This window comes from Maniola hyperantus, chromosome 6 (assembly GCF_902806685.2).
Source record: "Maniola hyperantus chromosome 6, iAphHyp1.2, whole genome shotgun sequence".
NCBI lineage: Eukaryota > Metazoa > Arthropoda > Insecta > Lepidoptera > Nymphalidae > Maniola > Maniola hyperantus.
Genome location: NC_048541.1, coordinates 7,926,183 through 8,048,078, shown reverse-complemented (window position 1 = coordinate 8,048,078; position 121,896 = coordinate 7,926,183). Strand labels below are relative to the sequence as shown.

The 121,896-nt window shown below is 36.9% G+C and overlaps 5 protein-coding genes across 13 annotated transcripts; 3 read left to right on the top strand and 2 right to left on the bottom strand.

The window, feature by feature from the left end:
* Positions 1-5,144: 5,144 nt before the first annotated feature.
* LOC117983192 (paired mesoderm homeobox protein 2B-like) lies at positions 5,145-47,928 on the top strand. The gene is made up of 4 exons (XM_069499415.1): positions 5,145-5,425; positions 15,526-15,722; positions 41,281-41,491; positions 46,350-47,928. Exons 1-4 carry the CDS (start codon positions 5,197-5,199, stop codon positions 46,547-46,549), a joined length of 837 nt encoding a protein of 278 aa, XP_069355516.1. The 5' UTR covers positions 5,145-5,196; the 3' UTR covers positions 46,550-47,928.
* Positions 47,929-51,221: 3,293 nt separating this feature from the next.
* On the top strand, positions 51,222-54,190 carry Mp20 (Muscle protein 20). The gene is made up of 4 exons (XM_034969319.2): positions 51,222-51,380; positions 51,932-52,143; positions 52,991-53,111; positions 53,706-54,190. Exons 1-4 carry the CDS (start codon positions 51,351-51,353, stop codon positions 53,895-53,897), a joined length of 555 nt encoding a protein of 184 aa, XP_034825210.1. The 5' UTR covers positions 51,222-51,350; the 3' UTR covers positions 53,898-54,190.
* A 29,017-nt stretch (positions 54,191-83,207) lies between these two features.
* LOC117983355 (muscle LIM protein 1-like) lies at positions 83,208-98,626 on the top strand. Of its 8 annotated transcripts, none has more exons than XM_034969878.2 (11): positions 83,208-83,366; positions 84,084-84,217; positions 87,983-88,148; positions 89,150-89,276; positions 90,192-90,288; positions 90,531-90,615; positions 92,367-92,663; positions 93,267-93,399; positions 94,185-94,372; positions 95,429-95,582; positions 97,736-98,626. In XM_034969878.2, exons 2-11 carry the CDS (start codon positions 84,103-84,105, stop codon positions 97,856-97,858), a joined length of 1,485 nt encoding a protein of 494 aa, XP_034825769.1. In that variant the 5' UTR covers positions 83,208-83,366; positions 84,084-84,102; the 3' UTR covers positions 97,859-98,626. The 8 variants fall into 8 exon arrangements, 6 of the variants coding, with proteins under 6 accessions (XP_034825769.1, XP_034825770.1, XP_034825773.1 ...); XM_034969879.2 differs by lacking the exon at positions 90,192-90,288 and adding an exon at positions 89,952-90,048; XR_011236891.1 differs by lacking the exons at positions 90,531-90,615; positions 93,267-93,399; positions 94,185-94,372; positions 95,429-95,582; positions 97,736-98,626 and adding an exon at positions 89,952-90,048 and having other exon boundaries at positions 92,367-92,501.
* Positions 95,915-96,843, bottom strand: LOC117983362 (selenoprotein F). Its single transcript, XM_034969894.2, has one exon. The coding sequence runs from the start codon at positions 96,718-96,720 to the stop codon at positions 96,211-96,213; it is 510 nt and encodes a 169-aa protein (XP_034825785.1). The 5' UTR covers positions 96,721-96,843; the 3' UTR covers positions 95,915-96,210.
* An 887-nt stretch (positions 98,627-99,513) lies between the features above and the next one.
* Positions 99,514-111,082, bottom strand: LOC117983351 (DNA repair protein complementing XP-C cells homolog). 2 transcript variants are annotated; one of them, XM_069499403.1, is made up of 11 exons: positions 110,578-111,082; positions 109,375-109,490; positions 108,525-108,804; positions 106,739-108,196; positions 106,364-106,549; positions 105,969-106,258; positions 104,398-104,639; positions 103,572-103,797; positions 103,106-103,274; positions 102,303-102,457; positions 99,514-101,599 (listed from the first exon to the last, which is right to left on the bottom strand). In XM_069499403.1, exons 1-11 carry the CDS (start codon positions 110,948-110,950, stop codon positions 101,417-101,419), a joined length of 3,678 nt encoding a protein of 1,225 aa, XP_069355504.1. In that variant the 5' UTR covers positions 110,951-111,082; the 3' UTR covers positions 99,514-101,416. The 2 variants fall into 2 exon arrangements, with proteins under 2 accessions (XP_069355504.1, XP_069355503.1); XM_069499402.1 differs by having other exon boundaries at positions 106,364-108,196.
* Positions 111,083-121,896: the final 10,814 nt, after the last annotated feature.

Sequence of the window (121,896 nt, the reverse complement as noted above, 5' to 3'; positions counted from 1 at the left end):
GGGGACTCCGCAAAGCCAGCCGTTCGAAAAAGCCAGGCGAGGAGAGCTCGGGGCGTCGGCGTCGAGGCAAACACACCGTCTCCGGAGAGCCTTCATTAGTTGTTCAAACACCCCGACGGCGGCTACTTTGACAAGCGACAGCACTGTTCGACCTCCGTCTACAGGATTCTTCCCCTTCACTGGTCTAAGGTTAACTAAAGAGCTATCAGAATTGTAGGTATGTTTGTAAATAGATTGGTTTTGTTTGTTACGTAGGTAGATAAATATATACACAAGGTACCACCTATAGGTACCTAACTAACCTCATTCTCATATATCTAACAGCCTCATAGCTCGAGTTCGAATCCCGAGTCGATCCCAAAAAAGATGGATTATAAACTAGATTTTTGTATGATGTATCGGCCCGAGTCGGAAATTGACAGTGTTGGTACACCTCCGTGTCGCGGTTGGCCCTGCGCCTGATCTCTCTCCGGTCGTGTCATATTGTCATCCCACCGGATTAGGAGAGTACAGAAGTAGGGAGTGCACATGAGTTTGTGCACTTATTTGTGAATTATACTACCCATGGGTAGTCCAGCTACTCTAAACGTACGTGAATTAGCTACTCTTCGTAGAAATTGGCCGTCGTGACTGAAAATCAGTCGGGAGGAACATTATACTCACCTATAAATCCTAGATAATAGGTAATTGATACTCCCTACGAGTGTACTTAGGTCTATTAGGTAAATGCCTACTTACTGCGCTATAAAAAAGTTTCGAACACAAACCTGGATGGCGACTGTTTTATACTAGTATATATGTAGGTATGAATAAACTAGAATCTAGATGATGCCCGCGACTTCGTCCACGTGGATTTAGTTTTTAAAACTCCAACGGGAAATCTTTGATTTTCCGGGATGAAACTTAACCTACCCATCTCCAGGATCGAAGCTATCTCTGAACCAAAACGATGATACCTGCTTTTTTAAAATCCTGTTGATTTTCCGTGACAAAAAGTAGCCTATGTCCGTCCCTGGAATGCTAGATATCTCGGTACCTCTCGTTAAAATCGGCTAAATGGATGGGCCATGAAAATACGGCAGATAGACAGACAGAAACACACTTTCGCATTTATAATGTTTGTATGGATTAGCTCAAAGAATAGGTATCTATAGGCATAGACTGATAAACTAATGTATAGGTGGGTACTACCTATAGCCTGGCGGGCGTTCGGTCTCGCAGTCGATGATGGCTGCTCATCAATCACTGGCGCAGGTGCTTGTCGGAACCCTCTCGCGGGCTGGTAATCTAGAGAAAATTCTAAACTGTACCTACTTACAAAGGACGCTATGGATGGACTCACTAAGTCACTATAGTACAGTAGATAGGTACCCATTTTTACCACATACTTGATTAAACTGCTATTATTATTATTATATTGCAAATCTTGCAGCTATCTCAATCAATCTTTTACTTTCGTAGCCGGAAAAGTCGGAACAAGAGCCCTATTACCATTTTACCTAGTACCTACCTATTTAGTCCGCTATCTACTTAGTTCAGTTCAGCACTCGGAAGTCAGAACCTCACCTCAATCGTACCTACTAAGTAAGTAGGTACTTAGTTATTAGTAATCTTAGGTAATTGTGGTAACCATACTTAACTAAAAATGTTCTACAATATCCTCTTAAGAAAACCGAACAAGTGTATTGTAAATCAGAAGCAAAACAAAGAAGTAGTAATCGCATGCTCGGAGCATTGCAACTAATCTGATAATGCGGCGGTTATGGGAGAGCGCGTGCGTCTTCTAATTCAATTTGCGCCCCGACGCGAGGCTGAGGCCACATGCCGCCTGCGACCCCATACTATGCTGTTTTTAATTAACGATAACTGAACTATACGTCACACGTCTTAATAGTTAGCCCATGATACTTAGCGGATACTCAAACAAGTAACTTAAAAAGTTTTCAGAAAACCCCATCTGCGGTTTGCACTGCATATTTTTAAGCCAGTAGGTATAGATACAGTAAAGCGCATAAAATCTGCCATTTTATGTACCCAGTGACGCACCATCAAGATGAATCTAATGACGTATCATTTATAAAAATCAGTTGAGCATTGATTAGTTACGAGCGGACGTAAGGAATGGACATACATATTATAGGGCAAACACCTAAGCCTTGTTTTGGGCTTCTAAGTAGTCGGGTAAATATGCATCATAACTTTAAAACAAATCAAGCCATATAGCATATACCTAATACTGAATGACAAAAATTACGACTGGTCTTCAGACTCTATATAGTCATGTTTAAGGCATTTTGTGAAATATTAAATCCTCTCCTTCTTAGTAGGCATAGAACTTCTTTCCTACCTAGTACGCGCGTTCACCTCTCCTGCTTTTAATATGTAAACATGGCAAAAGATTTATTAAAATGGTAAACCATGACTAGAATATATTTTGTGATAACTTAAGTATAGGTAACTAATGCCCTAAAAGAGAGTTATTTTTTGCCTGACTGCGGCGAAGCCCAAAAGGAGTGTTATGTGTTTGACCTGTGTATATGTAGGTATGTCCGTTAGATGTAAATGTGCGGGCTAAAAATGTGCAGCGTAAACCAAAGTCGGGGTTTCTTGAAAACTTTTAAATTATTCATTTTTCAAGTCACAAAGCAATACAAAAGGCTAGTGAGAGAAACAATGGAAAACCAGTTAGCGAAAGTGAAAAACAACGCAGCAGTTGTTTGATTGCAGGTTGCTAAGTGATCACATATTTTACTGGGGACTTGTTTTTCATCCCCTGCAGGATGTTGTGAGGTAAATAAAGGAAATCAACAGTATTTACTTTTTACGTCTACGCTCAATTTTTCTAATTGATATCTACTTAACTACTTAGATTATATAAGTAAATTTCGGAAGGTTAACGGCTAGAAAAAATGTAAATTTAGTTTTGTTTGATGTTAAAACCAATGTAAGTAGGTATTCATTCATATTGCCAGTTTGAATTGCAATAGAATCAACATTGTGATCGAATGGTCGTAAGTAAACCTACCGGAAAAGTAAGTGTACCTATAGACCACAAAATCAAGGTAAAAATCTTCCTCCCATACCACCTGATAAGAACCTCTACTTATCTATTTTTATTACGCCCTAGACGGGTCATTCCATAAACAAAAATTTTGCGGGCTGCCTACAACTAGTTTTTGCTTACAACTTGATGTCCAGTGCCCCTCATTTTGGAACACAGCGTCACACATAACACCGTTCTCATAAGGTTTCAAAGTTAACCTTTAACTTTCAAAGTTGTCGCAAACCAATGTACCTAATACGGATGTATCCGTATTTATTATAAAAGTATATATCTAAAAAGTTAACTCCACATCATAGGTACATGGTTTAATTGTGTTGCACGTCTTACACACATACTTACCTAGCTACATGCGTACAAAATGCTCTTGTATTTTTAGAAATACATCAAAGAGAAAATAAAAAAGGGAGTAACTGTGTTGCAATTAAGATGAATAATAAATAAAGTGACGGGATGCGTCGCGCGTCCCGCGGGAGCGCGGCGTGCGGCTCGCGAATATTATACGCGTCATCTTCTCACGTACCGTGCGCGGATGTAAGTATATCTACGATATTATAATAAAACTAGCTTGTACCCGCGACTTCGTCCACGTGGACTACACAAATTTCAAACCCCTGTTTCACTCTGTTTCACAACTTTGAAAAGTTAGAGGTGCGTGTCCGATATTGAACCCACCCGAAAAGAAGGCTGACGTCTTAATGACTAGTCTATCACCTACCTAGTGAGTGTTGTGGTCTACAAACACGAGGGCCCGGGTTCAATAAGAAAATTTTATCGAACGTCGGCCTGAAACTTCCCCTTGCTGGCAGGAGCAATTTGGGAATTTGTAATTTTTTAAATTGTCTCTGGTCTGGTCTGGTGGAAGGCTAATGAAATATATTTGTTCCTAATTAATCTCTGTTTTCGCAGCACCAAATGATCCCACCAGTGCGTTGCTGGCTTTTCAGGAATTTGTACCGCACCTTAAATAGCCCCATGTTGAACTCTAGTGGGAAAACCACCGAAGGGAGTTGGTTCCACAATTTGCATGTGCGTGTAAAAAAAGTTACTTTCATACTACGTATCTAGGACGTTAAAATTGGCCCAATAATTTGAGATCAGGAAAAAGTGCCAGCCATTTTGGTTTAGTTCTACACCTTTGGTTAGGAACTCACACTCTGGCATCAGTTTGGTTAGAACGTATGTTTTAGGATATTCTGCTGAAAATATTTTAAATTCATAGATAGGTAGATAGGTACTTACCTACTTACCTACATGAAAATTCATAATTCATAAAATCATAGTAACTCTACAATATACTAAAAATGCAAGATGATTACAAGGAAGAAACGAAAATATTTCTTTATAATTGCTTGCTAAGACTGAGGGTTTTGTACGTTACTTACTTGTAAATTATACTAAATTTAAAATTTCTAAAAACTCGTAACAAGTAAAGTTCTAAGCGTAGCTGAAAATAATTTCAGTTTCTATTACACAAGCACTGCTCACCGCGGCCACCCCTAGACAACGATCAATCACACGCACTGCGAAACCTTTTTCTGCCACTGAATCCGTCTTAGCTTGCAAAATAAGTTTTATACTTTAACACCATAATTTCCGTAGGTACCTACTACCTATTACCATAAAATTGGGGTGCAATAATAATCCGATTCAAATATACCAACGGTAATTCATTAGTACGTACCTGGGTCGTTAATTACAAGTTTTTTATTTTCCTCAATGACAAAGAAACTGTCGGCGAAAAGAAAAGTAGACAAGTGTCGTGACATGCACCCTCGAGCGTGCCGCGGCGGGGTGAAGGCGGGGGGACGTCGGGGCGGCACCCCCGGCCGTTGGGCGCGCCCATTGGCCTTCCCGGGGGTGCGGCCCCGCCTCCTCCTCGAGGCTCGCCCTTATTGAATTAGGCTTATCATTCGATTTCAAGTGGGGCGAGCGCGCGGTCCTCCGTGCCGGCAAAAACTATCCTAGCGATCCGATACCATCTGTAATCGGCATAATTCGATATACATTCCGCTCATCCAATTATGTGGCTGTGAGCCTTCGCGACCTCGTGTGTTCGCGTGCCGCGGCGCGTCGCTTTGGGCGGCAGCTGGGTCTCGGGGCCGATGTCAGGGAGTGCGTCGGGATAGCTCAGCATGGAGTACGGGTACCTGAGCGGGGCCGGCGGCGGGTTCGACGGCGGCTGCCTGGGCTCGGGCGGTGGCGAGCTGTCGTGGGGCGAGCTGGCGTCGTGCGGGCAGATGTCGCAGGCCGCGTACCGTTACCAGGGCATGCGCTACCAGCCGCCGCCGCCGCAGTGCGCGCGCCCGCAGGACGCCGCCATGAGGAACCACCATATATTCCCGCCCGCAATGAATCTACAACGTAAGTTGCCTGCTAACAAACATTATTGTTACCCAAAATGAAGGATGGAGACAAAAAGAAACAAAACAAGAGAAAGAAATATAATACAAGCGACACCATTACTGCTTAGTAGCGATTTCTCTCTCAGTTTAATCTTTAGGTGAGGATCTTAGAACTACAGGTGATATAGTAGGTAGATATTGTTATAATACTACTCAGTAGGTAGGTATCTTCGTTATATTCAGGGAAAGTTCTAGGATATTTTAGTAATAATGGAAGAATGACTATTAGGTAAATCCTAAAATAGTGATTTTTATATAGGTATATTCACCTAATTTACCTACTTATAAGAATATTTTTATAGTTCAATAAAAGGAAAGTTTTCTCCCGTATAAAATATGGCAAATGATGAAAAATATATCTATTATAAAAACAGGTTTTACAGATTCCAATTTTCAATCATGTTCTAACGATGTGCTACGCCACGCTACGCGGCGTAGCTCCCGTTATTATATTGTAGCAACATTCACTTTTTACGCGACTACGGCAAAGTCAAAAGGAAGGTTTATGATTTTGGCAGTCTATGTATGTATGTATGTACGAATGTACGTATGTATGTTTGTATTTATGTGTGTTCCACTGTGGCGGCTAAACTACTTGGCTGATTTTTATGAATGTGGTGTCAATTGATTGTTATGGTCCAGGTGATATAGCCTACATTTTATACGAACAAAACTGATCTTGACAGATGTTACATCCAAAGAGTGGAGGTCTTTAAATTTTTTTTTGCTATTGTATTGTGTCAAATGAAAGAAAAAAAATCTGAGTTCATAAATATACTTAAATATGGTATACAATTGAAATATACCAAACGACAGAAAATCAATTTTACTATAATATTTCAGAGTTTCGGGTTTTAGTTTTCAACTTTATCTTTTTACAGGTTTCCTTTATAATTTATTGTAGTATGCTGGTTACTCTATAGTACCTACTAATAAAGTAATGGTAATAAGATCAGTGGTTGGCTGTTTGAATCTCGTTTTATTAAACAAGAATATTGAACAATAAAAATTATTAATTTTGAACGCTTTACAACGTGAATCGAGAAAAAATTTAGATTGTTCAATATACCTACTCAATATACCTAAATACTTATGCATTACCTACTAAAAATGTAACTGGAAGCCCATTAAATATATATTTAATATAAAAGTTAATATAAGGAAGCATTTTAATAAATGAAGCCCAAGACTGTAATTTTATAAAATTTGTATCTCTGTTTATCTGTCTATTAAACCTAAACAGATTTTGACAATTATATTTATTTACAAAGGTTGTACAAAAGGTAGATTTTATTTACAAAGGTAGGTGTACAGATTTAATAAATAGGGATTTCTTAATTTCAAATCCCATGCTTATGTAGGTACATTCTGTATTATATTATGTTAAACAAGTAGGTACCTGTGTCATGAACTTACTAGAAACCGTTATAATTTTGCGACTCCTACGGCCCACCTCAAGAAAGTCCAAAAGTAGTTTGTGGGAATGAGTACCTATCTGCCTATAATCTTTTTATAATAAAATTCTGCAATCAATTTTAGATTTGCCAGCACAAGTTTCAAAAATCTATTCAAAGTATACCTACTCCTAAAAAGAGCATATAATACAGTCGAAGATTATGTACCTATCCAAAAATAATAAAAGAGCGTGGATTTGACCTGCAGCTCGCTCCAGCAATAGGTAAGTAAATAATAAATGTTTCTGGTACAAATAAATTAAATTACATACAAAAGATTGCAATAGATATTTACTTATACCTATTCATGACATAGGTAATATTGTAAATCGAATCTTTGAAAAAATCATGCGCCGAGTTTCTTGCTGGTTCTTCTCGGTAGGAAAGGCATTTCGAACCAGTGCTTGGTAAATTAATGTAATTACTTTGTAATAGTTTATTTGAATAAACATATTTTTATTCTATTCTATTCTAATGGCATGGAACCCTCTTAGGACGTCAGACGTGAGTACTACTAGGGGGTGACAATTTAATTATTTCTGATAATCGTTATAAAAATACTATTAGTAGGTAGGTACCTTCTTTAGTATACCCAGGTAACTACCATGTAACAGTAAAACTCCCATTTAATATCGAGTAGATCGAAGAAATCGATCCTCTTTATTTCCTATCCCGTGGGAATTTTGGAAAATCCAGCCTACTTCCAGCACATACCTATAATGCGATTTCATTGTAAAATTACAGATAATTTCTTTAAGCTTTACAAAATATTTTAAAACACGTAACTAACAACAGAAATAGAATCGGAAAACTTTTTAACATGTTATTCCCCTTATGGCAAAGTGAAATCGTTTTCATTTGCTGAACAAGTGGCGGGATGATGGGGGAGCAAGAACAAGGTTGCGACGTCACGAAACAAAGAGTGGCCTGGGCGGGCGGGGGCGAGGGGGCCAGCTTCCAGCCGCGTGAGCGATTGCGCCCGTAATTGGCGGCGGCGTCCACGCGAATCTTAGAGGGAGGACAGCATTGCGAACCAGTCTTGCTTTTGCCTTGCGGATCTCAGCCTGCGCCTTGTGCAGTCTCCCCTTCAACTTTGCCTCACACCCGCGAACACCCACGCAACGATAATTCTCTTCGCGTAATCTTGAGTAAACCCGCCTTATTCACGTTAATCACGCAGAAATTAATTACAAGTTTTGCGTATTAATTGTTGTACAATTACAAGCATTATGCCTATGGTGGTGTTGTAATATCTCATTGCTGGTAGCCCAAGCTATATTAATAAAGTTTGATATTAATAATTTTAAGGAGCTTTACTTTGCATTAAAATTAAACAGTTTTATCAACGCGTATTTAATCCAAGAAACAGGTACTAAACTAAACCTGTAAATAGATATATAATAGATATCCTTTTGATATAAAGCATATAATAGCTGATTCATTGTTATACTTAATACATTTTCTATCACTTAATAATTTTCTTTACTACAAAACTCTGCGTATCAATCAAAACAATGTTTGTTAATGTAAGTTTTATATTTTGTATTATATTTTAGCCAACAAAATAAACTTATCTACTTAATCATTAAGCGAAGCTTACTAACAAGGTTTTCCAGTTCAGGGCATCTCAGAATCCGGGTCTCCAAAACTTGTAGATTGAATACAATATTCGAAGTATATCTACGGATGTTTATTCGATTTGATTTGTAACGCAGAGGGAAAATTCCAATAGTTGGGTAGGTACCTATCCTAAACCAATATCGCCATTCCTATTCGCGTCGGCGCGCCTTTGCATGCAAGTGGACGGGTTAATTCAATTTGGTGGCACGGAGGGCAATATTTTATCGCATCATGTGATCTGTTCTGTCCCAGTAAGTATAGTATAGTAGAGTGGGTCATAAAAAAGGCAATATCTCACAGTCGAGCTGCGTCGCGAGCCGCGGTCGTAACTTCTACAATGTAACGCCACACTCTGCTAGAGATGCTGCTTTTATTTTTGGAAATGGTAATGTGATATGACAATGTGGATACAATATAGGCAGTTGTTTATTTTCACCATCCGCTAGAGTTTATCAGTTTTACCAACTTTTATACAATTTTTGCTCTTAATTAGTCATCTCATTCATTAATCTCCTCGAAGATCTTTATTTTCTAAACAATAAAGCAACAAAATATTTTTTTATAGGGATTAATAACTTAAAATGCGATATTAACCCATAGATAGCTGGAGCCTCTTGCATGTTATATTTTCTTATTATCTCACTAACATTTAGTGCTGAGTACGCTCATCGCTGCTACTAGCGCCAAAATGGCGATAGTCAAATTGCTTGAAAAATAGAACCGATCGGAGATCTAGCGTATGAATCTACTATGAAATTAGTGTTATTATATATATTTTATATTAGTGGTTATTCGCCACAGTTCAGTTTAATTGAGAACAGAGTCAAAGTAAGTAACCTACTGTATTGGCAATAGGTATAAAAAATGGAAAGATAATAATAATATGTTGTAATCATTCTTATACACCGTTTTACGAGTGCCCACGTCCCGTCGTCGAGAGGAAAATTTAACTTCTGTTTCGGAGTGCCTGTTTTACTGCTGCCATTGCGGGAATTTACCTACATGTTTATTTGCAAATGTAACATATATTGGCATTCTGTATCACTCTTATATTTTTGTTACTCAAGAATTGGATAAAGTTTACGTTTTAAATGTAAATTTTGAACGAGCAAAGCCTGGGACTGCAACTGTCTCCTCCTCTTCCTTACGTCGCTCCCTCATTACTGAAAATCATGGCTTCTTTCTTATAACACACTCTTGATAATATTTTTCCAACGTAGCAAAACACATTTAGATGCCAGAGTCAAGTCAACAGCTTCCTTCATCTGGTCTGTCTGTCCTGGGCCTTTGGGCTTTTTGGCCTTTTTTCTTCGATCTTAATAGCTGCAGTTAGCATGAGCTTTTCTATGGTTGTCGCATCTTTTCTGGTTATGTGACCGAAGTAGGTATTTATTTGACCTAAAATATTTCTAAATTGTACTGTAGCACCACTGTAGTACCTTTGTTACAAGTTTTCCCAATAACAACAGCTCATTTCTTAACACAAATAAACGTGACAAAACAACGGACGCCTATCATTTTTCGGGCAGAAAGCAATGTAGGTTTGTTTCAGGGCTCCATTAATCCTAACCCTTCCTGCGCAATATGCCGCGATGACGCGCCGACATCGCCTGCATTATGGATGTTGGCGAACTTTGCGCGTGACGCGAGAAAAATGAACCTCAGCCGACTGACGGATAGCGAAACGATTTACTCACTCCTCGCCGAAAGTATTCTGAACCAGGATGCTCTAGAATAACTTTCAGGTTGAGGTTGACTGTGCGTAAATTACTAGGTACTCATATTATAAATGCGAAAGTGACTTTGTTTGTTGGTTTGTCCTTCAATCACGCCGCAACAGAGCAACGAATAGACGTGATTTTTTGCATGGATAAAGACCTAGAGAGTTAGGTATAAAGGCTTCATTTTATCCCGGATAATTGAGAGCTCTCACAGGATTATAAAAAACCTAAATGCACGCGGACAAGGTCGCGGGCATTAGCTAGTCTATAATTAAGTACCTATGGATGGGAAAATGTTGAGATTTACATACAATTTTGACAGATAAGTTTATAGGTATATGAATTAGATAAAACATTCGTTTGTGTGAAAATCTTTCAAGTGGTTGCAACCTTTGTTTGCCTGGTCCTATACCTACCTAAATCAAAACGTGTTACTTAATTCATACTTAACCCGAGGGGCCAAAGCATACAGACGGAGTAGAGTAGAACCTCTAAAGAAGTGTCTTTTGGATAACACACACTTAAACTCAGTTTTAGGGGCGTTGACATATTGTTGGAATTAAACCTAAAGCTATAGCTTTAGTTTTAAGCTTACGTAATCGTAAATTATCACCATTAAGTAGGTATATCATACAAATCCAATAACTGATAATCAAAAAGTGTACATTTTATTTCGAAAAAAAAGATAGGTATTTGACTTTGACTTTGAAAGAAGCCGCCCTTCGGCTCTACTTCATTTCTCTTCTTGCTTACTCTACATTAGTGAATTTCAACTGAATAACTACCACATTGTTCAAGATATTTTCATGCACTAATATAAGCTATCTTTTAAACAATTCATCACAAGGTACCCAAGTGTAAATACAGTAGATTCCCGGGGCCCCCTCAAGTCGCTCCGTCTTATAATTAGCGGAACATTGCCGGGTAGAGCAGGTGGGAGGCGAGGGGGTCGGGGGTTGGGGGATTCATGGATCATATCACCTGTGAATTAATCGGCGTCTGACGATTAATTAGCACCACGTGCTCTGCGTAACGAGTTTATACATAAGCCAAGGTATTTGGTAAAGATGAGACAGAGTTGTGGCCATTTGCTTTGATTTTCTTTTGCTTGACTAATCCTTGCTTTAACGGTGAAAGAAAACATCGTGAGGAAACCTGCATACCTGAAAGTTCTCTATAATGTTCTCAAAGGCGTGTGAAGAATTCCAATCCACACTTGGCCAGCGTGCGGTGGCCTAAACCCTTCTTATTCTGAGAACAGACCTGTGCTCAGTAGGGCGCGCTGGCAATGGGTTGACCATTATGATGATGATGATGAATAATCCTTAAATATGACAAAATAAAGCTTTATCCGCAGAATCTGTCTGTCTGTACACTTTTAATTTAGAAAATATCATGTGAATTTAATTCAGTTTTCATCAAAAAAAGATCTCACAATAGGCACATTCTATGAGAAGACGTCAGCTTGTTGTAGCACACTGCACAAGCTGCCTTGCATACGTGCAAGGTGCATGAGGCTAGGGGAGTACATCCTCCAGGATGATCCCAATGGGTATCGCGCAAGACAGGCACCGGCGCACGTTCTTTAGAGTTCCCAGAGCCTCTTAGTAAGTACTGAGGATGCCACTGAGGAAGTTTAGTGGGTAGAAATCCCATATAATCCAATCTCTGTCTAAAGAAATCAGGTATCAGATTTACCCCTCGTTCAAAAAAGGTAGGTATATGTTTATCTACATTTTTAGTTTTTACACGTATCAATTGTCGGGCAATTCATAAAATTCTACCACCAATTCCGAATGTTTTCCGTAGAGACAGCCAACTCCCAGTAGACATTCAGGACGATCTATAAAATTATAAAGGTCGCAATAACAATGAGATCCCCTCGCCTGACCCACGATCTGCAAACTCGAATTAAACGTCATAAGAACAGAAACATCTTGGCGAGATCCTCTTCATTAGGTTTCGCAAATTGCGGGGGGAGGTGCGCGGGCAGTGACATGCTCCCCATCCCCCGCGCGCTTGCTCCCCCTCTATTAATAATGCAAATGAGACCGCAACTCGCCCAAGAAGCGAGTCTCGATTAATTCCGGTTCATTTGAGGTAATTGTCGCTGCGATGCGGTCTGCGGTTCGCCCGCACGTCCGCACGGCTAATGTCTAAACAGTTTCATGGGATTTTACTTTATGTCTCTGGTAATGGGTTTGCACATCAACGACTAACCCATTTTATAGTCGTATGTTTCGTTCCTGTTGTCATCAAACAGAATTATTGACGTAAATAAGTCTATGCGTAAATCCTACAATTTACTATGTATAGCAATCAATATCCATACCAAATATTATACCTGAATGCGAAAATGTTTCTGTCTGTCTGTTACCTTTTAACAGCCCATCATCCGTTGTTTGATTTAGTCAAAATTTTGTACATCGATAGTTTGTATCACGAAGACGATATACAAAATAAAATACCTATAATTTTGTTCCGGAAGATAAAAGTTTCAATAGGATTCTCGAAAAACGTAATTACATGCGGATGAAGTTGCCAATATCATTTAGTTTCGATATCTATATAAAAAAACATAGGTTTAAATAGGTAAGTAGGTACAATTTTATTACTGTATCAGTAAACAAAAATATGATATTGGGGTATAAGACAATATAAACACTGGAATTTCCAAGCATATACGGTTACTTATAGTTTCTCGTAAGTTCTCGTAATTGTATACTTATAATAAAACTGTAACTGGACGATTCCTGTACATCTAAATATTTAAAAGGAAAGGGTGACTGACTGACTGACTGACTGATCTATCAACGCACAGCTCAAACTGCTGGATGGACCGGGCTGAAATTTGGCATGCTGATAGCTATTATGATGTAGGCATCCGCTAAGAAAGGATTTTTGAAAATTCAACCCTTAAGGGGGTGAAATAGGGGTTTGAAATTTGTGAAGTCCACGCGGACGAAGTCGCAACCATAAGCTAGTTAAATATATTTTGAAAATTTTAGTTGGAGGTAACATTATTATCGATAGACTCCATTTTTTTTGGAATTTATGTCTGTCTATCTGTCTGTCTGTGTGTGCGCGGATCACGCAAAAACTACTGAATAGATTTTAATGAAATTTGGTACAATGGTTGCTGATAATCCGGGTTAACATATAGGGTAGTTTTTATCCCGAAAAATATCAATTTCTTTATTGATTTTACTCCTTAACTACGTGAAATCTTTTAACACCTATTTAACTTTTGTTACCACGTAAGTTTGGTGAAGATTTGATTAGCAGTTTTGGGAATAGACGACGGACCTCCTCAACGGGTAACAGCAAATCGATCGCAATCAGTATAATAGCTTAGTAAAAAGTAGATTCGCAACCATAATACATAGCATATAGCATACAATACATTTTCATTTCTTCCCTATTAGTCACAGGTTGGTAAACATTGGTATGTGCCTAAATTTCTCAGAGCAATTTAAAAAATAATAATACAACAAACCTACCGGTTTCACTGTATTTATTACACATTACCTGTATATCATAAATGCGAAAGTGTGTTTGTTTGTTGGTTTGTCCTTCAGTGACGAGCAATAGATCGACGTGATTTTTTTACATGGGTATAGTTAAAGATCTGGATAGTGGCATAGGCCACTTTTTATACCGGAAAATCAAAGAGTTCCCATAGGATTTTTTAAAACCTAAATCCACGCGGACGAAGTCGTGGGCATCTGCTAGGATCTAGATGCCCACGAGCTACGCGTTACGTTTATTTTTTTACTATCCTAGAACACCGTCAAACTCTAGTATCATTTTACTCATAAAATGATAATAGAAACTCAAATTCTAGTATCATTTTATGAGTAAAATGATACTAGAGTTTGACGGTATTCTAGGATAATCAAAAATAAACGTAACGCGTAGCTCGTAGAACAAGTAGAACAACAAAAGAATGCATTTCCTTCCGTAGAATAAGGCGTAGCGGCGTAGCGTGAGCGTAGCTAGGATCGATACCAACACGCGACATGCCACCTCTACGGTTTTTCTATCTTTATATTTATTTTTATTATTTCAGTGTGGTTTCTGCACTACATAGTAGGTAGGTACCTGAATGTATTTTGTTATTTTTTTGCATTTTGTATACCAGGAAATCGGCAAAAGTTATAAAGCAGTTTCTAGGTTCAATTAGGTAATTAAGTATATATATATAACATGCAGGACGAAGAAAAAATCAATCTTGAAACAGTTGCACAGTATCATAATAATTACTTACGAGTCATTTTATAATCTATATGCTCGTTATCAAGTACCTGTAGAAACCACAGAAACTGATTTTGCGAAAGTCAAACACATATTTATAGGTTAAAAGTGAATACTACTGAAATGAATAATTAGACTTATTGATATTCTGGGAAAAATAAGTAGGTACTTACTAGGTACGTACTACCATGGCCCAAAAATCTTACATATTAATGAGAACTCAAAAATACGCTCCTCCTTAATTAAAACGGGAAACAGTATTTACATTTATAAACAGTAAGTACCTACATATACAACGGTGTAGGTACACCGTCAGTACCTACTGTAGCGAGGGCGTAGTGAGGGGGAGACAAAAATGGCCGCCTTGCCATGTACTTTTTCTCCCAGTCACCATAACGGATCAAGTAGATAGCTTTTAGGATATCGTCTTCACTTCTATGATGTATCGATTAATTGCTAATTTTATGCTGACTTAGTTTGAAATCAACTATCAACACAACAATGTTTAAAACTTTCAGGTTTACCTAATACCACCGTAAAGGGTCAATTAGGTATATCGCTTTTAGGATACTGTTATGACTTCTTTATATCAACTAAGTTGATCGTTTTATGTCCAACATAATTTAGTCAATTATCAACATATCAATAGTTAAGACTTTCAGTTAAAATTGAAACTATGTATACCTATTTCGTTTGGGTTTTAGAGATTTTAATTTCTTTCAAATTCTCTAGTAGGTACATTGATTTATTAACAATCATTTAAATATTACCAGTGGCCTCACTTCAGTACTGATATCATAAAATTATACGGACCTATCAGAACTTTGTTCAAGAGACAATCTTAATTAACTTATTGGTGAACACTTGAATAAAAATCTGGTTTAATTTTTCAGAATGGTAAAATGAGACGGATGAAGTAGTGTGTGATTTTATTTATGATATGCAGTGCATTTATTTCAATAAAATACTTTGATACCTACTGATCTATCAAAACTTTTCTTTTGTTTCAGCCGGTCTTCCATACAAAGTATACGGTGGCCACGAAGGCTCACTGACGGAAAAACGTAAACAGCGAAGGATTCGGACAACCTTCACTTCGGCACAACTCAAAGAGTTAGAAAGAGCATTCCAAGAGACGCATTACCCTGACATCTACACGAGAGAAGAAATAGCTATGAAAATTGATCTCACAGAAGCTAGAGTACAGGTAAGCTCTATTATAAAAAACTAGCAACCAGCCTCGGCTTTGCACGGGCACCTTTAGAGGAATATTATTTTACTAAATACTACACTGGATAAGTGGATACATTGTTTTCGTGTAACTATGTATGTATTTATCTGCGTGTGTAACTACGTGTGTATTTACCTACGCAACGCACGCAACGGAAGCTCTCAGATAGTATACATTTCTTATCAGTTTAATTCACAATAATTATCATCATACCGGTAGCTTATTTAAGCAAAATTTCTGAAAATTATAGCCATCTTAGATAATTTGTAAATATTGATGAAAGCCGTATGAAAATCTGTACAGTACAATATCTTAGATTAGCTTGACCAGCCACGAACTCCTGGCCGTGGCGGGCAACTTTAAACAATATAATATAAAAATAATTGTTTTAGGTATGATGTTTAGTGATTAGTAACAATAGATAGTTATAAAATGTATTAGATTTAGAACTGATCTCATAGCAAAAGAGATCTTAGAGAATTTACAGTAAAAACTTCGGTGTCAAAATCTTGTAAAAATTTGTTACTAATCTGTACAAAACTGTTTTCAAAATTAAAAACCATGTATACTTTCGTTTGTACATGAACATCCATTATTATCTATTAGTTATGTTTAGATCTAGGTACTTACGTTGATTTTGAAAACAGTAGCAAGCGTGACAACGTTCATTGATTTAATGGAGTAAAGTAATCAAAATATTTCGGGCTCCCGCTGGGCGGTGAAAAAAAAAGCAGCTTTTTCGCTCTGTCCGTCACTGCATTTCCACAGTCCAATTAGTGTCCGGTAATTCGGCTGCGGCTGACGGTGCCTTGCCAAAAAAACGTAGCAGACACGGTTAGCTGTTAATTTCATAATAGGCGGCTCATTTTTATGTAAGGCGGTGCTGGCTGCGACGTTCGGTCTTGCTCCTATTGAATATTTAATACGGCAGAATCGGGTGAGTGGAGCGAGAACTGATCACGTCTCGCCGCAAGCGACCCGCTGGTGACTCCGTACTAATCTCATATTCTGGATGACGACGCCCGAAACGGGATATTCTTTTTCATAAACATTCTTATGATTGTGACTAGAATTGCGTTTGGAAAATATGACTGTGTAGTGTGTACTTGTCAGTTCCATTCTATGTGTTGATTATTAAACTACTTAGGTAGGTATATAGTTTTATATTAACACAATACTGATAATACTTATATAATTTTGAAAAATTATCAGTTTATTTATTGTGTCGGTTTATCTTGCTGGAAGACGCCTCATACGATAGTTAGGTACCTATATACTTATTTGTACGCGATCTCCACTCTATAGAATTTTCCGGTGTCAGCGGGATCCAGTGACTACGAAGGCGAAGGCTTTTGGAAAAGTAGTGGACGTTCGCAGGCTGAAATGATGATGATGATTTTCTTCCAAATGGTTTGAATTAAAGGAATACGTAAAATATTTTAAGTGGTGGTTAAACTGCCTTGAAATCCACTAAGAATTTTTTGGATATCAATTATTAGTCAAATATATAGGACCAATGCGGTCGACGTTTAGTATTACAGAAGAGCTACAAAAAAGAAAGGTAGTAATAACAGACAAGTACACCGCAAGTAAGTATACAATGTACAATGGATAAACAATCGTAAAGGTACTGTAGCCGCTTCCCCTGCTCATTACGTTAAAAAGTATCGGAATGGCAGGCAGCCGCCATAAATTTCGCGGGCGGTCGCGTATTTCAGCCCCGCGCGACTCTCGATAATTAAAACTCGACTGGAAAATGCGAATTCACATATTACAATTAAAATTGGGTGTACACGACCCGTGGTAAATACAGTATTCATTGTAGCGTGCAAACAAATGTACTGGTAATTAAATTATTTTGATGTACAGTATGCTTCCTGATTGTCGGTAGGTACATATGTAAAGCTTTTCGTTTTACACAAATTATTTTCATATATTCTTTATAAATTTAAACTTTATCTTGGTAGATATGAATGAAAATGAGTTTTTGTATCGGTTAAAAAGAACATGTTTGACTCTTACCGTCCTACTTTTTGGCTAACATTTTATAACATGTAAATGTACCTAATATTTTAAATCACGACATCAGACGAGTCGCAGGGAGCCGCTGGATCCAGGCGGCGCTAGACCGTGGCGTGCATGGAAGTCCCTACAAGAGACTTATGTCGAGCAGTGGACGTCTATTGGTTGATGATGATGATTTTAAATCATCTTACACGTTTTTTCTACGTCTTGTACAGTGTAAAATAACCCGAAAAATCTATTTCGAGTAAGTAGATACGATACGAAATCATACAATAGTTTGTTGATTCAAACGTATCAAAGAACCGAAGCTTACTTAAAGCCTAAGGCTGTCTGTCCACTGGTGCGGAGCTACATAGCGGAGCGGAGCGAGAAAATGATGCGGAGAGGTGTTGCGGACTGTATCTGTCCATAGACGCGGAACTAGGTAGTGGAGCGGAGCGAGAAAGTAATGCGAAGCAGAGTTGCGGACTGTGTTTTTTCATACGCGGAGCTAATTTCCGAGCATGCGACGAGTCATTTGAGCTACTGGTGGCGGGCAATTGGTTCCCCGCTCCGCTCCCCAGCTCTTCCTCACTGATATGTTACTCATCAGCGCGGCCCCGCTCCGTGTTAAAATGTATGATTTTTTAAAGTAGTCCGCAAATCCTTGTCCACTGCAGCGAAGCGGCGTTTATGCAATTCTATTGATTAATATTTGCACAGTTCTGCTTCTCTCATCTCTTCTCCGCACCAGTGAACAGGCAGCCTAAGACTTGGTTAAGCCTGTGAAGGTACAGTAGCCGGCAGAAAATATTGTACATCGACCTTTAGAAAGGGAGTTCAGCTTCGTAGAGCGTTGTCTCTGTCACTCATACTTATGTGACGTTTTGTCAATCGCAACGACAGAGACAACGCTCTACGAAACCGCTATCTCTTTACGATACGATATAAAACTTACGCAAAAAACCTATTCAGTGCTTTTGAAAACTGACACATCTTTAAACAATGTCCAGCTTTAGGTAGATATAGAAATAAAAACTAAAAGCCATAAGTAAAATAGCACTAAATTGAATTAACTTGTTTTTGAAGATATGGATCTCTGAATTGCAGTCTACGGAGATCCCCTGAGAGAGCGGTGAGCGCAAGATCTAAGACCTGGATTGACATTTTGTGGCTCTCCCGAAGGCCGGCGCGTCAATCTTTATTGCAAAGCCTCATGTCATATTTTACTGACCAAAACTTTCTAAATAAATGATGAGGGGCTATCTCTTTCCAAAGGTTGATGTACAATATTTTCTGCCGGCTACTGTACGATATAATAATTAAATGTACGATATACTTACTATGTAAGATACATTAGTTCCCAGTCAAAGTGATTGCTAATGGTCAACCATTTCACAGAGAACGTTATCAGAAAACGTTGACATTACGAAAAAGTAAATATAACGAGGCGTCCTAACCCAACACGCGGATCCTCAAATTCATCAGAGGCGGTTCGCAAACATTCGCCGGTAGCGCTAAGCAAACGCACACAATTTTCTATCTGGCCTGCAATAAAAGCCCACCTGCTACCGTAGAGCAAAAGGAATCGTATGAAGAATGACCAGCTGTTTCATAATACACGTATTTTTCCGTACCCACGTTGTCATAGGGAAAGAGCAATTTAATCCATCACCGCGTTGCACGGCACCGTCCGAGCCGATAAATTCTATATAATTGCGGACGATTTTGGTTTTATTGTTATCCACGAATGGTGAGAGAGATTAGTTCGTGAATATACGGAATTCACAAGCAGATTTTTTATAAATACCAAACTAGTACCTACCGCGACAGGTTGTGAATTGAGATGGCAATCGGGGTATGAGGCGGGGGGATCCCGCATACTTGCACGTCACCCGCGCCCGCCCGCACCGGGTAAGCACGGGTGCTATGCGGGTTTGCGAATCGTTCCCACCCCGATTGTTATCTCGACCTCTCGTGAAGGTAGTAGGTACAATATAAGTACGTATAAAGACATACTTACAATTCTTAATCAATATATTTTGGTTTTTAACTGAAAAATTCCTACCAATATCATATTATGCGAAAATAGAAAGTGAGTCTGTCTGTGTGCCTGTCTCTCTATTTGTCTGCCTATTAATTTTTCACAGCTGTAAGTACTTAAGTACATCTGAACTGATCTCGACGAACAGAGATAGCTTTCATCTTTCATGCTGGACATTGGTTACTTTTTCCACATTTAGAGCTGAGATCCAAGCGGACTATAGTCCATACAAAATGACTCCTCACGCGCCATTTTAATTCTGTGGGTCAACAGTCATGTCAAAAGTACGGTTCACCTTTAAAATAAAGACTAAAATCGTACTTTTGACGTGAAATTTGACAGAAAAAGTTAAAATGGAGCATGAGGAGATAAATTTTATGCGTTATGCGTTGCGAGTATTTACTAGAAGATTAAAAAAAGAATAAAAAACTTTTAAAGCGAGACCAAAAAGTTATTAAATAAAGTAAATACTACTAAAAATACATTAAGTATAGGTTTTCGGTATGATTTAGGTTATCTATTGTATGTTTCTATTCTAGATCTAATCAAGGAATAGCCCCTCATCATTTATTAAAAAAGTTTTGGTCAGTAAAATATGACATGAGGCTTTGCAATAAAGATTGACGCGCCGGCCTTCGGGAGAGACACAAAATGTCAATCCAGGTCTTAGATCTTGCGCTCACCGCTCTCCCAGGGGATCTCCGTAGACTGCAATTCAGAGATCCATATCTTCAAAAACAAGTTAATTCAATTTAGTGCTATTTTACATAAGGCTTTTAGTTTTTATTTCTATATCTACCTAAAGCTGGACATTGTTTAAAGATGTGTCAGTTTTCAAAAGCACTGAATAGGTTTTTTGCGTAAGTTTTATATTCAAGTTAAGTAGTAACTAGTAGGTACGTGTATATGCCTAGATGGGGCTAGTTAGCTAAAGTTAAAATATTATAAAATGAACAACAAAATTTTCCAAATTTTCAATTATCTGCTAAGCTGTGCGTCCGTCAGCAAGTAAGAGATCTACTGATAGTATAAAAGGAAAAGCTGACTGACTGATCTATCAACGCACAGCTCAAACCACTGGACGGATCGAGCTGAAATGTGGCATTCAGACAGCTATTATGACGTAGACGTCCGCTAAAAAAAGATTTTTTAAAATTCAACCCCTAGGGGGGTAAAATAGGGCTTACGATTTATGTAGTTCACGCGAAAGAAGTCGCGGGCATAAGCTAGTTGCTAAATAAAATTAAAAATACATACCTACTTATATAAAAGCGGCCTTGTCAAGTGGTACGTAACTTGTGAACAATTTAAATGGAAAATCAGACATCAGTGATGCCCCTTCACAATAATCTGGCGCGCAGGTGGCACGCGCGCGGGCACGCGACCGCCACGCGTTCCGCGCGCCGCGTGATTAGATGCACTTGCCACTCGCTGTATACCAATCTGAGGATACAATCATTATGGTTATTGTTTGTTTGAAATGCAATAATCGGAAAAAATATTGTTAGTGATATTTGGTAAAAGCTTTTTCCCAAAAAATAATATTTCTTCTACAGTATCTTTGACTTGACTGAGAATCCCTAACGTAGCGAAACAGATCGGCCGGCGCGGCGGGGTGATTACGTATCTCGCGACAGGCTTGCGACAGGCGTAAATCTAGCGATCATTGCTGTCAAACGACCGGCTAGAGAGAGACAACAATAGCGACAAAGCAAAATAAGAAGAAGAAGAAGAGAGACAGCAAATGAACTGTCGGATTGCTACTGCTGTCGCGTTGCTGTCGCTACGGCAACGTTTTACGTAATCACCCCGCAGGTGTCCCTTCATCGCGTGTCACTTTGCATTATCAAACAGATCGACAGTAAGAATTCCCCCACTGCGCAGGTTTAAGGTCAGAGTTCTTTTTACCTGACGTGCCTAGCTTTAGTTTTCTCTTTTCTGTCCGTCCCTTTGTCTACTACGCAATAACTGTTTATCCTTTGCGGGAGGACGTAATACTCGAGCGTTACAAAATGGTTTGATTGTGTTGCCAAGTTGCCCTAATGAAACTAGGGCTGTAGTTAATCGCGTTGATTGCGGTTCACGCAGCTAAGCAATCACTTAGAGCGGCTTCGGTGATTCAAAGGACTGTCGTTGGGAGATATCATGTATAATTTTTGGAGGGGATCACAATTATCCATATTTTTCTATTACCTATTTAATAAAACTATAACACAGTACCTTTATACCTACCCAGTACCTGCCTACCGACTATGTATATTTTCAATGACTGTCAGACAATACAAGGCTCAGCTTTAATCGGTGATAGTTCACTCTATAAAAGAATTATTGAAAACTAGCTCACCCAGCCCGGCTTTAAATTTCCAAAAAATATATATCCACTCTCGTTTGTGCAACACGTCATATGCATAGCGACATATTGGCGCGGAATTTACGCACCTTTTGACACCTACGAGCGTGCTTCAAAAATGGTGGTTCGTTAACAGGGTTGGCTTCAGAAAACTAACATTACCTAGCTGACCTTCTCTGGTTGAGCTCTGGTAGAATTTAATTTTAACCCTTTCTTAATCAAATGCGGATCTGTAGTACGTGATAGGTCGAGATGACAATCGGGTTATGAGGCGGGAGAAGCTCCGCACACCTACAGGTCACCCGCGCTATCCAGCACCGAGTTAGCGCGGGGGCTGTGCGGGTGTGCGAGGCGTGCCCACCACGATTACCATCTCGATCTGTCACGTACTATAAAAAGGTAGTTCAGAAAATCTACATGCAAAATCTCAAGTTTCTAGACCCAGAAAATAAATCTGTAAATTGATAATATGTCAGTCAGTCAGTTTTATTCCAACTGCTACACAAGCTGTAGTGCATGTGGCTATCTTGAACCACAAGCAAATAAATCCATCAAAAGTACCAAGTAGGACAAATAATTACCTAACAACAATGTCAAAATTTGGCGGGACTAATCGCAAAGGGCGTGACATTCGATATGGCAGCTAGTACATTTATCTGTGCATCGTGGGAAGAGACGATCGCTCGCGCGATTAGGCCGCGCGCCGTGACCTGCCTCTCCCACGGGAGAGTGTCTAGATCAAACATTCCTGTTAATTGATTAGCATCATTTCACACGACTATATCATTCGAACTGGCCCTTGGCTGCGACTTTATGCACGACAACTTGATTTTACTTGTCGTCTGCCGTACTACTAAACTAAACTTATAGCACCTACATCCATTCCTACATCTAAAATTTCATTATGCTAGTTTTTTTCATATGTTAGAGTTTATCCTTAGGTGGTAAGAATAAAATAAGTATTAAAATTCAATAGTTCAGAGTATGTATTAAACTCAATTAGTGTGCCTGAAGTTTTTTTAAGTACTGAAAATAATAGAAACTTACTCGAAAATTATAGAAAATTATTATTGAAAATAGAAAAGTCCAAACATGACTTGTTACTCGCTCTACCCTGGCATATGCCATTAAAGAGTTCCAGTGCCCACCTTCCTCATCGTCCGGTTTTTGTTATTACATATTTTATAAATACTCATGAAAATAAAGCAAATGTTTATGAATTCAACTATCCTGCCATATGCCATCGGTGAGTTCCATGTCTACCTCCCGCCTCTACCATGAATCATAATCATCTATTTATTATCATCTAAATCACTTGACGTCTCTGCAATATTTCAATTCAATAGAAAAATTGGAAGTAGCTTAAAAATCTGTTACCAATTTCGACGGAATGATAACTAATAAAAGCTTTCAAAAACCGGTCAAGTGCGAGTCTAAATCGCGCACCCGTGCTACAGTCGTATTTTTTCGACATTTTGCATGATAAATCAAAAACGGTTATGCATAAAAATAAATAAAAATCTTTTTAGACTGCCCTTTCATATGATACCTACCCTACTTGGTATAGTAAGTTGATAATACTAATTATTTATTATGAACACATTTTAATTTTTTATTCTGTGATGTAACCACAAATTCACGGTTTTCCGATTTTTCCCCTTACATCTGCTATAAGACTTACCTACCTGCCAAATGATGATTTATGATTCTAGGCCAACGGGAAGTACCTTGTAGGTTTCTTGACTGACACGACAGACAGACAGACAACGAAGTGATCCTATAAAGGTTTATTTTTTCCTTTTGAGGTATAGAACCCTAAAAAGTATACATATACTCAATGAGAGTAAAATAAATACTTAATGTAGGTTATCCCATCAAATAACAATAATATGTTTAGATACTTATAAATAAGTCTCTTTGCATGCAGAGGGACATCTTTGTTTAATTTTTCCGTGGTTTTTCTACACCTATACCTACCTACTCAATTTTCTTTCATGATTGTAAATTAAAAAACCTTAAAAATAATAACAAAGTATTTGACTTAGCCCGTTGGGCTATGAAAGGTAACAGACAGACATTTCCGCTACAAAATACTAACTCTAATAGGTATTTTGTACCTATTGATAACATTATAGATATGAATAAAAAGTTATCAAAATCAATTTTTCCCACCATATACCTACCTATACCTATTTCATATATATATGGCACGTGACTATAGTCGGAGCTCTTACGCAATTATTTTTCATTTAGCTCGCGACTTGTTTTGTCCCTGGAGACGCCATCATGGGATCAAGTGCCCCCATGAAATAAAACTACAGTTTGAATGTGAGAAATTGTTCGCGGTGTGTAGGGACTACTTATTGACATGTGTCTAGGGGTTTGTAATTATTGTAGTTTTCACACGACAACAAAAATGATACAATATTTCATAAACTGTATTTCTTCCATTCCCACGCAGTAGCGCCATCAAAAGTACCTACAGTAAGCGGCAGAAAATAATGTAAATTGTCCTTTAGAAAGAGATAACGGTTTTGTAGAGCATTGTCTCTGTCGTTGTGATCAACAAAACATCACATAGGTATGAGTGACAGAGACATCGCTCTACAAAGCCGAAATCTCATTCTAAAGGTTCTAACGGTGGTAAAGGTACATTATTTTCTGCCGCGTACCTACTGAACTATCTGCTATTACGTCAATCAACTTTTATCTTTTTGATAATTTATCAAAAATATTTTTTTACACTAAGTAAGTACAATTATTTTTTAATCTTTAGATAGACACAAATTTGGACACAAATATTATATTGAAATTAAAACTAAAATCTAAATTAACACTAAATTTTTAAAGCCAATAAACAAAAAAATCCCTACTCATTCGGAGAGGAGACCTGTGCTCAGTAATGGGCCGGAGATGGATTGATCATGATGATGATGATGATGAAACAAAAAATACAAATTAAACACATCATCCAAACCAACAAGGTGCTCAGTTTTTTAGGGTTCCGTACCTCAAAAGGAAAAACGGAACCCTTATAGGATCACTTTGTTGTCTGTCTGTCTGTCAAGAAACCTACAGGGTACTTCCCGTTGACCTAGAATCATGAAATTTGGCAGATAGGTAGATCTTATGGCTGATATTTGGGGAAAAATCTAAAAACCGTGAATTTATGGTTAGATCACACAAAAAAAAATACGTTTTCATTTTATAAGTGTATCTTTTAGTAAGTCCTAAAAAATATTTAGTTGCTTCTTAAGGTAATATCCATTTTGAGAACCAGATGAACATAAAAATTACTTACGAATGTTATAATATTTGTAAAATTTTACAATATTATTAATCCTGTCTCATTGATACATCAAAATATTAAAAATAGTTTAGCGTTATTCTATCTATAAAAGAGCAACCTCATGTTGCTCATTGAATTTAGGGCCGATTTCGCTGGGGGAGCATAGGAGAGCCGTCAGAAACTATCATAAGGGCGAAATATATGGATATCATAACTGAATCGCCATTCCTAAACGCAGAGGAGGGTTAGATTATTGTATGTTTCGTATGATCGAGTACCTATCTCTTTCTGCGTTGTATTCCTCATTGCTGAGGGTCGTGACTTCTTTCCTTAAATCACATAGTGGTTTCAGTTTTCTTGGGAAAGTAATGCGATGGGTTACCAGATCCTTCCGCACACAATTAGATTTAGAGTGAGATATCAACTCAGGTTTTATGGTTATTATCAGATAAATGATATTATGATAGCTGGGCGAAGGTTTAACGTGCTGTAGTATAAATAAATATATTTTTAAATTTTTACTTAACGCGAAACTTAAAACGCATATAAGGTGACATTATTGTTTATCTAATTATTCGAATTAAATTTTAAGATAGAAATCAGAATTTACTTTTTCTGTTTCTTTTTCGTGTGCCTCTCCATAACTGATGATCAGCAGTCAGTTTCCTAAACTTCTCTTTGTTCATGGTTAAGTGGAATCGTTCTTCGACTGTTTTTATTCTACTCCACTCAATTATGTTTTCTTCTTCCCACCCCTCTTTTTCCTATGATTTTACCCATTATTATTAACTACAACAAGCAGTATCTATAGTGTCGCAAAATATGGCGTAGGTATTCTATTCACGGCGATGGCCGTTGGAGCCGGAAAGTCCTTGAGTGGAGACCGCGTTTAAGCAAGCGTAGTGTGGGACGCCCTCCAGCTCGATAGACCGACGATTTAAAGAGGCTGGCGGGAAGTGGCTGGATGAGGAAGGCTGAGGACCGGGTGTGGTGGCGCTCTTTAGGGAAGGCCTATGTCCAACAGTGGACGTCCACAGGCTGATGATGATGATGATGATTATTCTTTTCAGTATATTTACTCGGTATTGAAAAATGAAAATAAAAACAAGTCGTTGTAAAAATCCCTGTAATATACCAATAACACTTGTGTGATTTGCGCTCGCCACGTGTCATTTAGCACGAGAGAGAAATGGCGTATAGTAACCGAGTTACTTCTGATTTATCCCTTGCATTTATCATAGAGGTTCGCGACTCATTTACTGCTCACTCCGTTCATACACTGAGGGAACTCTATCAAAATATGGGATAGCCATCTGTCTGGATTATTTGAGTGTTATTATAATAAATATTGATAAAATGTGCCAGTGTTTGCATAGGATCTAGAAGTCGTGAAATACTTGAATTGAACGAATGTTATAATTTTCGATATGGTTGGTAGGTACACTTAATGTTTCTATGTAAATTAATTCTCGTATGTGTATAATAAATTAAAGAGACTAGGTGAATTACATCTGGGACCTCTGAATGAATACTAGCTTATGCTCGCGACTTCATTCCCGTGGACTTCACAAATTTCACCCCCTTAGGGGTTGAATTTTCATAAATCCTTTCTTAGCGGACGCCTACATCATATATCTGCATGCCAAATTTCAGCCCGATCCATCCAGTAGTTTGAGCTGTGCGTTGATAGATCAGTCAGTCAGTCAGTCGCCTTTTCCTTTTAAATATTTAGATATTATATTTAACACATTGACACAAAATATCTAAAATCAAAGCAATTATTAATTTTATTTACTACATTATTCAATAGGTACCTAACATTGTCCCTACACTTTTTGATTGTCAATTGTTGAGTTAGTAAGGTAAATAAATGATATCTAATGTGAAAACTAATTACTTACGTACACTTAAAAATAAAGTAGGAGAGTTCTAAACGCGCTTTGGTCTGATAAGAAGGCCACCACAAGCTCAGTAGCTGGGTATTCTTTTAATTATTACTATAATAGTCTTATTTTTCTTTAGTATTATCTTACTTTTGGAGCTTCTCAAATAACATGGTTAATTGGATAAACCGTCATAATAAACTTACTAGCAAAGCACCCAGGACTGTCACAACTCACAATATAGATTTTATTTCAATAACCAACTCGAATTCATTGCTCGTGAGTTTAGTTCCATGCTAACAAGTTAACTCAATAAATCAATCTATACAACTGGCACTTCCCTACACAAGGCTCGATTAAAAATGGTGCAGATTTGAATCGATTTTGATTTTTGATAGATCACCGTGACCGGCGCGAAATGAGCCCTAGTCCGTAGGAGACAATTCTAACTAATCAGTAATCTAAACGGCACGTGACACTACAAATAAGCGATAGTGATCGGCAGATGTTACTTACACTAAAATAAAAAAAAATTAAGTTACTCCTCGCAGTTTTCAACACAAATCTCTCCTCCAATCATATAACCAGTTAATTTCCTTTTTCTTTCATTGTGAATTGTGATACTCAATCTCTAGAATCTTACTATAATGATGGTCGTATAAATCTAAACGTATTGCTATCCTTTTCATAATGTTCCCTGCGGAAAAGGACAGCACTAAATTTAGACCTGTCAATTTAGTTTAGTTTAGATATTTGTGTAGGTACAAAAGAATTAGTCACATTGTCGATTTTTGCCAATTTGCCAAATGGCAGTCAAATGTTGTTTTAGCCGTGAATAAACAGGTTACACCTAAGTTTAAGCATCTATTACCGGCCACGCGTAGTTTTAGCCGGTTAAAAGTTAAAACAAAATGTTTTTTGTAGTAACGTATAATACATTAGGTATATCTGATGATATCTTACCTACCTAATAATAATGAATTTGCTGGTGTTCTAAAATTATGAACATAGAAATACAGCAGATATGCATTAAATCACCGCAAAACTTTTAGTACTTATCTATGTGCGTTTTAAGCGTAGAGCTGAATGGTTTCGACGTTAATGGTTCTAAGCAATTAACTTATCACTGGCTAGAACGGTGAAATAACATTGGGAGGTGAAATAACAATAACATGTTATTATCTCTATAATGCTCTCAAAGGTGTTTGAAGTCTGCCAATTGAAAATTAGCTAGCGTGGTTGATATGGCCAAACCCTTCCTATTCTGGGACAAGGCCTGTGCTCAGTAGTGAGTCAGCGATGGGGTGATGAACAAAAAATAAGAAAATAATGATGCCGATGACAGTTCTTTCAGTGATTTAATCATGTTTATTTATAAAAGCATGCAAGGGCTACTCGGTTCGAAAGGCAATGGAGCGAACACTATCATTGGGGGCGCATCTGTCGTGCGCTGTACGATTTTTTGTATAGTGGGTAGGTAGTACCTATAATATGCGCTGGATCATTTTGATCATTATTCATTGACACTTTATACTAGCAAGATACTATTAAGTATTTTGACCTACAAGTACCTATGTTTATTAGGATGATTGGTTATAGTTACTATTACGTAGGTAGGTATTAGTTTATCTTTAAAGTCAATGTAAATACTAATGTTTTTTTTCTTTCGAAAAAAACTCTACCCAGTAATGGTTTGGTCAGTGAAACATTACAATTTATATTTATGTTAGAGGTAGATACATATTTTTAAAATGAATTCCAGAAAAGTAAGTGTTTGATAAATATATAATTAATACAATAGATATTAAAAAAATATTGTAACTGCCCCAAGCTTATATTGATCGCTGCGGGGAAAACTATTTTAAATAGAGTTTTTTTTTTAATTGAGATAGCGAGCAAACGAGCAGGCGGGTCACCTGATGTTAAGTGATTACCACCGCCCATGAACATTTGCAGCACCAGAGGAACCGCCGATGCGTTGCCGGCCTTTTAGGAATTTGTTGGTCCGCCCGTTGAATAACCCCATGTTGTAATCTCATTGTCACTTGAATCCATTTAATATGAACATATTTGAATCTCAAATTGATTAAATCAAATTTATTGGAACTGTTCAAGTTCACGGATGTCCTGTGCCTACTCTTGGTTATAATATTAATTTTATAAGTATTAATGTTTCGTTATACTAAATCTCTACACATAAAATTAAAACGCGGTTCAATAGGGTACAATTAAATAACATGAGTAGCGTCACTGCACCTGTCGCTCAGCATCCTCACTAAACACCATCGAATAGCGTCGACAGACGGACTAAATAAACTATGCATTCATGTCTTTATTATGATGTGTTAATCCTGGATTATCAGCAAATGTTAACACATGTTACCAGTTAGTAAAAAACGCGATCAACTAAAAATGACTTATCATTTTGTCTCGCTTCAAATTACAATCGTTTTTATGACTCTCAAATTAAGATCGGTTTTTGTGATAAGCAATAATGGGTCCATTATTAGGGTAGCTAATATTATTCCGGGGCGTTCAGTGTTGCCTTTTCATCCGCTAAGTATAAACAGGGGGTGTGTTTGGCGCTTGATCGCTCGGCCTCGGCGATTGATTAACTTTGTACTAGCTATTATGGGGTAAATAACATGATTAAATTAAAATAACTGCTGTTCCCAGACAATACAATTATATTACGTCTTACCTATATTTTTATTTACGAATCCAAGATTATGATACCCAAATCATATTTTTAATTATTTATGTTAATAAAGGATATCAGGTTTTCACATGATTTGGTGGTAAATGTTATCACTACCCATAGTATAAATGCAAAAGTGTGGCTGTTTGTTAGTTTGTCCTCCAATCACGTCGCAACGGAGCAACGGGTTGACGTCATTTTTCGCACAGTTATAGATGAAGACCTGGAGAATAGAATAGAATATATTTTTATTCACGTTAACTTTACTAGTGCTTTGAATCGTCAACTAGTTTAATTTACTACTGGTTCGTAATGCCGTTCCTACCGAGAAGAACTAGCAAGAAACTCGGCGGTTGCTCTTTTCAAGAGATCAATTTACAATATTTTATTTATTACAATATTTTATTTTATTTATTTAATTATTTAAAAAAAATTATGCCATACATCCAAAGGTATCCTGCGCGTTGCTGGAACGAGCTGCAGGTCAAATCCACACTCTTTTATCATTTAGATAATCTTCAATTGTGTAATATGCTTTTTTCAAGAGCATCCTTGAGAGGGACATAGGCTGCTTTTTATCATAGTGTTCCCACGGGATTTTTGAAAATCCTAATCTACGCGAACGAAAGCGCCAGCATTAGCTATTCATAGATATTAATAAATAATAACCAATGGGATATGTACCTACTGCTAGGAAGGATATAGCAAATAATTTGCGCAAAGGATCAGCCCGGTTGTTCAGCGTGGTGTTGCAGTTACTATTTTCGGTACCATTCCACGAAAGAAAGATTTGTACTGTAATTAGATTAGATTAGCTATTTATTGCATCAATTTCAAAAAAACAAATTCCGAGATCTGTCTTATTATAAAAACTGTATAGACGTAAAATCAGACTCTCCCATACTACGCATGAGTTTTTAAAGACTGTTTAATCCATGCCTAAAGTTTTCGTAATAAGATTACTTACTAAACCCACTAAAACCATTATTGTTCAACTTATCTCGAGCATCAAAAACAATATTTTTCCTAGCATTTTTTGATAAAATCCGTAAAAGTTGGTTAGACTTTCATCGGGCAGTATAGATATGGGATCAAAGTGGCGCAGCCCGGGGCCAGTGCTGTCGGTAGAGTCAATATTTGCGCTCCGTCCTAGCTAATGAATACAATTAGATCATTCCGCGCGGCCTCACGTTTTTCATACGCCCTGCTGAAACTCTCTGACGTGTCGAAGGAGATTTCTAACGCGTGTAAATATGACTGTGGTTTTGGAAAATTTTCTCGGATTCATGAAAAGTTTTTTATCTTATTATAACAGGTAATTATTATAAAGTTTGATCATTTAATTTATTTAGAAAATGTTTCAAAGTTTAGCGAATTTTCGTTAAAGGAGGAGAAGGCATGGTATATACATACAGTACCTACCGTAGTTTCAATAAAACACAGTGAAATAATTCCACACTGATATTATAAAGGTGAAATCGTGTCTGTATATCTTTCTGTCTGCTAGCTTTTCACGGCCCATCCGTTTATCCAGTTTTGACTGCTACAGAGATAGTTTGTATCCCAGGGTAACATAAGTTATTTGTGGTCCCGTAAAATCAAAGAATTCCTGGAGGATTTAAAAACACTTCCAGTTCTGACGGGTATAAAGATAGTTTGCATCCCTGGGAAGGACATAAGCTATTTTTGGTCCCGTAAAATCCTAGAGGATTTACATTTTTTTATCAACATGGACGAAGTTGCGGGCATGATCTACTAAGTACAGAAATACCATTTTTTTTATCCCGGAAATTCAAAGAAGTTTATCACGGATTTTTTAATAAATCCACACGGATGATGTCACGGTCATCATCAATAGTAAGCGAGATTGAGATTGGTATGAGGCGTGGGGACGCCCCGCACACCCGCACGTCACCCGCGCTATCCCGCACCGGATTAGCGCGAGGGCTGTGTACGAAGTGTTAACTAAGTAATATATTATTTCACTGCTAAGTATTGATAAATGGTAGCCTTTGTGATTTCTACAAGCCATTGCCTAATAGAAATATTGATTTTAATAGGTAAGAAGATACTTGTAAATATAATTATTTTTAAACGCAGGATATATCAATCGCCAAAGAAATATAGGTCGTGTATACTTTATTAAAATAGTCATGGACTTGGCTACCTAACACTAAATAAACGCACGCGGTTGAAAAACGTTCTTCATGAAAGACAACTTACGCCTAGTTTTCAATAATTATAACTCGCGACGAGAAAATCACAAAATAGCTCAAGGACTGTAATAATATTTAACTCGATGTGTAAATAAAGAAGCATGTTTGAGATGCCTTTTGATCCAGCTGATTTTGAAAACAATATTTTATTTTATTTTTGTTCCTATACAAATTAGCCCTTGACTGCGACCTCGTCTGTGGTATGAAGAGCAGTCGATGGTAGCGGGCTAACCTGGAAGGGGTATGGCAGTTTCAATAAAACCCATACCCCTTCTAGGACGGTTTGTAGGAGGCCTCGTACCGGAACGCTAATTCGCTTAGCTTTTCCGATAGGCTGGTAACTAGCCACGGCCAACCACCAAATGTTCGAGGAATCTACATTAAATATTTATTCTGTGAAAATAAAATACCAGAAAATAGCAGATAGCAAGTTCGGTGTTTATTAATACTTAATAGAGATAAAATTAATGTTTTATAACGTTTATAATATTTGAAGGAAAGTCAGAAAGATGAATTAGCTGCAGCGTTTAGAGCAACACACAACTGAATACATTAACCGTTGTTTGGTGTTTGCTCGCCAGGGCGCGCCACATGGCGATGTTACTGTTTATTTTAATACTCAGCCATTGTTGCTCGCCGCTCGCTGTTTGCGGAGGGAGCCGTGTTAAACTACCCTTGCGGATTTGTTTAAGGTGTCTGTTAGACTGTTAGCTTAATATTTCGACCATTCTAAATCCCTCAAGCCAGGGACAGACGACTTACGTTATTTATTTACCTACTAGATTTGCTAGGTAGGTATGCTCTTATATTTTGAAAGATACTAATTGATAGGTTGAATTTTTGAAAATCTGTGAGGTTTTAAAAAATCCTGAAATACTAATATAATCATACCCATATTATAAATGCGAAAGTGTGTTTGTTTGTTGGTTTGTTAGTTTGTTGGTATGCCCTTCAATCACGTCGCAACGGAGCAATGATGTTCGACGTGATTTTTTGCATGGGTACTACTAAAGACCTAGACAGTGACATCGGCTACTTTTTATCCCGAAAAATCAAAGAGTTCCCACGGAATTTTTGAAATCCTAAATCCACGCGGGCATCCGCTACTTATCAAACTAACCTAATCAGTTATATTTTTCACTTTTAACCAAAAGCCCAAATAGGTACCATGGATACCTACAATCCAATGGATATATAATTTTCATAGATAAAACGACGGATTTTCATAGAAACTTTAGCCTTCTATTATGACCGTACCTATAATTGAATGAGTTGAATAGAATTTAAATTTACTAAATAATTACCATAGAATTATTTAATGATTGCGAGTGTCCTTTTTCAAGAAATTATTTTCAGAATTCTAAATCCCGAGCGAAGCCGGGGCGGTGAGCTAGTAGGTAATAATGTAATCAATAGTACAAAATCATTGCCTCCAATTAGAAGGGGCCCTTATCTATCTCGTCATCTGGAGCGTGTAGGTCAGAGGTGGCATCTGCAGAGTGCATCTCCCGTTTGATTACATTTGCACCCCCCTCCCCTCTCGTCGCCCCGTTCCCTGCAATTCGGTTCATTTGCAAAGTGCATTTCGATGCTGCCCGATTGTCCCAACTCTCCAACCCCGTGCTTAATTGCCCACTGTCTGTATGTTATTTATTATTGACGTTTGTTCGATTTTCCAATGATGCCACATTTTTATTTATCATGCAAGGTATAAGTAAAATCTATTTACAAAGCTTGCTAACAAATCTCTTCTCGCAGTACGCGGCAGAAAATATTGTGCATCGATCTTAAGAAAGAGATAGCGGTTTTGCAGAGCGTTGTTTCTGTCGTTGAGACCGACAAAACGTCACGTATCAGTGACAGAGAGAACGCTCTACAAAGCCGAAATCTCATTCTAACGGTCGATGTACAATATTTTCTGCGGCGGCGCACGTGGGTTTGATTTTGCTTTGCCGTTTGCTTTTCACCTGACATTGTACGAGAAAGGTGAGAGGCACGATGATTTTCAACGAAATCAAGCGCGCGAAAAGTGTTTTTCAGAAAAAAATATTAATTAATTTAATGTATGTTTGCAAAGTAAAGATATTTCAACTAATAAATAAATAATGTCTAATGTTAAGCTTGTATAGAATTTTCAAACTCCTAATCTTATTTATTTACGCCCAAAGCACACCCAAAGCTGTCATAAATTTGTGTTAAAATATTAATATTTCGAGGCTCGTAACTTTAAAATCAATTTTTTTTTCAAAGTTTTATATATCAATATACCTAGATAATGGCAAGACAAACCGATATAATACTTAGTTTAGAGCGTACAAAATAAAATGATCTAGTAATTACCCTCCTACGTTTGTATGAAGAAAGCACCGAACTGTACCGTACTCGTAAGTACCGTGAATGGAAAATAAAACTTGACACAAGTGAAAAAATCAAACCTTATACCTTAGCCCACCGGACACGGGTCGTTTACGTCGTTTTGCGGAAAGTTACTTGCTTTTATTTATTAACCGGGCCTGTCCCTGTTTAGGTAAACTAGAGAACACTAGATAATGCCCGCAACTTCGTCCGCGTGGATTTTGGTTTTTAAAAACGTGTATCCGTTGATCTGTTGCTGCGTGATATAAAAGGACAAAAACGTAAAAAATGACCTACCACCTCGCAGGAACCGCTAATTTTCCGGAGATAAATGGTAGCCTATGTCATTCTCCAGGTTTATTACATGCAAAAACCACGTCAATCTTGCTCAATTGTGGCGTATTGGAAGAGAAACCAACAAACAAACACGCATTTATAATACTTATGGGTAGTGATTGTATAAATTAATTCATGTTAAGTATATGGTGTCGCCGCACCATCCACGCCACCCACAAGCTATGAATCATGCTGTACGCTTAGTCAAGTTATATGCACTATGAAAGAGATTCTTTGAAGACACAGAAGTAATGTTCTTTCGAATTGGGCGGACTGAAACCAGTATGATCGCTGAAACTCGACTCAATATTGACATTATAAGCACGCAACGCATTCAATAAACATCGCAACAAATTCCGACAAACACATCGGCGGACGTTTATTTGCGTCGATCCCACGCTCGACTTCTCCGACTTCGCATTCCGCACGGCGTCGTATCGGTACTCATTTGTATTTGCGGCGGTTCCGTATTATTTGTTTGTTTGCGGATGCCGCATACGTTGTGGAGCTTTGATTTTTTCCAATTCGGAAATAATGCGGAAGGCGTGGAGCCCGGGGCGATCGCGAGCGCCAATCAAGCGAGTCTGTTCGTTAGTCGCCGGCGCTAGCGAGACTTTTCGCTTGGTTAACCCGGGCACGTACGTGGGACCTTTACGCTCGGAAGCATTGATTTTCTCTTACATTCCAGCAAATCGTACTTGTGTCAATTTTTTGATTATCTGTATTAAAATACTTTTCATGTCTTTTCTCAATAAGTATTTTTAAAATAGTTAAATAGGATACCTATGAGACATTAGTTAGTTATACCTACCTAAAGTCTTGTCATTATGTTACTATAAGAAGTAGATAAGTAGTAAGATCTCTTTATGTAGAAAGGCAGTGAAAAATGGCGTAGCGTAGTCGAGTACTTACGTCTTGACACTATAACCACTATACCTAACCGAGAATGTTCGCAATGCAGTATATAATTTGTATCTACACTAGCGGCACGCTATGATGGCCGGTTTGACACATTACAATAGTGATGTGGAATGTCAATTTATTCTCGAACAAAAAACAATTAAGTTTTGTTTTTGTACCTGATTAAATAGGTTTAATAAAACAAAAATGTATATGTTTATTTAATTTATTTGAACGAACTGAATATTTGAACGAAAATGAATATACATACTTTATATGCACACAAGAAACATATGAATACAAAAGATACCGAAAAAGGTGCCACAAAAGGCCATAATTAATCAGATTCGTCCATACTACTATTTTCACTGTCGTCACTGCTATCATCACATACATTAATAATTATATGTTCGTTTTCTATAATATTATCTATTTTCACATCTCTTTCATAATCTTCCCTTATTAATTTAACAGTTCTATTCACAACCTTTTCCCAGTCTCCTTTAGTCACATGTTCACAAGCTTCTTCTAATAATTTTAGCATTTTTTTTGTGGTAAATGGGGGTTCTGTATTGTGTCTTGCAGCATATCCCTTAATTTGAGCCCACACCAACTCAATCGCATTATACTCACAATGGTAAGGCGGTAACCGTATAACTCTGTGCCCATGTTCTAATGCTATTTCGTCAATGACGTATCGGATCTTGGTTGGTTTGTTTTCTTTTAAAAGACGTACTAATTCCGCTTTTAACATATTCATGTTTGCATCTACGCCATTTTTACGAAGCCATGCGACGATATCAGCTTTCTTTTGGGATTGGGCAGGTGGCTTGTCAATTTGCATCGAGTGGTATGGGGCGTTGTCCATAATTATAATAGATGGTTCAGGGAGGCTACACAACATTGAGGTAAACCATTCAGTAAACTTTTCTCCATTCATGTCTTCATGATAGTCTCCAGTGGTTTTTGACGCAAAAGCCATGAGAGAACCTTCGACAAACCCGTTGATGGTTCCGGCGTGACAAATTATAAGTCGCGATCCTTTTCCTACAGGAACTTTGGAAGTAGATGCTGCTGTGTCATCGTTCCAAGAACGGCCTACAGTATGGTTAGCATTAAGCCATGTTTCATCCAAGAACACAACATTTTGCCAATTTTTGATTTCTTTCACTTGCCGTAAAAAAGTATACCTTGCCATCGCTATATCAAATCTTTCCATCAATATTTTGCGTTTGTTACATTTTTTGTATCGAAATCCAATGGTCTTCAAAATCTTCGTTAAAGAACTTTCCCCACCGAAGAATAATCCAGCTTCCTTCAGTGAATGCACCAACTTTTTTCTTGTTGGATACTCCTTCTGTAAATAGTAGCCGTAAACATGTCTTCGGATAGCATCGGCATCAAAGCTATCGATGCCTACGACTGGTTTTGCTCGTTTTCTCTTTTTTGGTGTGTGAAGTTTATTTTCTTCTGTGCCAGTCTCGCCATATTTTTTTTTAGTTATCCGTCTAACAGTTCGTTGTCCAATATTAAGCGCATCAGCTACGCGTTCAACCACTGACGTTATAGGTAAAATTGGCCCTCCATTTTGAGCTTCACGATCGAAATAGTTACGAAGGCGTATTAGGAACTCACGTGTCTGACTATTTAGAACAGTTCTCTGCGTACGTTCGGTCATATCGACGAAATCCACAACAAAGGGCTTGAACAGAGTCCAAATTAACGAGCAAGGGTCAACAGTAATGCAGTATCAATATTTGAAATCCAAAGCCAGGTCAAAACTATATCACAATCGCATTGCACTGACAGTTTATACTTTTCGAAGCAACGTCAATTCGAAACTGCTTTGTTTTGCATTGAGCATTGACGCGAGTTTGCCGGAGGTAGTAGTTGTGCTAGCCAGCGATCCTATGTGACGATCGTATTAGATTCCATTTTTAAAAATTTATTGATATTTTTTTGCGATTTCAGAGGTTTGTCCACATAGTGAAAATTGTTCATATTCACAAGTACATTCACCCCTTAAATGGTGCAAACTGATTTTTCTACACTTGTATACATTTAAGAAATCAATTTAATAAATAAATTTTGAGTCCTAAACCTAAAACTACATTCGATAAAATTTATGAATCTCTGCACATCACTATCGTCAATAAAGTAATACAATTATTTCCTTCAAAGTCGTTATCAATTAATACGGAACTTCATGAGCGGACAAACGTCAAACCGGCCATCATAGCGTGCCGCTAGTTTAATACATAGCCTGTGGCATGAAAAGCAGCAGACTGCAGACGCCTGTCATGGCCGCATGCAATGCAAAATACATAGTAAGATGTCATTTTAGTTATGGACTAAGAGCCAGCACGAACCCCTTAAAGTTTAAAAGTTTAATTGTGTTCTGGTAGGGGGTTGCCACGAAACTGAGTGTATGGAAATTCATGACGTGATTTCTAATACTATTCCGAAAAAAATATAAAAAATTAGATATATTTTTTACACCTTTATTACCTGTTATCTCCCAAAGCCACCATGATCCAAACTTCATAGTCGCTGTACGTTCCTCCCTGCAGTGTTGTGCACAATAAGCCGATAAACTTTCAGCTTTTTAAAATAACGAAGATCTGGCACACGCTGACTCTCTCTCTATTATTATAGGACAAGAGTAAAATATAGGTATTAATTATTATACAGGGTGTTGGAATTATGGTACCTACTTGCAATTCAAAGAATTAGCCTAGCAATTCAAAGGGGGAACGCTGCCAGTATCTTCGGTACCTTGCCTAAAGGGACTCCTTTTAATAATATATTTTAGTTGTAATATTATATTTTTTAAGGTTTTAGTTTTAGTTTTAGTTTCATTGTTTTAGTCAATTTTTAAGATATTCCTATAAATAGGTTTTGTAGTATTTAGAGATTCGTATGATAATAAAAATGTAGTACTTACAATAGTGTCAAATGTTACAATCATTATCAACCCATCTCGCCAGCTACAATCAGAATGACCATGGCATTGGAAGTCCCTACAAGAGACCACCATCTGTGGATGTCTAACGGTTGACAAGACGGGCGATGACGACGGACACTACAAAGAAAAATTATAAACGATTAAAGATGTTCAAGTATAAAAAATCTATAATTCACTTATAAAATTCCTAATAAATAATATGCTACGAGCACTTCAAAAGTCCGAAATACGTTGAATATAAATACTAAGTATGTATTTTGCAGTAAAGTTTAAGATTAACAAAATCTAATTGGTAAAAGTCCGGACGATCCTGTGTTAGTAATTATTCATTAATACTCATTAATTAAAAAAAATAAAAACTACAAAATTTTTCATGAAAAATAAAAATAAATAAATAAATCAGAAAGCATCTGAGCACCCACACGTCAGTCTTGTTATGGGTAAAACGCGAAACATTTCGGACTTTTACCACGAAACCTTGGTAAATATTAGGTTTTACTGGAAAATCTTATAATTTACCGTAGTTTAAGTTTTCAGTATAACAGATGATACCTACATTAAATAAAATATACGGTGACTCGTGTTTGATGACCCTGTACAAAAACCAAGTGATGTATTACTATACATATAGTATAGTTATAAAAGTGTATACTATAGTTTCTAGTGATGCTCGATGACACACAAGCAGACCTTGGCCTTCAATGCAGCAGTAAATCTTTCGCACTCCTGCCATAATATTTTGCTAATGTAAGGAGATTAATCATTATTTTAAGAACCATAAATTTTGATAATATTTATTTGTGTTTAACAATATCTGACATTGTCATAGGTACGTGAATTTACTAAGTATTTGTATTTTAATAAAAGTCAGCCCATCGTGTTATTATTCTATGAACGCTCCTCTATATTCATTCACTATAGGTACAATGACCGAGACAAAGTTATTAGACATTAAAAACAAAGTTACGAGAATTCTATAATAAAAAGTAAAAAAAGAATAAGTATTTATTTTGTAACAAAGTAAATTATGTTTAATGTGTAGGTAACAGAAACTGACAAATAATATAAAAATGCAGTAAAATCTATCATAATGAAATTATGCTATGATACAAATTAGAAATATATATTAGGTAAACGATTGAGGGTATTTGGCTAATCTTACAAGTTACAAACACGCTAAATAAATAAATACATAAAACACTTCAAAATTAATTTAAAAAATGTCAAAATTGTCACCGATCATAATTTGATATGGAAAAGACAACATTGATTGCACTTGTGGTAGCACTGGTGGCCATATTTAGGTACGGCAAATAATTTCAGACAGGAGTGTAGGCGTTTGAGAGAATAATTTTACACGTGTGTGTGCGATAGAGTAATTACAACTAACATCACAGAACTATATTATGAAAAACGTCTCCACACGGCCAAGTTTGAGCATAGTGACGAATTGCCTCTGAAACTAATAAAACATTATGTTAGAATTGTTTCTAGAGAAGTAGAGTTCGTTAACGTTTCCCAATATCAGTGCCAAGGCGAATTTACGTTGTTGTACGTAGGCGAGTCATACACGTTAACGGTTAAATCATTTATTACATGAATTTTTCTTTAGAAACTGAAACAATTTCATTATTAAAAAGGATAGAGTCAGTTAATTAGGATAAAATAGTAGGATCTGAATATCTGATGTAAGAATCTCATAGCCATCATCCCTCGGCCTCGGCCGTGGTAATATTATGCTTGCGCGTAGAGGTATTTCTTTTTGGGTCTACGATGTAAAATAGCCTGATACCTACAGGATATCGAAATCCTAAACTCAACTCAAGTGGCGTGAATAGCTCCGTACGTACCTACCTAAACGTTGAAACACCTATAAAATTTTTGAGTATTTTTATAAACAATATGTTCCGCTTATAAATCCTCTAATTAACTGCTAATTACTAAAATCATTGCGATCAATGATACGGATCAGCAGAAGAGTTCACTAATAGAGTTTCTGTTTCGACGGAACTCCGAAAACATAAAAGCGTGTAAACATCATCAGTGAGGACGGCGATGAACAAACATGGTGTGCGTATGATTGTCGGGCCACGAGTTGAGCAGAGTTTTTTACAGTAACGTTGCCCAATCAGCGCCAGTGGCAGTTGCAATTATCGCTGGCACCAAATCGAATTACGATCAATTCGGATTTGCGCGCATTCGAACGAATATAAAACGGTTTGCATTAAAATTTCGTGCGATGCATGGGATGGGTTCCCATTAGTCTGGCTAACTTTGTTTATTTATCCGGCCTGGGCTGCATCCGGCGTCCAGCAGTTTTATTGTCTCTTTCGAGCTTATCTATGCGATTCACGATTTTAAAAAAATCGGTTGGATTCGGAGCTTTGAATACGATTTTATTGCGTTTGATATATTAACTATACGATTTGTGAAATAAATAATGTCATTTGTTAAATTTGTGGTCAATTAACAAGTTTTTCTGTATATATTCCAGGTATGGTTCCAAAACAGAAGAGCGAAATTTCGGAAACAGGAACGCTTGGCGCAGCAAAAGGCAGGCGAAGCTCCGATAAAGGCTGAAGGCAAGCGGGACAAGCCAGGATCCCCGGCGACGTCCCCGCACCCTGCGTCTGCGCCGACGCAACCTTCCCACCACTCTTTACCACATTTATCGCCACCTGACTTAAAACCCATCACCTCTGCAGGTAAAAACATTTTCTATAAGAAAGATTAAAGAATATTAGTCGTGTTATATATAGCTAAAATTCCTCTAACTCACTCACCTCTACAGATACCCACTAGTGCGCTGGACCTGCGATTGCCGACCTGCCCCCCAATTGTGTAAGAATAACCATTTCATGGCTTTCGCAATCGTCAAGAATTCTGCCCTTTGATTGGCTGTGATAAAATGTAAACAGCGAATCAACCAATCAAATGGCAGAATTTCTTGACGATTGCGATAGCCATGAAATGGTTATTCTTACACAATTGGGGGGCAGATTTTGAAGCTACCTGATTTTCGGCTTTTTGGCACTGATAGGAGCAGTAGGCGTCATGTGAGAGTACCTACTCGGAGCTAAATGTTAGTGATAGGACATCTGTCAATAAAGTGTCAATCGGTATCTACGCTCGGTATCTACGGTCGGCACATAACTGTCATTCTGTATGGCTTGTATCTTTTAGGCTCCACTTACACCCTAGACCATACACCAAGACACTTGATTACTCACAAATACTATTAGTATATGTATATAACATAATCATCATAGAATATTTACAAGTTATGGCGATTACGCACTGCACTTCCGTCATCCGAGTTCTATCCGTCATCCGTGAGAATACTAGCGATTATTTACGACATAATATGTTATAAGCCCCCATACAAAACAAAAAGGCAATGTATTTACACGGACTCTGATCGGACGAGTGCGTAACCGCCGCCGTTAGGGTGTAAAGGCGCCTTATCACCTTTAGTGGTCCCTTCCAGGCAATCTATGTGAAGGAGATAGATTGCATTGAAAGATGTTGATGTACCTACACGTGCAACTGTTTATATTTAATATGATAACATAACGTAAGATTATTATAAGTAAGTCATCCGTGCTTACGACGAGTATAATATCTCAGCTCAAATTTTATCTGTTTTAATTTAGAGTTGTGAGATTGTGATCTACTGTTATCTGCTGTTAAAACCTGTCACATGGTCATTTAAATATACTATAAAACCGTGTCATAAAAATTTAAACGGGACATTAAATTATTAAGATGACTCGCGACGTGTCGTTTTGACATACCAATTACAAACCTACTTTCAACGTACATGACCATACAGTTCGGCACTTCTTAACTTATTAAATTTAACAACTTAATCACTATCAACAGCATCTTAGTCCACCTAAAAATTAAAAATATACTTAGGTATTTATTTTAATAATCTGTCCTATTTATTTAAGTGGAGAAACTGACTAACTAACAATGTTCAACTCAAACTGCCGCGTCTAGACCCTTGTGAATTGACACATAGGTAGAGGCTTTCTCTTTAACGTAGACCCCTAATAGTAAAGGGGTTTCAGAAATTATACTCAAGCGACGCTGGGGTAGGTCAGCTACTTTTATTGTAATATTATACCTACTAGTATCTGCTAAGTATTTATGAACTGGCAAGATACCTGTATACCTGCTATATGCAACAATATGACATTGTTGCATATTGCATATCTCGTACATGTAGCTTTTGTACTTACATGCTGAATACTCCAAACCTTTTGGTGGAAGTGTTGTGGTATCCAATAGTCATTAACAAGTAATCAATCAAATAGCAAGAAATAGTAACAATGGCTATTCGCAAAAATTGTACTGAAGGCGAAAAATTAGACTGTACCATAAATCATGTTTTTTATGTGTTTGCTATTTTCGCATATGACACTTTTTTCCACTCTCGACAAATTGTCTCATGTACCTACCTAGTTATCTACCCATAGCCCATCTACCTTACTTATACTACGCATAATATGACAAAGGTGTTTAGGGTAAATAATAATAATATGGCTAGTAATGATATGACTAAGAGCCCGTGAGAGCCAGACCTTTTAGGTATAGAGTAAGACTAGCTTTTTCCCACAAGTTTATCCACGTAAAAATTCCGCGCTTAAAATACTGTCCCATCAATCAAATCAAAGTTATTCAAAAAATAAATAAATTAATTAGTCACCTTAATTGCATAATATTATTTGTCAATTTGTCTCGTAAATTAACCTAATAAGGTTAATTTGGATTCACTTCGATTCAAGAATTTGTGTGGAGAGTTAAAAAAATTACCTACCTAAGATATATTAAATTAGATTATTACTTATACTTAATCTGAAATCGCCTCTGTAGGTATTTTTTATATATAAAACTACCTAAGTGACGAACAATAAAATTATTTTTATTTTTATTCAGTTATGTTGGCGTTTCGTTGAAAGGCGCGTGGTCGATGAAAAATTACTGTACCTACCCACCCTACCCACTGTTTATATTCCCGCGCCGCGCGTCGTAGTGATAGAGTTTTTTTACCGCGTACTTTGTTTGCGTTTTATACTCTTATCATAGTGCCCCACCGTAATAAGTAATCGATCTAAAGTTTGAAAACCTTTCCTAAATCTGCTGGTTTGTTGTGGGGTCTGCTCAGACGTGGGCGTGATTGGAAACCTCGAAATATCATCATTAATTCTTATAAATTCAACAACTGACAATCAATAAGTGTATAGGCCATCCAAATGGGCCTCCTCTTGCGCCATTTTAACTCTATGAGTCAACTGTCATGTCAAAAGTACGGTTCACCTTTAAAATAAGGACTAAAATCGTACTTCTGACATGAAATTTGACTCAAAAACTTAAAATTACGTGTGAGGAGTTAAATGTACAACGGTACCCAATTTGAGTAAATGATTTGACTTTCTGTATTTATAAAACAAAAATCTCTGTTTAGATCTAGGCTCTATCTACAGCGGTAGGTACAACGCATGTTTCACTCTGACACCGGAGCCTCCTTAGAAAATGTTCCTCAGAAAACGCATCGTTGCATCATACAGATCTATCGCATTATAGCAATTTCTTATGATTATGGTTTTCCTCGTGTATCATGGACTTCGGGCAGTAACGCCTGCTTCAATCCAATATTTAAAAGCGACCAATATTTAACTACTAAGAAAAACATAAAAGCGATAACTCCAAATTACGACTGGCAGAATGAGCCTAAAATTACATCGATGATTCTGTTACCGTATTTTTAGATGTTATCTTCAAAATCTCATAGGTATGAACATTGATCGCTCGTTTTATAAACTCATGAGTCATGAATTCCTCTAGAGCGCCCAATCGCACTATTTCAGGTCCATGCGTGGGAGAGCATAACAAGGCTGGTTTTGACAACAGAAATATAGTCTTCAAAATAGAATCTAAAATTAGAAAGTGCATTGAAAAGTAACCATTACAATGATATATTAGCAAAATGTGTACTTATTAATAGAATTATTATTAGAAGCCAAGTAACCAGGTCAAGTTCGGAGCTTTCTTGGTCGAATGTTCCGCAGCTCTACTTACATTCGTTGATTGGTAAAGGTGTACTTGGTTGGATATTCGTAAAAAACCGACTCTTCTCTATATATTTTGGATAAACCTAAACACCTTAGTAAATCTTAGTACCATCGCTGTACTATTCTTGAAAAGCTATCACTAAAACGTGGTAGGTAGGTAGGTACGTATATATTATAAAAAGGAAAGTTTTATTTGTTTGTTTGTAGTCGATAAACTCTGAAATAATTGAGATGATTTTAATACTAATTCTTTCAATATTAGAAAGCTACTTTATCCTGAAGTAACATAGGCAATATATTATGTAGGTACTTATATATTACATTCCCCCGAGCGAAGCCGAATGGGTCAGCTAAGTTTTGATATGTTTCTGTAAACAACAACTACCTGTTACTGAATAAAAAAATAAATGGAATAGGTAGACACATTACAATTTTATTGCAAATTAAGTAGTTCGCGTTTACAGCTCGAAATAAAATATACTAAAGAGATTACGCGACTTTTTATGTCTGTATCAATTTGTTATTGGCCGCGGCGACATAATCTCAAACAATAAAAACGAGTCAGAGATGAGTAGCGTACAGGTGTTCCTGTTCTATGCGCGGCGGTAAACTAGAGGGCGTATAATGGCTTGCGGCTGGATTAATCACATTACTCCGCCACACCACTGTTCCGCGCTGCGCTATTCGCGCCAGATTTTCACTTCGGCTCATTTGCGCTAATTGTTCACGCGATTGTCACTCAGGCTTGAATAAACAACGGAGCGGCGGCAAGGATTAGGTGATTAGCACCTAATTGTGTTACCACGATTATTTCATATCCAGCGTACCTGCAGCCAGATTTCACGTTCAGGATTTGAATGCACGGGATTCATTGCACTAATTGCAATTTAGAGCTAGCTGCCTTTTAAAGTAGTTTTTCAATTAAGACCATTGAATCTAATTGAAATGAGGTGTTTCTACCTATAAGTATAATTACGAATATTGCTTACAGATAATATTAGTATTAAGAAATACTAGTTTTAATCGCATATCATCAAAATTGACTTTTCATAGAAGTTGCATATTCTATTATAACTTTGACAGTGTAAAGGTGCAATCGCAAGTGATGGTTTTACTTTTTATAGCAACAGTTTATCATTTACTTAAAAAATATTTTTTGTAGCTATCTAGGTACAATATTCCGTGCGACCGGTTCTCATCTTCCTCCTCTGTATATGTATTTAGTACCTACAGTTATCATGCTTATAAACACATACCTACCTTTTCGGATCAATTCAGCTAATTTTAATGTTTCTGCGACCTTTGAACCAATTATAATATTATGCTCGTAGCCTGTACGCTACGACAGCGTGGCGCCACACGAGTACTGTGGTAGCGCTAAGTTTGGGGTTATTATTATTATGTAAATCTACTTTTAAGCTAAGAAAATATCAAAATGTTTAAGATTATTAATAATAATTATTTATATTTGTGTTTGTTTTCGCAGCTAACAAGCTATGCGAAGAGTTGAACGGAGTGGGCGGCGGGTCGGAGCCTCCCGTGAGCGGCGTGGGCGGGAAATGGACCGGAGGCTGCGGTCTCTTGCGCCAACCTTCGGGCTTTCCCTTGCTTGGTGTCGCGCCCCCCAACTACCTGCTATCAGACCATCTGGGCACCCTCGCCAAAACGAACAACCATCTTTTCTAATGGTCACAACTATTCTAAAACTTTGATCGATTTCCTAATCAAATCAATTACTTATCGAATACAATGTCCGAAAAAGTTAATAGCTATAACATTTCAGTGAAAGTGAGTTTTGTCCGCTTAAGACGATAAATATCGACACTTTTAAGTAAACTCTGTAACTTAGTGAATATTAAAAGTAAAACATTCCAAGTGCCAAACAATTGTGTCCATTAAGTATAGATGACTCGCAATATTAAATATATCATTAGGCGTTTTTATTGTAACGATCGAGTGTGGACTTTATAGCCTTCAGTACACTGACATATTCGCACGCAGCAGCAAAACGACTAACTAGGCATAAAGATACGTGTGAATGCATCGGTGTGCTAAAGGCGTAGAAAAATAATTAAAAAGTGTAGATTATTTTGAAGTATGAAATTCACCATCCAATATACTTACTTACTTAGAATATGCATACTTTTTAGGGTTCCGAACTTCAAAAGAAAAAAGAAACACTTCTAGGATCACTTTTTTGTCTGTGTGTCTGTCAAGAAAACTTATAGGGTACTTCCCGTTGACCTAGAATCATGAAATTTGGTAAGTAGGTTGCTCTTATAGCACAAGAAAAGGAATAAATCCGAAAACCATGAATTTGTGGTTACGTCACAAAAAATAATTAAAATGTGTTTATCAACAAATAATTAGTTTTTTCAATTTCCAAAGTAAGATAACTATACCAAGTGGGGTATCATATGAAAGGGCTTTACCTGTATATTCTAAAACCTGTTTATCGTGCAAAACATTTTTCTAAATTTAATTAAATGTCTAAAAAATATTACTGTATTACGGAACCCTCGCTGCGCGAGCCTGACTCGTACTTGGCCGGTTTTTTTTAATTTACTGTGCCAAATTACTTATTATATTGTTTTAGGATCAGTGTGGAAATAAACTTTATTATCGAGAAATTATTTAAGAATAAGTGATGAGTATGTATATATAGACTTGTATACCTACGCTAACTGATTTATACAATAAACTGTAACCATTTAAATTTTCTAGTCATAGATCAAAAACCAGTAAGACATGCCTGATATTAGCAGGTGACTGCGTTGTGATAAGAAATAGTTAATAGTTAAACAATAAAATCTAGTCAAAATAAAAGTGAATAGTCAATTTAATTTACATTGAATTCTGTTATAAATTTATTTAATTTATCAGAGATTTATTTATAGTAAGTGAACTGTATCTTATAATGTTGTTCACGAGCTGACAACAACGTAAGGAGTCGAACAATGTTGTAAATATGTAAACTCTTGTACATATGTATCATGCATTGTAGTGTCGTACCCTGAGTGTACCTACGTAATATTACTGGAGAATATGTGGAGGGTGTTTTAATAAAAAAAGTAAAAAGTCACTTTTGTTTTTATTTAGATTTACTTATATTATGGTCAAACTCACAACCTTGAATGGGAAGCTGGAAGAAATCTCTGTTCAGAGATAAGTATTTCCAGTAACTATTCATATAACTATAACAGCTAACTTAATTTATTATTACTTTGTAACTACAATTTTGGTAGGTACATAAAAAATAAAAACAAATAAATAATATCATCATAGATTTTAACAAGAACACACAGTTTGTAATAAGCAAACGAGAGGAAAATACGGAAAATACACATTCCGTCGCCATGGTGACAACAAAGGTGAAATAAGTTTTCATAACTGCAATAAAAGTTAAATAATAATTAAGTCTGTCTGTTATGTACCTATGCATTCACGCATCGTTTTCCGATTCAGTTGACAGTTGTTTTAAGTACAGTTGTTGTTGGGACTTGCAAGAAGTCTAATCAACATAGTTGGCGTGCGAGTCGCACTGCAAGCATGCCGGCATTAAATAGTAAGATATAAAAAATACAACACCACTCACTGGAGTTCTCAATGTTTCATGAACGCAATAAATATCGTTATCGAACTTTCGGGCTGCTAAGACGTCAGTATTTTATTTTGAAGATTGTTTACAAAGCGCAATGATTCATGTGCCGCGATGCGCGCACGCACTCTGCGTCAAAATTACCAGACGTCTCTAACGTGGCCTCTTCGTAATGGTGATGTTCTTAAGTTAAGAACTATTCCTAAAATATATTGTAGTAGGTACAAACGTTTCATGCATGAGAAAACAATGCTTTTTATTATTTATTTTATTTGCGTCAATTTTTTTTTGATTTATCTTTAGAGAAATAGGATTTTCCTTTGTCGTAGGAAAATCGAAATAAGGGTAAGACTAAGGATGTCTTTCCATCAGAGATGTGCTAAGTGGCTAAGCTTCGGATATGTGTCAAACCCACCATTAGGATTGCTGGATTGTCATAGCATAGCTTAGCTTAGCCGTTGGAAAGGGGTTCAATGGAGCTAAGTTTTTTACATAAGTACTAGTTGAAGCAAGCTAAGAATGCGAGCTAGGCATGCTCGAATGTTCCATTAGCTATGAGAAATATGGAGCACAGCCAATGACTAAGCGTACTTTAGCTCGCGTTGTGCATCTTCTTCGCACAGCTACCTCGCACAAAGCTCTTCTGCAATCATTTTCCACATCCATTATTTAGGTTTTGTGTAAACACTAGACATAAAGTTTCGTAACTAAGTTTTAACCTCGCTCACCGCTTAGCTACATCGCACATCGCCGGTTGAAAGATAGCCTAGCCATTGCATCTATAAATTTAAAACTTTAAAGGTCGACGCATACATACGTTTATTGGAGTTGACTCTTTTTAATAACAACTTAAACTCGCATAATATGTACTTACGTTTGAAATTGGTATACTTACTGAAGACAAGAACGGAGGATACAAAAAGAAAAAAACAAGGAAAGATTGATTGTTACTGGCAAACTATTTTGTGGATTTGAACTGAATGTCTATATTGATGGAGGTTTGCTACACACATTTCAACAGAGCGAGTTAATTTTATGTTTTAGTTAATGGTCATTTATTTTATCATGAAAGTTCTTAGAGCAGTTACGCATAGAATTGTTTTAGAATACGTGCGTAGGTATCGGCGACAATGTTAGTTCAACGGGTGGCGGGCGCGTCATCATCACAGTGCATGACGTCTGCGGCTACCCAGATGTAGGTATTTAATATGTTTTTTGTTGACTTATATTTTCTCTCTAGCCAAGGGTTGCTTAGCAAAGATTGCTTACAGCAATAATGCCATCTTTGTATGCTACCCACTTTGTTACATTACATTTTGTTACTTTGGTATAAAGAATTTTCATTCATTCATTAGGTACGTAGGTACTTATCCATATCCATACTAATATTATAAATGCGAAAATGTGTATGTCTGTCTGTCTATCTGCTAGCTTTTCACGGGTACATCCGTTCAACTGATTTTAACGAAATTTGGTACAAACATAGCTTGCATCCCGGGGAAGGACAGGACATACTTAGGCTACTTTCTATCACGGAAAATCAAAGAGCTTCCACAAGATTTTAAAAAACTTATGTCGACGCGGACGAAGTCACGGGCATCATCTTGTATTTTATATTATAAACAAATATGTTAGCAGACAAATTCAAATGGAGTTTAATTGTCATTTTATTTTTAACTAGCTTATTCCCGCGACTTCGTCCGCGTGGACTACACAAATTTCAACCCCCTATTTTACCCCCTTAGGGGTTGAATTTTTAGAAATCCTTTCTTAGCGAATGTCTACGTCATAACAGCTATCTGCACACCAAATTTCAGCCAATCCATCCAGTAGTTTGAACTGTGCATTTGTGTGTGTGTGTGTGTGTGTGTGTGTGTGTATGTGTGTGTGTGTGTGTGTGTGTGTATGTAGTGATTGCTATAAGTTTAGTCTGTTTTAAAGGAAATTACGATTTAGGTATGTATTAATGCTTACTGCTTATACTATCAGTAAGTGCGTACCTAGTACTTTTTCACAGATAAAATATACATATAATTATACATATTAACATCTTCTACTTATACGCTTTCGTTTGAGTGTAAATATACTGTAAGAGAAATTAAATAGGCAAATATTTAAAATAATAATAGGAATAACAACGTTGAAATAAAACTACACCTAAAATGAGTTAACGTAAATAAGTATGTACATATGTAGTACACATGGTAGGTTCAGACAAGCGCTGGACAAAGTAGAGGCGATAGCGGTCAGACAGTTTGTTTCCTATAAAAATTTTGGTCATTTACATTTTATAAAGTGTTATAAATACATACTAGTTATTTGTACTACGAATAGTTTAAAACTAAGTACTTACAAATATTCTTGTGTTATTACAATAAAAAATCTGCGCTGATTAAATTATAATTATTTAATTTAGTTTAACTTATTTTTTATACTTATTTAAAGTACTTAGGTAAAAAAATGCAAGTTAGGCACTTTAGTTTTTCGTTGTAATCTAAATAAAGGTATAAAAAAAAGTCATCGACTTAGTCATCAACGCCCATAAATCCTCTACAAAGCTGAAGCGAATTGCCTATTGCCGCAAGGTATTCGCAAATTTTATGTAAAATAATTTATGGTATGAAATATAGTATTTTTTGATTTATGGTATGAAAAGAAAGAAAGGCATGTGAAATTTCTCTAAATAGTCAGATTATCGCCGAATAAAGGTTATTGAGTCAGAAGCTTATTTCGTAGCCTCGTCAGCGCTAACGCGGCGCAAGAGTCTTCCAGAAGGCGAAGCCTGAACACTCTATAAATACGCTGATTCGGCATTCAGGAGTTCAGTCTACCGGTGCCATCGGAAGAGAGATCACCACTCTACAGCACAACACCACACAACAAACAAACATGTCTCTGGAACGCCAAGTCCGCGCTAAGGTCAGACATCAATTTTATTATCATCCTAACACATAACATTACTCCATTTGTAAATAAAATAGGTACATCAAATTACGTCTCATTTTTTCGTAAAAACATTTTTTGCCACAATAATAATTGTATCTTATTAATAGTCAATGATACAATAATCACTTCATTTATAGCATACTCACATAAAAGCTTTTATTAGAAAAGCTCCAAGTAAAAACAACCATTTGTAAAACCATATTTATATTTAAAATGCTACAGTTAAATGTTATTTTATTAATTTTAAAAAAATCATAATAAATTTTAGTAACGACGCGACGTTTATAACGATAGTTGCTATTAATAAAAGCTCGCGCCATCTATCCCGCTCTGTACGCCTATACCCATATACGGCTCACTATAACAGTACCTACTCATTTTATTATATTTTAACTTTAACATTACTTTTTGAATATCTAGTATGTAATATCTAGCGATCTATCTAATACTTACCTACATAGCTACCAAATGAATTAAAAAGATGGAAAGCTTTGATAAGAAAGCCTTGTTTTAAAATTTGACAGCTCCTCTCCAAGCGCAACCCCGAACAGGAAAAGGAATGCCAGAGCTGGATGGAAACTGTCCTCGGCGCTAAATTCCCCCCCGGTGAACAGTTCGAGGACGTCCTCAAGGACGGCACCGTTCTCTGCCAGCTCATCAACAAGATTAAGCCCGGATCTGTCCCCAAAATCAACACATCTGGTGGACAGTTCAAGATGATGGAGAACATTACCAAGTGAGTGACCGTATTTTGTTCTTAACTAGAAAAATCCTTCTTATTTTATTATTATTATTCTGATTTATATCATCTGATAATAGCTGTAAAAAACTAGAGCCAAAATCTCATTCTCTTATAGTCAAGTTGTAACTTGTATGGGAATGGACCTGGGAACCCACCGCATTATTAACCCAAGAAAACTCCTACCATTACCTATGTGATTAATGGAAAGGGGTGATGACTCTCAGCAAGTAATGAATATGATGCACAGAGAGATTTTAAATAATTATAAATTTTGCATCTAATGTTAGCGTGATATTGGGGCCGATTCTCTTGTACACAATCTCTAAACTAAACTAAAATGACACGTCTAAATCAATTGCTATCCCTGTTATAATATTGCTTGCGGAAAAGGATAGCACTAGATTAAGACCTGGTTATTTAGTTTAGTTTAGTGATTGTGCACAAGAGAATCGGCCCCACTATCGAATTTAAAAACAATATAAAAAATATTGGCGGCTTCTTTAATATTTACTACTCTTTCAAGGTTGAGAACTGAAAAAAATACGCTTAAAAATTATTTCATGCCAAGTTTTAAAATTTTACTGGCGCCAATTAAAATTTTAAACTTACAGATCTCTACAAGTTGTAAATTTGCGACATATAATATGATATGTAGGTATATATCACAAATGATAACGACAGCAATAAATGTTTAAAAATGTGTTTAGTTGTGTAAAAAAAGAATAATATGAATATTCCTAATCGTAATATTAGATGGATTGTACAAATAGGTAATTGACCCTCGTTTATAACAATGATTATTTTAAACGAGGAATCATTTTAATGAGTCATTTAATTTCAGCTTCCAAGCTGCCATAAAAGCCTACGGCGTCCCAGACATCGACGTGTTCCAGACCGTAGATCTTTGGGAGAAGAAGGACATCGCGCAAGTTGTCAGCACACTCTTCGCTCTTGGTCGTGAGGTAACTTAACTTTTACTATCTTTTAATGAAAATAAATAATTAGCATGCAGTGTCTAAAGTTCGAATCGAAAAATAACCGGAACCATTTTGAAATCATTCAACGGAAATATTGGATTATTTTTTAATATTCAAGGTTATGCCGTCAACATCAACGATTCTGGTCAAGTTTATGCCTCAGTTTATGATAAATATCTACAGGTTTATACGACGCGCAACAAAATATTTGCTTGTATGAAACACGTTTAGAAATTTGTGTTGAAACTTTGCCAATATCCACAAAGATTTACGACCTTCGCGTAACATTGCCTCACTTTTCAGAAATATCCAAGGCGGTTTAGAGAGGCCGGGTATATTCGAATACCTGCTACAAGGATGCCATGCATGCATTCTTTCCTTCTGATCTCTTACTGTTTCAAAGAAACTGAGAATTCTACTTTTAGTTAGTGCAGTAGGTAGGCACTACAAATGAAATCTGATTTGAGAATAGTTAAGACATCAATGGAGTCATATTGAATACAAATAATGCACTTACAATTATTTCCAATGAACACACATATTAGGATCTGTCGTAACTGTGTTATTTTTTTGTTGCAGACTTACAGGCATCCCGAATGGACTGGCCCTTGGCTTGGCCCTAAGCCGTCCGAAGAGTGCAAGCGTGACTTCTCCGACGAAGTTCTCAAGGCTGGTCAGACAATTGTCGGTCTCCAGGCTGGTTCCAACAAGGGCGCCACTCAAGCAGGAAGCAACATGGGTGCTGGCCGCAAGATTCTCCTCGGCAAGTGAAGACCTCGTCGCATCCCAAAAAGTGATATTAATATTAAGTTAATTAATATTAAGTTGTATAAAACTGAGCACTCGGACGCTGTTGTAAGACTGCAACCTCGTGTATTTCTAGTCATGCGTGATGTGTAAGATTGTGCGTTCTCTTGGGTACCAAGAGATCCAGATGAATTACCTAGAACCTGGTAACATCTTATACTTTCATGTAGCACCAAGTTGGATCTGTATCTAGGATAAGAAAATTATTTATTTCCATTTATTTATAGCCTTTTGATAATAAAAGATTTTTTATTTAAGTATAATGGTTTTTTTCTCATATTAAGTACTTATACTAATTAATGCGAATCAAGTTAAGAACTAATACAATATTGTACAAAATTGTTAAATAAAACAAAGATTATATTTCTATATTTCTAAACATAGAAATATATGTTTTCCTTTCTACATACAACTAAACCGAGATTCATTCTGGTAAGTAAGAACACTTTTCGTAGATACCAACTTTGAAATTTTAAAGTGGCAAAGCCCCAGATTAAGAGGAGTATCAAATGGGAAAATGTGTTTGCCTGTCTGGTACCTTTTCATGGTCTATCCGCTACACCGATTTTGACACTTCAGAGATAGCTTTTGATAAACCTAAATCCACAGGGATGCAGTCGTAGATATTATCAACTTACTTACTGAAATAATTACTTAGAACTGTGGTTTTCGTAGGTAAACTTTGCAGGAAAAATAAAACAAGTCCAAGTAGGTGTTACAATTATTTAAAAGTCAAGAAAAAATCTTTACAAACAAACTTATTTTTGTAGCCAAAACAAAAGAGATTTATTTATGAGTGTTTTTTCTATTACTACTGATAGGTTTGCGCTTAACAACGATCATGCCAGGAAAGCTATCATAAGGTTTGTTGGAGCGCGCTTGCCTTGAAGCTACTTTAACCAAATAAGTTCTATTAATGTATTATTTTTTCTTTAATAAAAAATAATAGCACTAATAATATTAGCACTTAAAAGCTATGGAGGAAAGGAGGGAGGAGGGAATCCACACTTTTGCTCAACTTATCTTTACCTACCTACTCATATTTTAAATGCGAAAGTTCCTATCTATCTGTTACCTTTATATTCTTGATTCAAATTTGGTACTATTCAGAGATAGCTTGCACTCGAAAACGGCTTTTTATCCCTGAAAATTAAAGAGTTCCCAAGGGATTTAAAAAAAGTAAATCCATATGGATGAAGTTGCGGCCATAAATCCTGTAAAAAGCGCAAGCGAAGCGAGTGCAAAATTATTCATGTATTTACAAAAAATATTTAGATACTTATATTATTAATGCAAAAGCGTGTCTGTCTATCTAGTTAACTGTTACCTTTTCACGGCCTATATTTTTAACCAGGTACTATACCAATGATATTAGAAGAAAATAATATCATTGTACTATACAGTGAAAGCTTGCATCCCGTAAACATACATTGGCTTTTTATTCCGGGAAATCAAAGAGTTCCTACGGGGTTTTTCGAAAACCCCGCATATATTTCTATATGTGGACAAAGTTGTGGGTGGGCTTTGTTCTGTATTGACTAATAAAGAACAAAAGCGTGAGCGAAGCCAGAGTGAAATTTTTGCTATATTTACGAAAAAATCTATTGGTTATTATTTCAATCGCAATTAAGCATTGTAAATGCCAGAGCATGTCTGTCTATCTACCTATCTGTTACCTTTTCATAGCCTATATTTTTAAATTAAGGTGACGCTGGATGCACGTCCGAACTGCTCGGCCCACGTGGGTAACCTGTATGCTATTTCACCTAACATTGTGATAGAAAGAAATAGACTCAGTGATGAGCAGTGTAGCGAGTGCATGCGCTCACACTAGCGTCCGGATATATTGATGATGGCACACAGATAGTTGGACAGATGTCACCGATGAATTTTTGTAAATATATGATTTATGAAGGAACTACTTATTTCAATTATTATTGTATAAGATTTTATGGAAGAGCGGGGTCGCCTGCCACGAGTACTCGTAGCAATACTAAAACACTTACTGGGATGGTCCCAATTACTACGCACTATGTGAAATTGTTTTACCTACTGAAATAGATATTTTTAAATTTTTTTTGAATGATAATGATTACCTACTTATCTTTTGATGAATACTATAAAATCTCACTTACATACATACCTATTAGGTAACTACTACCTCAGCGTGTATAAACAACTCGTACTTATATTATATTATAGAAATCCATACTTCTATGAAGTGTCTGTCTGTAATTTCGAAATAACTACCGCAAGCTCATAATATTGTTATTTGAACTGTACCATAACAGCTGAATCAAATGTTTTTAAAAACTGTCTGTCTGTCTGTCTGTTTGAAGTTTGAACGGGCTAATCTTCGGAACGGCAGAACCTATTTTGACGGGACTTTTACAGACAAGTAGAGAATTAACAAAGGATACTTTTTTAACCGACTTTTAAAAAAGGAGTTGTGTTTTTCTACCTATGTACACAGAAATCTCCGAGATTTCTGAACCGATTTGCGTATTTTTTTTAATTGATAAAGAAACTTTGCAACATTGTCCTATATAAAATGTGGATTTCAACTCCTCAATCCTGATGCTGCAGGGGACATGACCACCAAAACTTATGGGATTTTGAAACTGTCGGTTATAAATTGATATTGAGAGGTAGGTACCTATATCTACCAAGTAAAGACTTTATCATTGAACTCGAAGACCCACTTCTCGACCCTGATGCTGTACCTAAGGAATTGCATTGCTAAATCGTGGTGATCCCACGGAATTTTAAATGAATCATCGCCCACGCCCGTTCGGTACCCTCATTCCGCACATTGTTTTTATTAGTCAGTCCACCAATCACAACAAAGCATTCTCCCCTGTCCCCCGCCAACATTTTACGATTTTGTTTTCATGTAAATCCTTGTATATGCGTACTCTAGGAGTTGAATTCTCTGTGCTGGCGGATTACCTATTAGGAACACATGATTACACATTCGTTTGTCTGTGAAAATAAATTTTGTTGCCTACACTTATCTATTAGTAGCGACTAAAAACTATATATACTATCTACTTGTGTATAAAAAAGTCTAAATAAATTCCACTTTGATCTCAAAAATGAAAATTTTATTTTTATAAGTAGGAAGTAGGTACAATTCAATTTCCCTCTAAAAGCCCACTACACACATAAACACAATATGTATCATTTTCTGTTTCAACAGTCACATTAGATGTATCATTCGACGCAGAACTATTGAAGCTCTCCATTTCATTTCTGGAATTAATAAACATACAATCAACGTAAATATATTGTGAGTATTATCTATATAGAATGTATGCAAAAAACATAGCATAACAACTTACAAGTATGGTATGGGTAGACCTTTTAATATTTAGTACGGAATTGAATGTTGCAGCATCATGTTGGATTTCAGTGGTACGTATATTGGGCACATTCATTTTATTTTCCTTGTTTTCTTCTAAAAGGAATGTCTTGAGTCACTAAAATACAACATAATTCAGCATTGACAAATCTGACAACAAATAGTAAATCTCTATATTATTATATAAAAATGAATCGTTGAATGTGTTGCTGATCGCAAATCTCGAGAACAGCTGCACCGATTTCGCTAATTCTTTTTGATAATATTCCTTGAAGTACGGGGATGGTTCTTATGGAGAGAAAAATTTAAAAAATGTCCTGAAAAAGAATCGACTGTAGGCGGTGCGAAGTTCGTCGGGGCAGCTAGTAACATAATAATTATATTATCCTAATCCTAATTCCTAATCTAAATATATAAAAGAAAAAGGTGACTGACTGACTGACTGACTGACTGACTGACTGACTGACTGACTGACTGATCTATCAACGCACAGCTCAAACTACTGGACGGATCGTGCTGAAATTTGGCATGCAGATAGCTATTATGACGCAGGCATCCACTAAGAAGAGATTTTTGAAAATTCAACTCTGGAGGGGGTGAAATAGGGGTTCGAAATTTTGTGTAGCCCACGCGGACGAAGTCGTGGGCATTTGCTAGTATCTAAATAATATCAACTTACAAACACAGTGTCAAACTTTCAGAAGCTGGCTCTAAATGGTACGGTGTGATAGCATCATAATCTAATTCAATTCGATTTTTTGCTTTGTCGTTTCCTTGCCAAAGAAAATCCCGTGATCCACTAAAATAGAAGTATAATATATAAGTATTTATTAAAATAAATAAATGTCATCATCAAATTCACCATCCTGGAGAACCTTGAAAACGACACTCGCGTCTATTTTTTATAAAAAGTGCTGGCCCGCCATCTTAGATTAAAAAATTAATGTCATTATCAAAACCAGCATCCTGGAAACCCTGAAAACGACACCCATTTCTATTTTTTGTGAAAAGTGCATGTCTGTTATTTTGGATTTGAAAATAAATGTCATTATCAAATTCAGCATCCCGGAAAAGTACATATTCAGTCAAATAAAATTCCCCTCGAGTCACATTGTTACTCACGTCGGGTGTGACTCACAGGAATAACCCCGAACAAGTAATGGCATTATCATCACAAGATAATATTATGGTTTGGAAAGATTCTGATGAATTTTAATAGATCTCCTCTTTGCAAGGGATTTGCTTTTGCGAGAAGCTTTTGCGAGTCTAAACCGTTTCTTTTTCCTCTTCCGCCAATCCATTTTTGTTTCTGTTACACGAAAACTCAAGTATATAATTAAATTGTCTAAGCACACAATATGACCTACATACTTATATTTGTAACTAGATGATATACGCGACTTCGTCCGCGAGGATATAGTGGTTTTTTAATCCCGCGAGAACTCTTTCAAAAGCGATCACTATTTCAAATTTCAGCCAAATCCGTCTTGTACTTTTTGCGTGAAAGGGTAACAAACCTATACACACACACACGCAGATACAAAATTTCGCCTTTATAATGTAAAGTGTGATTTGACAACCCTGACTTTCGGAATTCGGATAAGTCCAAATTATATTTTATTACTAGTTGATGCCCGCAACTTCGTCCGCGTGGAATTAGGTTTTTAAAAATCCCGTGGGAACTCTTTGATTTTCCGGGATAAAAAGTAGCTTTTATCTATCTCCATTCCAAATTTCATCCAAAACTGTTCAGCCGTTTTTGTGTGATTGAGTAACAAACATCCAAACATCCACACACACACATCACTACACCTATTATAAATGTGATAGTGTGTTTGTTTGTTGGTTCGTTGGTTTGTCCTTCAATCACGTCGCAACAGAGCAACGGATCGACGTGATTTTTGCATGGGTATGGTTGACCTGGAGAGTGACATAGGCCACTTTTTATCCCGGAAAATCAAAGAGTTCCCACAGGATTTTTAAAAATCTAAATCCACACGTACGAAGTCGTGGGCATCACCTCATCATCATCATCATGATCAACCCATCGCCAGCTCACTACAGAGCAGGGGTCTCCTCTCAGAGTGAGAAGGGTTTTGGCCATAGTCTACCACGCTGGCCATGTGCGGATTGGTAGAATTCACACACCTTTGAGAACATTATGGAGAACTCGGCATGCAGGTTTCCTCACGATGTTTTCCTTTACCGTTAAAGCAAGTGATATTTAATTAATTAAAACGCGTATAACTCCGAAAAGTTAGAGGTGCGTGCCCGGGATCGAACCCCCCGACCTCCGTTTAGAAGGCGGACGTCCTAACCACTAGGCTATCATAGCTTCACCTAGTTTATAATATTAGTAGGATATATGTAAACTACTACCACCAGCTGTCGATACGATGCATTCTAAAATAAATCGACCGACCGACCGACAGACCGACCGGCCAAGTACGAGTCAGACTCGCGCCCCGAGGTTTCCGTACTACAATAGTAAAATGTTTATCTCTAAATCTCCGTTTAGAGATAAGCATTTACAATGTAACTTAATTTATTACTACTATGTAACTAGAATTTCGGTACATATAAAAATGAATCGCTAAATGTGTTGCTGATCGCAAATCTCGAGAACAGCTGAACCGATTTCGCTAATTCTTTTTTTATAATATTCCTTGAAGTACGAATATGGTTCTTACGGAGAGAAAATTTTTAAAAAATTCCTGAAAAAGAATCGACTGTTAGGCGGTACGAAGTTCGCCGGGGCAGCTAGTGAAAAATAAAAATAAATAAATAGGTAAATAGTATTTTTTGACATTTTGCATGATAAATCAAAAACTATTTATTATGCACTAGATGATGCCCGCAACTTCGTCCGCGTGGATTCAGGTTTTTTAAAAATCCCGTGGGAACTTTGATTTTCCGGGATCAAAAGTCAAAGTCAAATGATTTGTTCAAAACAATGATATTAGAAGAAAAAGAGGTAGATAGGTTACTTATATCAAATTCGATGTTTACAAATGGCACGCTGCGTCAGCGCCGAAAGACTCAACACACATAAACGCATAGATAGTATTTTAACCTCACACAACAGAGAGTAAAGGACGGTGAACTAATAACCTCAGCTTCAGTTGCGCACGAAAAAGAGACGGTTATATTTTGCACTACCTCGTCCTGCACAGAAGAGTGGAAGAAGGACGGATATATGCCTAATAATGCGAGCGTAAAAGAGACGGGACGAGACGGTAAACTAGAAACTCCAAAGAAAAAAAAAACAGTAAAGTCTTTTCGGCTAATGCCGATTTATGCCTACACTGTAGTTGTATAGTAAAATAAAAACCTTATACTGTGGTATTTAATATATTACGAACTAGCTTTTTCCCGCGGTTCCGCTCGTTTTTAGGGTTCCGTGCCCAACGGGACCCTATTATTAGTAATAGGGTCCCGTTGGGCACGGCCTCCGCTGTCTGTACGTCCATCTGTCAGCGGGCTGTATCTCGTAAGCCGTAATAAGTAGACAGTTGAAATTTTCACAGAATGTATTTCTATTGCCGCTTTAACAAAAATAATAAAAATTAAATTAAATTAAATCCTTCCCTAAAACAGGAAATATGCACACTATTTGAATTGTCAATACTCACAAGAGACCTATCTGTTTATTTTATATTCTTTGATCGGAAACTTTAAAATACGTACAACGATAACTTGATACGTACTTATAGCATGTGACATAAGGTCGAAATTGCAATGAGTTGCATTTTACACGAACGTGCACGAGTTTATTGTTAAATAAGTGAAAAATACGAATTATATAAAAGAAATCGTTTTACTTACGAATGAAATGTGATTCCTTGACTTTTGGAAACCTTGCTTGTGTAGTTTGTGCAGAATTTCATCACACACGACGGCATTTTCGGTTGTTTTGGGAGACGAAAACAAAATACACATTACTATCAACGACGTCTTCGATAGAGCGACGACAGCGGGCGACTGAGCTCAGGTTTGCTAATTAGCTTAGTTTTAACGTGCCACTTGCGGTCCGCGTATAACGTATCTACCTATTTTCTTCTAATATCATTGGTTCAAAATAGGTAATAAATTACTCTTTTCGATTGTCAGTTGTTGGATTTGTAAAATATAGTGGTGATAATTATTTCGCAAACGCTACGAGGGTTCCAAACGTGCCCAAGACTGAGAAGAGCCCACAGCTAACTCAGCCGGGTATTCTTTTTATTATCACCACTTTACAAATCATAAATTAAACTTATTAGAACTATCACAAAGCCGAGCAACTCATTCCCAAGCTTGCTTATCATTTAAATAATCCTTTACAATGTAATAGGATTTTTTAATTAGTTTACGTTTTATGAAAACTTTGAACTTATGACAGTCACTTTGAACTTATGACAGTCACTTTTTTTGTTAATTTATTTATGTTTTTATATACGTACAATAAATTTTCAAAAATATATTGATTATGCACTGTCATAATTTTAACTTCTCTAAATTTAGTTCTCAGCGACTCTCGTGGTCCCATACTATATATGGCTCGAACAGCCCTTTTCTGCAGCACAAAAATAGAATTTATATCAGCAGCATTACCCCATAATAATTCCGTGGTGCCATCTGAATCAGGGTTTCTACTGAAAACCAGCGCTGTATGTTTTTGTACTTGTGCAAGACAATATGCATTTATGCTGAGTAGGGACCTTTTTTTTTGGGTTGTGCCACACATGACATACTTTATTCCGGCGCTTCTTCTACTTGAGGTTTTTTGACTTTATTACTCAAGTATAAGAGGCGCTGGGATAACCTAACCAGTTGGTAACTGGTAATGTGTGGTACAGCTTTAAAAAATAAACGTTTTTTCTTTTCTTTCTTTTTCTTTTCTAATAATATGCCATATGACATAATGCTGTGAAAGTAACTAAAATATACTAGTCTCGCCGTTTCTATGTCTGTCAACTGGCGAATCTTTTTTACCGCATATGCAGCAGAACTGTCTGTTCGATAAGTTATTTATATGAGAGCCCCATTGAAGTTTCGCATCTAACGTTATTTCCAGAAAAATAGCGGTATCCACTAAATCTTATTTATCATAAAAGTAGCCTATGTCCTTCCCCGGGATGCAAGCTATTTTTGTACCAAATTTCATCAAAATTGGTTAAATGGATGAGCTGTGAAAAGCTAGCAGACAGACAGACGGACAGATAGACAGATACACTTTCGCATTTATAATATTAGTATGGATAAAAATAAATAAAATCGGTTTTTGATGTACAAGTAAGGTCCTTTTATATGATATCACACTTGGTTTACTAATCTTACTTGAAAGTTGAAAATACTAACTATTCGTTAATGAACACATTTTTATTTATTTTTCGTGATGTAACCACAAATTCATTGTTTCAGATTTTTCCCCTTACGTGTGTTATAACTGGTATTACCTACCTGCCAAATTTTATCATTCTAGGTCAGTGGGAAGTACCCTACAGGTTTCATGACAGACACACTGACAGACTGACAGATAGACAGACAGACAGACAACAAACTGATCCTATAAGGGTTCCCTTTTCCTTTTGAGGTACGGAATCCTAATGATCTCTCTTTTTGCACTGCATTTAATCTGAATCCAAGAATTCCCGATCCGAAATAGCCGTAAGCAAGACTGTATCGTCACTTACCACCAGGTGAGATTGTAGTCAAGGGCTAACTTGTATCTGAATAAATAAATAAAAAAGTACTATTTGTACGAAGCGTTGCGTACTTTATTTGTAAGACGGACAGACAACAAACTGATCCTATAAGGGTTCCTTTTTCCTTTTGAGGTACGGAATCCTAATGATCTCTCTTTTTGCACTGCATTTAACCTGAATCCAAGAATTTCCGATCCGAAATAGTCGTAAGCAAGACTGTATCGTCACCTACCACCAGGTGAGATTGCAGTCAAGGGCTAACTTGTATCTGAATCAATATTATTATTATTATTTTATTACTTATAATAAAACTGTAACAGGTGAAATTCTGTACATTGAAGATATTTTGAAATTTTTTTTTCGAGGGCACTCTATAATCGATACTGAACCCAAAACTGGAATTTTTTTCATTTTTGTCTGTCTGTCTGTCTGTCTGTCTGTATCACGGCCGCGCATCACGCTGAAACTACTGAATGGATTCCAATGAAACTTGGTACGATTTGACGTCATACTATGAGGATATAGGATATAGGATACTTTTTATCCCGAAATTCAGCATGGTTCCCTTAGGAGAGGGGTTGAAAGTTAAAATGTATACTGAGCTGTAATTCATTAACGCGTAGTCCGATTTCATTCATTCTTTTTTGTTAGAAACCATACATGTTAAAACTTCAAGTGCCAACTTCTCAACCATCATCATAATAATCACGGGTAGCTTTTGTACTTTTGGATTTCAATCAGCTGTTTTAGGAATAGTTGATGTTGAATTGATATTAAAGGTACGCTTAGAATAAACTATCTCTGGTTTAGGTACCAAGCAACGACTTCATAATTCAACTCGATATCCCAACTCTTCAACCCTGATGATGCAGGGTATTACACTCCTAAGCCACTGTTGATTGTGAGATAATATTGTAGATGCCAAACATATATACCATTATTGAACTTTAAGTTCCAACTCTTCAATACTGATGCTGCAGGGTACTGCACTCCTATTCTATGGGTTTTAGGAACTGTTGTTGGTGAATTAATATTGTACCATTTACTATTGTACCAAACCACGACTACATGGTTGAACTCCGTTCACAAAAATCCACGCACTCCATCGAAATCCTATTCTATTCCAAACTTATTCGCAAGCGTGACAGGAGTGGAGAAGGCGGATAGGGACGTGTGAGGGGTGCAACGGATCAACGTGATTTTTTCCATCATCATCAGCCTGCGGTCGTCCACTGTTGGACATAGGCTTTCCCTAAAGAGCGCCACCACACCCGGTCCTCAGCCTTCCTCACCTAGCCACTTCCCGCCAGCCTCTGTATATCGTCGGTCCATCGTGCTGGAAGGCGTCCCACACTACGCTTACTTATACCTACGCGGTCTCCACTCAAGAACTTTCCGGCTCCAACGGCCATCACCTCTACGACAGGCATGACCTGCCTTCTTTTATCCCAGAAAATAAAAGAGTTCCCACGGGCTTTTGAAAACCTACATCCACGCGGACGAAGTCGCGGGCGTCAGCTAGTAAATAAATAAAAAAGTACTATTTGTACGAAGCGTTGCGTACTTTATTTGTAAGACGGACAGCCAGACAGACAGACAGATAGACGGACAGACAGACAGACGGACAGACCGACAGACGAACAGACGGACAGACGGACGGGCAGACGGACCGATGGACGGACCGACAGACGCATGGACGGACGGACGGACTGACGGACGTACGGACGGACGGACGGACGGACGGACGGACGGACAGACGGACGGACGGACAGACGGACCGACAGACAGACAGACAGAGGGTTCCGTTTTTTCCTTCTGAGGTACGGAACCCTAAAAATACAAAGAAATACCACCAGGTAGGTACCTACCTACCTATATTATTATACATATACAGGTACCTTTTTAGGGTTCCGTACTTTATAAGGAAAAAAGGGACCCTTAGGATCACTTCGTTGTCTGTCTGTCTGTCCGTCTCTCCGTCTGTGTCGTATCTGTCACACAAACCTATAGGATACTTCCCGTTGACCCAGAATCATGAAATTTAGTAGGTACGTAGGTCTTAGAGCACAAGTAAAGGAATAAATCCGAAAACCATAGATTTGTGATTACAACTTACAAAAAAAAATTAAAGTGTGTTAATGAAAAAATAATTAGTATTTTCAATTTTCAATGTATAATAAGTATACCAAGTGGGGTATTATATGAAAGGGCTTTACTGTATTGTGTGTATTCTAAACACATTTTTATTTATTTTTATGCATAATAGTTTTTGATTTATGGAGCAAAATGTCAAAAAAATACCTGAGTACGGAACCCTTGGTGCGCGAGCAACTCGCACTTGGCCGGTTTTTTAAAATTAGATAAAATAAATAACTAAACAAAGTTACTTACCTATTGTACTAGGACCACACGAGTAGATATCCCTACTAGGACCTCAACAACAAAGTCAGGTCAATAAACCAATGAATAAAATTGGTGTCCAAATTTCAAATTCCAGAGGTCAATGTACAAAATGCAATAAGTATTTGAAGGACTTATTGACTCTGCTCTGCTCAATCTTCTACACATTTGCATAGCCACTGAATAAAAATTAATTTTATAAAATCATTACGACTTTTGTTTTTGAAAACATATTAATAACAACAGTTGTCGTCATAGAAACCACAATATTACACGCGCAGCCGCGCGCCGCTGGGCTGGCCCTTCCCTCCGCCACCCGCGCGGTGTCTAATGTTTTGGGGTGAGAAGCATGATGATTTTAGCCGAAATCTAGCGCTTGAAAAGGGTTGAACAGTAGTTTGGGAAAAGTATTTTTGAGAAAAAACTACTGAATTTAGGTTTGCAAAGTAAAGTTATTTTAACTAATGAATAAATAAACTATGTCTAATGATAATTTTTTTTAGAATTTTCCTATTCCTAATCTTATTTATTTACGCCCAAAGTTGACATAAATTTAGTGTTAAAATAGGAATCTTTTGAGGCTCGTAACTTTTAAATCAATATTTTTTTCAATGTTTTAGATATCATTGAACCTAGATAATGACGAGATAAATCGATATAATTCTTAGTTTTGTGCGTACAATATCGAATATTGTTGTATTTTCCCTCCTACGTTTGTATGAAGAAAGCACCGAACTGAGCTGCCTTAATACAGAGAAAGCTTGCATTCCGGAAACATACATTAGCTTTTTATCCCAAAAAAATTCCCGAGACCCCCTGGCTACGGCCATATTCTTGTTTCTTGTGCCTAAATTCTAAATTCAAAATAAATTATTCTTAATTCTTATTCTTAAATATTTTTTATTAGTGCTGCTGCTGCATCACATTCACGCGTGCACGCACGTTTTTATTTATCGATATTATGAAAAGATCAAGAAAAAAAAATCTGCTCATAGTAATGAATTAAAGATTTTATGACGATTCGATACAACAGGCCGTATCAATACTATGCGGGATGTCAAAATGTTTCTCATGAAATTAGGGAGTTATGGTTTTCCAGATATTTTTGAAACTGTTAATGACAACAAAAAGCTATTTATGTGGCGTGGGCACACTCGCACGTGACCCACGCTCGCCCGCACCGGGTTAGCGCAGGGGCTAGCGGGTGTGCGGTGCGTTCCCTCTCCGATTGCCATAATATTATGATCGATTTTTAAAATTGATAAAGAGCAAAGTGGTGATTATTTTTTGCGTACATTTTGAAATTGCTTTGAAAATAAAATGGCTGATGGTAAAAAAAAACATTAAATTAAAACTAAAATAAATTAAATTAGTTTGGCCATCCAAAGGGGTAATGCTGCCAGCATCTTGGGTACAATAACTCGCTGCGGTGGTCTCTAAATAAAATTAATTTGGTTTTACGATTAGTAGAGTCACTCAGGCTTTAGGCATATACATAATAATATATAGTTTCTTCGTGAAATATTTGAATGAGAATAAAATCCAAATTGAAATGCATAGAGAGTAGTAAATTAACCGAAATCGAACCCATTAGGTACTAGTAGCGAAGAAATGAAAATGTATGTGCCAGGTGAGACCGCAGTCAAGGACTTGTATCGGTATAAAAAACCAGCCAAGTGCGAGTCAGGCTTGCGCAATGAGGGTTCCGTACTACAGTCGTATTTTTTCGACATTTTGCAGGATAATTCAAAATTTATTTATTTTTATCATACATAAAAATAAATAAAAATGCATTTCAGAATGCACAGGTGAAGACCTTTCATATGATACCCCACTTGATATAGTTATCTTACTTAGAAAATTGAAAATACTAATTATTAGTTTATGACAACAATTTAATTTTTTTTGTGTGATGCAACCCTAAATTCACGGTTTTCAGATTTTTCCCCAAATGTCAGCTATAAGATCTACCTACCTGCCAAATTTCATGATTCTAGGTTAACGGGAAGTACCCTGTAGGTTTCTTGACAGACAGACGGACAGGCAGACAGACAGACAACAAAGTAATCCTATAAGGGTTCCGTTTTTTCCTTTTATGGTACGGAACCCTAAAAAACGATTTTAAGAGATAAATTCTCAGTAGACAAGTATTTTTAAAAAAATAAGTACAAGGACAGAGTCGAATATGTCATAGTATATTTAGAAAAGTTTGTATCATTTGGTATCATTATTTTAAGTCTCAAGATCATAATATTATTTTTAATAGTTTTCCACTGTGCACCACGCTAACACTGAACAACACCTGCCTCGCCATCTGGTGCGCGTAACAGAAAACGGGCCGTTCGCTAGCGCTGAAAATAACGCCGAACGGAAATAACGACGCAGATCGTTACGAATTGCGTTTAACGCGGTCGTTATACTGGTTATAGCCTCACACGCAACCTTAAAATAGGACTCAGCCTGGCGTTCTCAATTTCAGCGTGGGATTTTATTAATAGAATGACTGGTTTGAAGCCTCTAATATTCAGTCGGACGAAAGCTTCGGAGCCTTCCGCACCGCTTTCCCGTCCTCTTGGTCACCAACAGATGGCGTCCACAGCTGTACAAATTTTCTTAGTTCTATTAAGCTCTGTTAGATGGAGCCGTTCGTGAAGGGTGTGTTTAAACCCTTTCATATTGTAGTTTTTAAGTAGTTTAAGACTTCGCCAATAGATGTAGCTAGGTGAGTGGTTCTATTATTGCTTTGTTATTAAATTAAAGCTTGAAATGATAAAGGCTCCCCCACACAGCCGCGTTATTATCGGTCGATAATATCGCATGCGTTACTGCGATATCTGTTTTCAGTACGTTTTGTATTAGGATGGTCATGTAGTTACACACTGCTGCGATAATAACGCCGCAATGGAAGTAGAACGTATTATCGCAGCAGTGTGTAACTACATGACCATCCTAATACAAAATGTACTGAAAACAGATATCGCATTTGTGTAGACTAAAAATTTCTTTGGCAATTTTTTTCATAATTGCTGTGTCAATATTTACCTATTTAGAAAAATACCTACCTACTTTATTAAATGATTATTCATCACATAGAGCTAAAAAAGAACATGAACATAAAAACATAATTCATACTGCATAGGTAGATAGGTTTCGTTTCAATTTCAACAATTTACTTTTATGTTTAAACTAGCTTATGCTCGCGACTTCGTCTGCGTGGACTATACAAATTTCAAACCCCTATTTCACCCCATTAGAGGTTGAATTTTCAAAAATCCTATCTTAGCGGATGCCTGTCGTAATAGCTAAGCATGCCAAATTTCAGCCCGATCCGGCCAGTAGTTTGAGTTGTGCATTGATAGATCAGTCAGTCAAGTCAACTTTTCCTTTTATATAATATAGATTCAGATAAATGCTTATTTTGTTTCTTCTAATTAAGTAATTTCTTGCTCGTTAAATATGGAATTTACTTGTTCTATAAATAAAAGCTGCTTAGAGCTAAAAATGAGTATCGATAGTCATTTTTCGTCTTATAGTCTCTTACAATGTAATATTTTTATTCGAGTTCAAAAATGGCGCATGTCAACAAGTCGGTAGCAGGAACGAGGTAGGAACTGCTGATCATGTGATAAAATTAGACATGACTCCAGAAGCCGATGTGGCGGGCCATGCGATCTGCCGCCAACTTTTCATTCCTAATTAATATTCTTAATTAATAACCGATTAATAATACGGATAGCAGGTCCTTTTTAAATTCGTAAAACAATGAATTTAACTCAGGCATAACTTTTAAGCACGTAGAGTTGGTATAACTTATAGTATATATAAGGCATACTTAAATTGTTTGAAAGTAAACTTAACAGTAAAAGAACTTTCAACTTTTGATAATATCCTAACTAGGTAGGTTCTTATTATAGTTAGGTTACGTTACATATAAGACAGCCCATTTCGTTTTCTGACTAACTAGTTGATCCGTATAACTATGAAAAAAATAAAAAAAAAGTTATTTAGTAGAGTCACTCAGGCTTTAGGCAGATACATAATAATACTTAATGAATATTTTTTATTCAAGTAAACTTTCACAAGTACTTTTGAATTGTCATATGCATCTACCACTGGTTCGGAATGCCTTTCCTACCGAAAAGAACCAGCAAGAAACTCGGCGGTTGCTCTATTCAAATATTTGATATACAATATTATGCCATGTATAATAAAGTATTTGCAGTCCTGTGCGTTGCTGAAACGAGCTGCAGGTCAAATCCACGCTCTTATATCATTTACATAATCTTCGATTGTGTAATATGCTTTTTTCAGGAGCATACTTTTAATAAGTAAATTTTTAAACTTGTGTAAAGGCAAGTCCAATAGATTGCGGCATTTTGTTATACCCATTCCCACAAATGACTTTTGGACTTTCCTGAGGCGGATGGTATGGAGTTGCAAGCTTATTACGGTTTCTAGTTAGCCTATTGTGTAGATCTGATATGATTGATTGAGATGAGATAGTATGTGCCCTGAGGTGAGGAGAAAGCTAGTTACCTACTGATAATATTATTAGCTGACCCGCTCAGCTTAAACTTTGTAGAATCTGCTTTCAGAACCGGTGGTAGAGTTTTGACATAATATAATATGTGGTACAATTTTTCTAGTGAAACAAATACATAATTTTCATTTCACTAGGGTGGAATTTCTGAAAATCCTTTCTTAGTGGAATTTTTTTCCGTTATACCTGTTTAAAGAAAATTTAAAGAAAAGCTACATGCAAAATCTCAAGCATAGATTAATTATTATTGGTTTCGCTAGTGATCTCAAGTTTCAAGACCAAACAATGCGCGGTTTGGTGGTTTGAACTTTGGACTGTATGATGATATTCCAGTTAGTCAGTTTATACTTTAGGACCCTTCAATTTGTATAGATTACATAATACATTTATTGTATGGACAACATAGCATTAGGTAGCTTATGTTCTGATTACGGATTCGTACCTACTTTGTAAAGAAAGATTTTTCCGACTATAATATTGGCACATTACTTTTCTGCTCGACAGTGACCATCAATTTTTAAAGTATGACACATCCAGCGGGCATTTGTTTGTTTCGTGCGTCATTCAGGTAAGCCCAACGTCAACGAACCCAGTCTTCTAGAAAAATCCAGTTCTAAATTTAATCTAATGTTATCTCTCCCTAAATCTCAATCCTAGTAGGTACAAATGATAGCCAAATCCTTAGTAAATAAAGTTCTCACATAGGAGCTCACTTAACTGTTGATTTGGTTTTTTCAATTTCAAAACCATCATTCATACAGAGCGAGACCAATAATTATTAATCTATGTCATCATTATTGTCAACCGATAAACGCCCATTGTTGGACGTCTCTTGTAGGGACTTCCGCACGTCATGGTCTTGCTTCGCCTGAATCCAGTGGCTCCCTGCAACTCGTTTAATGTCGTCTGCCCACCTAGTGTGAAGTCTTCCAACGCTGCACTCTCCAGTGCCAGGTCAGCATTCCAGCACCTTGGGACCCCAAAGACTATTCGTTTTTTGCACTGAGTAGGTATGTGCCCTGCCCTTTGCCACTTCAGCTTCAAAACCCGCTGAGTCGGAAACCCATAAGATGATTTCAATAAAATGACTTCTTTTCTAACGATTCCACATACAAGTGCACATCAGTCCGAGATATTTCAAGGATTTTAATATTTTTGGTTTGAAACATAATATGTTTTTGGCCCGAATGAGTTGAAATATCGATAAAGTAAGATAAAGTTATTTGCATTTACTGAGTCACACTCACGTCTGATGCGGTCGACAATTATTTTAAACAGTCTGCGCTTTTTGCAATAAAAATATCGTTATTCACTAATAGGAAATTCTCATCTATAAGAGCAACAACGTAGACCAAGATTTAAAAACAGCTGTTTATAATGTTACAAGCAACCAAGCAAAAATGTAAAAGCGCTCCTCTTTGTTACCCATCTGGCTTTCTAAACCGAAAATAGCCTATGTAGTTCCCGTTGTGTTCGAATCATCGTGTCAGGAAACCGAGCAAATTGGGAAATTAGGTCGAAACACCTTAATACTAAAAGCAAAGAGGCAGCTGAGTGGAACTTTTTCCAAAAACTTTTTCAGAAAGCAGTTGTCGTAATGGAATGTTCTTGTAAGTAACGAATAGCTTCTACTAAAATTTAAAAAAAAAAAACCGACTTCGAGACACAAACACTAAAAATTGAAAAATAATTTAATTTATTACCGAATATATTATGTATACAAGAGTTAATATAGTTCCATAATAATACTTTTTGGTGCCGGTGCCAATTAGCTTTAGCTGCGCGAATCGTCTAGACTTCATATTTTTATGAGACTCCACAATGGCACCTCATTGGCACCGACCCCAAAAAATATTATTATGGAACTATATTAACTCTTGTTTACATAATATATTCAGTAAAAATTAAATTATTTTTCAATTTTTAGTGTTTGTGTATCGATGTCGGTTTTTATTTTTTTTGTAAAAAAAAATTATTTCACAATTTTTAGTGGCCCCATGGTATTAAAATATGCTAAGCCTGGTTAAAAATCTACTGTTTACTAAGCTATTACACTGATCGCGAGCAATTTACTCTTATCCGTTGAGGAGTTCCATAATCTATCTTCGAAGATGTTCCTCAGATCTTCACCAAATTTAAATGGAACCAACTTTGAAGTATACCCTTTCAAACAAAAAAAGAATTTTCAAAATCGGTCCAGGCGTCTTCGAGTAATCCGGTAACGTACATAAAAATTATAAAAAATAAAAAAAACCGGCCAAGTGCGAGTCAGGCTCGCGCAAAGAGCGTTCCGTACTACAGTCATATTTTTTCGATATTTTGCACGATAATTCAAAAACTATGATGCATAAAAATAAATAAAAATCTGTTTTAGAGTGTACCTACAGGTGAAGACCTTTCATATGATACCCCACTTGATATAGTCTAGTCACTCACTTCGAAAGTTGAAAATACTAATTATTAGTTCATGACCACAATTTAATTTTTTTTTTGTGCGATCTAACCCTAAATTCACGGTTTTCAGATTTTTCCCCAAATGTAAGCTATAAGATCTACCTACCTGCCAAATTTCATGATTCTATAGGTCAACGGGAAGTACCATGTAGGTTTCTTGACAGACAGACAGACAACAAAGTGATCCTATAAGGGTTCCGTTTTTCCTTTTGAGGTACGGAACCCTAAAAAAGATTCCGACGAATTGAGAACCTCCTCCTTTTTTGAAGTCGGTTAATAAATACAAAAAAAATTCGCTGCTTTACTCGATTAATTTTATTTTCAAATTAATTTCCATTCGTATACCCAAGTAGAAACTGGTATTGTAAAGTTGTGCTTAGACTTCTACTCTCATACCCATGACGTGACATAACTGCGGATAAACAAAATATAAAATTTATGGGTAATTAATTAAAAAAACAGTCAAAAATTTTTATGAATAAAATTATCAAAATGTTAATTGTTAAAAGTCTTGGATTCTTTTATTATTCACAGCCCATATTTAATATGTAGATTTAACCGGTTTTGACATAATTTGGTACAGATGAAACGGATATAAGTAGGCTACTTTTTATCTCGGAAGATAAAAGAGTTCCCGCGGGATTGTAAAAAACCTAAACCCACGCGGACGAAGTCCTGGGCATCATCTAGTTTATTAGAATTATTAGTCATCCATTGCACTATTCTCACCAAACTCAATAGAGCGCATGGCAACGTTTGTTCAGCGCAAACGTAAAATAATGTTATATAGGTTCACTATCTATATTTAAAACTGGGTTCACTCGTTGCAACTCGCGCTGAAATAAATGTCAGAATACCATAATGACCATAGCAGAATACACTTTATAATTGTTTCAAACATGTTTCAACAGTAACATACTTAGTTCAAATCAAAATCGAAAAGGAGTTCTTCTGATATTTTAACAGAAAAACCTAATATGAAGTCACTAGATGACGCCCGCGACTTCGTTGGCGTAAGTTTTTTTTAATCCCGTGTGAACTCTTTGATTTTCCAAGACCAAAAATAGTTTAAATGTCTTTCCCCGGTATGCAAGCTATATCTGTATCGTATAACTAACAGACAGACAGACTGACGGACATATGTACACACTTTTGCATTTACAAAATTAGTATGGAAGTATGGATTACCCGCGACTTTCTCAACGCGCGGAATCTTTGTTCTCCCGGAGTAAAAGTAGGTTAGTTATACCCGTATCCAGAATAGCTGTAACTACCATCAAAATAGATTCAGCGTAGGCGTTATAGGATGTTTTTCTATTGGGCTACTCAAGTATGCTCTCTTCACAGCACCTCCGTCCTGTCCCATTCTCTAGGCTCCTAACCTAGCGGAGTATTTCCGGTTAATCTATCCAGATATACCTACTGCATCGATGTACCTACTGGGTTCGGTCAATAGCTCTTGCTTTGTATCTCTTGGGTGCCCATGGGGTTGTTTAACAAGGTAGATCTGCAATTACCCGATTAGTACCTACGCGGCGCAGAACAGGAAAGAAAGAAATCGGTAAATTACTTTGAGATTTGATTATTTCGAACTCTAAATCTCAAAGTCAGCACATACTGTAGGTAAGGTATCTATTAGGGTTTAGGACACAGCGCTGGATCTTCCGTGAAACAATCACGGAAGAAGAAGAATGGTAGCTTCTAATGTCGGAGGCCAACATTCTCTTTAGGTCACTGAGCCAACTAAGTAGTAACCGCGAGTAAGGAAGCCTTATAAATAAACAGATTTACATTATAATTGACGAAGTGTAGATTAGTAGTACGAGTAGTAGATAATTATTATTACTGATAGAAGGAAACGGACACGTCCGTTTATTTATTATTTCCGTTATTTTTCTCCGTCCGGACGGAGAAAAATAACTATGTCCATGCAGCAGGTCTACATCGTCTAGATATATCTACTGAATTGCTATACTTAATATAAGCATACTTTCAATGAAGCCTTCTCATACTCTGAACCATTAGAATTACTAAACGTCTATTTTACTTGGTAACTTTAACCAAGTAAAATTATCAATAAAAACAACCTCTCTATATTAAAAACCGGCCAAGTGCGAGTCAGGCTCGCGCAACGAGGGTTCTATAAATAAATAAAAATCTGTTTTAGAATGCACAGTTGAAGAGCTTTCATATGATACCCCACTTGATATAGTTATCTTACTTCGAAAATTGAAAATACTAATTATTAGTTCATGAACACAGTTTAATTTTTTTTTGTGTGATATAACCACAAATTCACGGTTTTCAGATTTTTCCCCGAATGTCTGCTATAAGACCTACCTACCTGCCAAATGTCACGATTCTAGGTCAACGGGAAGTACACTGTAGGTTTCTTGACAGACCGACAGACAGACAGACAGACAACAAAATGATCCTATAAGGGTTCCGTTTTTCCTTTTGAGGTACGGAACCCTAAAAAGTACCTAACAGTCGTTTACTTCATTTATATAATTTTTTTCATCTTTTTACAATTTAATATAATCACTACTTACTCATTTATGACATATTATTACGCGAAAGTGTGTTTGTTTGATGGTTTATTGCTTTGTCCTTCAATCATGTCGCAACGGAGCAAGTAGTGATTTTTTGCACGAGTTAAAAACCTGGAGAGTGACATAGGCTAATTTTTATCCCGGAAAATAGAAGAGTTCCCACAGGGTTCTACAAACCTACTTAAATCTACGCGGATGAAGTTGCGTGTATCAGCTAGTCTCTTTATAAATATTCAGATTCAGATCAGTTAACATAACTCGAAGACTAAGAAGCTGATTTTCCAATTAGGTAAACTGGGCTCCACACCAGATTTATTTATCCACCCACTCCCATTTGTTTTTTTTTGTCAAGATGATCGAACGTTTCTTTTCAATTTCAAAATAAGCAGTGATAATAAGTCTATGAAAATAAATCAAAACCAGCGAAACCAGCACTCACTTTAATTTTTAGGGTTCCGTACCTCAAAAGGAAAACGGAACCCTTATAGGATCACTTTGTTGTCTGTCTGTCTGTCTGTCTGTCTGTCTGTCTGTCTGTCTGTCTGTCTGCCTGTCTGTCTGTCTGTCTGTCTGTCTGTCTGTCTGTCTGTCCGTCTGTCTGTCACCTACAGGGTACTTCCCGTGGACCTAGAATCATGAAATTTGGCAGGTAGGTACATCTTATAGCTGGCATTTGGGAAAAAATCTGAAAACCGTGAATTTAGGGTTAGATCACACAAAAACAAAATTAAATTGTGGTCATGAACTAATAATTAGTATTTTCAACTTTCGAAGTGAGTGACTATATCAAGTGGGGTATCATATGAAAGGTCTTCACCTGTACATTCTAAAACAGATTTTTATTTATTTTTAAGCATCATAGTTTTTGAATTATCGTGCAAAATGTCTAAAAAATACGACTGTATTACGGAACCCTCGTCGCGCGAGCCTGACTCGCACTTAGCCGGTTTTTTTTTTAATATCAACAAACCTTGTAGTGGTTACATAATACTATTACTATCAAAGTCCTGATCTTGAAAAATTGATTTTTCGACGTCTTGCCAACTGGGTTTTTATATCAGCATGTAGTGCTAACAAGTGGGCGAAATAAAATTTATTTACCCGTTAGGTACACGTAATGCAAGATTAGCTTTTCAGGGTTCCGTACCCGAAGAGTGCCAACGGGACCCTATTACCTGTGCTAATACTAAGCCTCCGCTTCTCATGAACCGTATAATAGGTAGAGACTAGAGAGTTGAAATTTTTAGAAAGTAGGTAGATATGTATGTACTGCCGCTAAAATAATAAGAAACCAAGATTTCACATTTCAAATGCAAATTAAAATAAATAACATAGTGATATATCTTGTACGATGGTACGGAACTCTTCATGTGCGAATCTGACTCGCATCTTACCGGTTTTTATAAACTAGATGATACACGAGACTTGGACTGTAGATAAATTAAATGGTTTTATATAATATACTTCAATATTATGTAGGTAATTTATGATAAACTAGCTTATGGTTGGCATGCATTACATGTTAAGTTTCGACCGCAATTGTTCAAACTCTTAACTTAACGGATAAATGGTAAAGGAACGCATACCTACGGGACAAACAAAGATATCTGCATCAGATACTTTTTACATAAACTATCTTACGACATGGTAACTGGAATGAAATTACCTAATCTGAATAATCTGATGTGCTGCAACTTGTTACATTTTTTCAATACTACAGAATCTTGTACAGTACGCGGCGGAAAGTGATGTACATCGGCCTTTAGAATGATATTTCTGTGTTGTAGAGCGTTGTCTCTCTCACTCATACCTATATGACGTTTTGTCGCTCTGCACGACAGTGACAGTGCTCTACAAATCTGCTATTTCCTTCTAAAGGTCGAAGTACATTACTTTCGGCCGCGTACTGTATCATGTTTTACTGTAGACCGCAGAAATAATGTATTTTTTGGAATATGTGGAAAAGGACGCTTTTGTGTCCTATCAATATGACTAAGAGTGTTTTGTATAGATATAATATGATAAGCTGCATGGAATCATTTAAGTGGTGTGTGATATAATTTCGGAAGATGTCTATAGCGTAGGCCGCTATCCATAGAGATTATTAACACTACACTATATTCCTATCTCTATGATACATACAGACGCCTGCGTGAGTAATACTCGAAACAGTACTAGCGCTGACTCGCTGAGTAACCGATGCTCGTGAGGGTTTCCATGTTATTTTAACATCGGCCCACGCTACTCGAGATCTACCACACCTGCGGATTGAGCCATAAACACCTGAGTGTTATTTAATCTTTGGAATTTTTTACATTCTTGTAACCGTTACTTATGTAAAATAAGTAATAACCTTGTTTTTTAGGTATTGGTAACAATTACCATATTATAGACATGAATACAATTGTTTCTTTTGCTAACCAGTAATTTTAAAATAAATATGGATTTCTTTCTGGCAAAAAAGGTCCGTTAGGTTACGTAAGGATATTACAATTTTTAAGAGTGATTTGACAGTGTTTGGGGGCACGTAGTGTCCCTGTGGTAAGTCTACTTCGGCGGACACACGTTGGCGGAGTTACAAGGAGTTGCCTATCTGGTTACTCCGTCGTCAACGGCGAGGTAGAACTTCGCCACCGCGCTTACCCGGTGTCGCTGGTATCGTCGGCAAAGAACTTTGTAATGACAAATCAGACAAAAACGTGAAAATACATCGACACCTAATAATTCCCATGAAGTAATTTTTCTTCGACAGGTGCTTATATCACTCGATGAAATAATGCTATCTATGTACAAAGGGGCGCGATCACGATACAGACAGGCTTGAAACCTTGCCAGCGGTGAATTTACAAAATTTTGTTTCGGTACATTTTTCCTAGTTTCTCGGGCATAAAATGTATAAAATGTATCGTCTCCGGTGACTTTGATACGAAAATATCGATGTGTTGATGTGCTCACATTCCTCATTTTAAGGATAGTACCTACTGCAGAAACTGAAATTGACACCATTACCTACTTATACTTTGGACCTACATTGTGGCTAATTCCTTTGTACACAATCTCTAAACTAAACTAAAATATCACGTCTAAATCTATTGCTATCCCTTTCATAATGTTGCTTGCGGAAAAGGAAAGCACTAGATTTAGACCTGTTAATTTAGTTTAGTTTAGAGATTGTGTACTAGAGAATCGGCCCCATTACCTACTATTTAAAATATTTAAAATACTTACTCTATAAGGAAATTGCAAATCATTCTACAAGCTCATATTTTCAATTTAAATAATTGGCTGCATAGTACTAGGGACATCAAGAAAAATTTGAACCCCGGCCGATTTTTCAGTCGCCAAATAAACAAAACCAAATTAACCTAGGAATAAAAACACTATGACAGTTTCTGTAATCTGTTTCTGTAATGTAGTAATCTATCAAAACGTGAAAATTTGTCATATAACATTCACTTGCTTGACGATTAAAAAATCAGCCCTAATTTGATGAGACAATCAGTTAAGAAATACTTAGGTTAATAGACAACCGATACTTTTGAATTAAACAAGGACCTAGTTCTAGTACCTACATCTAAAAATATGAGTAAAGTATTATAGTAGGTACGTTCTAAATTCGAAATACAACAGCTTTTCTCTTTCATCATTGCCTAATCTTAATATATAAATCATTTTAACAATTGAGTGTTTCAGTCTCGGTATTTTGGTTACTTCTTACTTGATATTTAGATATATTTTTTAGTTTTTTGAGCTTTCTCGTGTGCTTTATGATCTTCTGATCTATGCTAGCTTCAGGGCAAATTTGTCGATGCTAAGTCAATCGTGTCAATCAGGTATTTGAAACTAGTATCACTAAATCGTGTAGGTACTAGGTACCTACATCAGTATATAAGCGAGGATAACCTTATGTATGATTGATTGCTATTATTGCAGTCATGGCTAATGAGTGCCTAAACACACACAGGTCGCCAAAAGATGATTCATTGAACATAATATGACTTTTCTATCCCAAAATATAATTTTAGAATTGGTTCACTTTCGATTTTTTGGCTGTCTGATATTTGTGTGACAATGATAATTTGATATTTAATAATTTTAGTCCATCATCATTAGCCTGTGAGTGTCCACTGTTGGACATAGGCCTTCCCTGAAGAGTGTCACCACACCTTGTCTTTAGCCATCATAATCCAGCCACTTCCCAGCCAGCCTCTTTACCTATCGTCGGTCCATCGTACTGGAGAGCGTCCCGCACCACGCTTGCTTATATGCGATCTCCAATCATGGACTTTTCTGAGCCGAGAATTGGTAATGGAGTGGCAGTGTAGTTGTAGTGCACACTGCCACTACACTACACTATAGCTTGCTAATGGTTTGGGCTATGTCAGTGACCTAGTTCTCCTGTGGATCTTTTCGGGAAACTCCTGACATAGGTTTCTCCATAGCTCGCTGAGCGACTTTGAATTTGTGGACGAGATCGTTTGTCAGTGTCCACGTTTCAGTATCATTACTATTCTTATTCTCGGTTGAAATGCGTGGAAAGCCGTACGTATTATGGTTAGTATTTGTGATCTTGTTTGTCTTCCTATTTTTTTCCTGTAGGTACGTTTGTTTCGTGTTGTTGTGTGTTTTGTATAACTGTAGGTAAACTGTGCGCTATGGTCCCAAATAAAATATTATTTATTTATTTATTTTATTACGTGAGGACGAAAAGGATACACTGGTTAGACTTTTGCCTTTAGACATTGAGGAATTTGATCCGGTACCTAACACAAAAAGTATTCTTCACCAAATTGCAAAACTCAATTTTAAACAATTTAACTTTTAAAAAACCGGTGAAGTGCGAGTCGAACTCGCACACATAGGGTTCCGCACCATAGTACAAGATATACCAAACACTTTTATGTAGACTGTGCCGTCAATATGTGATTTAGTTAGTAAACTAAGTTTCGTGAACACATTTCAATTTGTTTTGTGAACTAACCACAAATTCACTAATTTTGGTTTTTTCCTTTACTTGGACTATAAGATCTACCTGCCAAAATTTATGATTCTAGGTCAACGGAAGGTACCTTATAGGTTTTCTTTACAAACACTACAGACGGGCAGACAGACAGACAACGAAGTGATCCTGTAAGGGTTCCTTTTTTTCTTTTTGAGGTACGGAACCCTAAAAATAAAATTAGATAGTGTGGATGAATTCATTCACACTGTATTATGGAGTTGCCCATAAGAGAAACCCCGGTTACCCATAAAAGGAACACAAGTGACCATGATTGCGTCGATGACTAGAATTACTATAGGAAGGTCTAAGGTAAGCTTATATCTATAATCTAGGTAACCTTGTAGAACTAAACAGTAAACTCGATCTATGTTCTCGGAATACATTTTACAAAACATGTTTCTAGGCTTGATCTAAACCTATAATATATGTACAACGATACAAATTGTAGGCAATAACGAAAAACTGCAGTAGTTACAGTAGCTAGTGCCTATTTTTATGATTCCAAATCACCTCTTGCGATTTATTATTGAAGTCATTTTGATACTTTTCACAAAATTACAAAAGACAACAATTTTTCTCCCAAATCGCACAATTTGGGAGATAGAAAGACTTACCTAAATCTTTTAAATAAAAAGAACTCACGCTGTTATTATCGTGAAAAATATTAATAGCTAGGCAGGTGTGTGTTGGCAGATAGTTTATGATGCGACCGAGTTAATTGTGTACGTAATAAAGGTACCAACTACTAAGTATTTTGTTGTCTATTTCTATCCTGGTGAGTGCACGCCCTTACATTATCACTGACTAGCTTATGCTCGCGACGTCGTCCACGTGGACTACATAAATTTCAAACCCCTATTTCACCCCCTTAGGGGTTGAATTTTCAAAAATCCTTTCTTAGCGGATGCCTACGTCCTAATAGCTATCTGCATGCCAAATTTCAGCCCGATCTGTCCAGTAGTTTGAGCTGTGCGTTGATAGATCAGTCAGTCAGTCAGTCATTCAGTCAGTCAGTCAGTCAGTCAGTCACCTTTTCCTTTTATATATTTAGATTCGCTTTCGTCTGCATGTAAAAATAAAAATGCCATTTACCATTGGTCATTGTCGATTCACTTACGTATGAACCTGCCAAAATTGTGATTCAAACACGTTGTCGGTATATTTTTGTACAATGAGACTGAATTTGGAATGTGAGTCATGGTTCGGCAAATAGAAATATGATTCTTTGCTAAAAATTCTTTCACTAATCTCTGAACGTTTTGGAACTACTTACCTAATCCTAAGGTAGATTAACGTTTCACCGTGCACTGGCCCGGCCATATGTCCTCTTACGTGTGGCCCCCAACATCAATTATGAATGCAAAAGTATGTCTGGTCTGACTGTCTGTCTGTCTGCTCTCTTTTCACGATCTATCCGTTTAACTGATTTAGACAAAAGGCAAATACAAAAGGCTCACATCCCAGGGAAGGGCATAGACTACTTTTTGTCCCGGAAAATCGAAGAGTTTCCACGGTATTTTTAAAAACCAAAATTTTGGTATTTCGTGTAAAACGTTGACCCAAAACCAAATATTGAATTAGAAATTTGATTAAATAATATTTTTCAGGCTAATAATTAATATTTTTTTCATCTCACTCGCTCGGAAACAATCCTTTTGCCCTTTGAAATCTGAGTGGAAAGTGGTAATTTTGCTCTCTAGGGCGCAAAGTACGAGTTAAAATTCGAACATGACGAACGTCTATGCGTCTATGGTTGCGTACCTACTTACTTTTTTCTTTCTATTAAAAATACTACGTGATAATGAAATGAAACGTTCAGAAACGCGGTTCGTCCTTACTGTCTTTACTATTTATTATTATTTACTAAGTATTAAGTGACAAGTAGGAACATTTATTTTTATTTAATTAAATTAAACATAATACCTACCGTTTCAGCTTTATTGAGTAAACAATATAATCAAGTTCGTTGAATTACCAATTTTTTTTTTAATTCTAATATAGGAACTTTATTGAAACCTCCACGGTAGGTACTGGTGCCTCTTGTATCAAGCATCTAGCGTTTTCCTCGCTGTAGTGAGATGAAAATAATGTTTTCTTCACCGTTAAAGCAAATGATATTCAATTTCTTCAAACACACATAACTCCGAAAAGTTAGAGGTGCGTGCTCGGGGTCGCACCCGCGACCTCCCGCACAATTTTTTTTATTATTATTTATTAGTATTGATGCACATAAATTTGTAACAAACCCGTATACTTAATAACTAAACCAAATATGCTATCACAGATTTCAGTAATTAAGTAAGAACACCTCAAGTAAAAAAGAACACTGAAAAATAAAGTGTGACTTTATTATTCATAAATTATAGGTATGTATGTCGCAATTTTAATTCACCGGTGTTTTAAAGTTTTAAATTAATCTAAATATAAATACCTCTAGAGTACAAAAACCGTAAGTATTGGCTAATACTTATTATAAATGCGAAAATGTGTCTGTGTGCTAGCTTTTGACGGCCCAACATTTTGACCGATTTTGATGAAATTCGGTACAGATAGGCGGTTAGCTTACATTCCGGTGACGGACATAAGCTACTTTTTATCCCCAATAATCAAAGAGTTCGCAAGAGATTATTAAAGGCCCATTTGTTTAACCACTTTATATGAAACTAGCGACCCGCCCCGGCTTCGCACGGGTAGCTTATCACAATTTTCGTAGGCATCCCTGGTTTTCGAAAATAAAATACACTCAGGAATAATGTAGCTTCTCAAATTGGTCAAAAAAATAATCAAAATCGGTCGAGTAGTTCCAGAGAATACATCCTACAAACATACTTACAAACTTTACCCGTTTACAATATTAGTATAAATTAGGCGGTATAGATTTGGCACAGACCTTACGTCCCGGAAATTGACTTGGGCTACTTTTTATCCCGGAAAATCAAAGAGTTCCCACAGGATTTTCAAAATACTAAAACTATGCGGACGACGCCGCGAGCGTGATCTCTAGTAGACGGTAATATTTTGTTATTCAAATATCCGGACATGTACCTATTGACGAACACAATGTTTACATTTTAAAGACCTTCACGCCCGTTTGTTATGATGTATTCAAAGTTTTCATGAGAAGAACATAAAAGTTGAACTAAGTCTTTAGACTAGAGCTAGTCTGATATAAACAGCTCCGCTGCTTTAGATCCAACTGATGATGATGGGTTCTGGTGGTCTGTTGGGTGATGGAGAGAGGCAGTGTGGAGGGTGAAGGCGGCCAGGAGAGGGCGGCGCGGACGCCCCTCCACTGGGGCCGTGTGCAACTCGGCATAGACTACGGTGGCCGGTTGCCCTCGCGCATCATTCGACCTCCGCGCACCGCAGTCTAGGCATCAGCCCTGCACTGTATACGCGAATCGGGAGTTCCACTCTCGTAGCGACACGACGAACAGGTCCGTGACTGGTGAAAGTGACATTGCATTCTTACAAAACCTAACCTAATCGCGAGTGATTTTACGGCTTCTTCCTTATGCGGTCTATTTATAGCGTTGCATTACCGCTCCAGTGGCGTAACTTTACCTGGACGCCCCAAATTAGGAGTGCCGTAGCACTACCCACGCGTTGCCGCCCGCCTAAAGTTCCGCGCGTTCTTTACATGAAAGTCTATGGTAGTTGGAATCAGCCCTTATAAAGCTTATATACATGTAATATCTTCATTCGGTGCATGTGTTTAAGTGACAGTTTTAATGTGATGCAGTCGACTTGGATTTTGGCCAATCACAATAAATTTTGCCAATGATTCAATGATGTTTTATTCTGGCACTGAAGTTGTGTATTGCTGAAACAGTGACGTAACGTGTAAAGTAAAAAGTTTGTGAAAGAGAAACGCACAGTGACAAGGATAAAAAAATTAAAAGTTCATACATATTGTAAATGTTGTAACTTCATTGACCCAAACCGTTGGTTGCAATAGCATTTTTCGTTATTTTATGCACAACCAAACATAAGGCGGACTTTATGCTCCGCTTAATCCTAAAAGCATTATCTGCCAGTCAACCTTAGGAGGGTGTGAGAGGCGTGCTGTGGCTCATTGCCAAGCCAGGCTTTATAGGAATTATTCGGATACAACTTGTGATATTTTTGTTCAAATATAAAAATTTCTTTTCCAGGATAAGTTAAGCAAGCACAATGCCTTTCAAACCCGCAGACAACCCTAAGTGTCCGAAGTGCGGCAAGTCCGTATACGCGGCAGAAGAAAGAGTCGCCGGTGGACTCAAATGGCACAAGATGTGCTTTAAATGTGGTAAGTAGGTACCCTATAAAGCGGCATCGCTCGTATTTGCGAAATTCCTTCCTTAGTGGCGATTTTCGAGAGAAAACCTACACCCATCAACCCATCGCCGGCTAACTACTGAGCACGTGTCTCCTCTCAGAACGAGAACAGTTTAGGCCATAGTCTACCACGCAGGCCCCGTACGGATTTATCATACATACCTACATAATATATATTCTGTACCTATTCATACATATGGATATCAACTGTGAATTAGCAACCGGTACAATCTTTTACAACTTTACAAGATGAAAAATACTTCTTTCCTTCAGTTTAACATAATATAATATGGTTCTATAGCCTGCCAGTGTAACGTCACTAGTGAGTGCATTTTCAAAATTTTGTTCCAAGCAATCTAGTAACTGTCTTCAACTATGACACTGCCGAGTACCATATTTCAGCACCATATTTTACTACTCTGACAACAGTTTCACATTTTCATAATCAAAAAAACAACTTTTTCATAACAAGTCATCAGCATGTATGACTTATCTCACGTGATTTGAATTTGACATCTTAGAATAATTATAGAAAATAATCTTTTGCAAAACATACCTACTTATCTAAAAGTTTTACAATATCCATACTAAAGAGTTACCTAGATGACAAATTAATAAAGTACCGATCTAGTATTTCTGCATTATTTTATGTATGTGTATCTACGGTACCTATACCCTATAATACGGAATAACAATATTTTAGTGATTTTTAGGGTTCCGTACCTGAAAAGTAAAAAATGTATTTTTTTATTCAGATACAAGTTAGCCCTTGACTGCAATCTCACCTGATGGTAAGTGACGATGCAGTCTAAGGTGGGAGCGGGCTAACCTGGAAGGAGTATGGCAGTTTTTATTAAGTCCATACACCTTTGGTTTCTACACGGCATCGTACCGGAACGCTAAATCGCTTGGCGGCACGGCTTTGCCGGTAAAAAGGAACCCTTATAGGATCACTTTGTTGTCTGTCTGTCTGTCGTGTCTGTCAAGAAACCTATAGGATACTTCCCGTTGACCTAGAATCATGAAATTTGCCAGGTAGCTAGGGTCTTATAGCTCACGTTAAGGAAATAATTCGAAAACCGTGAATTTGTGGTTACGTCACCAAAAATATATTAAAATGTGTTCATGTACAAATAATTAGTATTTTCAACTTTCAAAGTAAGATTAATATGACAAACTGGGGTATCATATGAAAGGGCTTTCTTTACCTGTATATTCAAAACCAGATTTTTATTTATTTTTATGCATTGGCTTTTGATTTATCGTGCAAAATATCGAAGAAATTCGACTGTAGTACGGAAGCCTCGGTCAGTCAGTGCGAGTCAGAACCGCGCGGTTCTGACTCGCACTGTAGTATGCCATTGTGTTTTAGTTGTAATTTTTCAAGATTGTGTATTTGGAGGAAACCCGGAAAATTTAATTGCATAACTAGGTTTTAAATTGACTATAGGTACCTAATGATGGATGAACCACAATCAATTAATACTGTCGAAAGTTTTTATACAGGCTAAAATTCAAATAGACGAGGGAGATATCGTACCAACTTAATAGTAGATTTATCTTAGAAGATACTTAGTAGGTACCTACTAAGTATACAGCAAATTCCTTTTGATTTATCACAATAAGCTTGATTGGGATTTACCTGCAGGCAGAACCCGACCACATGACGTGCTGAAGCACTTCCATATAGTGTTAGGTTTTCTTCATATTTCCGTTTGTATTTGCGCAGGATTGTGCCCCAGCGCATTTCACTTTACTGTTACATCTTTTTGATCAGTCCACCATACAGCGACGCTGGGTACTTTACACGTGTGCATGTTGGTCGTGGAGATCTCTGGCATCCCGGTCTGGGAAAATCGTACCTAAGTTTTTACTTATGCTATATTTTTCTGAGGACCTGACTCTAACTTGATGACGACCCAGGGCTTAGAGAAGATATCGCTCCGCAATGGATTCAGATTGCGTTAATAGTGATAGATGAAACATAGCTTGCACAAGTTTTGGCAAAACTGATGACAAAAACCTAAAGTTCTAACTTCTCAACTAGCATGCACATTGTTTAGGTATACCTACAGTTTTAGACTTTTGAATGAAATTCAAATAAAGTTGGTAAGTAGTGAGTTTTTTTATAAAACGTTTGACGTTAAACATAAGTTTCATGAGAAAAAAACCGGCCAAGTGCGAGTCAGACTCCCGCACTAAATTCTTCTTCAAAAACTATAATGCATAAAAATAATCAAAAATCTGTTTTAGAATGTAGGTAGGTACAGGTAAAGGACTTTCATGTGATACCCCACTGCGTATAATAATCTTACTTTGAAAGTTACTAATACTAATTATTTGTTCATCACCATATTTTTTTCGTGTGATGTAACCACAAATTCACGGTTTTCGGATTTTTCCCCTTACGTGTGCTATAAGACACAAATTACCTACCTGCCAAATTTCACGATTCTAGGTCAACAGGAAGTACCCTATAGGTTTCTTGACAGACCGACAGACAGACAGACAAAGAAGTGATCCTATAATTGTTCCTTTTTTCCTTTTGAGGTACGGAACCCTAAAAATGGGACTGAAAAGTTAATTTAAATTTGCGAAAACGCCTATAAAAGCTATTTAGCTTTTGAAGCGATTTTTGCTAATTTCAGGAGGGATGGAAGAACATAATATGTGGTATCTTTTCAAAACTTGTGCAAAAGTAAAAAAAATAGTTCTTGGGCATCAGACACAACCAGCACTATAGTTTCAGTTCGATAAAATAAGGACATGCGGGAATATGCAAATAAAATAAAATTAGGTACCTATGCCAAAGATATTTAAAAATAGTTAAATTTTAAATAGAGTCGAAATTTTAAATTGCTAATTTAATCTTAATATATAAAATGAAAAGGTGACTGACTGATTGACAGACTGACTGACTGACTGACTGATCTATCAACGCACAGCTCAAACTACTGGACGGATCGGGCTGAAATTTGGCATTCAGATAGCTATTATGACGTAGGCATCCGCTAAGAAAGGATTTTTGAAAATTCAACCCCTAAGGGGGTGAAATAGGGGTTTGAAATTTGTGTAGTCCACGCGGACGAAGTCGCGAGCATTAGCTAGTATAAATATAATAAATAAATAAATAATTAGAAACAGATTAATAGAAAAGCAAAAATAAAAAAGTTACATCTTGAATCTAGGCAACTAGGTATGGATTTAAAAAACTTTTTGATAAGGCAACCTAATACGGTTGGATTGGAAATAATATAGGTTATTTTAATTCGATATATGAGGTTAAGTATATTAATAACGCTTACGTCTTTATACCTGGCAAGTTTTTTTAACATCATTGGCACGTGATTTAGCTAGGCAACCTATGTGCGATGTATCAATCTACACATTATCTACCATAATTATCTATTACAATTAAAATAACAGATGAGGGCAGATATTCCTAATACCGGCTCTCTACCTAAAACTACTGGGATGTTTAGGTGATAGTCTTATAGGGTGAAAAACAAAAGTCACGTTTCTTCTTGTAAGCAGGCTTAGTTAATTGGATAAAGTAGTCAAATAATATCTATCTCTGTAGGTATCTACACGTCTTTCAAACCTATTGTATTACTAAACTTGTATAGTTTGGTAATTATATACCTACAATTCTCTGCTGAAAAGTGCTCTTATATCTAGCAGAAATAGTTTCAAAAGTTAACCATAAATTCACGGTAATTGTATGATTTGTACACAGGTCTGTGCCAGAAATTGCTGGATTCCACTAACTGCACAGAACACGAAGGTGAACTTTTCTGCAAAATGTGTCACGCACGTAAATTCGGACCAAAAGGCTATGGCTTCGGTGGAGGTGCTGGCTGCCTATCCATGGATGCCGGCGACCACCTAAAGGCTGATGGCCAGTGAGTACCGATTATATATAAACTCCCGCCGCCCGCGCCTCTGAGGGTCTTTCCTTATCTAAGGTCAATAATTCGACCAGCCTTCGGGCCGTACGTAACAACATTAACCGCGTGTACATAATCTCACATAGCAGAAAGTGCGCGATCGGCTGTACATTATACGCTGCCCGACACTGCATGACCAGTCTCCGTTTATGTCGCAACAGGAATTGAGCGCGAGCTGCCCCAGCAGAGCTAGCGGGACGCCGACACGCATCTCGGCCACGGCGGTGCTACGCGATCGCCGCTGTACTTTAAATTACTTTAGTTAGGATTATTTATTCGCTATGGCTTAATTTATTTTGTTTATCGGTCTAATTATATATAATAATTTATAAAAAATATAATAAAAGAGTCGACTACCATTCCCGAGTTATTGTTGAATGGGAACGCGGTCGAGACCAGGGTGAGTCCCACCCGTACCGGCGACGACTCACTCCGGCTCGTCGCGTTCCTTCCCTTGAATAACCTTCCCTCTCGATCGGGGCGATCCGAAAACAACAGAGCAACGGTGAGAACCCAATTTATAAAAGCCTATGCACGGCCTCGCAAATGCTCGAAACGCACCACATACGCATGTGTACAATGACTCTCTTTCATACTTTACGTAACTTTCTCCGCCACTGATCCAAACTAACTATCTAATGCTTGTATTTGCCTTAATCGAAGCCAGTTTATGTGATGGGATAAGGAAAGCGCCCTCTGATAAGACATGTTGTATGTAGCGAGGCTTGACGGGCCGGGACGGTGCGGGCGGTAGGGAGCACTTACCTTCTCCCATTACGGCGGAGGTGCGCCGCCGGCCTTATTAGCTTCGCTACTATCTGTGTGACAGAGTTTGTATAAGTAATAGGGGTACTGGAAAGCTCTGGCGCCCAATAGGCTTTTAACATTTCTTCTTACATTGTCGCTCGACCAACCTGGTGTCTGGTGAGCAGTCGATAATGCGTGTATATGTACAGGACCACCGTACGCATGAATGGAGCCTGTATGGAGCCACGTATGATAGCGAAGGCTCCGCCTGGTCAAGGTTGTCCTCGTTGTGGTGGCTATGTATACGCTGCTGAACAGATGTTGGCTCGCGGACGGGTAAGATTCTTCAGTACCTTCTTCTTTGAAACTAATGGTAATAAAATTAAGGAGATGGCGCACAAATTGATTTGTGTAATTGCACGAAATTAATTTTTACAGGAAGAGCAAAAAACTTATGAAAGCTGTAAAAACTTTACTGAAATTGTGCCATTTTAATTGAAATCACGAACTTTGAACTCAAATTTAACGCAGTCTTATGCTGCTTTCCTTGAAAAAGAGTGCAAGTTTGTATTCAGTGGGCCAAAAACTTTTAAGGAGAAAAGAAAAAAAAATATCAGAAGTGTAATTGCACCGTTTTGTTCGCCAGCTCCTCATTATATTACAAGTATTCAAGGTTAGTCTTAGGCAAGTTTTTATACATTCGGGGTGAACTGTTAAACAGCTTTACAAAACCTTAAAATAATAAATAGGTAATTGATTACTGCATAAACTGACATCATAGCTACAGGCATAACGCATAACTAAGAAGGTTGCTGCGGTAGGGGAGCGGTGCGGGAGGCTGTAATGACGTGACGCGGAAGTTTAGGGATTCGTCAACTTCCCTTCCGCACCTCTTCACTACCGCAGGAGCTTACTCAGTTTTGCGCTATAACTATAGTTACTCTCCATGACAGAAAAGAGTAACATCGCATAATATCTAACATACCATAACAGCAAAATTTTGTATCGTAGGAATATCACTTGAGATGCTTCAATTGCTTTACTTGCCACAAACAACTTGATTCCATAATACATTGTGATGGACCAGATAAAGAAATATACTGTCGAGGTATTTAAACAACCAGATTCCAACGCACGAGTAAATCCTTTACCGGTTTTGGTGTTAACACAAAGTATCACAGTGATAACCACGTGTACCTGAGTCCCTTGCATGATGGCCCCATGTACCCTCATTGTTGAATGTATGTCCAGGGGTGGCACAAGGAGTGTTTCAAATGCGGCGAGTGTGAAAAACGGCTGGACTCGACCAACTGTTGCGAAGCCCCTGACAAAGACATTTACTGCAAAGGTTTGTTCCTTTATGTAAATTTTAGCAAAACTGATTGCTCTGAAAACTAACCATGTAACAGTATTAAATCCTTACCAACTTTGTTGATTTGATCATAATTTTGTACCCACCTTGTGTTCTCTAAAGCATTATCTAAGTATGATTGAGATAAAATCCCACCTACTCGTACTTATTAATATTCTTGCACAGCATGATCGGTCCATGTATGTTTATGATAATAATAAGTCTTTTTTTCTCTATAGTATGTTATGGAAAGAAGTTTGGGCCTAAAGGATATGGTTATGGCAAGGGAGCCGGAGTTTTGCAGAGTGATCCTTACGCCAATGGGTAAGAAATTCTTAAAAGTTGATTAGATACAGGTTTTCTTGGTGAGAGCATAAGTACCTACTGTTTGCCCTGAATAGCAAATTCTTGCATCACTATGGTTTTAACGCTTCTTTGCTTTTGGTTATGAATGGTAGGTACCTACCTTGAATAAAATACAGAACATTATTAGAAGAATGGGATATCTTATACCTACAATATTATGGTATTTCTGTTCACGTGATGTCTCCTAAAAATAGATTAGGTATACCTAATTGATTTCAATTAAATCTCAATGAAAGGATAATAATATACCTAGAGGTTTTGCTATGCACTAGCATAAAACTGTTTGTTACCAACTTACAAGACGTATTCACTTTGTGCACCTACTCTATCTAATGACCAGCGTGGTTATGTGCATAATCTAAAGCTATGGGTGTTGACCTTTTGGATTTCTGTTCAGGAAGTTCACAGAATTTTGAACAAATTAGAAGTCGCAAATCGCAATATCTACTTACTTGAAGTTTCTGCGTTGTAATAGTTCAGACCTAGTTTACCTGATAGGTTATTTAGACTAATCATCATCTGCAAGATCAAACTAATAATATTGTTTTTCAAAGCTGTCTAAAGCTCAGTAGATATTATTTTTCCTACTCTTAAAATAAAAAAGATACGTCTAGGTACGTTTAGCATGTTAACTGCAATTATTAACCTAGACTGATAACTTTACATCGGCTTTCTATCTAATTTTTTTGTTTGCAAAGACCGCTTTTGTTACCTACCTGATAATTCTGTTCTTGATTTTAATTAACTTAAAATACCGATTAGGTACCTGCCTATACTAGTTAGGGTTCCGTACCTCAAAAGGAAAAACGGAACCCTAGGATCACTTTGTTGTCTGTCTGTCAAGAAACCTACAGGGTACTTCCCGTTGACCTAGAATCATGAAATTTGGCAGGTAGGTAGATCTTATAGCTGACATTTGGGGAAAAATATGAAAACCGTGAATTTAGGCTTACATTATAAATTAGGCTTACATCACACAAAGGGCTTACATCACTGTAGTACGGAACCCTCATTGCGCGAACCTGATTCGCACTTAGCTGGTTTTTTTTCTAATTACTGAGATATTTTATATAATATTGTGTATACGTCTTCATTTATCTACCTATTATTTAATTAGTGGAAATGGTAATATTTATTGATCTACTCCCCAGTAGTAAAGTAAGTAAAGTGAAGGTACCTACTTGGATACCTACCACGTGTCACGTATCATCTCAGGTTACAGACAGGTTTAGGTTATTTCCATCACTTCACTTTCATAAAAACAACTTATATTACAAACACGAAATGGCAATGTGCCAACGTGAAAATAGAACGCGGTGTCCGTTCTCGAACGAACTAATTTTAATACAGGCGAGACTGGCCACGCTCTCTTACAACATACCTAGTTATTTAATCCGATGGAGATTCTACACATTTATCTTCTTTATTTTTAGTTTACGTAGGCATGAATCCTTCATTACAACAATTGCATAATCGTGAGATACTTTGTTTGCGACACGATACTTAAATAGGATAACCGTGACCGTATTTCTATATCTACCATATGGCATACTTATTATGTCAATGCTCTTTAAATACCTACAACACGATAAAATCTGTAATGCAATGACCATGGCTATGTTAAAAGACGATTATCTGGTTAATTTTTACGTATTTAAGAAAAATTTTGATCCTGACAAGTAAGCAACTGCCCATTCTTCGTTATACAGTGACCAGGCACCCAGGACTACGGTGATCGATACTGCCGCTATCCAGGCGCCACCGGGTAAAGGCTGCCCGCGTTGCGGAGGCGTTGTGTATGCTGCAGAGCAAGTCCTAGCTAAGGGTCGTGAATGGCATCGCAAGTGCTTTAAATGCCGCGACTGCACTAAGACCTTGGACTCTATACTCGCCTGCGACGGACCTGATGGTGAAGTTTACTGCAAAACTTGCTACGGAAAGAAATGGGGTCCCCACGGTTACGGCTTCGCTTGCGGCTCCGGGTTCCTTCAGACCGACGGTTTATCGTAAGTTCCATTACCTAACAATTTTACACCTACACTACCTGCAGTCTATCCAGAAGTACCAACTCTGTGATAGCTGTGTGCCTGATGGGGCTTCCCATTATCTCCTATTTAACTCCCTTGGGGATGAATTTTCAAAAATCCTTTTTCCCCCCGCCTCATACCCTGACTGTCAATTCAACCTGTCGCGGACTATACTTACCATCTTTATCGATCTACTAGATGATGCCCGCGGCTTCGTCTGCGTGGATTTAGGTTCTTTTAGATTAAAAATTCCCATGGGAACTCATTCATTTCCAAAAAGTTGCCTATGTCCATTTCCGGGATGCAAAGCTACCTCTGTACCAAACTTCATTTAAATCGGTTGAACGGGTGGGCCTTAAAGAATCCCGTGGGGACTCTTTGATTATCCGGGATAAAAAGTAGCCTATGTCCCCGGGGTGTAAGTTAACTCTGTACTAAATTTCATCAAAATCTGTTAAACTGTTGAGTCGTGAAAAGCTAGCAGACAGACAGGCAGACAAACGAACAGACACACTTTCGCATTTATAATATTAGTATGGATTGAGCTGTGCGGAAAATTTTAATAATGTTTGTGTTTTTCAGCGAGGATGAGATTTCTGCCAACCGTCCATTCTACAACCCAGACACTACCAGCATCAAGGCACCCAAAGGTCAGGGGTGCCCACGGTGCGGTGGAATGGTGTTTGCGGCGGAACAACAGTTGGCCAAAGGAACTGTAAGTATCGTCATCATCATGATTAACCCATAGCCGGCTACCTACAGACCACGGGTCTCCTCTCAGAGTGAGAAGGGTTTTGACCATAGTCTATCACGCTGGCCAAGTGCGGCTGTGGCCAAGTGGCCAATTGGCATTTGGCAGACTTGACACACCTTTGAGAACATTATGGAGAACTCTCAGGCATTAGGTACATCGACCTTGTAAACCTCGGTTTCGTAGAGCATATAGTCTCTGTGGTTGAGACTGACAAAACGTCACATATGAATGAGTGGCAGAGACAACGCTCTACAAGACCGAAATCTCATTCTAAACTGCCACCAAACTGTATGTGCTATTGCCAGCGAGTATGAGGCATATGCAAAACGCACAGGCTGCAGGCATCCGCCTGGTACCTAGTTAGCGTATGCGTTTACACAATTTGAAAGCGCAGTGTTGTTAAACCTACTAGAAAAATGATCCATGCATTTAAGGAACAGAAGAATTTATTTTTATAGGTAATACAATTCTTACTATGCAACATTCTTTTTAGGGTTCCGTACCCGAAGGGTGCCAACGGGACCCCGCTATTACTAAGACTCCGCTGTCCGTCCGTTTGTCTGTTAGCAGGCTGTATCTCGTGAACCGTAATAGGTAGATTTAAAATTTTCACACGTGTATTTCTATTGCTACTAAAGTATAGGTAACAACAAATACTAAAAATTTCACAATGGCCGCCATTATACGGTACCCTTCCTGTGCGATTCCAACTCCCACTTGAACTTTTATTTCTTTTTTATTTGTAGATGTGGCACAAGAAGTGCTTCAACTGTGCCGAATGCCACCGCCCCTTGGACTCGATGCTAGCGTGCGACGGCCCCGACAAGGAAATCCATTGCCGCGCGTGTTACGCTAAGCTCTTCGGTCCCAGAGGCTTCGGCTACGGACACGCACCTACGCTAGTCTCCACCGACAGCGAGCCAGCTATCACATAGTAAGTATTATGTACAGCTACACTCTACAGTAATCTCATCTCATTCATAAAAACGATAGACGTTGGGATCGCAAGGTGTTGGAATGGCGACCTCACACCGGAAGACGCAACGTTGGAAGACCCCCCACTAGGTGGACGCACGACATCAGACGAGTCGCAGGGAGCCACTGGATTCAAACGGCGCAAGACCGTGGCGTGTGGAAGTGACAAGAGACCTATGTCCAGCAGTAAACGTCTATCGGTTGATGATCTCATCTCAAAATAATAGTACTAAGGTCACTGATCAACGTGGCGTTTTTACTCTGGCTATCCGATCAAGTTTAACGTCAAGTTGGCAGCAGACAGGCCCCTTATTCAAAATTTTGCGACTTTTGGAAGCACATATCTAATTTGAAAATTAATAACTTTGATACTTGAATGATAGGTAATATTTACGTTAGTAAATAATTGGATACTTAGATACAAAACAAAACTGAAAACTGCAACAAATATCTAGATACCTAATACGGAAACGGTAGGGGGTTCGATGTTTTTGTAGGTACTTAGGTAGGTAGTTATAATTTCTAAGTCATGATGTTTTTGTTAACACATTCATAGTTATTTCATACAGGTTAAGTTATTTGTATAACTATATAATTAGGTTTTTGCACTCTTCCCGTCCGAATTGCTTTAAGCCATCACTTTCTCGATGCACTACAGTGAATAAATCTATCCATCACATTTTAGCTAAAGATTAGTTTCGTTATGGCCCCTTAAATATCGGGGTAAAGCCACGTTTAGAAACAAATGATTCTATCATTAATTGTAAAATTCGGTGGTAAAGAAAATCTAAACATGTGCAAAATCTCAATTTCTAGACCCAGCAGTTTGAGCTGTATGTTGAATATTTATATGTTAGTCAGTCAGTTTCTTCTTTTATATGCTTGCTTATGCTTCTTTATTATATTAGAATCCTTTCATAAGAGAAAACTGTGTAGAAAAGCATTACCTACCGTCAACTTTTAGGTTTGTAATTTTTTAAGATCACAACTTTACTTACAAAAATCCTTTCCACAGCATGGAGCAGTTACCGTTCACTGGACAGAAGGCGGCCAAGGGTAAGGGCTGCCAACGATGTGGTTTCCCAGTATATGCTGCTGAACAGATGAATTCTAAGAATGGATTATGGCACAAACGGTGCTTTGCATGTGCAGACTGCCACAGATCTCTTGTAAGTTACCTAAGCAATGCATATTTAACTATAATTTATTACTGTTTATTGGTTTTTTATGGCTTTGTTACCATTAAACACCAATTTGATAGGACAATTTTAAATATTGTGCAAATTGACTTAGTAGGAACAGAATAACTATGATTTTATGTGGGTGAAGCTGAGATCAAAATATATCTTTTATAATGGTGTTAGAAGTATCCGTAATGCAACAAGATATTTATTTTTGACTAAGTACATAAATAATTATAATTATTATATCAAAAGGTACTACTTAATTATTTCAAAATCATTCGCATTGCTACAATAAATTTTAATGAATAAAACAAATCTTCAGAATAAAATCATATTATTTATGTAGGTATATTGCAGATTTTTATAAAAGTTCCTAATTATTACACAAAATGTCCAAGTTTCCACTAGCAATTCTTAAAATAAATAGTTAATTGTTCAGTAAAATTAATGATTTGAATAATAAAAGCTTACCTATGTAGTTTTTAAAACACATAGGTAGACAATTTTAAATAATGGTAGGTCTGTATCATTTTTAAAATTCAATGCTGAGAAATTATTTTAACAATTTTGTATTATTATACAATTAAATTAATCTCTGAAATAGTTATAATAACTATATGAGATTAGTTTTTAAAAACCCGCGGTCATCATCTTCTTCTTTTAAGAGATGTGTGTTAAGAAATTCTTCAACTGAGTCAGTGTTCCATTTTTCAATAGCCACCGTTTCTCTTACAATACCATCTTTGTCCAGAAGCTTTATGATCGGATCTAATCCACGCAGATATTTGATTTGTAAGTTGGGGAACTTGGCCGGCCTGTCGCTTTTCACAAACGCTTGTATTTGTGGATATGCTGGAAATTTACATGTGCAGACTTCTAGGATTGCTCTGGCGTACTTCTTGTCCTTTGGCGCTGAGTCGTCATTATGACAACATTGCTTGCAATGCTCCACTAGCTGATCTAGAGTAAAATCCTTCAATTGATCGCACGAAGAACAGAGGAGGTTGGCTTTGATGAAGCCTAGGGAAGCACAGTCTTCTGTCGTAAATTCACTTGAACAGTTTTTTAATAGGAATATCGTAAAAATAAAAATTAATAGCGGAATTTTTATGTACATATTCATTATTTCCTGATATTTTTTATGAAAAATTTAAATAAAATTGCTGACTAAACAACTGACATACAAATAGGTACAAACACGTACAAATCGATAAACATAACCTATAAAAGTACTCTTGTCAGTTGACATGGAGTTATATATACCTACCTAGTCTTGCCATGATCTTAAGTTGAAAGTTACATTTCGAGTCTTAGTAGAATTTTTTTTAATGAAAAAGGTTATTAAAAAAACAGGCTCCTACGGAGAAAAAGTCAGAATATTTTTAATTTCATTTTTTTATTACATTAGTGACAGGGAAAGGCACCAGGTTTGAGATAACCCAGTCAGTTCTTACGGTTATTTAATGACTCAGTGCAAAAAATACGTAGTTACCGACGTATAAATCTACCCACGTTTTGAGCGAATAGTTACGGTAGACAGGGTGAGTGGTGATCTGACTAGTACAGATTATAGCATTTTCTTGATATTTTACAATACAGACCAATAATAAAATTTATAGTATCCACAGATATATAGTACCTAAGTATATGCAAGTGAAGTGTGGTGTGGCGCACATTTTTGTTTTAACAAAAAACTTTGTCTTATAATACCACTCAACTAAATATCTCAATATTTTTAAAAGGTAAAATTACCCCAAAAACAATTACGCGAGAGGGTCAAAAGTTACAAAAATGTAACTTAATATTATGTAGCTATCTGGCAGCACAGGTAGAATATTGACATTTACATTTGTGGGTTGACTTTGACAGTTCTAATCGTCTATGCTCTATGGTCAGGTGCGCAGACAAGAAATGGGTTCTCAGTTGTCTTTTTGTTGGTTAGAATGATTTTTATAAGATAGTGGGTAAATTTAGGACAAACTTTAGAAATGCGCGTGTTGACTGTTAACCTGATGCCTGAAATAAACTTTTGTCCACTGTTTAATCAAATCTATCACTGTAAATATCCCCTTTATTTTTAAGGCAAACTAGTTAATACCTACTAGGTTTGAATATAAATATTATTTTCCTTGTTCCAGGATTCCACAAATCTAAATGATGGGCCCAATGGTGAAATTTACTGTCGTGGATGCTACGGTCGAAACTTCGGCCCCAAAGGCGTAGGCTTTGGACTGGGCGCAGGCACATTGACCATGGCATAGATTATGAAGCTGGACTTCATAGGATATAATATAATAATATCAAGCAGAGCATGCGTGGTGGTAGCATGAAAGGAATTTAATCTATTGCATAATATTGCTACCTTCCAGTGGATCATACCATTTATTAAACTGGTTTTAATATTGGTTGATAGATATTACCAAAATGAGACTTGGTACGAGATTACAATAATTTCATAAGGCGAATATTTTATGAGTAGAAAATATAAATTAAGGTTACATTCCTTTCATAATATGTACAAACTGTGATGAATGTGTCTGGGCCTTTAGTTTATAAATTCGTCATAAAATATTGTAGAGTATGTTGTAAGATGCATAGACTTAATAGTTATTAATAAGTATGTAAGGTATTTAAATACTTTATTTAAATAAATAAATAAATAAAAAAACAAAAAAAAAACAGCTAAAATGGCATTGTGATTATACCTTTAACATATCACTTTTTCGATATGAAGGTAAAACTATCCTGTAAACACGGCAAAGATTGCGTATTGCAATCGTTTCGACCGACCAGGTCTTGTCTTAAAAGATCTGAAGCGATCATTATACATACATGTTAATATATGATTTTGTACATACTTTTGTCATTTCATAATTTTAAAACAGCAATCAGCTGTGCTAGATTTAATGCTTGGAGGCTTTTGCAAAATACTATGCATAATATAAAATAGTATCTCATATAAAGCAGCTTATTGCATGGTATTGCGAACCAATCTTTCTCACTTTTTAATAAATAAATATGCAATAAAATATTCTTTTATTCAAATACCCCTTGATGTTATCGCGTGGATTTAGGTTTACTAAATCCCGTATGTGCTGATATTCCGAATGATTAAATAGTACTTATGTACTAAACTCTGTACTAAATTTCGCAAAAATCGGTTGGTTAACCCCATGCCCCTTTGGATTCTACACCGCATCGTACCGGAACGCTAAATCGCTTGGCTGCACGGCTTTGCCGGTAGTGTGGTAACTAGCCATGACTAAAGCCACCCACCAGAACAGACATAAATTTAAAAATTATAAAATTCCAAACTCCTGCCAGGAATCGAACCCGGGATCTTACACTAATAAGACTACAGTGCTTACCACTGCGCCAGGGAGGCCGTCGGATATTTATCCAACAAGTTAGTCAACAGCAGTAGTAGTACCTACAACAAGTAAGCATTTAATGGTGCCGCCAGATGCTTGTGGCAAACAACATGTAATAGCAAGCAATGGCCAACACCACTGATGTTTGCTTGAAAATCGGAATTTAGAACGCACCAAAGCGTTGGCAAGCATACGCAAACACCCATCCGTCCACACGCTTGCTGTTTGTCGCAAACATTTGGCGGCACTATAAAGCTGAGGTGCAAATTAGTCTGAGCTATAGGCAAGGGTATTTCTACAGCCATAGGCGCCAAGACAACACAATAAAATTGTAGTAGACTTTTCAATTTATTACGATTTTACACTGTGCACTGTAAAAACACGCGGTTACAAGACGACTTAATAGTACAAAATAGAGTATAGTAAAGATAATATATTTTATACCTAACGGCTTTGATAATAATATAATGACTGCAATGCATAGCTGTGATGTGGAAGGGTACTTCTGCTGGCTGGTACATACTCGTACTTACTAATATAATGAAAATTAAAATGCACTATTTTGTAAAGTAAACAACTTTTATTATACAAAACAATATTATTAATGATACATTTAAAAATTTGGAATGGACGAATAAAAATTAAAACAATGATAATAATTGTAAATGAAAGATTAAAATTCGGCATCACTGACACAATTTCGTGTAAAATCACAATACTTATTTTATACTAATTATTATTTATTAATCTACAGTATAGTTCTTGGAAATTGCAATTCACGAGCGCGCGAGAATTTTACTTGGGGTTACATCGTATACAAACACATTGCGTAAGTGTGTGTATCTGTCGGACCAATTCGTCTTCGCGAGCAAGCGCTCGCAAACGCACACATTTAGACCTAGCGCGCACCACGGTAAATTTTCGTACGCTTTTTTCCCGCAAAATCTGTGAACTATAGAACTGCGGAATTAATTCCGCACCGGATTTTACTTGATTTAAATTCAAATTTACGAATTTTAAAACGCACCGCAACTCGCCGCACCGCAATGCGCACTCTCTCTTATAGTACGCGACAGGTGAAATGGCAATCGGGGAGTGCGGGTGACGTGCGGGTGTGCGGGGCATTTCCCCACCTCATACCCCGATTGCCGTCTCAACCTATCGCGGACTATACTTATGCCGATACGACTTAAACACAAGCATGAGCCACGCGCACTCATGAATTGGAAGAACTTCAATTTAGCTTTGCTGATACCAGTAACATAACATAACATTTGTTGAGATAAAACTACAAAGATTCTTATAATTAAAAACAGAGCTAGATTAATGATGCCCACCGATTTTAACTTTTTTTGACATTTAATTAAACTCGCGCGAGGCGCAACCTGTCGCCACATTATGTACACATTGGGGCCGATTCTCTTGTACACAATCTCTAAACTAAACTAAATTAACAGGTCTAAATCTAGTGCTATCCTTTACCGCAGGCAATATTATGAAAGGCATAGCAATAGATTTAGACGTGCCATTTTAATTTAGTTTAGAGATTGTGTACAACGGAATAAGCTACAATGTATAAATTTAAATAAAATGACAGGTCTAAATATATTTCATAATGCTCCCTGTGGAAAAAATAATATTAGATTTAGACATGTCAATTTAATTCAGTTTAGTAGAGATTATGTATAACAGAATTAGCCACAATGTTGTCGCCATATTTATAAGAATGTTAATCAGCCCCCCAATTGTAATGAAATTTATGTGTTCACAACACTATAGATTTTCTTTGTAATAAATAAATTGCTGGCCAAGCACTTTATTTATTACAAATAAAATCTAATAAAAATAAAGCCGTTTTTTTCTCTGAGAAAAAAGGCCGTTACTTTTATTTAAAATTACAAAATAATAGAAATTTAGCCCTGTGTAGCTTTAAAATTAGCTTCAATAAAAAATTTAGCAGTAAGGTTTATACACCATAATTCAGGGTTTATCTTAGCTCAAAACTATAAAAAAGATAAAAAACAAATAATTGATACATAGCAATTGAAAAATTCGATACATTATACAAGTAGGTAGGCGGGTTTATTGAATTAGAATTAAGGTTTTTGTACTTTTGGTATAATAATTAAAGGATAACTAGACTAAAACTATTTAAAAAATCAATAATAAAATTAATGGCTGACTTACCTTTTTACTTACTTCTAAAACTGAAGTTATTTTCTTTTTCCGGTCGTTACAGTTTTATGGCAATACTATTTACGCATACTTCAGGTTAACATGACCCGCGTAGTTAATGTGGCGGCTGCTATTGACATTTTACGCATATCTACGACGTCCGATGCCGCTGACGATATTCGCATTTTCAGTATCTAAAATATACATACCGTTGCGTTCGGCATATGAGCTTCAATAACGTCTCGCCTGTAGTAAGCATTCCACTTAAAATGTCTATTTCTTTTTCACAACAAGCCTAGGACCTTTCTTCTTGTCCTGTGACGTGCTGGGTTCCTCAAAACCGTATTTAGCCTTAAGCCGCTCCTTTATGAGTAAACCACGTATAAGTTTTCTCCAATGCCCATACACACGGGCCTCCATCTTCTCTTGCTCTTTGCGCTCTTGATCTTCTTGATCCTAAAAACGATTATTTTTGATAATATAATACACTAGAGCACACAATACACTAGAGCTGGACTACTCTATGCAGGGTGTAACCAGAAGGCTGGCAAAAACGAAGACAGGTAGATAGTAGATAGATAGTACTGATGATTACTGATATGATACCACAAAAAAACGCAAAAAAAAATTATAAAAATCCTATAATTTTGTAAAAAATTACGATATATTGCAAATGAAACATCTGCCTGACGCTAGAGGTCAACGAACGTTGCGTAAGTAGGCCATTCGGAGTAGTGCCACGTCGTAGGCGGGGCATTGACTAATTTTATGTAATTTAGGCCTTTTGAAGCTCGAAATTTTGTGGTAATACTCAGCAATTACATTATTTCATGAAATACAAGATTTCAACAAGAACATCTACAAAATAATAATATTACAGTGAGAAGATGGCAAACATTAGCTTAATAATCTACAAGAATAAATTTAATTTGCTTGTTTTGTTCTAAATAGCCCTAAATATTAAGAATCAAAATTATTTTAATTAATAAACTATACATTCGGTCATTAAAGAGTCATCAAATATTGAGCAACAAGTGAGAAACAGTATCAATTCATACAGAACTCTATATGAATTGATACTGTTTCGTTTAGTTTTTCGTCTTTACAGATCAAGTAAACCTTGGTGTGTTCCTCAAATGTTACTAAAATGAAGGATTACCTTTATCCAGGCTTCTGTGATAACTTCTCCAAATTCCTTGCATACAACAAATCCGTCATAGACAGGATGGGACCAGCCCCCATTAAAATCAAACCCTGTCATTGCTGGAGCACAGTCTATGTTCAGCTTCTTTGCTACACGGTTCAGGCCGGGTACTGCAATGAAAGTGCAAAATAAATAATAATATTAAAATTAAAAAACACGGCCCTGCCAATAAACGAACTATAAAATTAATCTATATTGTTTTTTTTTAATTACAGCCAGTGTCACTCGGGATGATGTAATGATTCTAACGTATTAACATTTTACGGTAACGCTGTTTGACCTTATTACCATATCAAATAGCGTTGCCGTAATTTGCAATAAACAGCAGAAGTGAAGGGAACTATGAGAGAGAGTGCTCAGTGCTCACCCAGTGCTTGCGTCTCGAAATCTATGTCAACAGTGTCTGCTAGATAGAGCATAGTATAGAAAACTAAGAGAATGAGGCAGAATGAGACCCCTGCATTCAAACGGGTATCATGTGAAAGTATATCGCTTCAAAAGTAAAATGGCGGCCACCAAGCTACGGTAGCGGCGATGGAACTTTCCATGTGTCGATCATTTTTTTACGTCTACTGTTACCGTCATAATTATAGGCTCAGAACAAATATAGTACGCGGCAGAACATAATGTACATCTACCTTTAGAAAGAGCGGTTTTGTAGAGCATTGTCTCTGTCGTTGAGACCGACAAATGAATGATGAATTGAAAAACTACTTATATACCTGATACAGAATAGGCTAAGCATGAGTGATACTTACATTTCAAATGCACAGTGCCTTTGGGCAACATACAATCCTTGAACAACTCCACATTGCCATACGCGTTACGTGGGACGATGCCATTTTCGGCAGTGGGCGGCTCATAGTCTTGAACTTGCCACGGCCCGAACACCTCGAGGGGCTTATCTGTTATCAGTTTGTTGGAAAGCTGGAACATAAACCAAAATTTTATTAGATACTTGAAAGGGCAGTTGCACTTTTAATTTTGTGAGACCGTCGATCACAACTGCTTAGGTATATAATATCGCTAATTCTATTATACATAATGTCTGAACTAGAGATTGACAGGTCCAAATATAGTGCCATTCTTTTCCATATTTTTCATGAAATTGAACTTCAGAAACTTGTGTCCTTATAATATTTTGTTCTTTTTAGGCACAGGTTCGATATCTGTCCGAACATTTTTTTTGAAAAGACCAAAAAATTATATTGATATCATTCTTACCCTGTCCCATTTCGGTCGAGCCTTAACAACTTTGTAGGGTTCTTCGCCAAGTTTGACGACCTTAGCTTCCTTGAGCCACGTGTCGCGCGAACGGCAAATGTACACGCAGTCGCGCGCGTACACGGGCTCGCCGCGAACAAAGCCGAGCGTCGGTGCGTCGGGCGGATATATTGCCTCGAACTTGAGGAGGTGACGCTTTAATGCGTATAATGGATGATTTTTGTATCTGTAAGTATTTAAAAAATTCGCTAGAACTATGCTGGAAATATAGTGCACAGATGTGTGCGTGAACTCCTAATACGTGCCTTTCAAACCAAGCCAGATATACACGTGATTAGCTAAATTAAAGAAGAACCTACAATTCTGTACTTATAATAGTGCTTTACTCTCATTAATGGTTTTCTCTTTTTGAAGACTTTCCTGGCGCAGTGGTGAGTACTGTGGCTTTAAAAAGTGGGAGGTCCCAGGTTAAATTCCCGGCAGGTGTGATTTAGAACTCTTTAATTTCTAAAATTGTCTCTGGTCTGGTCTGATGGGAGGCTACGGTCGTGTCTAGTTATACCACCCTACCTGCAAAGCCGTGCCACCAATCGATTTAGCGTTCCGGTTCGATGTCGCGTAGAAACCGATATCTGCCATACCAAATTAGTCTGCTTCTATCTTAGACTGCATCATTACTAACCACCAGGTGAAACCGCAGCCGCAGTCAAGGGCTAACTTGTATTGGTATAATAAACGTGAATACTAAATAACACAGCTACTAAACAGAAAATACTACTGCATTTAATATTAGAATAGAATAGTTATTAAGAAAATGAATACTAACTCTCCAATAACTTTGGGCAAAGGTGCTTCAAGCTGCATTCTGTCTAATCGCTCGTCTTCCTCTCTGTCTCTCGCAGTTTTTGGTCCCAACCATGGTTTCAAGGACACATCCCACCAAACAGGTTCCACGCGTTGTTTCCGGGTGACAGTATTCCAGTGTGGCACATACTTCCGAGTCAAATCTTTTAAGTAATTGTTGTTGTCCCAACCCACGACATAAGTTACCGGATGGGTCGCTCGGCCCTAAGATTGTTGAAAATTGATATTAAATTAATGGCATATGATTTCAATAATCGCCTGCGTCCTGCGGCTCGATTGCGGTAGAATGACAGCTACAATGTCACGATCGTAACCTGATAGGTTGACACTCGCTCACTATTGACTACATTGCATTATTGCAACAAGACTATCCCAAATTCAGCCAATCACATCAATTGCGATTGTAATGGTGATTGATGCAGGTTTTCCGAAATCGACCTACGGATTGACTAAACTTTTACTGATCTACTACAAAAACTTTAGACACAGTTTAACGTTTTAACTTTGGTTACGTTTTTGTGGTGAGACCATATTGGTCATCTTGCTGAATTTCAGACAATAACCAAAAGTATCATCCAACTACCATCGGAGATAGAGCTACACCAAAATCAATGCGGACTTGGGAAGGCCTGCAAGAAGGGATGGGCAATAATATATTTTTAATACAGTTGCTCAAAAAGTGGCGTTTTGCAGGGACGTATAGCGTTCGGGATGTGGGCTATTACATACTCGTGCTTTTTTTACCTTTCCCGAACTCGTGCGTTTTCTTTCCCAACTGTCAAAATAATGTCTATTAAAAAGAAAACCAACCATGAAGTTTTTACTAAAAAAATTCATAGAAGTTTTTATGATTCATGCAAATACGTATATTTCTAAAAAGAAGCTACTAATTTGTTTCAATATTTGATTTAATGATTTGATTGAATTAATTTGGTTAGGTTTCATTTCATTTCATCTCATAAAATTTCATTTTCATTTCATATCAATAAAAAACTTCTACTGAAGACTTGGCTGTATGGGCATAGTTCCCTTTGCCTACCAAAATGGGTAAAAAAAACTGCTTATATTCTACGGTTGGCGTCATTTTTCAGAAATTTTCTTTACGAGTTTCGTTGTTTGTTGCACAAAATGAGTAATTTCGACCCTAGTTTTTTTGAATTAACACCACCGCAACTCAGTATAATTGCACAAAATGCTTCGGAGAACATTTTACCGGAAAAGTCAAAAAGTCGCTACATATCTACATACGACGAATTTATTGCGTGGAGAGAAGAGAAAAAAGCAAATAGTTTTTCAGAAAATGTTAAGTTAGTTGAGTTTATTGTGTTTTTATTATTTTATTAAATTGCTTCATTTTTTCGCAACTGTATTAAAAATAGTCGTTCAGTACACGTGCGGAACCGTCATTGCAACTTGTTCCGACTGTCAACCCTCGCCTTCGGCTGCGCCGCGGCTCGGGTAGACATTTGTCGGAACTCTTTGCAATGACAGCCTTTCCACACTTGTAATGAAATATACTATTTTAGCACTTACGTAAATTTCATTAACACAATGTACATTGCCTTTAATGACATCTACCGCAATCCACTCCTCAAGTTCCTCTACAAATATTTCACACCACACATCAATTTTATTAAGGTTATTCTGTTGTAATTCGTCATCTGTCGAGATAACGCGACGATCGATTTTTTTAACAGTTTTAACTCTTGATTTGGGGGTTGTTTTAGTAGGCTTAAAATCATCGTCACTTTCTGATATTTTACCCTTCGGAGACTCTACTGGTAAATAATCGCTATCTTCATCAGATTCTTTTGTTATCTTCTCTGAAATTAAAAAAAAACAAAACGTATGACGTAACGTATTATGATTATTATTGTTTTTGTATTGATTTACTATATCGCACGTCAACGCAATGTAAGCTTACCTACCTTTCACCATTAACTTTTTGGCATCTGCTTTTGCTTCTTTAACTCTCCCTTTGATAATATGAATTAGGTCATCTGTTACATCATTTTTCCCTTTTGCCTTTTTTTGTAAATCTCTATGACTGACTCTTTTACTGTCTTCAGGAGGATGCCCAATCTGTCTTTTATTACTTCTGGGGTTTCTTGTTGCTGTAATATCAATATTATCAGTAAAATATTTACTTTCAGTATTATTTTGAGCACTTCTAGCTCTCAATCTTGTTTTAGTTTCTGTCTCTTTTTTGCTTTGAGATGCAATAGGTTCTGATGTTTTGGAACGTTTTCTGCTCATTGATGCTGATTTTTCAGAAGTCGATAAATCATTTCCAAAATACTTACTCGAGATATTTTTTTTTTCATTTGTTACTATTATTTCAGGAACTTTTGTGGTATCCACAATTTTATTTGTGTTCCCTTTTGCTTGTTCATCAGGTTTGAGTAAATTTGCATTCACAGAGTTTTCCGTGCTTCTAGTCCTCTGCGAGTTTTTGACCCGTTTCACAAGATGTTCGGCACTTTTAGTGATTTTCTCATGATTTGGTTCTGAATGTACAATATTTTTTATTAATTTTTCATTTGTGACTATAGTTTCAGGTACTTTCGCAGTGGCTTTTTTAGCAACAGTTTTAGTAGCTACAGTTTCAGTGGCTTTTTTAGCAACAGTTTTAGTGCTTTCTTTTGCTTGTATTTCAGGTTTAAGTGAAGTTGCGTTAACAGTGTTTTTGGTGCTTCTAGTCCTCCGTGAACTTTTGACTTGTTCCACAAGATTTTCGACACTTTTACTGATATTTTCGTCTTTCGATTCTGGTTGTACAATATTTTTTGATTCAAGACGATTTAACGATAATGATTTTCGGGATTTTGCAGTTCCAGTTTTGACATCAATATCATTTAGTTTTTTAGGAATTGTTTCTTTTTTATTATCTTCCTTTACTGGTTGCATTTGTGTTCTACAATTTCTTCGGGCTCTTTTTGGTGGTGAAACACTACCTTCATCTAGGTTTGTTTCGTTGCTTACATGTTTTCTGGAATTTGTTGTATTTCTTTGTTTTCTAGTTTTATTTGTCGAAACATCATCATTACCATCTACTTGCATAATATTATCACTGTCACTGGAATAACTCTTATCATAATTCCCATCAAGTTGAGATATTTTTTCTTTGCTAGATTTTGACTTGCTAGATGCTGTCTTTTTAACTTTTTTGGATGAATTATTTTCTTTTTTATTTTCATTTTTCACATCGTTCGATTTAGTTGATAGTGAACATAACTCAGAACTGGGAGGTCTGATTGGAAGAGTGACAAAATTAAATATGACTCTGCATTGTAAACCAAGACTTCTCAACATTGAAACAAATACAAATACAATATATTTCTTTGTAGTGAAAACTCTGCTCTTTATTTGTTGTTGTAAAATATCCTTTAGGGGTGGTGCTTTCGGTCTAAATTTATTTTCATGTTTATCCTGCTTTAGTGTTACTTTGTCTTTATACCAAGACGTAATTTGTTCTACATATTTTATGTCTACTCTTTCTCCAGGATAGCATTCTTTGGATGGAACTAAAGACAATGCAGCTGCCATAATGGTTTGATCATTCAATACTCCGCTGACGTAATTTCCATGAGCCAACCAACATAATACATGCACTTTATGCATGTACACTTGATACTCTTTCTTCACTCTATTTATTTTTCTTTTCATCATCATCTCGACATCCAATTTCTTTGTTTTTCTACAAACAGCATTAGGAATGTCAACAATTAGTTGTAATCCTTGTTGTGGTATAGCCTTGGCCTCTGAAAAAATATTGATATTTTAGTACTCTGTGCCTTTATAAAGTTTATAGTTATATTAGTCTTACCCAGTACCCATCAGCTAGTAGTGTTATACCTATTATAAAGTCTTCCTATTCTATAACATTTTTGACACTTAGCAATTCTCATGCAGGAGTCATCACTTATCATCTAACTGTTGTATTAGATGATTACACCTCCTCTTGTCATGTTGAAAGTGATCACGACAATCAACTTGACAGTTTTCTAGGAGATAACAACTTACATCTTCCTACACAGAATACCTACAGAATACCTACTTCTATTTTACCATTTATTAAGCAAACAATACCTTTGACTTCTTCCCAATCTTCCATTTCAGAGTCACTATCATCATTTACTACTTTCTTCTTCCGTTTTTTAGATTGGCTTGAAACACTCGGTTGTGGTATTTCCTCTTCACCAAGAGCCAGTAAATCCTTCACGTTACTAACTGCTTCGGAGTCTGTTTTTGCAGCATAATTCTGAATTGATATTTTTGTTTCCTCCATTTTATTTTTATGCTGTTCCAGTTCCAAGAAAGTCTTTTTAGCAATTTCTTCACTCTCATCATGTATATTACTAGACCATACCTGCAAAATACACAAAAAAAAACTATTTATTTCATATACATATTAAAAAAATGGATCTAAGATCGGAGTGGAGAAAAATCATAGTGAAGAGAAACACTCATTCTAGTAGGGTTGTATGTAACTTGTACGAAGCAAGTAATTATGTGTACCTATACAAAAGCCTTAAACACTGTTAAATTATAAGTAATATTAATAATATACTCAGCATGATTAATATTATGTCACTTAAGTTAAAACACCATGTTAGTCATACTTTGCAGTTTTGTCATTTTGATGCCATCCACTAGAGAATAGAGAAACTCTTCATTTCAGCCAATCAGAAACAAGATAACATTCAATAGGAACTCAAGGTTTTCGATCATCTGTAAAGTAAATAATATCTATCCCGGCTGTACTCACATGTCTAGTCAACGTTAGCCCAACTAGTTTCAAACCCATCCGGGGTCCTTTTTCAAGGGAATCTGTAAAGTTGCTAAGTTTGACTTTCGTGGTGTTAGAATTCAAGATATGATTTTATTAAAGTTGAAAGCGAAAGTGTATGAAGTAATTTTGAGCCTTTGTTAAACTTACATCTTTATATTCAATTTTAGATTCTGTATCATTTTCTGAGTCATCAGACTTTTCTGGTACAATGCTTAGTGCAGCTTTCTTTGTGGCTATTCTAGGAGATTCATCATCGCTGCTGTCTGAAATAAGATATATAATGATTGATGATTTTAGTATTTGCCAATGATACTATGAGAGTAACAAAAGAAAATTTGTTATTATAATATACATACTAGATGATGCCCGAGAGTTTGTTTGTGTGGAGTTAGATTTTTTAAATCCCCTGGGAACTCTTTGAGATTCTGGAATAAAAATTAGCCTATATCCGAGTTCAGGATGCAAGCTATCTCTATACAAAACTTCTTCAATGTGGATGTAGGTTTTTAAAAACCTTGTGGGAACTCTTCAACACTGTAGTCCAAAAAATAGTAGATGTGCCCCCAGGATTCGAGTATCAAGTATTCAAGTATCTGTATCAAATTTTATCAAAATTAGTTAAACGGATAAGCTATGCAAAGCTAGTAGACTGACACATTTTGAATTTATAATATTAATATAGATAGTATGCATAATTGTTGTAACAATACAATTATTATGAAATCAATAGCTCATAGCAGTTAGGTGGAATAGTGTTTACTCACTTTATCTGTAGACACACTTTCAATTTAGAATAACTTTAACCTTGAATCAGTGTAGTCGTGGATTATTAATATTAATCTATCTATTTGGTGGTCAGTCAACCTCTCACTTCACATGCGGTAAGATAGAACTGTACAACAGCATGCCATGTATTATGCATCAATACTCATCCTGCCTCTGTCATTTAGGTTTTAATGAGTAACGCTGCTTTATGTGTATGGTTAAACCTTTTAGTTTGAAGCAATGTAATAAATATATTCCATTAGCCCCAAGCGTGATAAGGCTATCCTAGACTAGGCTACTTAAAGAGTGGGGTATGAAAATTATAGTAAGGAGATTAATTATTATAAAATATTTTTAGTTGTCTTATACATGTAAAAGAACAAAGTTGACTGACTGACTGATCGATCTGCTCAAACTACTGGATGGATTGGAGTGAAATTTGGCATGCAGAGAGCTATCACAATGTAGACAACCACTAAGGATATTTAAAAATTCAACACATAAGAGGGTAAAATAGAGGTTTGAAATTTGTGTAGTCCACGCGGACGAAGTCGCGAGCCTAAGCTAGTGAAAAAATAAACATACCACTTTCAGAGAGGTTAAGAATAGATGGTAAGAGTTTGTCAGCATCAGTTAGGTCTTTAACAGAAAATAGCACTGGCGCATCTGTGTTTTCTTGGCTTTCTTGTTGTTTATTTATTTTTGTAATGAAAGATTTTCTAAAATTTACGTTGTTTACTTTCTTTACAGCTGAAGGACGCTTTATATTTTTGTTGCCTTTTGTGCTCTTGAAATCCTCGTCTGAGGATACTGGGCACTCCTCTTCCTCATCAGATGATGCATGATCAGAAAACTCTGCTTCAGAACCGGAATCACTAAAATCGTGCCCATCTTCTTGTTCACTTTCGTCTTCATCTTTGTATACAGTTTTTATTACCTTTTTCCTAGTTGTTGGCATCGCAATATATTATCAGATCGGTTGAAATAGAATCCGATTTATTAAAATGTTACACGAAATATAAAAATATTATTATGAAATGGTGAAGGAATTTTGATTAATATGCAACAAAAACCAAAAATACCTACTTGCCACCTGTAGGGCGATTGTCTAAAACCTGCATCAATCATTATTACAATCTCAATTGTTCTGATTGGCTGAATTTGTGCGATTCTTGTTGCAACAATGCATTGTGGCCAATAGTGAGCGAGCATTAACCAATCAGAGATGATTGCGATCGTGACATTGTAGCTGTCAAACAATCGCGGTAGGGCCACTGCTGCCGCCAAGAATTTGAAGTAAGCTGTCAACTGTCAGTTTTATCATTGTCAATGTCAACGTCAGCAAAGATGTTTTTTTTAACTAATTTTACGGCTCTGGATTCTAGCTCTTTTGAGCCTCAACGATGATTCGTGTACACAGATATGTCCAGATATGCAACTAGCGTGGCCCCCTCAGTCCCTCTCGCTCAAGCAGAGGTACTTGTGAAATGTTATTCCGTCTATTTTACGTTCGCTTCGGCTATTGTAGCCTAGTATACTGCAACCCACCAATAACTGCACAATAACTTCAAAAACAAAAAACGACAAAACGAATCAATTATTTATTCACAATACTTGAGTCAGTTCTGACCAGTTGACCACACGAGTTCATGTGTTGTGATCCTTTATCGAATGCGTTAAGTACCATATTTTATATAGGTAAAAATACTGGCTCGCAACTTGACACGTGAAAAACCGTAAGAGGTTGGGTCCCAAGATGCTGGAATAGCGACTTCGCACCGGAAAACGCAGCGTTGGAAGACCCCCCACTATTTTAGACAGACGACATATTATATAGGAATGCGGGAGCCGCTGAACGGCGGCGGCACATAACCATGGCGTGTAGAAGTCCCCACAACAGACCTATATCCACTAGATATTTATAAGTAGGTACCTATCATTTATAATAATATTCCTATTTCCTAGCTGAGACCCGGGACTTCGTCTACCTACCTAAACCTAAAGTTTTTAAAAAGGTGGGAATCCTTGGATTATCAGGAACAAAAGTAGCCTATGTGACTCTCCAATGCAAAAAATTACGTAGATCCGTTGCTCCATTGCGACATGATTGAAGGACAAACCAATAAACAAACAAACAAATGCACTTTCGCATGTATAATATGGATAGGTAGTACCCAGGTACATACCTAACTAATTACGATTTCAATCGTTAAAATATTAATATGAAAATTTTAAAAGTTATACGTAACAGGTACCTACCTACTTGTTGTGTCTAATGTATTTGGCTTCGATTTGCTTAAAAGGTTTTATAATTTACGGTAATGGAAAGGTTTTTGTGTTTGTTTAAAGAATGGTAAATGGTCGGAATCAATCCCGTTAAGTGCTTTTCAACTGAGCTTTATTGCTTGTACAGCGATGTGGAGTGGATGAGTCGCAATCCGCAGGCTCGTTTGATATTCTCCCCTTTTTTCCTAACACCTAATCTGGTTAATTAAACTTTAAGTACCACCTACCCAGTGGCGTGCACAGGGTTTGAAGCCAGGGTAGGCACTAGTTAAGTAGGAGCCTGTTCACTGGCAGGTTATAATGAAAAATATGCATTGAGCTAAAAACTGGGGTAAGCAATGCATTTATGCCTCTATGACCTGCACGCCACTGCACCTACCTATGTGTTTCCATAGTTGTCTCAAAGCGAGATTTTTCAAGATCTTTCCTTATCAGAACGTTGGTTCATCATCATCATTAACCATCATTATCATCATCATCCTCCTCAGAACAGCTATCCTCTCAGAACGACAAGTACGGATTGGCACAGGCAGATTTCACACATCTTTGAGAACATTAAGGGCCGGTTGTTTCAACAAACTTTGACGGACACGTAACCTTTAAATATGGCGCTAACGAACGTAAGTAAAGAAAAAGCGTTGATTCAGCATCTATTAGCGCTAACGTTCGTTAAAAAGTTACGTTTACGTTAACCAGTGCTGGCGCCATTGGTGATCGTCAAATCAGTTCGTAACTTCATACTTCTTACAAACGGAATATTTTATTTACAAATTATAATGGAATCAATTTAATTCAAAGCTTTTAATGCTAGTTTTTTTGAAGATTTTGTAAGAAAGAAAAAGTGTTTAAAATGCGAAGTAGCAATATTAATAACTATGTATATAATTTAATATACTTAAAATGAAATAAGAAAAGGATACGGAGAAGTAAGTTAATTTTTAGGGTTAGTTTCGCAACCAAAATAACAATGACGAACAGTTTTTTGTACAATGAAGCAACGCACTTAAATTAACAGATGTTAAAGTTCGTCTACGTCCGTTAAATTTTAACGAACGGATCTTACGAAGACCAATGGTTTGAAACAACCGGCCCTAAGTAGAGCTCTCAGGCATGCAGGTTTCCTCACGATGCACGATGGTTTCGTTCTATAGAGCAAGTGATCTTTTAATTGTTTAAAAAAACGCACATAGACCGTACCTAATTAAAAGTTAAAGGTGCCTATCATATTATTACTACCCTATCCCATTTGTTAGCGATTGTATCGCTGGCTAGTAGGTACGATGCCATTTCAAAGAGGCAGGCAGGTTCGCTATAATATAAAGCATAAACTAACGCAAATAACTTCAATTGTTTGCTGCCTTATTGTTAACTTTAATTACATTTTGAATTAATTTTGTAATTAAAACGGAAGCTAGAGCGCGGCGCGTGAACTTTAAGTGGCTGGAAACGGATCGACCCCGGGCGGTGTGAGGCGCGGCCGGGTGGAATGGCGCTTTTAGATGCAATCTCTGAGTAGATTAATTAATTCTGAGGTGCCGGTTATCTCCTGTTATCATTTAATAAAGTTATGCTAAGACTAAGTACGGCCCCGTCCCGACTTTGAGCTACAAAATAGTTTTCTGATTTATTTTAACGGTGACCTGGAAGATTGGCGCTGAACATAATAATATTAAGTAAATGCTGGTAATGACAGATACCTACTTTACCATTAGTTTCACTTTTTTTTTCACTGAAAGCTCTTCAAGTGCCCCGGTGAAAACCAGAATTGATGATTTTCAAATACTGAATATGAAATGAATCCGTACGAGTATCTACCTATTAAGTAGATATTAGCAATATTAGTAGGTACATGACGGGTTGAGATGGTAATCGGGGTATGAGGCGGGAGGACGCGGACGCCCCGTACACCCGCACGTCACCCGCGCTATCCCACACCTGGTCAGCGCGGGGACTGTGCGGGTGTGCGGGGAGTCCCAACAACGACTGCAATCTCGACCTGTCGCATACAAAGTGAAACAAGTAGTTCTGTGATCCGTCTAAGGGCCGGTTGTTTCAACAAACTTTGACGGACACGTTACCTTTAAATATGGCGCTAACGAACGTAAGTAAAGAAAAAGCGTTGATTCAGCATCTATTAGCGCTAACGTTCGTTAAAAAGTTACGTTTACGTTAACCAGTGCTGGCGCCATTGGTGATCGTCAAATCAGTTCGTAACTTCATACTTCTTACAAACGGAATATTTTATTTACAAATTATAATGGAATCAATTTAATTCAAAGCTTTTAATGGTAGTTTTTTTGAAGATGAAAGAGAATTTGTAAGAAAGAAAAAGTGTTTAAAATTCGAAGTAGCAATGTTAATAAATATGTATATAATTTAATATACTTAAAATGAAATAAAAAAGGATACGGAGAAGTAAGTTAATTTTTAGGGTTAGTTTCGCAACCAAAATAACAATGACGAACAGTTTTTTGTACAATGAAGCAACGCACTTAAATTAACAGATGTTAAAGTTCGTCTACGTCTGTTAAATTTTAACGAACGTATCTTACGAAGACCAATGGTTTGAAACAACCGGCCCTTAGTTCTCGACTGTAGAAATAATGCGTACATACTCCAAACTAACAAAGAGGAATCGAAGCGATTGGACACAATATTCTCCACTGCTACATACAATAAGTACTTAATTAAAACGTTAAAAAATTCGATCAAAAATTCAAAACTGCTTCGGAATCCAAAATAAAGTTTTAGAGTGGCTGAGTCTGTTACACTCTACTCATGTGCCTGTTGCAGAAGACACCCGTCAATTAATTATACCTTGTTCGATGGATTTTTAGCTACGTCACAATAATATGGCAGATAACTATTTCCGTTTCTTAGTTTAGATGCGTTATACTTGCCTTGAGCCTTCCTAGTTGTTTATAATTTCTTTCAAGTCACTTTTTCTGTAAACGTCTCTGTTCGACGTTATCACGCCTGTCTATTAAATATATTTTATAGATGAATAATATTATGTACCCGTCTTACAGTTACGTGATTATTTGCCGGATATTAAAGTAGGATAATTTGATGTGTATCGAATACGTTATCTCATTGATATGTCTTTTAATCTTTCATGAGGTGTGCAGGCATCACCTGGCGTGATGAAAATAACGAATTCAGAATGCTTTTCAAAACAACACTCTAGGTGCTACATTATGCATGAAGCACTCCATTCGTTGATCCGCTCAGGAGTTGTATTCGCGGCTCGTTAAGCGCTCACATCACCTTACAAGCATTTATTGATTTTGAAAGATTGATTATGGCACATACATATTATGGAAAGATTTCAACATTTTATCAACTTTTAAATATTATTGATATGTAATATTACGAAACTGTGCAGCGCGTCGGATCGCAGCGGAACGCAATCTACAATACAATAAAGAAAGAAATGTTTAATTGATTGACATAATATATACCAACTACCTATTAACCATAAGGAATCCTCACATCTACTTGGACATTTCATGCAACGTGGTTGGTTAGGCCTGGACACAGACTACTTGCGCCTGGACGTTCGCGTCGCGTCGTCGCAACAGCCGGTCGGCTGCAGCCGTGTGCGCGCGGATGCTTGTGCGTACATTTGGATTTTTTGGATGCCGCTGCAAGCATTCAGATGCTGCCGCGTGGTTTCAGAGCCACGTACGCTCGCGTGTCGTCTAAAAACAAAAGATTGCCTTTCTCACCAGGATTTCAAGGCACTTTCGCGGTTTGCTGCAGAAAGAATGTGCTGGCTGGCTGTGACTTGGTACGCGCAAATCCTTTCCACTACGCTTTCATCCACGCTATACTGCAGTCATGGCTGCGTTCCGACTTCCGTCGCGCTGCGCTTAGTCTGATTCGTAAATTAAGTAACTATTAATCTAACTAAGCAGATATATTTTGTAATTTCTACTTATTTACTTTGTTTAAGGTGCAGGTCAGGTGGTAGAGCAGGCTATGCTAGATATCGACCATCACAGAACGCTGCAGTTGTGTAGGTAAGTATATTTTTTTAGAATAAGAAATACCTAATAATAATATTTTTAAATACGAGTAGGTACCTAGGCATCGTATCAAGATCTAATAGTAGATTATTAATTGTAATAAGTAGGTACCTATACTCACTTAAGTAGGTAGGTACCTACTAAGAAAAGTAACGTTAGTTGTTGGGCCCGGGATGTATACGAGTATAGGTAGGTATAATTTAAGTATACTGAAATGTATTTGGCACGGAATCCCATAGAAGGGAGAGTTAGAAATGCAATATTAATGCAGTGCCGAGTGGCTGACTGAGTGCATTTACTTAATGGATCGTAGGCAAAATGTTTACACTAGCGACTAACATTAAAAAAATGTACAAGCCGGATAAAGAACCTCTTTGGCAGGATTATCGCTGCTGACTGAGGAGAGGAACTACTAAGTTAAACAAACAAAAAGTTGCCTGCGTCCTCTGCTCAAAAATAAAAAAATAAACTTATACGACACCTCTACGACGCGCGACGTTAGGAAAGAGTGGGATACATTACCAGAGTGGAAAAGTTAAAAAGCTTAAATGTATCTCCGGCGCGGCTAAAAGTGTCTGACAAAAGTTCGACTTTCATTTTAAAAAGCTCTATTACAAAACATCGAGATTCGTTTCCGCCACAGCGCCGCCATATCTGATGTAAGTACTAACGGTGAGTGGGGGACAGAGTTAAGCTCGAACTTTTCATTCTATTGTGTTTGAATCTGCCTATGTTCAAAATAAGCTAAGTATACTAAGTAGTTTTGTTTTGTAAAAAAGCAAAGTTATAATAAACCAACCAAGTTCGAACTTCAAAATAATTGTGAGCCATGTCTTGCTTACACTAAATGTAGGTTCCTTTCGTATTTCATTCTAAGCAAAATATTAAAAAAAATTACAAAAAAAATAAAAACCGACTTCGATACACAAACACTAAAAATTGAAAAATAATTTAATTTATTACCGAATATATTATGTATACAAGAGTTAATATAGTTCCATAATAATACTTTTTGGTGCCGGTGCCAATTAGCTTTAGCAGCGCGAATCGTCTAGACTTCATATTTTTATGAGACTCCCCAATGGCACCTCATTGGCACCGACCCCAAAAAATATTATTATGGAACTATATTAACTCTTGTATACATAATATATTCGGTAATAAATTAAATTATTTTTCAATTTTTAGTGTTTGTGTATCGAAGTCGGTTTTTATTTTTTTTGTAAAAAAATTTTATTTCTCAATTTTTAGTGGCCCCATGGAATTATGCTATGACTGGTTAAAAATCTACTGTTTACTAAGCTATTACACTGATCGCGAGCAATTTACTCTTATCCGTTGAGGAGTTCCAGTATCTTCGAAGATGTGCATCAGATCTTCACCAATTTTAAATGGGACCAACTTTGAAGTATACCCTTTCAAACAAAAAAATAATTTTTAAAATCGGTCCATTCGTCTTCGAGTAATCGGGGAACATACATAAAAAATAAAAAAAATAAAAATAAAAAAAAAGATTCCGACGAATTGAGAACCTCCTCCTTTTTTTGAAGTCGGTTAATAAATGCGAAAGTATGTTTGTCTGTCTGTCAACCAATTTTGACTAAATGTAGCATAGAGATATTGCATCACAAAGAAAATACCTTGGTATTTACTGCCGGAAAATACCAAGGTGTCAAAAAAATCCAACGGGAATTTAAAAAAATCGGCCAAGTGCGAGTCGATCTCGCACACGAAGGGTTCCGTACCATCGTACCAGAAATAACCCTTTCTATTTTTTATTTTCTTGGAAGCCATTTATTTTTAATTGTATTATTCGTTGTTATAGCGGCATCAGAAATACAGATTCTATTATAATTTGAACTCTCCATCCATTACGGTTGAGGAGATATAGCCCGCTAACAGACAGACGGACGGACAGCGGAGGCTTAGCAATAGGGTCCCGTTGGCACCCTTCGGGTACGGAACCCTAAAAACCAAAATCCACGCGGTTATACAAAAGCCTTTCATTTAAGTGATTTAAGGAAAGTTTCATACATATGTGTTGGTATGTCAGCCCCAGCGCGTGTGCATGGTCCTTTAATGGTCCTTTCCAGAAACGACGGTAATAGTAGGTAGGTATAGTGTCTGACAAGTTGAGACAGCAATTGGGATATGAGGCGGGGGGTGGATGCCCCGGCGCGGCGGGGCGGCCCCGCACACCCGCACGTCACCCGAGCTCGCCCTCACCAGGTTAGTGCGGAGGCTGTGCGGGTGTGCGGGTGTGCGGGGCGTTCCCTCCCCGATTACCATCTCAATTCTCAACCTGTCGCGTACTATACACATCTTTAAAAAAAATTACATTCGAGATGAGACAGACAAGAATCATTATTTACTTACCTAGAACTGCATCCATGAGACAATCTCACTCGTAAAATCCAATATGTCAGATAAGAGGTGGATACAATAGTTAGACATGGCATAGGACCTAGTCATGTCCCACTTAGATACTAGATAAGTAGTATAGACGATCGTAATGTAGGCCGTCTGGGCAACTGGGACTTTACCCTTTTACATTTGTCTCAAGTCTACTGTACCCAAGATATACTTTAGTTCCTACTTTCAAGTCGCGACTGCAATGTTTCAGGTTTTCCTTGATGTACAAAATTCAATTTCAACGGACACTACGGGAGTACTAGACTGGGGTCTTTGGATTGCGACCTAGTGAAATGCAGTTTTTTCTTAACGTCGTACAACGCTAAACTTGAATTCGTTACATGAATTCATATGAGTACTGCGATCGAAATATCTTAATATTTGATACTTTCTTATGTAAGAATTAAAATATGAAGCTTATTTTGATTTTACTGGTATTCAGGGTATTATTTTGGAAGCGATCAATGTGAAAACTACTTGTTAGAGAATATAAATAAAATAATTGGTATCTGGATATTTCTATGAAATTAACAGCTTGGTGTTGATTTAATAGAAATTAAAAACTGCATTCAGTAACACAGCCAAGACTGTTCTTTTTATAATATTACTACTGTAATGAATCAAATGTATTACTAAATTAGAATTTTACGGGTCGATTAACAGCTCATATCGTCATTTATTATCTTGTTTCTGTAGTAATCATGTTGTCTTTCATGTTCTCCCCTCTTATGCCTTCATGTGGCTGGCGTTTCCTATTTTGGCTGCGAATGTACGGGAGCTTTGTGGATACGCCAGAACACCATTTAGATATTTGATGGCCGCAAGTGGTTTGGCCTTCAGTTCCTTTCTTTTTAGGGTCTGTACCTTAAAAGGAACCCTTATAATATGATCACTTAGTTGTCTGTTTGTCTGTGCGTCGTGTCTGTCAAGAAAATACAAGAATAGGGTACTTCCCGTTGACCTAGAATCATGAAATTTGGTAGGTAGGCAGGTCTTGTAGCACACGTAAAGGAATGAATTTGTGGTTACATCACAAAAAAAAATTATGTTCATGATAAAATAATTAGTTTTTCAATTTACAAAGTATGATAACTATACCAAGTGGGGTATCATATGAAAGGGCTTTATCTCTATATTCTAAAACAGGTTTTTTAATGCATAATAGTTCTTTTATTTATCGTGCAAAATGTCGAAAAAATACGACTGTAGTACGAAACCATCGGTGCACGAGCTTGACTCGCACTTGGCCGGTTTTTAATAGAGTTCCGACCTTTTCTGATCCTCATAATTTGAAAATTTTGTTTATACCAGTCTTTTCCATCCAAGGTCTTCACATTAGTAGTGAAAATACAACCTATCTTACCTATCTAACTACCAATAAGTTCGATATTATAAGTAATCATCCGCACTAAATCTTATCTTTATTAAATCTGATTGAAAGCGAGTACCTATAGGTTATATTATAAAACTATTAGTTTTAAACATACAACTTTATCGCCAATATCAAGACTTTGTATAAGCACTACACACATCCATATGGGCACCAACACAGAGCAAAGTAAGTTGAATTCGAGAAGAGTTGTAAGGCTTTGGCTTCGAGATAGTGCTTTTAGGCCCTAACCCCGGGGGTGATGCAGTGGGTCCGTGGAGCTTCTTAAAATGTTTTCACTTATGTATATCTGGGAATACATTACCCTTCCTTCGGGTTACTTGAGGCACACACTTACTTTTAACGTAAAATTGAAGTGACGTAAAGCTTTCACTATACGATCCCGGGTGTGTTAACTTAAATTACGTTTTATTTGAAATCTGAAACATTTCTCACCTAAGTATTTATTATCTTTGCGTAATAAATTCTTTTTGTGAAGTAGAAGTAGAATAGATATACCTGCTTATTTTTGTTATTTGCAATGTATCTACCTATGTATTGGTTATTAGTTATTTTTGTGTTTGTTAGTTAGTAGTATATTTTATGTTGGTTTGTCCTTCAATAACGCCGCAACGGAGTTACGGATCGACGTAATTTAGGGAATAGCTATAGACCCTGAGAGTGACGTATGCTACTTTTTAGCTCGGAAAATCAAAGAGTTTCCACGGGGTTTGTAATAACCTAAATCCATGTAAACGAAGTCTCGGGCATCAGCTAATTATGTGGTAGGTTGTACATTTATAATAGAGTAATTTCTTACAGCTCAAGTAGATAGAGTAGGTACCTACTAGAACAACTACATAGATAATAGTTAAGTAATGTTTGATGAATTTATTATTGTGTTCTATAAAACTAACTATACTGCTAGTATAATTAATAAGCATGTTTACTTGATTATGTATCTTTGATGCGCATCCTTTAAAATAGCATTGGACATTAAACTGCATTAATATAATTAGGCAGTCTTATTCGAAATTAAGAGTAATTAAGCAAGTTGAATAATATTTTACAAATACTCGGCAGTTTTAACACGGAGCCGCCGGATTCTAGCCTAATTAACTTTAAAATAGTACTGACAGTTTAATTTCATTGTAAGTATACTATCCACATTTTTAAGACTCACTATAGAGACACGTAATTACATACCTAGCCTTCTTGCATCTACAATAATCACTTAGCTTAATTACGGGCGTTAATTACCGCCGATCTCGCCGGTTCAAATTACGTACTCTAAAACGCATTAGTGCCTGACAGCTGGAGATTATCCGTCTAGCGACGAGGACGGGCTCACGGGCCGGCCGGGCCGCCGCGGGACCGATGCTATAATGAAATTTAATGAGCCTTAATCGCCGACGACGTAATGAACGAACTGTTAAGATAAGTGCTAAGGTCCATTCTTGTACGCCAAAAAACAAATAAGACTCTGATGCGCTCCAGAGAGTTGTCACAATATTTATCAATATTATAGCTAGGCACGTTCTAGAGCATGCAATGTCCCGCAAAATATTTACCATACGATCTCTATGTGGGTACCTACTTCCAATAATAATTATTGTTCGATTGAGTTGTGCGGACACATGTGGTTTCGATGACAATATATTATTATGATGATGGAGGTGGAAGTTAGACATTGGAACTCTCTGATGAATAATAGGATAGTCATGTTTGGACTTATACCTACATATATATAGTAAGTATATTTTGTTTTCATGATGTAAGTTTCAATTTTTTTAATACTGACCTGACTGA

Bases quoted from the DNA above. Each gene is read 5' to 3' on its own strand.
- LOC117983192 (XM_069499415.1), top strand. From the start codon at position 5,197: ATGGAGTACGGGTACCTGAGCGGGGCCGGCGGCGGGTTCGACGGCGGC. The intron at 5,426-15,525 runs GTAAGTTGCCTG...CTTTTGTTTCAG, and splicing joins GCCCGCAATGAATCTACAAC to CCGGTCTTCCATACAAAGTA. The intron at 15,723-41,280 runs GTAAGCTCTATT...TATATATTCCAG, and splicing joins TCACAGAAGCTAGAGTACAG to GTATGGTTCCAAAACAGAAG.
- Mp20 (XM_034969319.2), top strand. From the start codon at position 51,351: ATGTCTCTGGAACGCCAAGTCCGCGCTAAG. The intron at 51,381-51,931 runs GTCAGACATCAA...AAAATTTGACAG, and splicing joins AACGCCAAGTCCGCGCTAAG to CTCCTCTCCAAGCGCAACCC. The intron at 53,112-53,705 runs GTAACTTAACTT...TTTTTGTTGCAG, and splicing joins TCTTCGCTCTTGGTCGTGAG to ACTTACAGGCATCCCGAATG.
- LOC117983355 (XM_034969878.2), top strand. From the start codon at position 84,103: ATGCCTTTCAAACCCGCAGACAACCCTAAGTGTCCGAAGTGCGGCAAG. The intron at 90,616-92,366 runs GTAAGAAATTCT...TTCGTTATACAG, and splicing joins AGTGATCCTTACGCCAATGG to TGACCAGGCACCCAGGACTA. The intron at 95,583-97,735 runs GTAAGTTACCTA...TCCTTGTTCCAG, and splicing joins CAGACTGCCACAGATCTCTT to GATTCCACAAATCTAAATGA.
- LOC117983362 (XM_034969894.2), bottom strand. From the start codon at position 96,720: ATGAATATGTACATAAAAATTCCGCTATTAATTTTTATTTTTACGATA.
- LOC117983351 (XM_069499402.1), bottom strand. From the start codon at position 110,950: ATGCCAACAACTAGGAAAAAGGTAATAAAAACTGTATACAAAGATGAA. The intron at 109,491-110,577 runs GTATGTTTATTT...ATCTTATTTCAG, and splicing joins TCTTAACCTCTCTGAAAGTG to ACAGCAGCGATGATGAATCT. The intron at 101,600-102,302 runs GTAATCCTTCAT...AATCGTTTTTAG, and splicing joins TCACAGAAGCCTGGATAAAG to GATCAAGAAGATCAAGAGCG.